At 44.6% G+C, this 124,966-nt stretch overlaps 3 protein-coding genes across 3 annotated transcripts; all 3 read left to right on the top strand.

Annotated features, from left to right (window-relative positions):
- Positions 1-4,420: 4,420 nt before the first annotated feature.
- On the top strand, positions 4,421-34,690 carry MTARC2 (mitochondrial amidoxime reducing component 2; the record flags this gene model as incomplete). Its single annotated transcript, XM_082615160.1, has 8 exons — positions 4,421-4,695; positions 10,765-10,938; positions 16,740-16,902; positions 17,899-18,039; positions 30,464-30,525; positions 30,599-30,670; positions 31,373-31,511; positions 34,204-34,690. 7 exons carry the CDS (start codon positions 4,421-4,423, stop codon positions 31,497-31,499), a joined length of 1,014 nt encoding a protein of 337 aa, XP_082471286.1. The 3' UTR covers positions 31,500-31,511; positions 34,204-34,690.
- Positions 34,691-39,839: 5,149 nt separating this feature from the next.
- MTARC1 (mitochondrial amidoxime reducing component 1) lies at positions 39,840-63,011 on the top strand. The gene is made up of 7 exons (XM_082615796.1): positions 39,840-40,377; positions 43,363-43,536; positions 46,653-46,815; positions 47,686-47,826; positions 53,727-53,788; positions 53,882-53,953; positions 61,322-63,011. Exons 1-7 carry the CDS (start codon positions 40,103-40,105, stop codon positions 61,449-61,451), a joined length of 1,017 nt encoding a protein of 338 aa, XP_082471922.1. The 5' UTR covers positions 39,840-40,102; the 3' UTR covers positions 61,452-63,011.
- Positions 63,012-115,126: 52,115 nt separating this feature from the next.
- HLX (H2.0 like homeobox) lies at positions 115,127-121,921 on the top strand. The gene is made up of 4 exons (XM_082615795.1): positions 115,127-117,392; positions 118,177-118,356; positions 119,123-119,307; positions 121,049-121,921. Exons 1-4 carry the CDS (start codon positions 116,801-116,803, stop codon positions 121,556-121,558), a joined length of 1,467 nt encoding a protein of 488 aa, XP_082471921.1. The 5' UTR covers positions 115,127-116,800; the 3' UTR covers positions 121,559-121,921.
- Positions 121,922-124,966: the final 3,045 nt, after the last annotated feature.

The raw sequence follows: 124,966 nt of genomic DNA, 5'->3' as shown, positions 1-124,966 counted from the left end.
CCCCAGGAGAGATATACTGCTGAGTGGCCCTACGAATTCTCTTGGTTGCTGGGGATCCACACTCCTGATAAAGGCCTGGCTATGCAAGAGCAATATTTGCCTTTTAAACACTTTTTTTTCCCCCTCTGCTTCCTGTGTTGGTACTCTAATCAACTGAGTTATTTAGATATATCAGTGCCTCTAGGCAGACAGTGATGTCGTATGAAGCAGAAGTTGTCCCCAAACTGACGAATTAGGGGGGAAGAGTCAAAACTCTGAGTCACATATGCTAAAAGTGTATTTTTATAAATTTACAAAAGTCTCTTATCAATCAACAAGAAAAATACAGACAAAACAATCAATCTCTGAACTCAACAGGGAAAAGAAAAGCAAATAGCCAATAAGATTAATAGATCCTCCCCCTCCCATCACCTCTCACAAATTCTAGAAATGAAGATGCTAGGGCTGCTATTGTACACATTACTGCTAAAGAATTTCCCTGCTCCCCTGAAATCACCCCCACCCTGAGCTGTGGTGAAATGGTGATCAGGGCAGGCTAGGTGCTAGGTAATGGTGGGTGAGGGTAGCAGAGACCTGGCACTCACCATGGCAAGGTTCCTCACTTGTTTGTCTGTTAGAACAAATGCCAGCTAGCATGGATTTAGGAAATACAGAATTTTGAGCTGATATCTTAGAGGTCTATAGCCATTATTTTACAGTTGAGGACATGGAGGCCCAGAGGGTTCAAGTTACCTGTCCTGGTAACTATTTCTTCTTCCATGTCCCACATATAAGTCACACTCACTGTTCACAACAGAGCTCGTCATCTTTCTCCCCCATTAACTTCTTCTCCTGAATTCTTTATCTCAGAGAATGACACCTCCCACAGGTACCCAGACAGCTACGTCAGAGAGCTGGGAGTCACCGTGGACTCCTTCTCTCTCTCAATCACAGTGTTCATCTGTCACCATCTCTTGCTATTGTCTCCTATCTCTCCTATCCACAGCCCTGACTCCATCTTTTTTCTGTTGGCTGCGCCACAAGGCTTCTGGGATCTTAGTTTCCCAATCAGGGATGGAACCCTGGACCCCAGCAGTGGAAGCGCAGAGTCCTAACAGCTGGACTGCCAGGGAAGTCCCCCCATCTCCATCTCCATTATTGTTTTTCCCTGTTTCTGGATTACTTCAGCCTGATCTAGGGCATTAGCCTCTCATTTAACCACCTTTGGCATTATTCCTTCCCAGAGCAGCCAAAGTGACCTTCTCTAACACCCAAGTCTGATCACACCTCACTGCTGTTCTGAATCCCGAGGTGTCTCCACATTAAGATGAAACAGGTGCGGGGCTTCCCTGGTGGCGCAGTGGTTGAGAGTCCGCCTGCCGATGCAGGGGACACGGGTTCCTGCCCCGGTCCGGGAGGATCCCACATGCCGCGGAGCGGCTAGGCCCGTGAGCCGTGGCCGCTGAGCCTGCGCGTCCGGAGCCTGTGCTCCGCAACGGGAGAGGCCACAACAGTGAGAGGCCCATGTACCGCAAAAAAAAAAAAAAAAAAAAAAAGATGAGACAGGTGCATCTGTGGTCTGGCCCCGCCCACCTGTCTTGCCTCAACTCCCCCTACCGCTTGCATACACAGGTACGTTCTAATAAAGCTGGATTGCTAGTGGCTGTCCAAACATGTCACATCCTCTTGTTCCTTCAGTCCACGTTGTACGTGCACCTTTGGCCCAGGATCCTCTCCTCGGGCCCCTTCTCAAAGCCCTTTTGTTCAAGTCTCAGCTCAAAATCTCCTTCCTCTGAAGACACCACTGTCCTGAGATTTCCCTGCTTTTTCATCTCACTTGCACGGCACCTTGACCGTGCCTGCCCTCCAGCAATGTCCTCCCAGTCCGTCTTCCAGGGGCTCTGTAAGCTCCTGAACAATAGGGAAGCTTCTTCTAAACATTAAATCCCCAGGGTCAATCTAGGGGGAATGATCAATAAATGTGTGTGGAAAGGAACAGATACTTAATCAACGAGATGTTTCTCCTGTCTGTTCCTCCTCACTGCCCGTGAGGAGGATGGGCTTATAAGGACCTCGTGCTGATGGTAAACTCATGGGGTCTAGTGTCTGGAGAGGCGAAGGGGTCCAGGTGCAAGTTTAAATACACACCTCATTCACCACGCTACACTTGAAAAAGAAGTCCAAGTCTTGGCCGCTGAGTATGACGAGAATGTGTGCTCATTGAAGAGACAGCAATCCACTGGCCTGGGATTTCAAACAGGGCCCGTTTGCAGGGAGATTTTGACTTTCACTTTGCACGAGGAGCTGCGGAAGGGAGCTTGGCTCCGGCTTCCTGCCCTCCTCCGCTCTCCTCCCAGCCTGGAGGGCGGCCCTCTTCTCCAGAGGATGACCAATCAGGACTGTGGGAGGTTCCCTCTGGTTGCCTCCATAAATTCTAGAACCGTGCCGCAGGTTAAGGGACAATCTTTGAAAAATAAACAAAATAAACAAATGACCTCAAAGCTTAACTTCTCTAAGAAAATCCACCGTTTACCAAAGAGCTTGTGTGAATGGAGCTGGTAAGGAGAAACAAAGCTGAACTTTAGTAAAAAACAGATTTTATGCAGTAACTACTGATGAGCAGCGGAAAGAACTGAGCTCCCGCCCCGTGAATGCAGAGGTGACTGGGTTGTAAAGGGTGAATGAGGCCAGGGGGGCTCAGGTGAATGCTGACAAGGGTGGGGCAGTGGACCCGAGGTCGGACCAGCGGTACTGATTACAGTTCAAAGGCATGGCTCTCAGGTCCTTGAGAAAAACACTTCTGAGTTGTAGGAGGTTCATACACATCTGGAAGGGACAAAGGGAGGGCTCACAATGGTAAACCCTTTTGAGTAAGTGCTCTAAGTGAGACAGGCTGGGACCTGGGACCCTTTGCTGCAGTGCTTTTGCACCTGGACAAACATCTCCTCCAGCGACAAAATGCGAAGAAATTATAAGAGACTAAAAATAACTGCGTGCCTGCGCAATTGGGGCAAATTATGAACAAGGCACAAAACGACCAAAAACCCAGCACAAGCAGGGGACCGCACGTGCCCCCGGCACACAGCACCACCAACGGGGTGGGCCGATGGCCTAAGCCACGCCTCCAGCCCTACCCCCGGACCCGCCCCTACACTCACCCCACTCAGGGAGTAAGCAAGGGAACCTGTTACTTGTTTTCGCTCTCTGGGGCTAAAGCTCAAGTCTCAAGAGAGCCTTGCCCGAATTTCTTGCCTGGCCTCTTATCAGTTTCTATCGATTAAGGAGGCCAAGAACAAAGGTCCCTAACGGAAGGAAAGGGGGTGAGAGGCTGGTCCTGGATGTTGGCGGGAACAGTGAAATCTCCCGGCAGCAGGGAGCTTTCTCAGGAAGGCATTTTAATGGGGAGCTAGGGTCATCCTTGGGACTTGGCCTTAGGCGTCAAGAAGCCATGCTCATATATGGAATCTTAAAAAAAAAAATAAAAATTGGTACTGATGAACCTAGTGGCAGGGCAGGAATAAAGACATAGACACGGGGGTGGGGGAGGGAGGTGGGGGGAGGGGAAGGCTGGGGCGAAGTGAGAGTAGCATCGACATAGATACACTACCAAATGTAAAATAGAGAGCTAGTGGGAAGCAGCCGCATAGCACAGGGAGATCAGGCCCGTGCTTTGCGGTGACCTAGAGGGGTGGGATAGGGAGGGTGGGAGGGAGGTTCAAGAGGGAGGGGGTATGGAGATATACAGGTATGCACATGGCTGATTCACTTTGTTGTACAACAGAAACTAACACAGCATTGTGAAGCAATTATACTCCAATAAAGATGTATTAAACAAAAGAAGAAGAAGCCACTCTCGAGTTTGTTCAGAGTGCATAAGTTTCCACGGAGCAGGTTATGGACCGAAAGTTGTGCAGTTCTCAGAGCGATCTGCCAGTAGGAGCTCCTAAACATTTAAAATCACCCATTCTGCAATCTACCATCCACTTGCACTGTTCCCTGCGCTGCAATCACGCAACAAAGTGGGCAGTACAGGGAGCGAAGGGGCAGTGGAGAGCCGGGGAGCGTGAGGGCGGGTGAGGAGTTACGCTGAGTCGCAGGGCCCCGGGAAAGGGGAGAAATAAAGCGAAAGTGACCGTTCCAGAGAGAGTAGGCAGCCAGGCCTCTGGTGTGGGGCCTCCCGAACCGCCCCCAAGGGCACCTGAGCATCCCAGTTCGCTTTCGGCTTCGCTTCTCTCGGCCACTGCCTGGTCCTTGGCACCCAGTTAGGCGTTCCCTCCCTGCGCACAGCCAGTCCTTTCGGCGCGCGGAAAGGGTGCCAGGGCCGGTACCTGGGCCAACTCTGGTTCCTCCCGCTCGCCTGCAGCCTTGAGCGCCCGCGCGCCCTCCCCACGCCAATCGCTGCCTAGTCCGCGCTCAGACCCGCGCCCGCGATCGCTGGGTCATGGGCGCAGCCGGCTCGTCCGCGCTGGCCCGCCTGGGCCTCCCCGCGCCGCAGCCCCGGCCCCGCTGGCTCGGGGTCGCCGCGCTGGGACTGGCCGCGGTGGCGCTGGGGGCCGTGGCCTGGCGCCGCGCGCGGCCCAGGCGGCGCCGGCGGCTGCAGCAGGTGGGCACCGTGGCAGAGCTCTGGATCTACCCCGTCAAATCCTGCAAGGGGGTGTCGGTGAAGGCGGCGGAGTGCACGGCCCTGGGGCTGCGCAGCGGTCACCTGCGGGACAGGTAGGGCCGGGCGCGGCCAGAGCGCAGGACCTGCTGAGGAGGGAGGGAGCGGGGCTGGGGAGCTGGGCCCTGTCCCAGGGTAGGAGAAGGGAGGTTTGCCACGTGCGTGTCCTGGGCTGCTTGTTGGATCCTCTGCCTTTGATCCTGAAGCTGGAAACGTGAAGTTCGTGTCTGGGGCAGATTTGGAAAGGTAGTGGAGGCAAGATGTTAGTGCAAGTTCCTGTGCCCGAAGACACAGTGAGGCCAAACAAACCGAAAGGTTGGAGTTTGGAGCAGAGAAAGGTTCATTGCAAGTCCATGCAAGAAGACGGGTGGCTCAGGCCCCCCAAGACCCAGAGCTCCCTGAAAGGTTTCAGCAAAGCATTTTTAAAAGCTGTGACAAAGTGATAGAGTGGCATGGACTTATATACACTACCAAATGTAACATAGATAGCCAGTGGGAAGCAGCCACATAGCACAGGGAGATCAGCTCGGGGCTTTGTGACCACCTAGAAGGGTGGGATAGGGAGGGTGGGAGGGAGGGAGACGCAAGAGGAAAGAGATATGGGAACAGATGTATATGTATAACTGATTCACTTTGTTATAAAGCAGAAACTAACACACCAATGTAAAGCAATTATACTCCAATAAAGATGTTTAAAAAAAAAAGCCAGGTGAGCGAGGGAGGTGTCACAGGGTATGTGATCAGCTCGTGCACAATTCTCCAACTGGTTGATGGTGAGGTAAGAGGACAGTGTCGCAGGGGTTAACATCACCACCTTAGGCTCCAGGAGGCCTGAGGTTTGTGCTTTTGGTCACCAAGTAGTTAACATCTTCCATTTGATGGGGAGTTGTCACATCTGTAAAACAATTGAGGAAATGTGCATCAAGTACTGTTATCTAGGTACTTCAGACGGGAGCTAAAGCAGAGGATATGGGGAAAGGGCCTGTCCTGGGAAGGCCTTGGAGAGTCCTGCTCGGTTCCAAAGCCTCTGCCCACCCCCAGCCCCACCCCAGAGGAGAGGCTCTGTAAAAGGACAGGGTCTGACTGGTTATCTCCAAGGCTCTTTCTAGTTCTAAGCTTTCTAATTCTTAGTATGAGCACAATCGTAGAAAAATAAAACGTTATTGGCACTAGTGGGTAGATGGGAGCAATGCTGAAACCAAGTCTTATTCAAGGACACTGGCTTTGGCCTTGCTGGGGCTTTTCCCTCACAGCTTCTGGGGCTGGGGAAGGTGCTTGGGAGACGCAGGCGGTGGAGGGCCTGACCCACTTTAATACAGAATGAGCAGAGCGAAGTCTTCCTTTGGGGAGAGGAGGTGGCAGGTGGACTGTGCGTATAATACTTGCCATTAAAACAAAAGTGTGGGGCTTCCCTGGTGGCGCAGTGGTTGAGAGTCTGCCTGCCGATGCAGGGGACATGGGTTCGTGCCCTGGTCCGGAAAGATCCCACATGCCGCGGAGCGGCTGGGCCCGTGAGCCATGGCCGCTGAGCCTGTGCGTCCGGAGCCTGTGCTCCGCAACAGGAGAGGCCACAACAGTGAGAGGCCCGCGTACCGCAAATAAATAAATAAATAAATAAATAAATAAATAAAATAAAAGCATTTTTCAAGCCTATTCAAGTGTGAAGGCTTAGAAAAGCCTTCTGACTGCTGGGAAGACCTCAGACAGAGTGAAGACGTAAATTCTCAGGATGCACACCCAGAGAAAATGGACTTGTGCTCCTTCCTTCCTCACGTGAAGGACTGAGGTTATTTCACAGAGATATTCAGTTCTTATCTGTGTTTCCTCTTATCATCAGAATAACTGTTGCTTTCCCCCTGCTCCTGGTCTCTACTTTGCTGTGACTCTTGCTTCCATGGAAAGAGAATATTTGTCCTTTGCTTTTCTGCTTCTGTGGGCATCTGAAAATAGGTGGAACTGTATCCACTTTCCCTTGTTTTGAACAATAAATGCTTGGGATGGGGTGGTGTGGTATGGAGACTGGGATGAGGCAGGGAAAAACAATGGAATAAACTTTTATTCAGTGGTTCATATGCAGCAGATGCTTAACTAAGTCCTTTCAACAGATGATGTACTTTAAGCCTCAGAACAATCTTGTGGGCTAGGTATTGTGTCCACTTTGCAAATAAGGTAACAGTATCAGAAAGAATGAGTATCTCCCCCAGGATCACAAGACCATTATATGCTGGAGGGATTTGAACTCAGATCTCTGAGTGCAGCACTCACGCCCCTCCTGTAAAACCAGCATGTGATTTACAAGGGCAAGGGTCGTGCCAAGGATCAGGGGTCCTCAGGCAAAGTCACTTAACCTCTCTGAGCCTCATGTTTTTTTTCATTTGCAAAAGAGGTTGAACTTGATGATCTCCAAGACCTTATCAAATCTAGATTTTATTTATTAAAGGATAATTGAAACTCGAAAGCAAGCGGGAAAGAACTCTGCTAAATGCTGTTATTCTCTCAACTTGAGAGTTCAATCACAAAACTACAAATAGTCTAGAATGCGGGAAAAGCCTGCCTTTATTTATTTCCAATTTGAATCTGTGTCTTTGGAACTGATCTAAGAAGCCAAGAGCTTCCTCTCTAAGCACTCTGTGCCTTAGATTTCTAGAGCGATTTTGCTCAAAGCCTTTAGCATATTTGTGCGAATGCTTGGCCTGAGAGCTCTGAGCTTTGAGCTCATTTCAAGTCCAGCCAGCAGAAGGCTAACACTGGCTGCTTGGTGCAGATGCTGGGAGGGCATGGCTGCCCTCCCTGACCTTGTAAAGCCTCACTCTCCTCAGCAACCATATATGACTCGCCCATTGATAAATCCAGCCCTTCATTTCTCCTGCATAGACTATTACCTCTTGGAGACATGAGTCTGCTAAGTTTATTATCCCAAGTGCCATTCCCCCCTGCCCTTACCCTCCAGCTCTCTGTGGTAGGGCTCCTGTTTTCCCCCTTTTCCAGCTCAGTCATTCCTACTTCCCAGGCCAGTTTGCCAGTTTAGAAATGAGACTTTCCAGCTCTCTTGGACTCTGCTTCCTGAGCACGGCTGTTGGTTGTTCAGGGCGTTGCTGTTCTTTTGGAGACTCTGAGCTCTGGTCTCTGCACTGCTCTTCGTGCCACATACTCATGTTTTCTTTGTAAAACGAAGGTGCTGGCTTTCAGGGTCACAGACGAGAAAAAATGGGTTGTGAAAAAATCCACACTCCAGACATATCCTTTCTTTCCGATCTGGCAGAACAGAGGTCATTATTCATTCCCTGGGCATCATTTGTGTGCAAGAGGTGAAAAATATCATCATCCCGGTTACAGGGTGAGGGGGGTGGCTGGCTGGGGTATGTTGCCAAAGGCACCTTTGCACCTTTTATTGTGATCTTCATCCTACCGCAGTGTTGGGCTGCTTGCAAGTTGCCACTTGCCCCTTCCATTGCAGGATTTAGCATAGAACCTCTAGCCACCACTTCTCCTGCTACGTCCCAGGGCTTAACCCCCAGGTGATTATACAACCGGCAGGAGCTGGGGGTGTGGCTTGAGAGCCAGAGTGCAGAGCTAAAGTTGGGAGATGGACAGCAGGTGAGAAGACTCTGCCCAGGGAGGGGGCTGACTGTCAGAAATAATGGGCCATGGCGGGGGGAGCGGGGGGCGGTGACTCCTGTCTGGACATGTGTCTGGTCATGTGCAGCTCTCAGGGTGAGCCTTGTCTCAGAGGGGGACGGGCCATGTTGGAAGTTCAAGGGCAGACTGGTGGAGTTCATCAGAACAGGGTCATCCAGGACGCTGCACCCAAGGATGAGGCTGGAAATAAGGAACGGGGCCCAGGCCCAAGGGAATAGGGCTGTAACAAAGTAGACAGGAAATCCCTGGGTCACAGAACCCACCCTCACCCTGTAGGTGAATGGGCTAGAGAACCCTGGGAACCAAAGATCCCTAGAAAGAAAAAGGTGGCCTCCTCAGAGGGTCGGAGACCTACTACTGCCCAGCATGCTCAACGCCTGGGAAGAGTAGCCACGGCAATTCCTAAAATGCCTTTGCACTCTCACCATCCCCGCCGCTGTACCCTCGCACCAACTCACATGCCAGTTAGCAGGGCTCAGGACCCAGCCCCTGTCTGCTGGCTCGGTTGCAGGGGAGGGCAGTTATCCAGAACCTGGACAGGGATAGGTCGCCTGACTGGGAGGTTCCAGAGGGCAGATTACCTGCCAGGGTCAGGAGACCCTGGCTCCCTGCGCTGTGATGATAGCGGATGTCCTCACCGGGTTATTGTGAACCTTCCATCTCGCTCCAGTCATATTTTGAAATGTCTCCCTCCTTCTGGAAGGGGCCGTCCTTTTTATCCTGCTCACATGTGGGAGGCCCCAGCGTTCAGTGGTGGCTCACTCCTCAGAGCCCGCAGAGTTCCTCACCCGCTGCACTTGCTCTGTCTAAAATAGCGATGTTGAAACTCCTTTCCCCTAGGGGTGGCACGTTTTTCTTTTTCAGTCATCCAATCATTTGTGCGGCGTCACCCCAAATACATGCTCTACTACCGATAAGAGCCTAGCCAACCTAAGCAGGTCAGCCTCCCATTCCATTCTTCACCTCACCCCGCACCCCACTATCCCCTTGGATGTGATACACAGCGTGTGAAAGCTGAGCCTGGAACGGGGGTGGAGGGAGGTGCTCTCTAGAAGGTGAATGGCGTTCCTATCTAACACATGATTTGCATGAATTTTTTCCTTCTCCAGCTTTACTGAGATATAATTGCATATAACATTGTGTGAGTTTCAGGTGTGCAATGTGATGATTTGATGCACATATATATTGTGAAATGACTCCCATGATAAATTTAGTGATCACATCCTTCACCTCTCGTAATTTCCGCTTTGTTGTTGTCGTTGTTATGGTGAGAGCATTTGAGACTTTTCTCTCTTAGCAACTTGCAAGTAGACCATACAGCAGCGGTTCCCAACCTTTTTGGCACCAGGGACCGGTTTCGTGGAAGACAGTTTTTCCACTGACGGGGGTTGGGGCGGGGGGGATGGTTCGGGCGGTAATGCGGTCGATGGGGAGCGACGAGGAGCAGCAGGTGAAGCTTCACTCACTCGCCTGCCACTCACATCCTGCTGTGCGGCCTGGTTCCCAACAGGCCACAGACTGGTACCAGTCCACGGCCCGGGGGTTGAGGACCCCTGCCGTACAGTATTATTAACTATAGTTGCCATAATGTACATTACGTCTCCAGAACTTTTTCCTCTTAGAACTTCTTTTTCCTCTTTGACCACCTTCACCCATTTCCTCCACCCCCAACACCTGGGAACCACCAATCTACTCTCTGTTTCTAGCAGTTCCCCCCTTTTTATATTTCACTTACAAGTGAGATCATACAGTATTTGTCTTTCTCTGTCTGACTTATTTCTCTTATTGTAACACCCTCAAGTTTCATCTGTGTTGTCACAAAAATTCAGGATTTCCTTCTTTTTTATGGTTGAATGATATTCCATTGTAGAGATATATTTTCTTTTTTTAAAATGGAGGTAATATTGGCTTATAACATTATATAAGTTTTTATGTGTGTATGAAGAAGAAAGGCTGTTTAGGGTTTTCCTGATCAGGGTCCACATGCCCCAGCAATTTAAACCCAGCAGAGGCTGGATTGCATCTGCTGGAGTCACAAACATTCAAGACCTTTGTCTAGAGTTTCAGTCTGCTTGGGCCATTAGTTGGTCAACCCCATCTTGTTCCACAGCAAAAAGACCTGGAAGACATTCTGCTTCAACCAGAGACAGGCTCAGGGAAGTCTCTGACCAAAGCAAAGACCCAAAGTAAGCAAAGTAGTTGCCCCAGCAGTTGAGAAGGTCCCTACACCAGCCTCATCAGAAGGATTTTCAGGACTGGGGATTTTCATACATTGGCCAGATGTTCTTTTCCAGGGCTGTTTGTACCAAACAGCCAAAGACTTTTGGACCCCCAAAATTTGGCTAGACCTGGCTACTGTCTGGAAAAAATTGTTGGGTCCTGACTTGGGGCAGAGGGAGGGTTTTGATGAAATAGAAAGCTAGAGGGAAGCTATGGAGAGGGTGGTAGAAGATTTTCTGAGTGTGCCCTTGTTTGTTTCTTGGCAGGTTTTGGCTGGTGATTAAGGAAGATGGACACATGGTGACTGCCCGGCAGGAACCTCGCCTCGTGCTGGTCTCCACTACCTATGAGGATGATTGCCTTATTCTCAGAGCACCAGGGATGGACCAGCTGGTTTTGCCAACCAAGCTACATTCTTCAAACAAGATCCATGACTGCAGGTGCTCTGCTTGGGGGCCTCTGGGGATCTGTGACAACTGATTTCCCTTTAGGCTCCACCCTGTACTCTGCCTTGCTACACTTTGCATGCTAGATGTTGAGACTGGTAAAGGAAATATTTAAGAGAAGTCTAGTCTATGTTGGGATCAAGCCAGTGGTCAGGTATGAGTGGGTGAAGCAGAATATTGCATTAAGGATGTTTAGATTTGTTTTCATCAGGTATGGCAAGACATGCAGATATAGAAATGACTGTCATGAAGAAAGAAGTTTTTTATATTCACAGATCCCTAGAAACAGGAGGCTCATACCATGCAGGGCCACATGGGGAAATACCAGGTCGGTCAGGAGGCAGAGAGGGCAGGGGAAAAGGTGAGCACGAGTCTTTATTCTGGTTTCTACAGGCTCTGGGAAAATTGGCTCTGGGGCAGATGGGCTGTCCCTAGTTTTCTGGTACCTGGTCCTGGGTGATTAGAGCAGGGGACAGTGCCAGAGTATAAAAGCACAATGGACAAGGGGTGAGGGCTCTGAATTAGCTGGTTTGCCTATGAAAGCCTACTGTTTTACTATCTCTAGGAATTGACTAGCACTGGGAGGGGTAGTTCCTTCAGCATCACCAAGTCCCAAGATGTCAAAACATCAAAAATATAAAAAGTAAAAAATCATGATTAATATAAATATAGAGAGGATACAAAGGGCCAATCTTTAGGGTTTGTCTCCTTTTATTCAAGTAGGATGGACTTCTATTCAGAATTGCCAGGCAAGCAAGGGCATTAGTGGAGATGTTACCACCTGTAGCTCCTGATTGGAGATTGTGTTCCATCTGATTGGAATTGTATTGAATTGAACTTGAGGCTCAATTAGAGAAAATTGAAATGAATTTATTTATTTATTTATTTATTTCAACTGTGCCTGATTCATCTTAGGCACTTAAATAAATGTTGGTGCTTACATAGTTAATATCATCTTTGTTGCATAGAGCCTCCCTATCCATGAATGTGTTATCTTTCCCCACTTATTTATATCTGTTTTTTCCCCATTTATTTATTTATTTATTTATTTATTTATTTATTTGGCTGCATTGGGTCTTCGTTGCTGCGCACGGGCTTTCTCTAGTTGTGGCAAGCAGGGGCTACTCTTTGTTGCGGTGTGTGAGCTTCTCATTGTGGTGGCTTCTCTTGTTGCGGAGCATGGCCTCTGGGTGTGCAGGCTTCAGTAGTTGAGGCGTGCACGTTCAGTAGTTGTGGCTCATGGGCTCTAGAGCACAGACTCAGTATTTGTGGTTCATGGGTTTAGTTGCTCCATGGCATGTGGGATCTTCCCAGACCAGGGACCGAACCCGTGTCCCCACATTTGCAGTTGGATTCTTATCCACGGCGCCACCAGCGATGTCTCTATTTATATCTTTTTTTTTTTAATGACTAATTTACTGAATTGTAGGCTTTTTGTTTCTCTTTTTTTTTTCATGCTTTTTATTGAAACCGTTTTCAACTTGTTAGGAAGAAACATCTTAGTGTCAGATAGAAGTGGCTCACCTAATTGCAAGTTTTTACCTTAAACTGTTTCAGACAGGAACTTTTAAATTTATTAAATTTATTTATTTTGGCTGTGTTGGGTCTTCGTTGCTGTGCATGGGCTTTTTCTAGTTGCAGCGAGTGGGGGTTACTCTTTGTTGCGATGTGCGGGCTGCTCATTGTGGTAGCTTCTCTTGTTGCAGAGCATGGGCTCTGGATGTGCGGGCTTTAGTAGTTGTAGCATGCAGGTTAAGTAATTGGGGCTTGCGTGCTCTAGAGCACAGGCTCAGTATTTGTGGTACATGGGCTTAGTTGCTCCACGGCATGTGGGATCTTCCCAGACCAGGGAATGAACCCGTGTCCCCTGCATTGGCAGGTGGATTCTTAACCACTGCACCACCAGGGAAGCCCCTACCCACTTATTTATATCTTATTTTACTTCTTTAAAAAGTTTTATACCCAATCAAAAAATGGGCAGAGACCTAAATAGACATTTCTCCAAAGAAAACATACAGATGGCCAAGAGGCACATGAAAAGCTGCTCAACATCACTAATTATTAGAGAAATGCAGATCAAAACTACAATGAAGTATCACCTCACATGGGTTGGAATGAGCATCATCGAAAAATCTACAGACAACAAATGCTGGAGAGGGTGCGGAGAAAAGTGCAAATTCTTCTTGCACTATTGGTGGGAATGTAAATTGATATAGCCACTATGGAGAACAGTATGGAGGTTCCTTAAAAAACTAAAAATAGAATTACCATATGACCCAGCAACCCCACTACTGGGCATATACCCAGAGAAAACCAAAATTCAAAAAGATGCATGCACCCCAATCTTCATTGCAGCACTATTTACAATAGCCAGGTCATGGAAGCAACCTAAATGCCCATCTACAGACGAATGGATAAAGAAGATGTGGTACATATATACAGTGGAATATTACTCAGCCATAAAAAGGAATGAAATTGGGTCATTTGTAGAGATGTGGATGGACCTAGAGAGTGTCATACAGAGTGAAGTAAGTCAGAAAGAGGAAAACAAATATCGAATATTAATGCATATATGTGGAATCTAGAAATATGGTACCCATGAACCGGTTTGCAAGACAGAAATGGAGACACAGATGTAGAGAACAAACGTATGGACATCAAGGGGGAAAGTGGGGCGGGCTAGGGTGGTGGTGGGATGAATTGGGCGATTGGGATTGACATATATACACTAATATGTATAAAATAGATAACTAATAAGAACCTGCTGTATAAAAAAATAAAATAAAATTCAAAAATTAAAAATTTTTAAATAATTTTCTCTATAATAGAATTGTACATCTTTTGTTAGATTTAGTCCTAGACATCTTAACTTTTGTTTCTATTTTAGATGACAATTAAAAAAAATTTTTCTGTTTAACTTTGGTAGTATTTATTCTTTGATCATTGGTGGAAATTTCCAGTAAAACTGCCTGGATCTTTATAAAAATCCATTCAAGCTTTTATGTCTTCTTAAGTATTTTTAGTAAGTTATTTTGCTTTATGAATTAGTAGATTACTAACTAATGCTAGTTCTATTGTACTCACACATGGAGATTCAGTTATTTTCTATGGGGTGTTGATGATGGAACATTTTGTATCAGAATGTGGAAGAAAGTAGACTTTGCATAAAATTCTGAGAGAACTTTTTTTTCTTTTTTGGCCACATCGCATGGCTTATGACATCTTAGTTCCCTGATCAGGGATCGAACCTGGGCCCACGACAGTGAAAGTGCTGAGTCCTAACCACTGGACTGCTAGGGAATTCCCACATTCTGAGAGAATTGAAGAAGGTGGAATGGCAGAGGGATAGAGTCTGCTGCAGGGGTGGGAGGGAGGAAGGATTAGGGGAGGGATAAGTTTCAGGAGTGGGAGGGGGCACTGGATAATCAGTTTTCCCTTGCCCCACTGGGTGCTTTCTACTTTTCAAAGTGCCCACACTAAGCTTATCTGAGTGGATGGAAGCTGAAGGTAGAAATGTATGCACTTATACATGAGGGCTGCGGTGAAGGGGTTGAGAGAAGTGCTCAGTGCAGGAACAGATACTTAAGGAGCTGATGAACGGTGGAATCAGATCTGTGTGAAACAATAGACTGGTTGGTTGAGGAGAGTTTTAGGGGAAAAGCTGAAGGCTCTGAGAGCGAGGACCATGAGACGGCAGGGGGACTGAGGCCAAACAGCAGCTCCAAGAAGGGGGTTTAGAGAGAAGGAAAAGGCTAAGAAACATCAGAAGAACAGCACGGAGATTTGACAGTAGGTGGGCTAGGTTGTCAGAGAATGAGGCATGTGTAGCAGTCAGACCAGGACTGTGGTCCTCGGGGAGCACAGGGTTGACTCCTGAGCCGCTCATAGTCCACCTTGGATTCCCTCACATACATCACCCCAGGAGCCTTCAAGCTGGGAGAAGCACTCACACAGAGAGGTGCAAACACTTCCTGTGGTACCGGAGGGCGGGTAAGGGAATCAATTTCCAGATCCTCAAATCCCATATGTTCTCCCTCCAGCAGTGATCTTAGCTGCAGGGGGCAAGTTCTCCTCTCCACCTCCCCTTTGTACAGATGAAAGGCTTGCACACCCCATGTCTTAGTAGGGAGCACTGCTCTGGGAGGGGAAAACCTATGGGGCCCAAACAATAAAATATACTGGTGTTGATAAAGGAGAATGTCTCCAGTGATGGGGTAAAGTCATTCTACAAGACAGTGGTTCAAAGTCTTTGTCTTACGCTAAAATTAAGGAGCCTCTAATCAAACTTGCTGATAAAGTATTAAAAAACACTTTTTGATGAATGACTATTAAGTGCCAAAGATCACAGAAGGGTTCAAAGGATGAGTGAAATTATTATAACTCAACTTCTTCCATTCCATCTATTAACATAGTGGATCCTTAGAGTTCTCATTATAAGGAAAAAAAACTTTAAAAAAATATGAGATGATGACTGCTAACTAAACTTGTAATCATTTCACAATATATGTAAGTCAAGTCATTATGCTTTACCCCCTAAACTTATGTATGTCAATTATGTCTCAATAAAACTGGGAAAAAAGTTAAAAATAATTTTTAAAATGTGGACCATAAAAGAAGCCCTTAATCATTTATTTTAAAAAATAGATTGTTTTTAAAAATAGATATCAAACTAGCCTGGCATTTGGATTCCATTGCATGCTTTTAAAAGCATAATTTTATTTTATTTAATATAATTTATATATATTTATAATATTAAGACATAATATACAAATTATGATATAATTTTATTTTAAATGTTAATATTTATAATTCAATGGAAATTTAATCTTTCATAAGAAATTAAACTTATAAAAAACATGGACAGACCTAGAGAATATCATACTAAGTGAAGTAAGACAGAGAAAGACAAATGTTATATGCTAACATGTATGTGTGAAATCTAAAAAATAATACAAAGGAACCTATAGACAAAACAGAAACAGATTCACAGACATAGAAAACAAACATTGTTACCAAAGGGGAAAGTGTGGGGGAGAGGGAAAAATTAGGAGCGTGGGATTAATAGATACAAACTACGGTACATAAAATCGATAAGCAACAAGGATTTACTGTACAGCACAGGGAACTATATTCAATATCTTGTATAGGGACTTCCCTGGTGGTCCAGTGGTAAAGAATCCACCTTACAATGCAGGGGACTCGGGTTCGATCCCCGGTCAGGGAACTAAGATCCCACAAGCCACAGGGCAACTAAGCCCACGTGCCACAACTACTGAGCTCACGCGTGCTGGAGCCTGCGCGCCACCACTAGAGAAGAGAAAACCCGCGCGCCACAACTAGAGAGGAGCCTGCGCACCACAACGCAACTAAGACCCGACGCAGCCAAAAATTTAAAAATTACTTAAATAAATAAATAATAAATAAATCTTAAAAAAATTTTTTGTATAAACTATAATGGAAAATAATCTGAAAAATATATATAAAATGGAATCACTTGCTGTACATCTGAAACTAACACAATATTATCAATCAACTATATTTCAACTTAAAAAAAAGAAAAAAACCTGAACCAGAATCTGCATTTCAACGAGATCTGTGTGAGTTACAAGCCTATTAGGGTTTGACAAGCTCTTCCCTGCTCCCTCCCCCTCTGTTTCTGCCCAGCTTTGGCCCACAGACCACTTACTGGTCTTCTGGGAGAGTCAGGTCCCAGCAGCACAGCTGTTCCCTCTTGACCCCATCCCTCAGGGTGTTGATGAAGAAAGTAACCCCACTGCTCTCTGTGACCCTTCCAGGGTGTTTGGTCTTGACATCCAGGGCAGGGACTGTGGTGATGAGGCTGCTCTGTGGTTCACCAACTTCTTGAAAACAGAAGCTTTCAGGCTGGTTCAGTTTGAAAAGAACATGAAGGGAAGACCATCAAGCAAAATTTTCCCTTCTGTTGGCCAGAATTACCAGGTGAGCTTGCAGAGAGCTGCCCTTTACTTCTGGCTTCCTTCTGGGCCCACAGAGAGCCCCTCTTGGGGCCTCAGTTAGGAAAGGGTAGTGATGGTCCAGGGGAGTGGTACTGAGGGTGCTCCCTCGGCAGGTATCAGGGATGGAGAGGGAAGTGGCTGAGAGCCTGGTGGACTCTCCAGGATGCGCAGAGGATGGAGTATGGGAGGAACTGTGCGGGGAGAAGCCAGGGGTGACTCCCGGGGAGATGGGGACTCAGGAGAGGATGGGCTGGGAGGCAACAGTGAAGTTTGATTGGGACAAAATTCAGGTTTCCTAAAAGCACAGAAGCAGACTTTCTGCTTCTGTGAAGTCCTCCCTTCACAGCCAGTGGGGTGTGGTTGTTTCCGGGGCTGAGAAGTCACCTCCTCCTCCTGTGTCAGCTACAGCCCCCAAACCAAAGCCTTTCATTCTGCAGTGAGATGAGGTTCAAAATGCACCTCGGGGAGTCTCTCCTCATGATCCCTGAACGAAAAGCTCCTTGAATGCAGGGGGTTTTATCTGCTGTGTTCACTGCTATTTCCCCACCTAGAACAGTGCCTAATATACAGTGGGTGCTTAATAAATGCATGTGAGTGAATGGTGCTGCTGAAGGAAATCCTGGCTAGAGTATAGCTGATTGGCAGGAGGCCCTTGCCCTGTCCGGTGGTGTTGAGGATGTGGCAAGGGGCTCACTGCTGGGCGCCTGAGGGAAGAAAAAGAGATGTGGCTGGAGGGAAACCCTGGACCTGAGCCTGGCTGCTGCCTTCAGTGTGTGGATGGGGAGCCCCACCTGCGTCCAGGGTGGACAGGAACCCTGACTTGGCCGTTTCCAAGCCCTCAGTGTCACCTATCCTTCCTGAAGACCACTTTCCCCTTCTGCACTCAGGTAGTTTTGCTTCTGGATTTTGCTTAGTTGTGCAGTTGGTCTGAGCCATCCCATGGGCAGCGAGGCATGATCATGCTGTGTCCTTGGCACAGGTGGCCTACCCGGACTGCAGCCCCCTCATGATCCTCTCAGAAGCCTCCCTGGCAGATCTGAATACCAGGCTGGAGAAGAAAGTGAAAATCGACAATTTCAGGCCAAATATCGTGGTGGCAGGCAACAATGCTTTTGAGGAGGTAAGCGGCTTGCTGCTTTTATGCTTGATGCCCAGATGTGCTCCTTAGGCAGTGCCAAGTCAGGCCCTCTGAGGTTGGCAGCTGGGGAGGCTCTCCTCCTCCAAGGCTCACCTTTGCCTTGTGTGGAGTTGTTCACTTATTACTGCTGCCATCACCTCGCTGGCCTCAGGGGGCTGCTGTTCACTCTCTTCAGTGCTCAGGCCCCAAAGCAAGCAAAGGCAACTCCAAATTGTAGCAAGTCTGGGACAAGGCTAGACTGTCTAATCATAGCTCAGGGTAACTAATGGGAAAAAAAAAAAAAAAGATGAAGAGAACAGCCATCTCTCCCTTTCCTGTAACATCCAGGGGTGCTCAAAGATTTAAGACTTCTGGAAGCCCCAGACCCCAAAGTGGAGCCCCAGGAGGATATAGGAGATCTGCCTGTGAACCAGGATCTGGGGACATTCCATGCTTGGCCTGAGGTCTCTCCCAGAGGACCCATATACTCCCCTATGTAGTTGAAACTAGAAATTTCCACCCTCCAAAGACTCAGCCCCTTGTAGCCGTAAAAGGACAGCCACATCAGAACCCAGTTGTAACCTGCGATCTGTACAAAAAATACATATAGCCGAGTGTTGCTCTGTAATAAGAAGGACCAGGAATCATATTAAACATTGGGAGTCAGCTCAACTTTGTTAGCACTGGAAATAACAACAACAAATACCATTTGCTGGGTGTTTACTGGGTGTCAGGCACAGAACCAATGAATGGCTTCATGCAAATTACTTAATTCGATCCATAGGATCAAAGCCTACAGTCTGTGAAGTCTGTACTATTTTCTCCTTTTTAATAAGGAAACAGAAGCTTGCAGGTGTTACACAACTTGTTAGGCGTGGAAGTGGTGGCTTTGGATGAGAGCTCAAGACTTGCAACTCCAGCTTCTGAGGAGCAGAGGTCATGGTTCCAGTCTAGAGATTCCAAGTAGTTAACTCTGAGGGGAGAGGCTCTTGAATACCTTATCAATTCTTCGCTCGCTTGGGTGACCACACTTTTTGTGTGTGAGTAAAATGTGCCCCTATTTGCTGGTAAAGTTTGCCTTTTAGGGTAAACCTTTGCATGGAAGCTAGTATAAATCCGTGCACATGGAGGTACTTCATATTACTTGATAATGAAAAAAATAGCAATGTATACAGAAGCTGTCTACTTGTTGATATTATCCTGTTGTTTGTTATCTAATTTCTTTAATTCCTCTCTACATTTTTTTTTTTTTGGCGGTACGCGGGCCTCTCACTGCTGTGGCCTCTCCCGTTGCGGAGCACAGGCTCCGGACGCGCAGGCTCAGCGGCCATGGCTCACGGGCCCAGCCGCTCAGCGGCATGTGGGATCTTCCCGGACCGGGGCACGAACCCGCGTCCCCTGCATCGGCAGGAGGGCTCTCAACCACTGCGCCACCAGGGAAGCCCCTGCTCCACATTAAAAAAAAATGTTTTCTAATTGATCATCTCTCATGGGCCGGGCGCTGTGGTCCATAATAAGAGCCCTGGATACAGAGATAAAAAGATACAGATCCTGCCCTTCAGAATTTCCCAACAGGAGAAGAATGGCCAGGAGGCAATGACAGCCCAGCGTGAGGAGTACTTTAAAGCACATGCTTAGCAGGTGCCAAGGATGCTTAGAAGTAGGGATGCCTAAATCTGCCTGGAGAAGGGGGGTGTGGGGTCAGAGAGGGGTCAAATCAAGCTACCCAGAAGCCATGCTGCGTAGCTGTGTGTGCTGACGAGGGGGAGTGAGGGTCATGGTGGGTAAAGGAGGCCACCAGTTGGGAGGCCTAAAAGCACGACAGGCCATTACATTAAGGGTGCCTGGGAGCATTTCAGAATCATAGGGACACTGGGGTAAAGGAGAAGCCGCAGAAGGAGGGTGGACCTGGAGCTGCCTGAAGGCCAGAACGCCGAGGAGTTTGCACTTTATACTGTGCTCATAATTTTGAATGAGGAACTAATTATTGTTTGCATTCATCCAAGAAATATTGCCGAATTGCATGGTATTATGATTTGCATGATGTGACTCTGGCCACTCCCTAGAAAGTGCATGGAAAGTTAGGGAAACTGAGGCAGAAATATCATGCCATGTTTCATCCCCAGAGGGAGATTAGCAGGACTTACCTGAAACCTGCATCAGAATCGTGATATGCCTGTGACTGTGTCAGCAGCACCATCCTAGGTGAATCTTGTGCAAACAGTGCCCGAGGAAGCATTGATTTAGGAGAGGTGAGGGGGCAAGTGTTACGGAGGGGGTGGGAGAAAAAGGGGCGCTGACATTCTCAGACCATCAGCTCCTTGAGAGAAGAGACTTGATTTCTCCCCAGGAATAATCTAGATTTGGTGTGACCTGAAGTGGATAAAATTTGAGGGTGCTCTTTAAGAAAAGAAAATATCAAAACCAAAATTAAGTGCAGGGTCTCGAATCGGTCTGGGGCTTGAGGCTCAAGCCTCATTAGCGAAATTCCCAGTAAACCCACCTATTTCTCCCCTGTTCTCTTTTCCCACGCTGATAAACAGAGGGTACAGAAGTATGGAGTCATTAGACACTTGTTAAACACCGAATGAAATTAGACTCAGTGTTAATAATGCAAGTTACTAAAGACTGATTAGAAATTAGTCCAGGAAGCAAAAATTCTTGCACAGGACTCCTGTAACTGGCCCATTCTTTTCTGAGAAACTTCCTTTTAGGGAATACAATTTTTCTTGATTTGTCTCCACTGAAGATAATAATTTTAGTTTAAGATCTTGAACCAGAGGAATAAGAAGAAAAGATAATCCCATTCCCGGCTAAAGAATTTTTGCTCTTCTGTAACTTGTCAACTAAGAATTTTTGCTCACGTCTAACTTGTTAAACTGAACCTAAAGCTGATGTAAACCTAACCGTATTCTCTTAGGCAATTTGAGTGGGTGGAGTCTTTTTTTTTTTAATGTTAAGTGACCTTGTGCTCCCAAGTCCGTTTGTTGTTTTAGTCCCGCATTGTGATGGATGGGCTTACAGAAATAGTACATAAGATAGGCTACTCTTATTTGAATAGAAGAGTCCTCTGGAAATGCACATTAAAAAATCTTTACTATAAAATGACGCTAATGTTGCTGATTTATTCTCCCTTAACTTAAGGAGACAAAGAGTTAAGGGCCTGATGAGTTAACCTGTCTACCTGGCATCATCACACAACTATAACCCTTCCAATCAGTGGGACTCTGTTAAATATTAATGTAAAATGATAATGCAGATAAATATTTCATAGACCATTTAATAATAAAAAATATAGCAAACCTAAGCATGGTACAGAAATTCAGGCCATTATCTATTGCAGAATCATAGAGTGATAAGAGGATTCATTGTGCAACATTTACTCTTTGTGACCCAAAGCACTTTGTACTTTTACCATGTAACTCAGAATATCAAACAGACTTTAAAAAGCGGTTTCCTTTGGTCTAGTGTAAGTGTGTTTGAATTCTGGGAACGTAGAGCAATCAAGTTTGAAAGTAATAAAATTGATCAATGCTTCTTATCTTTAGTTGACCATTTCCCATATACAGCCTGCCCTCACACGTGTAGCCTCCCCCATGATCAACATCACTCACTAGAGAGATACATTTTTTTTTTTTTTTTTTTTTTACCAAGGATGGACCTATACTGACATCATAATCACCCAAAGTCCATAGTTGACCTTAGGGTTTACTCTCGGTGTTGTACGCATGTGGTGGACTGCAGGGGCTCCCCTCATCCCTTTATGGCGTGCCTTTCAAGTAAGGGGTCCCGTTTTCATCTGGGGAGCTTTTCTGACATCCCCACTTTGATAGGAGCCTCAAGCAAGGACCTCAGGTGAATTAGTCCTGATTTAGAAAAGCTAACATGATGAGCACATGGGAGACAGGAGTCCTGGGTGGAGGGGGCAGTAATACAGTCACATTCCTGGAGAATTTGCCAATGAAGTTAGTGCCTTTACTTAAGGAGATCTCCTTATACGTTTGCTTTTTTTGTTTCCATCTCAGTAACTCAAAATATTTGCCACAGAGACTTTTAGGGGCTGAGAAAGAGAGAAGAGAAGCATGTGAAGCCAAACCCTAGAGAACTTCAGCCCCTCTCATATCAAGGACAAATTGGAGGACGCTTCTTTGGGCTTCTTTCTGTACAGCCTCACAGAGCCCTTTCCATCACTGCCTCCACGCAGTACATGCACCACCCCTGAAAGCCCGCGGCAGGAAGACAAGTGGACTTAGAGTGGGAGGGAATGCGTAGAGATCAGGTTGGGCTGTGGTTCCCACACTGGAACAATCCCCATCCCGGGTTCCAGTTGCAGTCTGGGCAGAGGAGCTTTTTAAAGCCCCCTGGTGACTCTGGCTTGAGCTAGGGCAGAGACCCTCTGGCCTGAGGTTTTCCTTGGGAGCAAGGTGATAATCAGATATGTCTGACTCCTGGCTGGAGACCAGGAGGGCCGCGTGGTCCTTCTGTCTCTGTGAGCTTGACCTTAACCCCCTTGAGCATCATTTTCTGATCTTAAAGTGGGCAAGTTTTACTAAAGGATTTTAAAGGTTCTTTGCAGCCCTAGAGCTGTACAATTCCTGTTGCCTTTTTCTTCTCTCTGTTAATGTGAGTGTGTGTGTGTGTGTGTGTGTGTGTGTGTGTGTGTGTGTGTGTGGTCAAAAAGGCACTTTATCACAAAGGTCTCTCAGACCCCCTCCCTGACATGACCTCTTTTGTTGGCTTTTTTTATTGAAGTATAATTGATTTACAATGTTGTGTTAGTTTCTGGTGTACAGCAAAGTGATTCAGTTATACACATATATATGTATATATATATTCTTTTTATGTTCTTTTCCATTATAGTTTATTATAAGATATTGAATATAGTCCCCTGTGCTCTACAGTAGGACCTGTTGTTTATCTATTTTATACATAGTGGTGTGAATCTGTTAATCCCAAATTCCTAATTTATCCCTCCCTCCCTTTCCCCTTTGGTAATCATAAGTTTGTTTTCTATGTCTGTGAGTTTATTTCTGTTTTGTAAATAAGTCCATTTGTATCATATTTTAGATTCCACATTTAAGTGATATCGTATGATATTTGTCTTTCTCTGTCTGACTTACTTCACTTAAGCATGATAATCTCCAGGTCCATTCATGTTGTTGCAGATGGCATTATTTCACTTGTTTTCATGGCTGAGTAATATTCCATTGCATATATGTATCACATCTTCTTTATCCATTCATCTGTCAATGGACACTTAGGTTGTTTCCTTGTCTTGGCTACTGTGAATAGTGCTGCTCTGAACATTGGGGTACATGTATCTTTTCTAATTAGAGTTTTTCTGGATATATGTTAGCTGGCTTTTTTTAAAACAAACACTAATGTTGCACATGCTATATTCCAACTTTTAAAAAAAAGTAAGTTAACAAACACATTTTAATCTTCCTAACAATTGCATGAGGTCTATTTCTCAAGACATGCCTCACTGTGCTTTTTCTCATTTATCCTTGTTCCTGAATGCACAAGCCCTTGAGTATGTAAGATCTTATTGAACTGAATTCAACAAGGGGCAGGGATTTGACCATTGAATTTTGTTCATCATATCCTACCCACCTCTCAGTATGTTATTTTTCAGATCAAGGAGGAAATAAAAGCCTTCGATGACAATAGTACATGGGTATTCCCTTTGAGCAGGTGTGATCGCACAGAAATACACATTTGAACATCACGAGTAAGGTGTGGCCATATGCTTTACAAAACAACCCTAGAGATGAGCCCATCGAATAACAGATGTTGAAGCAGAGAAGGTATTGTAGAGGCGGGTAGGAGTCATCGGATGGACCCCCCCCCATACACCCAACCCTTTCCCTCCATGTCCTCCAGAAGGCTGTGATTCACACACCTGGACCCAGATGCTGAATAACAACCCAGGCTGCTGCCTTTGGGAATCGGGGATGGTGGCTGCCTCTCCCAGAGTCTGCTATTGGTGGGTGTGGGACCTCCAGCATCTCAGTCAGAAGCTGAACCCCAAGGGGAGACTAGGATCTCTTACTGTCCATGAAGCAGTGGAATCCTCAGGGCTCTAACCTCCCTGAGAGGAGCCTGGTGTGTGGATGGGACACGAGCAGCCACATCAGCCCCGCAAAGTATCCCTCCATGAATACACATCAGAGAGAGAGAAAGAGCCACATCCCAAGGTCTCTTATTTCCTTTTTTGTAGCCTGTTACTGGTGTTCTGAAAATAGGTGACCCCTCCAGGGAACAGAAGCTAGCTTTGCTGGCTTTATCCAGCTTTGGGAAGTCCTTCCCTTCTGCCTGGATTTTCCAAGTCCAAGTGCCTCCAAAGAGCAAATTCCTCCTGGCACATTTATTATGCATTTAGGTTAACAGAAATGTATCTCCCGTAATTCTGTAGGATGTGAGGATGAAGTGATTTACTTCTTTGCACAGGGTTGCTCAAACACGGGGTCAGGAGAAAGCCTTGAGGGCATCTGGAACCAGGGCTGCAGAGAAGTAGAAAACGTCTTAATGATTTCATTCAAGAATCTTTTTAAGATACAGTTAATTTTTTTCTGATTTAAAACTAATTTTTTAAAGTACCACATCCTCTGTATACAGTTAGAAAAATACAGAAAAATTTAAAGGAATAAAAATCCCTCACCCTCCTACTGTCAAAAAGTAGCCAGCAATAACATTTTATTGTGTTTCCAATATTGTTTGTATGATATTGTATAGATAACTTTGAATTCCACCATTTTCACTTAATGGTATATGGCAAACACATCTCTATCTTTCCAAATTCCTCATCAGCATAGTTTTCATAGTTCCATATTAGTTCTTCACAGAACTATGCAATAACTTATTTAGCCATTCCTGTATAATCAGGCATTTAGGCTATTTTCCATTTCCCCTTATATAAATAATGAACAGCTCTGTAAAACAGTCTTTGTCTACATTTCTAAATTTACTCTTCAGAAATGCTGAATCAGCACTTTAAAGGCGCTCCAGATACATTGCCAAATTGCTTTGCAGAAACCCTGCACCGATCTATATTCCCACAAGCTCAGTGGAAGTATGCCCTTTTTCTTGTACTCCTGCCAGCATCGATGTCTATAATCTTTACTTTATCTGGTAAGTGAATCTTTATCTGGTAAGTGAAAAGTCACGTCTCATGTAAGTTGGTAATTCTCAGTGTATGGCATCCAGTGTTAGTCAGTCTGTGAAGGAAGTTTGACCACAAGGTAGAGTTTTACTTCGGCTAAGGAAACATTTCCTGCAAGTTCATATCATAACCAAGATTCTGGAACATTCCTGTTGGCAACAAACATTTATTGAGGGCTTCCTGGGTGTTAACCTCTGAGATGGATGCTAAGATTACCAAAGTGACCTCACTGTGTCTGCCTGCAAGGGTCTCAGGATGAAGCAGGGTGTAGGGCTCAGTAGGAGAAGGTTGTGGTACTGGGCACATAACCATGTTATATTTCTCTGGAGTGCAGAGAAAGGAGCACGCAGTGCAAGGTATGTGTGTGTACAGGGATCTCGTTGTAGGAAGAATGCCATGGGGTTTCTTTATAGGGAGATTCAAACAGGACATTAAAGAATATCATTTTGCTTGTGTACCTTAAAAATAGAGAAACAGATTTTAGGTTGAGATAGCTTAACTGTGCTGTGTAATGGGAAATATCTATTCGGTCTTTGTCCGCTGTTCCTGGCACGGCTCCTAAAACCCTTGGAATTTCCTGACTGACAAGGGTGACAGGAAAGTTTTTTGTTAATAACAAGCCCCTTTCAATCACACCTAAGTTTATGGTAATGAGGTGAGCGTCAGGATGGGTGAGGCAGGTCGATAGCTTCAGGACGGAGCTTGGTCATCAGAAAGACCAAGACATGATTACAGTGTGGAACTTTCAGCCACACCCCAGACTTCCAGGCAGGGGAGAGGGGCTGGAGGTTGAGTTTAATGATTTAATCAATCATGCCTAAGTAATGAGACCACCATAAAGCACCTAGATGCTGGGGTTTGGAGACCTCACTGATGGGTAACACATCAGGGTGCTGGGAGGGTGGTGCATTTGGGGACGGCACAGAAGCTCTGCCTGTGCTCTTCCCCCATACCTTGCCCTGTGCATCTCTTCCATTTGACTGTTCCTGAATTGTATTCTTTATAAAAAACTGGTAATAGTAAAGCACTTTCCTGAATTCTGTGAGCTCTTCTAGCAAAATATGGAACCTCAGAGGGGGTCATGGGAACCCTTGATTTATAGCTGGTTGGTCAGAAGTACGGGAGACTTGGGACTTGCAGCTGGCGTCTGAAGTGGGACAGTCTTGAGGGACTGAGCCCTGAACCCATGGGGTCTGTGCTAACTCAGAGCAGTTAGTATCAGAATTGAGTTAAATTGTCGGACAGCAGTTGGTGTCAAAGAATTGCATTTTGCTGTTGGATAAGACACCATGTATTTGTTGTCAGAAAGGATCTGAGAAACTTTCTAGACTAAAATGATTTTTTAAAATGTGTTGTTGGGATTATAATGCTTCGTATAAAAAGTAAAATGAAAAAAATAAAAGAAAAAATTTATTATAAAAAGCAAATAATACTATTTAAACTTGAGGAGCCTTCCAAATATATTGCTAAAAATATACACACACAGGTATTTATACAGATTTGTTTTACATAGATGGAATCATCCTACATGTCGTATATATATCTAGGTGTGCTTTTTTCACTCAGCAACATCTTGAACATTATTCAGCGTTAATAAATGTAGATTCACACCCTCCTTTCTAATGCCCAAACAGTAAGTCTGCATGCATATAGCCAGCCTCTAGTAGATGACTTTCTGAGCCTATGGTAATCTTGTCCAGTCATTGATACCAAGCCGGAAAATTACTTAAAGATTTCTAGACAAAAATTTTGTTTATTTACTTATTCATTCCTTTGAATTATCCCAACATAGCTTAAAACTTCTTCTAACAATTGTATGTATGACACAGTATAATGAACTGAGGAGTAGCCATTAACGAATCAGGAGCAGAGGAAGGAAGGCACCGATCATGTATCTGAGATTTGGGAGGGGAAGGGCTCAGGTGGTAGTAGGCGAGCAGGGCCTGAGATATAGGTGCCCAAAGGCTCTGTAGCTGTTAGTCTGATTAGAACTGCTGATCTGATCTGTGCTCTTCAGGAGAATTCCTTTGTAGACCACGGAACAGCAGACCCACTCAGACTTTTGCCCTCTGTCTTTCCTTCTTCCTTTCAAATGTCTTGTCTGTCTATGGTTAGTTGGTTATTCAAGAGCTTACCTGGGCCTACATTCTCACCTGGCGCTCTCCTCTCTCTCTCTCTCTCTCTCTCTCTCTCTCTCTATGTATATATATATATATATATATATATATATATATATATATATATCCATAGAAAAGAATGGAATATATAGATATATATCTATTTCCCCTCTACAAATATATGTATATATCCATGTATACATGTGTATGTATAGCCACAAGTATATAGGTATGTAATCATAGAACATATATAGAGAGAACCATAGCATACATAGAGAATGATGGATAAATATTCTCTCTATATAGCTATTCCCTCTCTCTAAATATATGTATATAGCTATGTATATATAGCCATATGGAGAGAGACAGAGAGATTCATCTCCTGGCGTACCTTTAGTGATTTGCTGGGCACAATCCCATATGCACTCCAGTGAAGGTCTCCAATAAACAGACATCCTCCCCTGTGCTGTTCTGTTTGTTCCTCAGCAATGACTCCAAACCCTTCTTTTATGTCTTTCCCTGGATGCTTCTTGTGATAGGAAACCATGTAGTCTTAATTTAGTGTTTACAAAATGCCTGCAGATTAATAGTAAATTCTCAGCATTCTTCCACAGAGCTGAGCCCTTTATGTATAGTACTTTCCCCTTTCTCCCTGCTTTCTTTCTTGCTTTCCTTTCTTCTTCCATCTCAAAAACTCCATGGTTTTTTCTGTGTTCGCTCTAAATGGCCTGGATTTTGCCAGACTGAAGAGAGGCTGCTTACCAGCAGGGGGAGCTGTAAGCTCTTGGAGCTGTTTCTGTGCTTAGGGAAGACACCTCGGGTGTCTAATAGAATGTAATGGTAAATTTAATTTCCTATATTCTTTAATTTAAATTTATTTTTTCTATAATTTAAAATGCATTATTATTTTCTCTAATAAAATAATTAATAATTTCACTTAAGTTAATATGCTTAGTGCATTTTTTTTTTTTTACTGCAAATAAGGCTTTACACCAAAATGCTGACAATCAGATCAAGGATGGGTGATGTTATCATATAAACTGATTAATATTTTAGGAGGTAATTAGAACTGGCATTTGGGGGGCTTCATACAATTCATATGAAAACGGGTAATTTGTTCTTCTAAACTGGGTACTTCAGCTGTGTAACAGCGTTAAGAGCAGATTAAATGTCTTGTTAAACTAGGAAACCTAACTGAACTTTTCAGACTTCCTGCTTTATATCACAGTCACGAGGCCGACGTTCCACAGATAACGTTGTTTTGAAATATGCGATTGCTCAGCACTTGTAAAAAGAAATTGAACGTTGGCGGGGGTGGGGGGCTACTTGGAATGCTGAGGGGGGGCTTGGTTCGGCCCGGGCTGCCTGATGGGCTCACGTTCCTGTGGCCGCAGCGCCCTCGTGTGGCGAAGTGCGTCCAGCCTTTTTAGCCGCTTCCAGGCCAGGGTACCACAAGGCCCATCACTTCCCCAGGCAGGAGCTGTTATTACGGGTCATATTCCACCTTCCTCCAGGAGGTTAGCTAGACACCATGGCTGTCTTGCAGTTTTGCGTTTGAACATTGCTTGTAAAAAGTCCCGGCTAGGCTATAGAGATTCCATTTTACGTGATGTGGCTTTGCCTTTTACAAGGGTTACACAGTTCACCCCTCAACGGGTTGTTTGGAACGCAGAGTCTATTTCCACACAGAAACAGTTTCATAAATGATGGTTGGGAGCCCAGGGCGTTCACAGAGACCTCCTTACTTCAGTCATATCCCGCAGGAGATTTCTGAGTTGGGAAGACCCAGTTAGATACTGGACTTCCTTTTGTGCCTTTGCTGAATCACCCCTATAGGCCCTGGGGTGTGAGTGTATCCCTGAAAGAGGACCCTAGCATGACTGGAGCCTGGTCATCAGTGGAGGGGGAAGTGTTACATGAGAGGCCCCACGCCCTGCTCTGCCTGCCTCCTGCAGGGACAGACTGCTCTGCTCTCCTCTCCCTGGGGGAGTGAGCCCAGCGGGTGAGAGGAGTAAATGCCTCATTGCCTCATTTGGAGGCTGATTTCTCACCAAATCCGTTAGACCCATGGTCTCCAAAAACCTCACTTGGGTTGAGATCAGGAAACAATTTTTCAAGGGTCATTTTTTTTTTGCATCTAGCTATAAGGACTGTTGGTTTATGGAGCCTGGAGTGAAGCCCCAGTGAAGCCCCGATGCCTCCCACCTCTCCTCCGGCGTCCTGGACAGAGGATTGTCCTGTGAAATTCAAGCTTTGCAGATAGATGGCTTTCCTGTTAGCAAGAGAGACCTGTAACATACCCTCCTCATATATATATGTGTATATGTGTGTGTATATGAATATGTATATGTATATATAATGTAAGCTGTATAACCTCCATATATGTGTGTATATATGTTTGTATGTGTGTGTGTAGATAGATATATAGATGGGTGTAGTTAGAAGCTGGATGGTTAAAAGTCCTGCTTCAGAATCAGAAAGGTTTTCAAACCTAACTGCTGCAACCCTGAGAAAACTTTTAAATCTCTCTTTGCCTCCTTATCTTTGTGTAAAAATGGGACCATAGTAGTACCTCCCTCAAAGTCGTGAGGTTTGATGGAAGCCCTGAGGCAGACGTTGGCAGGACCTACCACGGTTCAAGGGTGGGAAAGCAAAGCAGGGCCGGCGGCCGTGACTGGCCAGAGCCGGGGGCAGGCTGCCGCTCTGCGGAGGTGGAGGTGTTGGATGGATGAGTCTCAGAACTGATTCTTCTTGGGTCATGTCCCACTCATCAAAGAACCATCAGATTGTAACTTGGCTTCCATTGTAGCTTAGCGAAAGGAAAGGGTGGGCAGTCTTGCAAGCTTTCCGCTTCTCATTATCTATCATTAACTTGATCTGGAGTTGTTTACGGTCCTCGTGGCAAACTACCCCCTAGAGAAGATCTATTTTTGCTGTGCCGAAAGGGGCAGGCTTCTGAGACCAAGTCAAGAGCTGGATCCTGGACTCACCAGCACACTGCCTCCATTTGAGTCCTTTTGGGGGAATACTTCGTGGCATCCCCTTGCACTGCTTTCTTCTACTAGCTTCATAGGACCAGCCAAAGAATAAACTGCTATAAAGACTGATGAAGGCTTAATTCAAAAAATGCCTTTTCCTTTTCTCCTAGGACACCTGGGGTGAACTCTTCATTGGCGACGTAGAAATGAAAAAGGTTTTGGCTTGTCCCAGGTAAGGACTCTCTGGGGCATGGCATGCTCATCGGTTCTTAACTGTCCCCTAACCTTTTGTTATTGTGTGACAGGTGCATTATGACCACGGTGGACCCAGATACCGGAGTGATCAACAGGAAGGAGCCGCTGGAAACGCTGAAAAGGTAAAACATCCACGTGTCCAGTGTATTTTTATATTATCCCCATCCTTTGAACCTCTTGTGGTTCTAGGTGCTCTGTCTGGGCACCTTTCTGCTCTCTGCTTGTTTTGTGTCTGTTGTTTAATGTACGTGAGTACTAGTGGCTTTCTCTTTTTTTTCTAGATGGATCTTCGAGTGCTTTGGCCAAATTTTTAACTGTATAATCCTACATTTTGAAATGTTAGTCTCTCTCACATCAATTTTTAATAAGATTTACATGTGTATTTCCAAATTAAGACCTCGAGTCATTTTATTTTTGTTGCAACTCACATTTATTTGATAGAATCAATGTCAAGAATATGAGAATTGTTGAGGAAGCCTGGAGTTCAGGGCAGGTCCATTTTGAGATTGTACGGGCATTTATTTCCATGAGTTGTGAAGCTGGAAGTACACATGCAAACAAAGTATTTATTTTAAGTAACACGTACAAGTTTCTTCTTTTGGGCTCAAAACGAAGCCATAGAAAAACTGTTTAGACTCTCAGCATACTTCTAGAAAAACCAGGATTATTTGCAGTTTGACTAAATGCCAAGACTTCTCTGTCTACATTTTAGAAAAAGCTTGCTGCTTATTTATAGGGAACCTGAGAATGAACACTTGAATTCCACTGAGAGCACTTAGGTTACTTCCTCTGTGTGCCTAAGGGTGAATTTTTGCTTCTTTCAGCTACCGGCTGTGTGATCCTTCCGAGAAGCCCATTTACCAGTCATCCCCACTTTTTGGGATCTATTATTCGGTGGAAAAAATTGGAAGCCTGAAAGTTGGTGACCCCGTGTACCAGATGATACAGTGACAGATCCACTAGGTAAAGGGCAATCTTTGCTTCTGGAATGCAGTGCCTTGACGCCATGGCCACATTTTCTTGTGTTGAGATGTTTTTACGTTTTGCTGCTTTAACTCTTGGGAGAATGGGCAGTTTGTGTTCTGATCTTTGGAGCTGGAAAATGCCCCTTATTTTTATTCCCCACAGCAATCGGCATTCTTGCAGCCTCCTCCACCTCCCTTTACCATCCAGTTATAAAATGTGGATGCAGGAGCCCCAGCAGAAAGACAGGTTTGGGTCCCAGTTCATTAGGGAATATCATGAAGGAATAAGAAAGTGAAGGTGAGCGGTTCTGGAGAGTTCTGTATTTATTTTTTGTGTGTGTGATAGAAAAGTGAAGGGGATATGTATAGACTATTCAAAGTCAACTTGGGGGAAATTGTTAAATCAAATGCTTGTTATCAAATGTATTATTTTTGTTTTTGTTTTTGTGGTACACGGGCCTCTCACTGTTGTGGACTCTCCCATTGTGGAGCACAGGCTCCGGACGCACAGGCTCAGCAGCCATGGCTCACGGGCCCAGCCGCTCTGCGGCATGTGGGATCTTCCCGGACCGGGGCACGAACCCGTGTCCCCTGCATCGGCAGGCGGACTCTCAACCACTGCGCCACCAGGGAAGCCCCTGTTGTCTGCATTTGAAGGACCCAATGGCCTCTGAAGTACCTTAACAGTTAGGGGTCCTCTGTATTGCTCAGTCTCAGACCTCCTCAAAATCAGATCCTGTTGTGTTGCAGTGGACGGAGGTGAGGAACACCCGTGTTTCACTCACATTCAGCCGTTTCCAATCGTCTTAGCTCCCAGAGCCCTTGTGTTAGAAAGCCTAAGATAATGTGTTACCTTTTGTAGTCCTTCTAGGGTCTCTGTGAGATAGATGGGATAATCAGCATTTTCACGGGCAAGAAACAAAGGCTCAGATAGGTCAGCTGACCAAGAGGAGGCTTGAAGCCTATTATAGGTTCTTGAAAGTTAGTTTGCTGGTAGAGGTCGTTGTGGAAACTGTGTAAGTCCAAATCATGATCAAAACGGTGCGTTTGGAAGATCGTCCTGAGAGCCACGTGTGGAGTGGACAGGAGGCAGGTGAGAGGGGAGGGGAAAGGCCAGGAAGGGGTGACAGCATATGATTTAAATGGGGTGGAGGTCATGGGCGTGGAGAGGCAGTGTGGCGTGCCCAGATACTCAGCATGACATGGGTGCTGTTTGCCCTTTGGTCCTAAGCTCCTTTTCAGCTTTTTTGTTTTTTATCACTTTTCAGCTTTTTTTTTTATCACCACTCCCCTGCCAAACCCTGAGCGCTTCCCGATGGCTCTGTCCTGCTTCTCCGCTCTGGACATTCTTCTACTCCATGAGTGTCCTGAGGGCCAGCCCTTCAGAGTCCCATCCGGGGAACGTGGTCATCCCTGCTGCCCGCCCCCCAGGGCACCGAGAGGTTTCCTCTCTGCTGGGCATTTCTGTTGGGCTTTAAAAATAACAACGTGGGCTTCACTGGTGGCGCAGTGGTTGAGAGTCCGCCTGCTGATGCAGGGGACACGGGTTCGTGCCCCGGTCTGGGAGGATCCCACATGCCGCGGAACAACTAAGCCTGTGAGCCATGGCCGCTGAGCCTGCGCGTCCGGAGCCTGTGCTCCGCAACGGGAGAGGCCGCAACAGTGAGAGGCCTGCGTACCACAAAAAAAAAAAAAAAAAAATCCATTTAAAATATAATTATACAAAAGTTTATCTGTTCCATTATAAATGCAATTCATGTTAATCACAGCAAATTTAGAAGACACCAGAAATGTAGAAGAAAAAATCACCCATTGTTACCATTTGTAAATTTTATTTTGGTTTGTTTTCTGTCTGTTTAAGGTAGCCATGATCTATATTATATCATGATCTGTATGATTATATATTATATATAATGCAGATATATATTATATATAATTTATATATATACAAATATGTATCTGTCGACTGAAGAAAAATACACAACTAAAAGTTGTGAGTTAAGTCTTATTGGGGGATTTTACTGAGGATATAGCCTGGGAGACAGCCTCTGAGCTAGCTCTGAGGAACTACTCTGAAGAGATAAGGGAGAAGCCAGGATATATATGAGTTTTTTGCTGGGAAAAAAAAAATGTAGTCGAACTTCAAAAGATGACTGCTAATCACAAAGAGTAGACATCTCAAGTTAATGATTTTAGTGCTTTTCTGCCTATGGGAAGGTGCAAGAGTCTGGGCTCATTGAAATTATTCCTTAGTTATGCACCTTAATGATCTAGGGCCAGTATTCAAAGCACGGAACCCTTTCTGTTTTTCTCCATCCTGAATTCTCCCCAGGGCACACCTTCCTTGGGCTTCTGCAGTTGCTGATGGCTTCATGCTCGTAGAACCAGAATGGTGGGCAACATTTTTCATTTACTGGAAGGGCAGGCAACATTCCCTGCCCACATATCATATGATATATGTACACACACATATATATGTATATCTATGAACTATGAGCTTATGAATATGTATCTATGAATTACAAACTAGGTATCATAAGCACTTTCATAGTCTTCCAACCTATTAAAATGTCATTAAAAATTTATTTATTTATTTATTTATTTGGCTGTGCTCGTTTGTGCATGTTTGAATTATTTATGACTGGTAAGAGAAACAGCCAGATAAGTAGAGATTCTTACAATTTTTTCAGGTTTCGGCATCCCGGAGGCACTGATCAGGATTTTAATGACCACAGCAGCACCACCTGGGCAAATTCTTATTACCCAGCCTGTGACCATCTTCATCGTAGAAATGAATCTCCTTTTGGAGTTAACGGATGCTCTGAGTTAATGCAAGGGAAGTATGAGAGGTGATTTGGGAATAAGAACATATGTAGATTTTAGATAATGAAGACTTTTAAAATAAATACAATTGCCAATAAAATTAATGTTATGGTAGTTACTGCACTACTCCAATCCCTGACATTAATATTGATGAATAAAGAAAGTCTAAAGGACAAAATAATGCCATTTGCAGCAACATGGATACAACTAGAGATCATCATATGAAGTGAAGTAAGTCAGAAAGAGATAAATACCATATGATACCACTTATATGTGGAATCTAAAATATGGCACAAATGAACCTACCTATGAAACAGAAACAGACTCATAGACATAGAGAACAGACTTATGGTTTCCAAGGGGGAGCAGGGAGGGAGAGGGATGGACTGGGAGTTTGGGGTTGGTAGATACCAACTGTTACATTTAGAATGGTTAAACAAGGTCTTAATGTATAGCATAAGGAATTGTATTCAATATCCTGTGATAAACCATAATGGAAAATAATATAAAAAAATGTAAAAAAATAAGTTTAAAGAATCAGCTAAAAAGCTACACAATTTTTTTGAATGTTTATATTTTATTACCTATCGTTCTGTGTTTTAGGAGACATGGGACACAACAGGTTTCCTGATATGCCTTTACATGTTAACATACAAATTCCTATTAGTGACATGTTAACACACGGATTCTTATTGGTTGGTTTTTATATTGCTATTGAGTCCGGTTGACTTTTTGCTTGTGTGGTTTTGACCCCACCATTATGGAATCGGGTTTTACTTGAGAATGGAAATTATTCTGTAGACTTCGCTTCTATGTTTGATTATGCCTCTGTTAAGCCAGGTAAAGGTAATTGCAACTGACAGATACACCAAGTACGAATTCGAAGTACGATAAAGAAGAGAATGGGATTTGAAAGAGAATGGAATTTTGAGAGTAGGAGTAGGAGGAATCACGAACCTATTCTTTTAGATGCCAGTGAGTTTTGAACTATTTTGGTATGACTAGAACAAGAATTCTCACTGATGTAATATGAGAATGAATGAACTCACAATTTTGTGGTTTCTTTCATATTAATAAATGTGATTCTCAATTGTACTTTTTCTTTGGTATTTCTGAGTCTGCTTCCAGGGCTTTTCTCATTTTGTATTAAAGCTTCAGTCACTGTTATTCATTGTTCTTTACCCTTTCTGATAGACTAGCAGAGATGCAGTTGGACTCCACAGATGTTACCTCCTGGTATTGGTGGGGTAGGGCCATCATAAGCTACACAGAATGCCCGTCTGTGGCGTGATGACCAGTGACTGCCCAGGGACTGCCTGGTGCCCTGTGAAGAGCAGCTGTTCCTTCCTTCTCCTCTCTCCTTTGCTGGGTTCTGGGCCTGACATTCTCCTCCACTCCCAGTACCCTGTGAGGTGAAAGTGTTCACTTAGCTATATCCCTGGGTGAAGTTTGGAAATGATGAAATTGAAAAATCATGCTCACTTTAAAGTCAACCGTTAAAGTAGAGAAGCACCTTTTTTCCTGTTAAATTTCCGAAGAGAAGTTAGGGAGGGAAGGAAACAGAAGTAAACAAAATTTAGTGCCCCTGAGCTGCCCTTTCTGTGGAGCACAGGGAGCTCAAGTCCTGGCTGTTCTGTGCTGTGTTGCTGTTCACGCTGTCCCCACAACCCGCCGCCCCGCCACTGCTTCCCCTCCACCCCCACCCCCCATGGTGCACGTCACCACCAGTCAACCTTTCTTCTGGGGAAGTTAGATTCATGCAAGCCCCTTCTTCCTCCAGCTCATTCCTGGAAGAGGCCAGGTCACTGAAGAGCCCTAACGGCTGAAGCAGCACTGACCTCTGTACTCTGAACTCAGTTCCTGGATTTCACAGGAGTGGGGAGGGAGGGCGTACCTGGGGCGGGAGGCGGAAAGGTAGGACAGATATACTCTGTTTAGGTCTAAATATTTATGGTGGGGAACAATGTCCAAGGACAGATCTTTGCTCAGCACTGAAAGGCCCTGAGGTGTGTTGCCATCTGGGGAAAGAGGATTCACTGTCCTTTGGAAACTGACCCTTCTGTGATGTAAGACATCCTCTATCTGCACGGATGATTTTGATGAGGTCTTATACCATCCTGGCCCGTGTGCTGAACTGAGCCTGAGAACAACTCTCTCCTTGGCCAAACCTTACTCAAGCTCCTCTGAGCCCTCTTCTCGACTGGGCATCCACCTTGGCTATAGCCTTGTCAGACCTGCCAAGCCCAGTTTTAACAAGAATCCTGCTAAGCCCAGTTTTTGAGAGAATCCCTAACTTTGATGTCTCTGCTTAGTAATTTTTCAGCCACTCCCTCCCTCCCTGTGCCCCTTGGCTATAGATCCCCAGTTGTCTTTGCTGTATTCAGAGTTGAGCCCTATTGTAATGACCTCTATTAAAATAGTTTTCTTTTTCTAATTGACATATAACATTGTATTAGTTTAAGGTGCACAACATAGTGATTTGATATGTATACATATAAATGAAATGATATGTGTATATATAAATGAAAAGATATGTGTGTGTATAAATGAAACCACAATAAGTTTAGTGAACATCCGTCACCTCATAGAGTTACACTATTTTTTCTTGTGATGAGAACTTTTAAGATCTAATTTCTTAGCAATTTTTAAATATACAATACAGTATTGTTATGTATGATCACCATGCTGTACATTACATCCCCAGGACTTATTTTTCTTATAACTGGAAGTTTGTACTTATTGACCACCTTCACCCATTTTGCACATCCCACCCCTATGTCTGGCAACCACCAATCTGTTCTCTGTATCTATGAGCTTGGTTTTTTAGATTCCACTTATAAGTGAAATCATACTGTATTTGTCTTTCTCTGTCTGACATATTTCACTTAGTATAATGCACTCGAAGTCCATCCATATTGTCACAAATGGCAGGATTTCCTTTTTTTTATGATTGAATAATATCCTATTGTATATACATACACCACAACTTCTTTCTCCATTCATCAGTCTATGGACACTTAGGTTGTTTACATGTCTTAGTGATTGTAAATAATGCTGCAGTGAACCTGGGGGTGTAGATGTCTTTTCACGATAGTGATTTTGTTTCTTTCAGATGTATACCCAGAAGTGGAATTGCTGGATCATTTGGTATTTCTATTTAAACAATTTTTAGGAGACTCCATATTTTTTCTCAAAGTGGCTGGACCAATTTATGTTCTCACCAACAGTGCACAAGGGTTCCCTTTCCTTCACTTTCTCCCCAAAACTTATCTCTTGCTTTTACAATCATAGCCACTTTAACAGGTGTAAGTGATATCTCACTGTGGTTTTGAATTTGCATATCCCTGATGATTAGTGATGTTGAGCACCTTTTCATGTACCTGTTGGGCATCTGTATGTATGTCTTCTTTGAAAAAATGTCTATTTAGTTCCTCTGCCCATTTTAAAAATTGGCTTTTTTTCTTTTTGCTGTTGAGTTGTATGTGTTCTTTATATATTTTGAATATTAACCCCTCATCAGATATATGATTTGAAAATATTTTCCCTCATTATATAGGTTGCCTTTTCATTTTGTTAATGGTTTCCTTTGCTGCACAGAAGCTTTTTAGTTTGATGTAATCCCACTTATGTATTTTTGCTTTTGTTGCCCTTGCTTTTGGTGTTAAATCTAAAAATCATTGTCAAGACAGATGTCAAGGAGCTTACTGCCCATGTTTTCTTCTAGGAGTTTTCTTCAGGTTTTATTCAAGTCTTTAATCTATTTTGAATTGATTTTTGTGTATGGTGTAAGTTAGGGTGGGAAGTGAAGTTTCAGTTTCATACTTTTCCTAACACAATTTATTGAAAAGACTATCCTATCCATTCCGCATTGTTTATGCTTGGCTCCTTTGTTGAAATTAATTGACCAGATATGTGTGAGTTTATTTCTGGGCTCTCAGTTGAGCAATTCCATTGATCTATGTGTCTGTTTTTATGCCAACTCTATACTATATTAATTACTATAGCTTTGTAATATAGTTTGAAATCAGGAAGTGTGATGTGTCCAGCTTTGTTCTTCTTTCTCAAGATTGCTTTGGTTCTTCGGGGTCTATTGTGGCTCCATGCAAATTTTAGGATTGTTTTTTCTATTTCTGTGAAAAATGACATTGGAATTTTGTTAAGTATTCCATTGAATCTGCAGATTGCTTTAGGTAGTGTGGTTATTTTAACAATGTTAATTCTTCCAATCCATGAGCACAGACCATCTTTCCATTTATTTGTGTCTTCTTCAATGTGTTTTAGTTTTCAAAGTACAAATCTTTCACCTCTTTGGTTAAATTAACTCCTAGGTATTTTACTCTTTTTGGTAAGTTATAAATAGGATTGTTTTCTTTTCTTTTTTTTTTTTTTTTTGCGGTATGCGGGCCTCTCACTGTTGTGGCCTCTCCCGTTGCGGAGCACAGGCTCCGGACGCGCAGGCCCAGCGGCCATGGCTCACGGGCCCAGCCGCTCCGCGGCATATGGGATCCTCCCAGACCGGGGCACGAACCCGTATCCCCTGCATCGGCAGGCGGACTCTCAACCACTGCGCCACCAGGGAGGCCCGGATTGTTTTCTTAATTTCTCTGATAGTTCATTGTTAGTGTATAGATACGCAACTGATTTTTGTATATAGAGTTCGTGACCTGCAACTTAACTGAATTCATTTATTAATTATAACAGTTTCAGTTTTGGTTTGTTTCTTTTTCTGTGTGGAATCTTTAGGGTTTTCTGAGGCAGCTGGACACTGGGAAGGCCACGTGGTGCCCGCCCGCTCCTATCTCTAGGAGAGGGATCTGCCCGCTGCCTGATTTCTAATTTCAAAATTATGTTTTGCCCTGCGAATTTTTTTGGTTTATTTTAGGTTAAATAAACAACCCACTGATAAATGGAATATTTATAAATGCATACTTCCTGCCATATCAATAAACAAAGGATGTCACAGTCATCAACGATTGCAACTCTCCAACGTGAACCTGTGAGCCCTGAGGAAACTCAGGGCTGAAGAGGATCCCTGCCATCTAGCAGCCATCAGACTGCAGTCACTCCCTGCGGTGAGCCCTAGGAAACTCAGGATGTAAACATACAGGATCCTGGCACAGATAGCTGAGGTGCATATCAAAGGAATGATTTCAGTGAGCCCGGTCTCCTGTATCTGCCCATACATAGAAAAGGGGTAAATTCCTTAACTTGAGATAACTGGTTTTCTTTAATTAACAATAATCTTATGACGTTCCACACTGCCTGCCCTTTGTTGCCAAACTCCTATGTACCCTTGGCTGCCCCTTCGCTCTGAGCAGTTTCCAGAGTTATCTGAACCGCTGTCTCCCGGGCTGCAGTCCTCATTTTGCTCCAAATAAAACTTAACTTGCAACTTTCACCTTGTGCATTTTTTTAAGTCAACGCCACAAATACGTAAATAAGTAAACTGGTCACTTGTAGCGATCCTGGGGGAGGGCACGTCGCCGAGTGGCCAGCAGGCGGCGGAAGTGGAGGCGGCGGTGGGCAGGAGACCGCGTAGCAGCCGAGACACCACCTCCTGCCCGCAGCGCCCCAGGGGCCAACCTCAGGAGCAGGACGCGGTACTCCAGCCGGAAAGAGACTCGGGAACCGCCGTCCCCTTGGGCTCCCGGTTAAGGGCGGCACCTCCGCCAGCAGCCCCCGGCGGCGGCCGCGCTCCTGCCTGGCTTGCTTGGCGTCCCGGGTGGGCCCCGCTGGAGTCCCCGGCGCGCCCGCGATCGCTGGGTCATGGGCGCCACCGGCTCGTCCGCGCTGGCCCGCCTGGGCCTCCCCGCGCCGCAGCCCCGGCCCCGCTGGCTCGGGGTCGCCGCGCTGGGACTGGCCGCGGTGGCGCTGGGGGCCGTGGCCTGGCGCCGCGCGCGGCCCAGGCGGCGCCGGCGGCTGCAGCAGGTGGGCACCGTGGCAGAGCTCTGGATCTACCCCGTCAAATCCTGCAAGGGGGTGTCGGTGAAGGCGGCGGAGTGCACGGCCCTGGGGCTGCGCAGCGGTCACCTGCGGGACAGGTAGGGCTGAGCCCGGGACCGGGGGAGGCCTGCGGAGTTCTTCTCTTACTAAGAAAGTGGGAGCTGGCGGTGGTCGGGGGAGCGGCAAGGAAGAAGAGGAAAGGGGGCCGTCACCTCCCAACAGCAGACCCAGGGTCCCGATCTGCCTTCCTGCGATGGCTCGCGCCCCAGAGGAGATGCGCCATTGGTCCCCAGGTGTCAGCCGGTGCGCAAGCAAACTGACTCAACTCCGTCTAGCGGAAGGGGCGAGCCTCACAGGATTGGTCCCCGCCACTTTACTTTTACTGTCTCTTGAGAACTTGGGGAAACTTGGAGCCACGGATCCAAACCCTCAAAGAGCCCACCAAGGTGGAGCACATAATCATAATAACAACGATTAAAGTTTCAGATTCTTGCAGCTTAAAAAGTGCTATTACATACTTTATTTTCCCTAATTCTCTCATGCACCTTTTTTTTTTTTTTTTTTTTTTTGCGGTACGCGGGCCTCTCACTGTTGTGGCCTCTCCCGTTGCGGAGCACAGGCTCTGGACGCGCAGGCTCAGCGGCCATGGCTCATGGGCCCAGCCGCTCCGCGGCATGTGGGATCTTCCCGGCCCGGGGCACGAACCCGTGTCCCCTGCATCTGCAGGCGGACTCTCAACCACTGCGCCACCAGGGAAGCCCCACGCACCCTTTTATGGATAAATAAACTGAGGTTCAGAGCCACACAGCAGTGACATCGGGACTCTTGTTTTCTTTAGCACACTGGTGCTTTGTAAATAGGGGTTTTATTTATGCCCTACCTGGGTAGTCTCGACCTGTGTGAATTCCTGGGGTTCTGCGAAGATCTCAAAGGCCCAGAGCAAGCAGCTTTGTCCTATTCTGGGTCTGGCCTTGGCCTCAGTGTAAGGCTGCACTTCAGACTCCCTCCCAGACCAGCCCTCGGTTTCTGTAGGTAACACACAGGACTGATGAGGGTTGTAACTTTTCTCCCTTCCAGTTCCCCAGACAGAGGGCAATTGGTGACACAATGGAACGGTGAGCTGTTTTTGTCATCATACTATCAAAAAGTGTGATGGAGAGAAGCAAACAAAAGCTTGCAGTCCTAGGTGGTAATTGACTCAATGTGACAAGTGCCAGGGAGCACAGAGGAAGGAGCATGAGAAACTGGGGTGGTCAGGAAGGACTTCATAGCTGGAACTGAAAATGTGGTATATACACACTTTGGAATATTATTCACCCACAAAAAGAAGTTCTAATACATGCTAGAGCACAGACAAATCTTGAAAACGTTACGTTAAGTGAAATAAGCCAGACACAAAAGGACAAACATTATATAGTTCCAATTATATGAAATACCTAGAACAGGCAAATTCATAGAGATAGAAAGCAGATTAGAGGTTGCCAGGGGCTGGGGAGAGAGGGGAATGGAATGGGTATTTATTGCTTCATGGGTTCAGAGTTTCTGTTTGTGATGACGAAAATGTTTTGGAAATACACAGTGGTGATGGTTGCACAACACTATGAAAGTATTTAATGCCACTGAATTGTGCACTTAAAAATGGTTAAAGTCATATTGTTTTCACGTCCATTCTCTGTTGTTGGAAATTTGGGTTGTTTCTACTTTTCGGCGTTGTGAAGAAGGCTGCTGTGAATATTGGCGCCCAAGTATCTGTTGGAGTCCCTGCTTTCAGTTCTTCTGGGTGTGTACCTAAGAGTATGCCAAGTATTTTATGTTGTATATATCTTGCCGCAATAAAAAAATTAAAAAGAGAAAGAAAGGCTGGCATGTGTGAGGGCACAGGTGGTAAGACTGGCTGGGAGGGTAGCTGGATGATGAAGGGCCTTGCCTGCCTTGCTGAAGAGTTAAGGGGTTTTATTCTGAAAGTAGGAACCACAGGGCGGCGGTGGTGGGTTGCGGTTTGCAGAAGGGGGTGACATGATCAGATATGTATTTTAGAAATATCAGACTACCATTATTACTAGGAAAGATTACCAGAAAGAATATTCACGTGCTAGTACCAAGGATTTGGGACATCCTGTATCCAGGATGAAGGATTGGTCAGAGGGAATTCCTTCGGGAAAGGGCTTACACTAACTTTATTTTTCTAGCATAGCTGAACAACGCAACCACGATGACCCGCCAGAGGTGATGATCTAAAGTATCTGCCATATTTTTTTCTTATGTCTCTGGCTTCCCAAAGCACAAGCTCACTTCTATCCTTGTAATCATTCCATTCAGTGTGAATGGAAATGACCAAAATGTCAATGTTTAGCTTCCTCAGTAGCTGAAAGGTCCTCTATACAAACCCATCATTTTTTTTTTTTTTAACTGGGAACAGTTCTTTCTATTGCTTTTATTTCTCCATTTATCTTTGTTTTGGGAAGTACCTCTAGACCTTGAGTACTGGGCCCAAAAATATTGTCCATATTAACAATAGGCCTTTTGGAAAATTGCAGAAGTCACAACTCTGAATACTGTAACATTAATGTTTTTTTAAAGTTGGGGGTGGATTTGGCAAAGTGTAAGTGGCATTGTTTGCTGTTCAGCTTGACTCCACCCTCTGAGAACAATACAGAAGCGTCTCCTTGTACCAGGCACCATGCTTCCTTGTCTTTCTCCGAGATAGATTCCTATCATCTCCTTAGAGCATGTTTATGAAAGTGACCAGACTTTCTGGCAATTGAGATGGACGTATAATTAACTTCTTTGATTTCTGTGCCATCAAGGAGTCCAAAATGTTCTGCAGATATTTTGTCCGATGCACGAGTGATTATTAAACACTTTGAAATTAACTGACAGATTCAGTCTTGCTGGGCTGATGAGCTGATGTTTAAGACAGGCAGACAGACTGACACACACACACATATACACACGCACACAAACTCACACACACCAGGCTTACAGCAAGGAAATCAAACATGACAGTGCATCACTGAAACTCCCCCAGAGACTGGCTGCCTGTCATGGTGGGCCATGCATACCTTGTGTTTTGAAAACGGCAGGTTTTGGCTTGTGATCAACAAGGAGGGGAATATGGTTACTGCTCGACAGGAACCCCGCCTGGTCCTGATTTCCCCGACCTGTGAGGGTGACACCCTGACCCTCAGTGCAGCCTACACGAAGGACCTGCGGCTGCCCATCAAGACACCCACCACAAATGCAGTGCACAAGTGCAGGTAAGGAAAGGATAGCTCTTAATCCTTGCGTGAGCATTTATTCCTGCAGTTTTGGGAAAATGGGAAATGTGGCGGAAATCTGGAGAAACACTGTCAATAATTAACCATTGATTGTAAATGTACCATATGTAGGGTCAGGTCCTCAACATCGTGATGATCTAAAAGAAGGTGGAAAAGGGGAGCAGCTTCAGAACTGTGTGTTGATGTGGGGCAGAGAAACATAAAAGACTTATGTAGAAAACTATGGGATCAAAGGCATATTGACATGTCAACAAGAGAAAAATAACACCACCAGAGGATAAAGGACAAAAATGGGGTTGAAGTGAGTGGGGAGAGGGTCCTGGAAGAGGTGAGGTTAGATCAATGTGTTACCCTAGGATCATGTCTATGTTGCCGGGAAAGACTGGGAATCTTCCAAATCTGAGTTATGGTGGGAGTTGCAAATGGCTATATGACCTATGATATTTAGTTCTGATGAAAGGAAGTTCCAAAATAGAAAAGACCAGCTGCAACCAGAAGAGCGTTCTGACCTGCAGATGCCCAGGTGTCCCTGTAATAGTGAGAGTGGAGATTCAGCCAGGAGACTGCTCTGTACAGAGTGTCTTTCCTCAACATCAGAAGGCCCTCAAGGGAGCAATTATTCCAGGAAACTAGCTCTGCTTTTAAGAAATCATGTCTAAAGTTCATTTTTTTATCTTATTATGAGAAAGTTAAAATATGGTCTAATTATACTTTTGTTACAGTTTCTGCATTTTGAATGAAAATGCCACGTGAATACTTAATTAGTCCACAGCCTGTCATAGAAAATAACATCACATCAAAAAATGTAGTTACTTGAAAAATGTCTAAAGACCCCCAAAAGTTCGTAAAGTGCAGAACTAATATGATTTCTGTAATATCAGAATTTTAAACATAGTAATATGTTTTCATTTTAATTTGATGGTTTCTCTGATTATGAAAGTAATACATATTCATTGTTGAGAAATTGGAAAATACCAAAAAAGGGAAGAAAACAAAACCCATCTGAGATAACTATGATTCATATTTTGACATATTTTCTTTCTGTCTCTATGGCTAATACTTTAAAAACCAAATTGAAATAGTACCAATCTTGAATATGGTTTATATACTTAAGTGAACGTTGAGTATTTTTTCAGATTGTTAAAAACATGGGTGTCCTCGAATGCATTTTAGCACATCCCATGTTTATACATTTGGATTGTTTTTGGTTTTTTCCAGGTATGAAGAAGAATGTGATGGATAACTTAGCATAAATCTCTGTTCATATCTCTTATTATTTCCTTAGGGAAAAAATTTTAGCAGTGGTTTTTCCAGCGACAAGAGTACGGCTCCTATAGACTTTTAATATATGTTGCTCAATTGCTTTGCAGAATGGTTATACCAGCTATATATTCACCAGCAGTTTATAAGCATATCTGTCTCATCTCATTCTGACCATTATGTTCAAAAGTATTTTGCCATTTTTGTGTTAAAAACGGTAATTTCTTATTGATTTAATTTGCATTCATCATTGTCTGAGGCAAACTTTTTAATATGCCTATTGCAATTTGTATTTCATGTTTCTCCATATTCTGATTCCTGTTTGTCTGACGCCGTTATGTTACCAAACGCAATCTGTGTGCCTGATGCACAGTGAGGCCAAGCAATACCAAAACTTCAGAGTTTGGAGCAGAAAAAGATTTACTGCAGGGCCATGCAAGGAGACGGGTGGCTTATGCCTTAAAAAGCCCTGAACTCCCTGAAAGCTTTCAGCAAAGCCCCTTTCTAGGAGAGGTGAGGGAGGGCGCGGTTAGTTGTTGCAAACTTCTTGGGGTCACATCCTTTGTTCTTGAGGTCAGGTCACGGTCAGGTCATGATGTTCCTATAAACCTCCACCCAAACAAACGTTAGCAAATACCAATCAGAAATGTGAACGGGAGAGACTGAAGCTGGTAGAAGCTTTTACCTTAATGCCAGTGTCCATATACTCCAGTTGCTGAGGCCTCCATGGAGACGGCTGCGACCATTAGGTCCAAGCCTGGCCCTGACGGTGGGGGGCCCATGGCGAGGGCTCTGGAGCTCTGCAGGACACAGCCCTCAGCCTGTCCCCGGTGCCCTCAGCTCACCCACCCGGAGGCTCTAGGGCTTGGAGGGCTCTGGGGAAAAGGAGCACTCCGCCTCCCATGACACTCCCTGCCCCAGGACCGCTCAGTGTCAGCCCCCATCCCCGAGGCCGGGCGCTCACAGCTGCAAGCCTGCTCTGTCCCTATTTCACGAGTGTGGCGCCTGCAGCCTTCACTGCCAGCAGCACCAGGGCCTCAGGCCTTCCATGGCCCACCTGCTGGCTCCTGGGGAAGGAGTGGCAGTGACGGGCTGTGGCGTCAGGCTGACCGCGGGCGGCTACTCAAACCTGCTGGCCTGGCCCGCTGAGCATGCCTGGCCCCTGTTACAGTTGGACATATACCCATACTTTCTTGTGGTTACATTTTTTTAAATTTAATTACTGGTTCACTTGGAATTATGTGGAAACTTTTTTCATGGTCCCATACAGGCTTTTGGTCCATGCCCCAAAGACTACACAAGGTCACGTTTGGAAACTGCAGAATCAGAAAGCTTAGATTAGGGTAAAGATGCCAAGAGCCCTTGGGACTCAGGTTTCCTTTAACAACCCCCAAACTATTAGAACTAATAAATGAATTCAGCAAGGTTGCAGGAGACAATATTAACATACAGAAAGCTGTTAAGTTTATCAAGTAGATAAGAAACAAGGATTTACTGTATAGCAGAGGGAATTATATCCAATATCTTATAATAACTTGTAATGGAATATAATCTGCAAAAGTACTGAATCGCTATGCTATATACCCGAAACGAACACAATATTGTAAATCAACTATACTTCAAAAAAAAAGCGGGGACGGGGAACAAGGCTTGAAACTGCGTCTTCATTTTGAGCTTCCACATGGTTCAGAAGCAGGGCCAGGCTAAAATGACATCTCCTGATAATGTAGGACTTACAGCGACATCATAGCCTGGTGCAGCCTTTTGGATATGTGTAGGACATGGTAGGATGTCCAGATCTTCAAATATCTGTTCTTTGCCCACAACCCCTGCAGAGTGCATGGCCTGGAGATCGAGGGCAGGGACTGCGGTGAGGCCGCAGCCCAGTGGATAACAAACTTCCTGAAGACGCAGCCGTACCGCCTGGTGCACTTTGAACCTCACATGCAACCGAGAAATTCTCACCAGATCGAAGACCCGTTTCGACCCACAGACCAGGTCAGAGGAGCATCCCTTGGCTTTGGCCTTTGTTGTGTCCTATGGAAGAGAGGCTTCCTTGGAAAGGGGAGAACAGGGCGGCATGTCTGCTGAGCTCGGTTCTGTCACTTTGCCATGACTTTCGTCACAAGCAATTGCAAAAGTAAGGCCCTTCCACTAGGAGCACCATCTGTGTTTCTCGATTTCGGGGACTCTTGCATTTTTGCCTGAGAGCAAAAATTCCTATTTACAGAAACCTTCTGGTGCTAATGCAGCTTCAAAACTGTTCTAGGTCAGTATCTTTCCCACTCCATTCTGTAATTGCACGTGGAGTCCAACCTTTTTACACCGTGATTGCAATGGTGTGGCAGCTCACAGTTGGGCCGATGAGTGTGGGTATGGAGATCCACAGATTTAAAATGACCAGACTGGCCCTTAAAGAAATAAGGCTGTAAGAATTCATCATGAGAGTGAAACATACAATGCTATGTAGTGCCATTGCCACGGCCATGCTGAACATTGATTTGCAGGTTGCGTGAAAAATAAGTATCTGTAGAATCAGTGAATATTTTTTATCACACAAAATGAGGCCATCAAAGCTTAACAAAATAAATGTGTGAGAGTTTGGAGGATGAGAAAAGGACAGCTCTAAGATTCTGAGACCATGTTCTCTTCACTCCATCATGTAATTCCTGGTATCTGCAAGGCTATTTAAAGCTTCTGAATTGCCGTGACTTTTCTGTAAATAGAACTAGAGAAATATTTAGACAGATTGTGTGGGGAGGTGGGGCGGGGGGGTGGTGGTGGAAGGTTCCAGGAATCAGACCCATGTGACCTCTGAGAAATGCCTGTGTGAACCTCATGCTGTAACGGCTCCTATTTTCCCATCAGGTCCCATACTCAGACGCCAGCCCCTTCTTGATCCTCTCTGAGGCATCGTTGGCAGATCTCAACTCCAGGCTAGAGAAGAAAGTTAAGGCAACTAACTTCCGGCCCAATATCATAATTTCAGGGTGTGGTGTCTATGCAGAGGTAACGCTCTACCTTTCTTGCCCCTTTCCTTGGATTTAACTTTTTTTTTTTTTTAAGGTATGAGAGTCTTTGCTGTTGTATTAGATTATTCAGAAGGATGCATTAGGTATTGGCTCTGTATTATGCAATGATTCAAGTTTGCAATTTCTTGAGCATCTGATCAGTACAGACTTTTGTGTGGAGGATACAAATATAAATGAGGCAGAGATGCTGGCATCAAGGGGCAGTTCAGGGTCTGAGACTTCTAAGGAGAATTCCAAGGAGGCAGGTTCATTTTGAGTCAAGTGTACTTAGCATAGAATACATGATCTGTGTGGGCCACAGAGCAGGATGTGGAAGGTGGCCTTCCTGTGTAGTTGAGGGCTCCCTTGGGAAGACAGTCATTTACAGCAGGGCTGCTGTGGGTGGGTGGTGGAGGGACACTGTCCCCAAGCTGAGATGGCACCTCCCTAAAACTCTTCCAGTGCCACCTTCAACCTGAGTGAGATGGCTCAGCCAAGGGCTGCCCCACGTCAAGAACCCAGACTGTACCACAGCCCACAGGAGCTCTGAGCATTCTAGGGACCGGGCGTTGGGTCAGGACATCTGGATCTGAATCCCCCTGCTTCAATAAGTGGCCGTCTGACCCTGGATAAGTCCTGGAACTTTCTGAGACCTCTGCTTCTTACGTTTATAAAATGTGAGTAATTTCAGCTGACGCCTCCCCCAAAAGCACCAAGATGTAGAAAGTGCCCAGAGAGGTGGGCAGTGGTTTCATTGCTATAATCAAAGTAAAGAAGCTTGGTTCAGGCTATCGGTCCCTCCCTGACTGTGGCCCCCTTTAAGCTTCCTCTCTTCCTGGCTTTGGTCTTTGTATCACGGTTCACATGGAAGACATTTCCTATCCCACGGTCTGAGATGGGCAGATGAAGATGGGATAAGTTCAGAGGGGATGACCCAGAGTAGGACCTCAGATTTAGGAGGTTTCTTTGAACTGACTCTTGTCCTAGAAGGCTTTCTCTCTGATTCTAAGTGTTCCCTAATTGGGATTCTTTCATATTTTAAGTTGGATGTTAATACAACGCTTCAGCTGGGCTGGCCTCACGTTTTGGAATAATGTTTCACACATCACACAATGGGTTAGTGCCCCTGTGTACTATGCACTGTGAATAGACCTGTAGGAAAACCGGGATTGAAGAAACAGTTGCTTCTCCGAAGGAGTTCACAGTCCAGGTGATTAGAATGTGAACAGGTAGTTACAGCCAGGTAAGACAGGCCAGGAAGTTGGTGAGCCGAGGGTGGTAGGTGACCAGCCACCCAACTTTTTTAACACAGACAGGAGAGGGGGGCGACTGGGCAGTATGGGCTCAGGCTCATAAAGAATGGAAATTTATTTCTCACAGTTCTGGAGGCTGGAAAGTCCAAGATCAAGGCATCTGCAGATTCGTGCAGGTGTCTGGTGAGGACTTGCTCCCTGGTTCATAGATGGCTGTCTTCACTCTGTGACCTCATGTGGTGGAAGGGACAAGGGAGATACCTGGAGTCCCGTTTTTTTTTCTTTAAGACTTGTTTTCATGTGGACCATTTTAAAGTCTTTATTGAATTTGTTACAATATTGCTTCTGTTTTATGTTTTGGTTTTTTGGCTACGAGGCATGTGGGATCTTAGCTCCCTGACCAGGGATTGAAACCACACCCCCTGCATTGCAAGGCAAAATATTAACCACCGGACCACCAGGGAAGTCCCCTGGAGCCCCTTTTATAAGGACACTAATTCCGTTCACAAGGATACCACTCCCATGACCTCATCACCCCCCAAAGGCCACCTTCTCCAAATACCAACACACTGGGGATTAGGTTTCAACATATGAAGGTTGGGAGGACACAAACCCTCAGTCTGTAGCAATCTCTGTCTCTACTCATGCCCTGGTCTGCGTTTTTCAAAACCTTCTCCACACTGAGGACCCCTTGACTAACATCTTTACACCAGAACACTCCCTCTGCCTTCTCTGTATTTCCACTGGGGTATCTCATCTCAGATTCAGGAGGTCCAACACTGAGGGCTGAATTTCCACTCCCAAGTCTGCTCTGCCCAGCCTTGCACATCTCAGTGTATGGCAGCTCTGACTTCTAGCTGCTCAGGCCCCAAAGTGGGAACCACTCTTCTCTTCCTTCACCTCCCACATTCGAATAATCAACAAATCTTGGTGGCTCTGTCCTCTTGCCATGCTTCTCCACTTCCTCTCTGGGCCAGGTCACCACCCTCTCTCCTGTGGTTTGTTGCAAGAGCCTGTCTTCACTGGTCTATCCTTGACTGACCCCCACCACCCTACAAGGTCTATTCTCATCACAGCTAAGGTCAAAGTCATCTGTAAATGTAACTCACATCATGTCCTCCTACTCAAAACTCTCTCTGTGTTCTCCATCTCTCTTCAAGTAAAACATGGGGTCCTTATAATTGCTGTCAAGGCCCTATGGGATGCCACACCCTCCTAGTTCCAGAGCTTTACTTCCTGTCACTCTTCCCTTCTTTGTCTCTCTGCTGCTTCCTCCCCCAGGACCTTTGCTCTTACTGGTGCCTCTGTCTGGCATGCCCTCCCTCAGGTATCTGCATGGTTCACTCCCTTACCTCTTTCACTTCCCTGTTGAGGTCTTCCCTCCGCTTCAGTGAGGCCTTCCCTCATCACCCTGTACCCTGCTTGGCCTGCATGCCCTAGTCTCCCCCAGCCCACATCCCTACCTGATACACCGTGCTTACTGGGGGATTTGTTGTCTGTTTCCCCTACACACGCTTTCTGGGGATGGGACTTGACCATTGTTGTTTTCCAAGCTCCTAGAAACACAACCAGCATGAATTCTTTGCTAAGTGAATGAAGGAGCCTAGATTGGCCAGGTGGCGCAGAAGGAAGAAACACTGAGGGAGGGGGCACACGAGCAGGGCTGCGCTGGCACGGAGATAACTGCTGTCTTTTACAGCATCGGCGCTCAGGGAGGGGCGTTGAGAGCCAAGGTCCTTGGTGTCAAGGGGTATCCCCTTCGGAGGAAGGGTCTGGAAGGGATTTTAGGCAAGAGAGTGGCAAAAACCGATTTGCATTGTGCACATCTGCCTGCGGCAGGGATCTCGAGATGATTAGGGCAGGTGGTGCCAGGTGCAGTGGACGAAGCAGACTGTCCAGAGGCTGAGGACCTGCACGGAGGCTTCTGGGAAGAGAACCCCCTCCTCATTTCAGAACCTGCCTCTTGTGATCGTGGTCCTTCTCTGCATCCCTTCACACCCATCATCTGCTCTCCTCACCCTCACTTCTCAGACCTTCACTTCAGTCCAAGGCTGCCTTTCTCCCCTCCCTCCTTCAGAGACCTCTTCCTGGTCATCAATGCCCTCCCCTTGGACCTATAGGTACTACTTCTGGAACTTTCCCTCCCTGGCGGCACCGCTCTTGTGCCTTTGCTGTTTCTCCTTCCCCTACTCCTCACTCAGGTAGGGGCTTCCAAAATTTCTGGCCTTGACCCTTCTCTTTCTCTACCTTCCCTTGGTGATGACACCCTCTCCTGCAGCTTCACCATCTGTCACCCTTATGTGGGTCCTTCCCAAGGGTCCACCCGTGGACTCCCCCTTGCAGTGCTGGGCTACATTTCTGACTGTCTGCTGGGAGTTTTCATATGTTCTATGGACCCAGCAAACTTGTCCTCATAAGCTCCGCAAATTCCTCTTGACTTCACAACGTCTATCCTGGCTACCATATTCCTTCTTTCACCCTGGCTTAGAGCTTGTAAGTCACCCCTGACTCTTTCTTCTCCCATGTGCCCCTCATCCCCAGCCCCACCTGCTCCCTTTCTGTTCTCAGCCGCCAGCTAGATCACCTTTGTTGTCTCAAGTCTGGACCACTGAGTGATCCTGGATGTTGTCACAGCCGAGCCTCTCAGAGCACCAGAGTGATCTCTTCTACTCTAAAAGTTTGTGACAGTCAATGTTGCTGCCTTGCTCAAAAGCCTTCAGTGGCTCCCCAGTCCTCAAAAGTCCCAAACTGCCCACTCTACCATTCTGGTCCCTTCGTAATCTTGCCACACTTTGCTTTCCCAGCCTTTACTTCCAGTAAAAGCTCCAAGCTACAGACTGGACTGAGAACTATATAAGGACTATATTCCCTTATCTCCTGCTCACCTGAAGTCTTGCCTCTCGTCCCACTTAGAAACTCCTGGCCTTCTTTAAAAGCCCAGATGAAAAGCCACCTCCCCTGAGAGATCTGTTCTGATTGCCAGACCTGGAAGAGCTGCTTCTCTTTTCCAAAACCACACTGTGCTGTGTCTGTGCTTCTCCATATCCAGCTTCTCCTGTTTCAATTTCTTACCACCTCAAGATAACATGTTCTTTAGGAAGATTTTCATGGGCGCTTCTCTAACGTTTAATACGGTTCTGGACCCATAGCGTGCAATCAACATGTAAATAGTTTTCTCCTTTTCCGCCAGTTTGCCAAAGAGATAGTTTCCCAATGGTGGAATTTTTAACTTATTTATCTGTGATGCAATCCCCAACAGTTTTTATTGCCCATTAAAGGGGCTCTGTAAATATTTCTTTAATTAATAATAAATTAATTTCCTAAACAGAACCTTCATTTCTCTCCTTTCGGATCGTTTATGTTTTTTGTGTGACCACAGTGCCTCCTGGTGGAGAAATGTACACAGAGCAGGCTGGGTTGCTCTAATCCGAGGTGCCCAGCTTTTTGGACTGTTGTGAAACATGGCAGTGAAGAGACTCATTTTACGATTAAAAAAACAAAAACAAAACCCCGCAATACACATATCAAGAATAATACACACTGTCAGAGTTAAAATTCTGGGCCTGGAACTTTCTCTCTGGCTTGTGATCAACAAAGGACTGGGCAGATTTTGTTTTGTTTTGTTTTTGTTTTTGTTTTTGTTTTTTTGCGGTACGCGGGCCTCTCACTGTTGTTTTAACTAATGGATTCCTTTCTTTGGCTCTCAGGCACCTTCTCTGTGAGGGTAAGAAGGTCAGGACCACAGTCAAATGTCATTCCTTCTGTTACTGCCTGGAGTCCCCTCACCCTTCTTTTGTGCCTCTCAAAATCTCCACCCTGGAAGACTCAATTCAGATCGTACCTTTACCCTTAAAACCTCGCCTGCCCAGAGCAGCCTAAAAATCTCTTCTTCTAAGCCACCGGCTCCATGCTTGTCTGCAAAATTCAACCAGCCCACAGGGTGCTGTCTTGTAAAGCTTTTTCTCAATTTTTCGAAACTTTTAAAAGGAATATTGACCCTTCACTTTTCATGTGTGTATGTTCTATCCCCCCTTCTGGATTTGAGGGACACAGTCCATTGATTTGATTTGCCCTGAAAAGTAAGCACCAGTTACCCAGGTCGTAGACACACGCCCCAGGAGGTTCCTGGGCTGGAGAGCTTTGTGAATGCTCCCATGGAGATGCATAGGGAAGTAAAGCTACAGGCCTGCTCTGGATTTGTTCCTATCTGTCCAGGGGAGCTACAAGGTCAACAGACACAACGATTAAGGACATTAATCCACCTTAGGCCAGCACGAAGGGATCTGATACAACCTAGAGTAAGCCCCCCTCTCCATACCCTCTCCTCTCTTTCACCCGCTTCCTCCATTGGCCCGACCCTGGCCTTCCACAGCACCTCCAGTCAAGTGGGGTCAGTCAGGGAGGCTTCCTGAAGGAGATGAGTTTCAATTCCAGCTTTACAAGTGAGAGGAGAGGGAGCATTTCATTTCAGGGGAAAGAACCAACAAGTCAAAGGCAGAGGGAGGGAGCAGGTAGGCGTGATGTACAGTTGGCCATCTTTGATGGAAGTGGCTTCATCAGCTGTTGAATCACGCGAAGTCCCTACACGGGTGGGTCAGGGCTGGGGATCCGAAGTGCTCACATGAGTTACGTGCTTTGTCCCCAGGACTCATGGAATGAGCTTCTTATTGGTGATGTGGAACTGAAAAGGGTGATGGCTTGCTCCAGGTGAGGTGCATGCACTGCTGCCCAGGAGACGGAGGGGAGGGGGAAGATCGTCTGCTTTGTCCCGTGTATGATGCCCTGTGTGTGTGTGTCCAGGTGCCTTTTAACCACGGTGGACCCGGACACGGGCATCATGAGCAGGAAGGAGCCTCTGGAGACCCTGAAGAGGTAAGACTAAGCGATTTAACGTCTCTGCGAGGAAGCAGGGGAAACACCACGCAGGTGTATTCTTGAAGTGGAAGCGGGTCCCGGTGACTGGATAGTTTGGGAAACATTCCTGGGTGCTTTGGTCCCCAGAATGCCTGCTTGGCATTTTATTTTATTTTACTTTATTTTTCATTTAGAATTCATTTTATTTTTCATTTAGAATTCATGATCCGAACACACCAATTACAATGCAACAACAAAACATGGTTTAGATGTTTTGGCAAACTTTATTATGGACTGAGTATTTGGTGACATCACAAATTCATTAAGTGTGATAGGGGCTTTCTGGTGCTATAAGAAATGCCTATACGTTTTAAGAGAAGCATGTTGAAGTATATAGGAGTGAAGTGATGTGATATCTGGGGTGTGCTGTCTATTATTTTAGCAAAAGAACACGTGGAAATATGTGGCAAATCTTGATAAATAGAATCTTGGATAATTATGTGGGGATTCATTGCACCATTTTTTCTACTTTTATGTTTATGTTAAAATTTTCATAATAACAATTTTTTTTTTTTTTTTTTTTGGCCGTGCCGCATGGCATGAGGGATCTTAGTTCCCCGACCAGGGATTGAACCAGAGGCCCCTGTGGTGGAAGTGCAGAGTCTTAACCACTGGACTGCCAGGGAAGTCCCATGACAATTTTTTAATGAAAGACAATGACAGACAATAAGTTTAAATTGCATGGAATGATATTTAAGATAAGATTCATTTTAAAAAGCTGATTACAAATTAACATATATAGTATTGACTTTTTTGTTTGATTTTCCTTTTTAAAATATATAAACGTGCCTGAGTAGCTAAAAGCCTGGCAGGCTATAAACTGAAATATTCATGGCTCTTTTGGTAATGAAATTATGGAGAAAATATATATTCTGGTATGTAGCCTCTAAACTTTCTATAATCAACCTACAGTACTTTTGCTAAAACAACAATTCATGATTCACACACTTCTGTGCTGTTATCTGTCAAATCTACGGCCGGGATATTGCTGAAACCCTGAAATGCTCGTCTTCACTGGTCCCTTCCATGTTGAATGCAGGATCGCAGGTGGGGCGTCAGGTCTCATCTCTGCAGCCCCTGAGACCCTCGGCTTTGACCCTGACATGCGTCCTCGGGTATCACTTGCAGGGGGGAGGGGGAAGGCAGGGAGGATGGTGGCCCCTACTTTAGGCAAAACCCTGGAAGACTTGAGGAAAGAATGCAGTGGAAGTTTGGTCATCTGACATCAAAGCCCTCATGAAAGAGCACATTAAGGGCTGGCTATGCTTGGGCTCGTGTGACCAAACTTGTTCCCCTGGAATGGGAGTCTCTTTCGTTCCTTCTCTCATCAAGCTCATGGCCCTCTTTGGACCAACAATCTAGTCTACTTGGATCAGCACCCGCCCCTCTCTGCTGATCCTGCTGTCCCAGAAGCTACTAATCTGGCCCCCTCCCTGGCAGGCTGAAGCCTGGGGCAAGGGGCTCTGTCCCAAACGGCACGTTGCCCCCAGGCATGAAGCCAGCACCTGTGGTCCATGGAGACCAGTGTCGTGCATCAAGGCCAGGCTACAGCGAGGTAAACAGCTGGCCTTCCAGGGGCCAGGCCACATGGCAGAGAGAGGGAGGTCAGGAACAGGCTCAAACAAGGTGGGTTGGAGGGAGGTTGGGAGGGGAGGTACAGAGAGGGATTCTTGATGTGAAGGGCAAATGGCTGCTTTTTATCTGAGTCTCCACCATGGGTTGTGGATTTGTGGGAATATTCAAAGAAGGGGCTACGGACCAGCTTAAGGCAAATCCCATCCTTTTGAGGGATGTTGTGTATATCTCAATGCCCAAAACAACATTAATTTTCTGTAAAAAGTTAATACGATGGAACACTTAAGATTTGTACATTTCACTCCATGTAAATTTTATCCCCTCCCCGCAAAGTTAAGAAATTTTAACCCTAGGAAATGATGTGCCAGCTGAACTGTTTAGAGGTGAAATTTACTGAAGTCTGCAACGTACTTGGAAATGGAAAAATAAATTACGATGGACCGATGGATGGATAAATACATGATAAAGGAAATATAGTAAAATGTTATATGCAGGGTCCACATGGTTGGTAATTGGATGGTCTCTTTAAAATTCTTTGAACTTGTTTGCCTGTTGGAGGATGGTCCCAATAAAATGTTGGGGAAGAGTTTACTAGATGTGGTGGGACATTCCAGAGAGGAGGGGTTCTGAGAACCGGCAGCGATGTCCTCAGAATGTGCTGGCTCACTCACCACGAGAACAAATCAGAGTTTGGTCTTCCCACTTTCCTGTGCTCGCAGAGGAGCTACACGGAAGACGAAGGCAGGGTGGGCCCGGGAAGGCGTCCTGCCGTGGGTGTTGGGAGCCCTGGTTCTAACAGGTGATCCACAGGCCCCCCTCTGGCTCAGGCCCTGGTGGACAGGCCTTGATGGTTCTGTGTGCAAACCAGACAGGTGATTTGGGGAATTGATTGTCATCTTTTTTTTTTAAAATATTTATTTATTTGATTTACTTGTCTGTGCCAGGCTTTAGTTGTGGCCTGTGGGATCTTCGTTGCTGCGGGCGGGATCTTTTTAGTTGTGGCATGTGGGATGTAGTTCCCTGGCCAGGGATGGAACCCAGCCCCCTGCATTGGGAGCACGGAACCTTAACCACTGGACCACCAAGTCCCCGTCATCCTTTTTTTTTTTTTTTTTTTTTAACATCTTGTTCTTTCTCTCTTCCCAACACTGTGCTTGGAGTCTGGCACCTTTCCCTCTGGATTCACAAAGTGCCTGTGTTTGGGCCAGTCTTCTGAATCTTCAGTGCCTCCCCCCAGCCCATCGGGAGCCTGTGTTTATAGAAGGAGGGTAATGGAGCCCAACACGGAGCCAGGGCTGGCAGGCAGGGTCTCCAGGAGCAGCACAGCCCTCCTGGTCTCCTGCAGGCTCTCAGGAACCATCCCAACCTAATTTCTCCTAATACCCCAGGAGATGGGTGCCAGCCTAGGTGTCTTCTCCTGTATCTTACTGAGATGTATATTGCCGTAGATGCAGTAATGTATGTTCTCCCCAGGACAGCCGGCCATAAATCAGGAAGAGAAAGGCCCCGGCTGCCTGACATAAATCACAGAAGCGAAGCAAAGTGGTGTCAGGAGCATCCTCTCTGCTCTCCGGCTCTCCGGCAGGATGCTGGGAGCCGCACTGCCTTTCCTCTTCCTGGGTCCCCCGTGCCCAGGTCTGTGCTGCTTCAGGAATGCAAGTTCTCAGCAGGGAGACCACTGCTGAATAGCTATGGGCCTCAGGCCCAGTGGAGCCTTTGTCTGGGAAATACTCACAGCCCGAAGCATGGTGGGGGCTGGTCTGCTGGCTTGAAAATATGAAGAGGGAATTATTCTTTTCTTTCTGAAGGGAGAGTGGCTCCCACACTGATCCCACAGGAGTGGTGGGGGTCTATCGCTGTTGCTTTCAATAGAAAGAATAAAGCTCATTTGTTCTGTGGATGCACTGGTTTTGTTGGATGCAGGAATACTTGGACAGTAAGGGTGTTTGCCGCTCTCCGCTTGTGTTAGACTGTGCTGTGCCAAGCTAAAGACAGAAGGATTTAGTGGTAGTGATGCCGTCAAAGGAGACAACCGCCCCCCAGCCAATCTGGCTCTATCACCTCCCAGTAACTGTGTGACATTGGTAAGTCAGCTATGTTCTTGATGCTTCTGTTTCTTTATTTGTAAAAACTGGGCTAATAATACATCTCCTGGTTCACGCTCCCCCTTGATCAGAATAAAGCAATAAATACTGTTTTTCTAATAGATGATAAAATACATAACGACCATGTAGGCTATGGTTATTGATAGTCTCAGATTATGAACTTGACACCTTCTGAGAGAGGGAAAATCCTGGAGACATTCCTTTCCATTTTCTGAGGCTGCATTAAATGCAACGCAGCCCAACCTGCTCAGCCTTTGTCTCCTCCTCTCCGTGGTGTCTTCACGGTGCTGTTTTATTCCTGATCTGGCCGTGTACATAGCAGGTTGGGAGGTCCCAGAAGTGGCCTGTGCCCCTCGGTGGGGACCCAGCGGTGATCAGAGACCCTGCCTGCAAGTCAGGGTCTGGGCATTGACCAGTAAATGAGTGAACCAAGCAGCCCTCACCGGTGCACAGCACTTTATAGGTAACAGTTTCCACTCACACCGCGCCCTTAAGGATGGAGACCTCTGCTTAAGGTAAACAGAACGTCTTGTGTCTCCCATTAGAGTCAGTCGTTTGCTTCATATTTATTGAAGGAGAAAATACACTAAGAAAGGCGTTTTTAAATGGCTTTGTAATTTATTTATCCCATTTGTTGTCATCAACAACAAAATATATATATTCGGAGAAAAAAATCATAGGCGATCTGTGTATGAGGTAAGGCCCTGTTTTCCGTCTCTTGAGCAAGGCTGGCTGTGCCCGTGAATTCACAGACCGCTGACAATACCGTCTCAGCCCCACAAGGGGTCGCCGTTGATCTCGTTTGTAGAGTCTGCCCCGTAGCCCTGCAGGGACGGTGTCAGCAGGGGCGCAGGTGGGACGGAGCTGGGGCGGCTGGCAGGGCAAGAAGGTCGCCTCGCCCCCGCGACTGTCACCTGCGTTTGTCCCTGCTTCCCCTCTCCCCGAGCAGGTTAAGGTCCTGGGCTGGGAGGGGCGACGGCTTCTGTGGGTCCTCCGCTCCTAAGTTAACCTGTGGGGGAGTAAGTGTGTGCTTGCGTGGTTGATGGGAAGAGGCAGGGGAAACCCCGTTCGTGTAAGAGAATAAATATTAACCCCCTCAGCTCTTCTCAGGCCTGCGCGTGTACTCAGGAGGTATAAGGAGGACCAAGGATCACATCCCTGGTGGGAAAAGTCCTGACTCTGGAGTGAGCCAGACCTTAGTCCCGGCCCCAGCCTGACCACTTGGCTCTGTGATCTTGGCCAAGTCCGTCACTCCTCTGAGAGCCCCCCTGTAAAGTGGGGACGATACGCATTCCCACATAGACTTGTTGGAAGGATTAAGGGATAATCTGTGTGATGTTCTTCATAAAGTGTCAATGTATGATGCACAGAACTCCAACTCTCAGTTCCCTCCCTGAGATAATCAGAACCTCAGGCTACCGAGCTTGCAACAAGGAGAAATACCAAGCCATAAAAGTAGCCGACCTGCCCGGATCCTGAAGAAGTCACCCTCCAACGGACACAGATCCCCAGATGTCCTTGGTATTGCATGCTGACAGAGGAGAGGCAGGCTAGGAGAGGTGCCTGGTTCCCAGGGTCCAAGGTCATTGCAGAGACCTGGCTACAGTACAGGGTCTCCAGAAGGAAGCTCTAGATTTGACCCTCTCCATTTTCTCATTAGCCACTTCTGATTTGAAGAACAAAAGTAGGACTGATTTGTTGCAATATTTTTTTTTTCTCAAGGCATAGTAGAATGAAAAAAAAATGCTTTCCATCAAAATTTTTTAAATATAAAAGTGATGTAAAGTTGGAGTTAGCCTTTGTTATAAAGCAGAAACTGACACACCCTTGTAAAGCAATTAGACTCCAATAAAGATGTTTAAAAAAATGGAGTTAGCTTAAATGAGAAACAGAAGGAAAACATTCTCCTGGTGGAGGTGGGGTGAGGGAAAATCTTGCCGTGTCATTCACACGCATCTCATGTACACTCCTCCTGGGGATTCTTGCGTTTTCTGGCCGACAAAGATATGATACTACTTCTAACAGAGGATTTTACTCACCAACACATTCATCTGTTCAACAAATGATTGTGGGTCACCAGTGACATACAGTGCCCAGCCCTGGGTGTGAGTAGTACAAGAGGGTTAGTTAGTCACATCCCCTGCTCTCTACGGACTCTCTGTCTTGTACAGTAGAACAGATAGACACATGCCCTGACACTGCAGGACACGGCATGTGAGTGGCAAGGGGCAAGTAGAGAAAATTGAGGATGGGGAAACCACTCCTGGCTGGGGGACCCTGGGCTTCCTTCCTAGGAGAGGTGGCATTTGATTTGGACCTTGAAGAAAAGGTAGTATTCTAATGCTCGGGTAATGGAGGGAGGGGATCCCACAGAGGAACCCCCAAGCCAGGAAAATGCAAAGCAAGGTGAAAGGACATTGAGGAACCCAACAGAGCACTGCAGAAGTGCACAGAAAGGGCAGAGGGGGACAGGTTTTGAAAAAGTTGGCTGGGGCCAGGTCAAGAGCCTTGCATGCCAGGCTGAAGACTTGGAATGTTATTCCTTAGGCACTGGGGATCCATTGAAAGTTTCTGAGCCTCGGAGTGATAAGACCAGAGCAAAATTAAGAAAGTAACGTAGGGTAGTGTTAAGAGTGAATTGAAAGTGGAGGAGGGGAGAATGAGGAAGATTGGTTGGTTAAGAAGTTATTATAGGGCTTCCCTGGTGGCGCAGTGGTTGAGAATCTGCCTGCTAATGCAGGGGACATGGGTTCGAGCCCTGGTCTGGGAAGATCCCACATGCCGCGGAGCAACTAGGCCCGTGAGCCACAACCACTGAGCCTGCGCGTCTGGAGCCTGTGCTCCGCAACAAGAGAGGCCCACGCACCGCAGTGAAGAGTGGCCCCCACTTGCCGCCACTAGAGAAAGCCCTCGCACAGAAACGATGACCCAACACAGCAAAAATAAGTAAATAAATTACTAAACTCCTACCCCCAACATCTAAAAAAAAAAAGCGCTGGCTATTTAAAAAAATATAAAAAGAGGTGCCATGAAGTTATTATAGGGACTTCCCAGGTTCGATCCCTGGTCGGGGAACTAAGATCCCACATGCTGTGTGGTGTGGCCAAAAAAAAAAAAGAAGGTATTATAGTCATCTGAGGATGCTTGAAGGGAGATTGTGACAGTGGGAGAAAAAGTGAGCAAATTCAAAAGATGTGGTACAGGAAGAACCTCAGGACCTGGCAGCTATGGACAAACTGTGGAAAGTGAGGGAAAAGATCTAAAGGATGACTCCAGGGCTCTGAGCCTGATGGACTGGTAGGATGATAGACATGGAGAGAGGCCGAGGAAAAAGGGAAGTGATCAAGTATGTCTGAGCATCTCGAGTCTCTAACCTCTTAATGCTGAAAACGGGAACATTCCAAGGAGAAAAGAGGTGGGAATATGGCCATTGGTTATGCTTTGGTAGTTGGTGCATTGGGCGGGCAGTTTACTGTACAACCCCAGGAGGCGCTGTTCTATTAGTTGGGGTGGGAACAGTGCATGCTGGAGCTGGGCAACCCGCTGGCCTTTGGGGGTAGATCTTTCAGCCGAGAAGAAATCACATGCTGTTTGAGCTCTTGCTTCTGGTTGGCTGTGATTCATGGTGTTCTTTCTCCTGTTGCAGTTATCGCCTGTGTGACCCTTCTGAACGAAAGTTATATGGAAAATCACCTCTCTTCGGACAGTATTTTGTTCTGGAAAACCCAGGGACCATCCAAGTGGGAGACCCTGTGTACCTGCTCGGCCAGGAATAGGAATCATATGTCCTGGAATAGCAGGTGTCTTTAAAAAATGTCCTCAAAAATGCCAACACTTGAAGCACAGTATTTTGGACCTGACACCTCGGCATTTTCTTTAGATCTGTGATCTCCAAGTGTTTCGTCTTTTGGACGCTTCCTTGTGTCTCAGTGCTTCCAGCATCCCAGTGCACAAAGTGAAGAAAGAGAGTTTTTATAACTTAACAGGACTTCTGTAAGTCACTTAAATGACAAAGCAGGATTCTAAAAATCGCTTGTTTAACGGTGATTGTGGAATATTTCTTTCTCCTTCTTCTCCATTCACCTACCGAGAGGGCTAACTCCCATTCTCTCATTGCTACTCTTTAGGGAAAGAGGAGAGAAGAGAAAGAGTAAGAGTGGGGGAGTGAGAAGAATGTTCTGGAATCTTTTAGTACCCCATGCCCGGGGCATGCAATGGAAATTAAATAGCTCTCCAAATAAGGCTGGACTGTCACTTCACTTTTCTCCTCAAGCCCTAGACAAGCTTTTAAAAGGGCATAAGGAGCCTGACCTTCAGGAAACACTTAGGATGTTCATTTTCCATAGATCATCTTGGATCTGGCACTATTGTCTCTCAGACAGTGTCCATGGGGATTTGATGGATCTTCATAGCATGCAGTACCTCTGGGCTGTAGGACAGCAGAGATGTCAGGGTAGAAAATCAACTCATGAGAGCAGCGTTGCAGTCAGACTCTGATAGGTAATATGTGGAAAGCAAGACAAAAACTTCCTTGCCTTGAAACGGAGTATCAACTATATCCCATTGGTGAGCCCAAACTTTTCCCAGTATATGAGAGTGAACTGTAGCACTAAGTAGGGGAAGCGCCCTTGCCTGATGTGGTCTGAGATGCTGTTTGACCTTGCCCAGGGAAACGATGGTGCCCGTCTTAAGAGCAAAAAGAAATAGTCTGAAAAGGACATGATGCCACCTAGTGGCACTGAATGACAGCTCAGCCTTTCTCAGCTTTTCAGCTGTTGAAAAGAGGGAAACTTGTGGATGGGTTTTAGTTTTCTATCCTAGAAAAGTTTTTTGAAAGAAAGTGGGGTACCCTCCAGGTACTCTCTGTTTCTCTGCTGTGGGCATTTGGTTCTAAAAGCGTGGCTGTGCCGTCACGGGGTCCTTCTGGATCTCGCTGGTCCCATCAACTCAAGACTGGTTGCTCCTCCTCAAAGTCAGGGTGAAAAAGTGCTGAAGTCCATGCATGAGAAGAAACGTGATTGTGTGATTTGAAATAAATGGCTTTATTTTAGGTTTTGAATAAAACCTTTCAAAGGTGAAAAAGAAAACATATGCCGATTCACTTAAAAACCAATATCTGATTTTTCTCCTGATCAGATTATATAACTCTAAGATCCGATGAAGTATATCTTTCGTTGCCATTTTGCCCTTTGACTGTATTAGGAAGCTAAGTCATGAAAAATGTGTTTCAAAACTGTAAATAAATGGAAGCTGCTTTAACTGGTTTCAGGTCGTATTCACTTCTTGGCAGGAAGTCAGACTTTGAAAGCTGACCGATGTGAATGGGCAAAACCAATCACCCTGTCACCGGACACACACACACGCAGCATCCTCCGGCGAACGCCCGCCTTTGAAGGGCTGTCAAGTAAACATGCTTTTTACCAAAAGCTGTGCATTTTTCACTTTGGTTTTATAAAAGAGTTTAGTAATCATTGGAACCAAGCCTAGCTCTGAGGTAAAGTTACAAGGTAACAGGTGCACATATGTATTCTGCTTGGTGAATCTATTGCAATGTGTTTTTCACACACTCGGTGTGAAGTGCAATTAGAATAATGAATCCGTTAACCTTGGCCCATCACCTTCCCCAATAGATCCACTTTATGCTGAAACTACAGATAGATTAAGGCAAAAATAAGAGTTCAGCAAGTGGCATTACTAATGGGACCTCGTGAACCCATGGCAGAATGCACACAGGATTTAGGAAAACACGTGAACGTCGGATCTCTGAGAGCAGCCAACAGGCACTGATGAGAAACTCAAGGTTGGTTCGGTGGATATCCCAAGATATTTATAACCAGTGGCAAGCTGAATGCCTTCGACCTGAACTTCTAACCCCTTGTCAATAGTAACAGCCACTTCCCCAGGGACTCAATCTGTTTCAAAGGCCACACTCACGTGGAGCCTGTCCTTCTGTGTACTGCAGGGGAGTCCTCCAGTGGAAGGGGGCTCTAACCCTAACACCTCCCTCATTTGTCTGGAGCCTCCTTCTGCTACTCAGACTGTGAGGAAGATTCCAGTTTAAAGACAGAGGTTCCAATGACCTCTGGAATCTCAGAGTAGTTGCCAAGCTTTCTGTCAGTGAGATTTAAAAGCCATTTACTTGTGTTTATTTTATATTTAATGAGTTGGTTAATGCCAAAGGCAGGGCTGATGTCTGGTTTATTTTGGATACTGAACCTCTGCACACAATCCCACTTGAAATATCAGGTCAGGAATATAGACCATCGCAGACCCTCAGAAAGGTCTCCTTATAGCTGCAGACAATGGACATTCAGGGTCAGGCCAAAACATCCACCGTCGTTGTGCGTTTCATTCTGGGTGGCAACGTCTCGCTGCAGTCACAGCAGAGAGTTACAAACTCACAGCTGCAGATCTTGCAAAGAACCACGTGGGAAAGAGCCTAGGCAGACTGCTTAAAGGCTCACTTTCCCAGCTGTTCCCCAGAAAAAGTGAGAACGTCACAAATGGGAAAGAGAAGCAGCAACTTACGCACAGGGGCAGGAAGAAATCGGGGTGAGCCTGATGGAAATTAGGCAGCTGTCCAGCAATGAGAAACACTCCTCATCTCCTTCTGACCTTAGTGATACGGGGTGAGGAGATGCCCTTGGGAGGGGGCTGCCAGTTTGCTAGAACTGTGTGCAGAGGCTAGGCGAGCTTGACTAGCCAAGTGTGACTTTGAGAAGCCACCTATGAGGCTGTCACCAACAGTGACCGCAGGCAGGTGCCCCCAGAACTCTGAGAGTGTGACAAATGCAAGCAATCTGTGGTGGCTGAGAGCAGATATTTTAGGGTCACTCAAAGATGCCAGAGTGGCTCTCAGACCTGTTTATCACATAACACTGCACTTCCCTAAGTTTTACTGGTCCAGGGTGTTCTGCAAGTTTGCCCACAAGGATGCTCCTAAAAAAAAGAATTCCATGGAACAATACTTTTGGGAAGTCCTGCACGCCTCAATTCTCTTCCAAAGGCCCAGCAGCCTGTAGAAGGCTCTAGATTGTCCTGCAGTGAAGAATTCTATTTGTGTTTAACACTGTCCTCCCCAAAGGTCTATGTCTGGTCATCTTTTGGGAAGCCCTGCATTCATCTCTAGAGGGAGAACCAGCCAGGGGTGAGGGGTCATGCTTAGTGGGGGAGGTGTGTTCATGGGAAGGGTGAAGAAGATAAAGGTCTCCTGCCACATGGAGGAGGCCTCTCTGGTGGTTCTCGGTCATGCTCCTTTACCTTCATTGAGCATTTTAGACGGTTCTTCCCTGTGTCTCCCTCACGAAGCCCACAGCCCGATTCTTCCCCTTCATCCTCCTCTCTAGCCCCTCTACTAGTCCCTGACCTGTATCTTCAACGGTTCAGACTCCATCCAGTCTTTGTGGAGCTCGGTGGGATCTAAGTCAAGTCCAAGTTCAATGTCTCCCTTTGGCATTTGCTGGGAGTACTATAAATAAAGTATTGTTGTCATAATTATTTCTGATGAATATTTTTACACCTAATAAAGTCTCAAAGGGAGGGCGTTTACTTGGTCTAGGGGAGGGGCACCTTCCAGATGACTTGCCAGCAATTAAAGCAGCTTGTTAGTCGGAGGCCCAGGACGGCCGAGGACAGCTGGAGAGCTCTTCTGTGCAAGCAGCTCTGGTTAACATCAACCAGGAAAGCTCTTTGTAAACACATGAATAATTGATCGTCCCGCGCTCACATAGCTACCGAGGATCTGAGCCCGTATGACTCATTTGAGAGCCATCCCTGTCGTCTGGATGCCATAACATTGGAGGAATGATGATCGTTTCTTGGAGATTCTTCTGTGGCCAGAGTTGCCAAGACCAAGGCTGTAATGGTTTGTTATGATGACCTTTGTTATTCCATTAGGCTCAATTGCTTTAAAAAATGATGTGTGCATACTTTCGGAACGTTTTTACCCTTTACGTTGACCTGACATCATAGTTTATATTACAGAATGTATTAATGACAGAGGAGTGTTTTCATGTCCCAAGGACAAATTTTAACAACCATAATCTGCCCTTAGTCATCATAAATATAAATGTATTGGTCAAACAGATCTCGTTAATGTGGCCAAGATAAATGCAAGCCTATATTTTAAGGCAGCTGAAGTCCTAGAGAATATATTTGGAGCTTTTTGTGGGGCTAAGAGATCTTGTATAGTGCTATCAGAAGGCTGAGAAAATTAACATGTTTCCCCCTCTAGTTTGGCGTTGGACAGATATTAACGTCTTGGGGATGTCAAGTAAGATTGCTCACATAGTTTCTGGACACCATTAATGCCTGGTGGGGTGAATCTTAGTTCTTAAAGCTGTATTCTCATTATGCTCCCAGGGCTTTTGAAAAGAAAAAATACAGATTTCAAGTCTCAACTGTATTTCCCTGTATCACACTGTGTCTTAAAGTTTTAATTATATTAATCCTCCTGCCCCCAACGTCTTGTTTCCTGTGGGAGGAGGCCCTTTTTCACAGATGTGTGTCTGACGTTTTGCATATTCCAGTTGGCAATCCATATTTTGGCAGATGATGTTCTGGGCGTGAGCTGTACGACGGGTCAAATACTTTTCCTCTTCGTTACACTGCGTTCAGAAGTGTGGGCCTTTATTGGCAGTATCCACGTTTTAAACTTCTCAGGCAGAAAATAAATGCTTGTTTTAAGAAACCCTTTTTAATCATGCTTTTATTTTGGACCATGAAAATGTGTTTCAGGCAGTAATGTCTCACGTGCTACTCTCTGAGCGAGCAGACTGTTTATAGGGGTGAGTTCATCTCCCCCAGATTCGGTAAACATGGTACCATCATTAAACTCCATGTGGATTACAGTCACCTAGAAATGATTGATGAGCACTTCAGATAAAACCATTTACCCTTCTTCCCTTAGAGGAATCTTCTAAGAAGGATCTTCCCTTCTCAATCTGCTATAGCCTTTGGCAAAAGCACATATTGGGCTTTGGAAATGTGACTTTTTGCCTGAAACTTTTCTACAGGGGATTGGATTATTTTCTAAATTTACTGGTGTGAGGACAGTGCCATGATAATCTCCTGTGTGATCTAAACTTTTTGGTCTTTTTGAAAAGTGAGGCACTTACCCCCATGTTCATAGCAGCACTATTCCCAATAGCCAGAAGGACAACCTAAATGTCCATTGACAGACAAATGGGTAAACAAATGTGCTATATCTGTACAATGGAATGTTATTCAGCCTTAAATAGGAAAAAAAGTCTGATGCGTGCTACAGCATGGATGAACCTTAAGGACGTTATGCTAAGTGAAATCAGCTAGTCACAAAAGGACAAATACCGTATGATTCTATGCATACGGGGTATCTAGTGTAGTCAAATTCATAGAAACAGAAAGAAGAATTGTGGTTGCCAGGGGCTGGGGGAGAGGGGATGGTAGTTATTGTTTAATGGGTGCAGGGTTTCAGTTTTGCAAGATGAAAAGAGTTCTGGAGATGGATGGTGGTGATGGCTGCACAACAATGTGAAAATACTTAACACTACTGAACTGTACACTTAAAAATGGCTAAGAGGGGGGCCTCCCTGGTGGCACAGTGGTTGAGAGTCTGCCTGCCGATGCAGGGGACACGGGTTCGTGCCCCGGTCCGGGAAGATCCCACATGCCGCGGAGCGGCTGGGCCCGTGAGCCATGGCTGCTGAGCCTGCGCGTCCGGAGCCTGTGCTCCGCAACGGGAGAGGCCACAACAGTGAGAGGCCCGCGTACCGCAAAAAAAAAAAAAAAAAAAAAATGGCTAAGAGGGTAAATTTTTTTTTTTTTTTTCTGTACGCGGGCCTCTCACTGTTGTGGCCTCTCCCGGTGCGGAGCACAGGCTCCAGACGCGCAGGCTCAGCGGCCATGGCTCACGGGCCCAGCCACTCCCTGGCATGTGGGATCTTCCTGGACCAGGGCCCGAACTCGTGTCCCCTGCATCAGCAGGCAGACTCTCAACCACTGCGCCACCAGGGAAGCCCAAGAGGGTAAATTTTAAGTTATGCATATTTTGCCACAATTTAAAAATAATAATAGGAAAAAAAAGTGAGGCACATGAAAGGCTAGGAGCTGAATTAATCCAAACTCTAAGACCCCTTCCTGGAAAGCCAGCCCAGGCTATAGTTGCTGACAGCGCCTCAACCCCACCCAGAATATCAAGAACTCTTCTTGCTGAGGCTAAAGAGAATAAGAAATTGAAATGGAATGTCTTTGAACTTGATCTTGATCTTGATTGAGAGTGAGATAATTTAACTTCAGGCTTTCATTTCTTCTTTTCACTTCTTTGGATCTTGTAAGGGGATTAAATTTTGGACCTGGGACTCCCTGGTAATTTGATACTGAGAGGGTTAAGTTCAAGTGTAGAACATCGTATTGTTGGCATTTCATTTTTGGGGTACTTTTATGATATCATAAATTATGATATCATGATTTTACTGCCTAACCTCTGATAGGCTATGTTGGTCAATGTAGCTTGAAATAATTTGAGATGGAAAATTGAAGAGAAACTACCTTTTTCTTCTTGACTATAGAAAGGCCTTGAAAAACATAATGTATTTCCCTGACCCAACTCAGAAACTTATAGGAGAAAAATCCACACTGCCTGCCCAGGAAGATCTATAGTGGAGCAGTGGCTGGTTTGGGGGTGGAGGTTGATTCCCTCTCTGAAGATGTGGTACCGCTTCTGGTTGACCATAGGCATGATGATTGAGCACCATGTGTTCAAAGTACAAAAAGTTGAGTAATTTGGGGGCAGAGATTGTAACTTCTCTCAGGCTGCTTGAGTATTATAATCACACTTATCTCCAACGCATCCAACGCAGGGATTAGTTAGTCTTGGTCCCTTCCCACTTCTTCTCATTCTCCTTCTCAGGAGAGAAATGCTTGGTAAACTTGGGGTTAGCCGTTGAGTTCTGCTGTTCCTCCTCCCTCTTCCTTCCTGGGATCTGCCTGCCTTCAAGCTGCTGGAACTCAAGTCTCCTTGGTTCAAGTGGTGAGCTTGGCAGAAAAACCCTGCCCTAGATGGGAGAGACCTGCAACTGTCCAGTGCTGTCTGAGGCTTGGTGGATACATTTTAAACTGAGAGGAGAAAAAAAAACAAAAGAAATTCCATTGCCTCTATATTCCTAAACCACACCCTCCAGCCTAGACTTTATCAGTAATAAAACAGATAATTTGACCTCAAAAGAAAACAAATAGGACTTTTCATCTGAAACCCTGTCCACACTCTTAACTGTGCTGTGCCTTTGTCAGGTGCCATGAAGTCTGCAGAGAGAGTTCATCCACTGCACACTATTTAATCCTCCTGACAATCCAGCGAGGTGGATGGATGGGAAAGCCTTTTGTAAGCTGTTCCAGGATTGTGATCACACTTGCCCCTAGTGGCATAACTCAGTGTCAGGGAGGTTTGAAAAGGTTAAGTAACTTGCCCACGTTATAGGTGATGGGCTAGAACAGAACTCAAGGCTTTTGATTTCTGGCAACGTGCTGCTAAAAATCTGTTAGCAAGAATTCATTCAAAGAGTGGTAGCATCTTCAACTGGAGCCTGGTTTAACCCTACAGTCTCGTTTTGATGTATTTGCTTATGACTTAATGAAGTGAACTTCAAGACCGGTGTGTGTAGGCTGCAGTGTGTATGTGAATCACCTAAGAATTTTGCTCAGAGTGACTATTCCTGTATCTGACCCCCTGATATCCCAACGTGGCAGGTCTGTGGTAGGACCTAGGAATCCTCAGTTTTATAAGGGCCCCAGACTCTTCTAAACTCTTAACTGATTCCCTGCAGGCTAATTTCTCACTGACACCTTCTCACCCTACCTTAACGTTGGCATTCTCTTTAATGGTGTGTAAAGAAATACTGGAGGTCTGTGTCTTTATTCCTGTCTTACCCCTAGGTTCTTCATGACATTTTTTCCCCTTAAATTCCATATATATGTGTTAGCATACGGTATTTGTCTTTCTCTTTCTGACTTACTTCACTCTGTATGACAGACTCTAGGTCCATCCACCTCATAGGGAGGGTGGGAGGGAGGGAGACGCAAGAGGGAAGAGATATGGGAACATATGTATATGTATAACTGATTCACTTTGTTATAAAGCAGAAACTAACACACCATTGTAAAGCAATTATACTCCAATAAAGATGTAAAAAAAAAAAACAAAGAAATACTGGAGGGACAAACCCTGGCTTTCTTTGAGAAATGGAACTCACTAGAATGCATTGCGGTTTAACATGATGCGCCCACGTTGGGCGACGTGCTCACGCTAATCCAAACAGGCATCCCCCACCCCTCAGAGGACCACAGAGCACCCACATCTGGATGCAACGGAGGACCACCTGTGCCCTGAAAGAGAGCCGAGCCCTGAAGACACAACCTGGATGGACCTTCGCGCAGCTGGTTAACTCTCCATGTCAGTAACTAATCCTGAATTAATTAGGCAGGAACGGGCAAGGCTTGAGGCAGAACAATTGTGTACAGACGTGTGACAAATGCCTGCGTGGGAATGTATGCGTGGGGGAATAATAAGAAAGTATGCTTTGTCAGACTATTTACTTCTTTTAAAAATCAATTTTTAATGAATGAATTAATTTTAATGAATTAACTTTAATTAATTAATTAATTAATTAATTTTAATGAATCAACGAGTAAGAAGGAAGCCCCAAATACAGCATTCACAGCACAGAGAACATGGGAGTCAATGGTATGGTTTTTGTGTTTGTTTGTTTGCTTTGTGTTTATTTTGTTTTCATTTGCGAGACAAGGTAAGGATTAGGAATGCTGGTGAGTGATTGCCACATTCTCTAAAAGCTCTGGGAGATTCTGTCTGTCAACTGGTTTTCCTCTCTTTCTACCTCCCAGCCACTATTCAGAGGAAACTCTTTTCATGTGAACTGGAAAAGATGAATTTCAAGCTTCATTGAGAGCTTGAAAACCTTAAATCCTTCTTGAAAATAACCTGTCTCTCAGGAATCTTTGGTCCCCCAAATTAGAAACCTTCTTTCTTGGGCTGTGGAATGGCTGCATTAGTAACTGATTATAGAGTCTCTGAATGGAAGGATGTAATAAATCTGAAAGTATTTGTTCTGGTTTGTGACTAAGCAAAACTGTATAATATTAAATCAGATGTTGCTATAAACATATGAAATGGCACATTTTTTTTTTTCCAGCTTGGGGCATTGTGGCACGAAGCTGCTGGGAATCTAAAAAGAAATGTTTTTACATTCTTGGATACTGAGTCTGGTTTCTGCTAGGTTTTTTTCTTTCTGATCATGAATGCTAAATAAAAGTGTTTCCATTTAAATCTCTGTGTTTTCCCAGAGAGTTAGCAGGGCTGAGTAGAGGTGTTCTTACTCTTTTCAGACTGTTCTATGGGGTGGAACGGAAGACCTGGGCTCTGTGTGTGTGTATGTGTATATGTGTCTGTATGTCTGTGTGTGTCTGTTAGGTGGAAGGGATGAACGACATCCTGGCACCCTGGCATGTTTGGGTTGGAAGGAATTTTAGACACAAGCTAGTTCACAAACCTCCTCAAGACTCTGAGACTCTGGGGAAAGCTGCGTTGTTGCCTCTGGTAAATGGTCGTACTGGCCTTCAGTTTCCACTTCAAAGTGGTGGTAATATCGCTGTATGGGGCACAAAACGATGAGAAAAAACTACAAAGAAGTCATGACATACGGAGTGTCAAAAAGTGATTATAGTTTTGCTTGTGCTGGTGCTTAGGGGTAATTTTTCTTTCCACAGTTTCCAAGTATAGTATTTTTCATAATGAAGAAAATAAATTTGTATTAAAAACAAAACTGTAACCTCAAAACGTTTCAGTATTTAGTAACCACCCTTAAAAAGATGACTTGGCATATTGATAGCATTCTACAAATTGTTTAGAGCTGCACCACCTAACACAGTAACCATTAGCCACGTGGGGCTTCTGAAATGTGGCTGGTCCAATGGAGATGTATGGTATGTGAGAGATACACACCTGATTTCAAAGGCTTAGTGCAAATGAAAGAGTGCAAGATAGCTCAGCAATCATTTTTATAATGATGAGGTGCTGAAATGGTAACAGTTTGGAAATATTGCATTAAAGAAGTTATTTTAAAAAATTTATCTCATTGAAGTATAGTTGTTTTATAATGTGTTAATTTCTGCTGTACAGCAGTGGTTCAGTTATACATATATATGTGTCTATATTCTTTTTCATATTCTTTTCCATTATGGTGTATTACAGCATTTTGAATCTAGTTCCCTGTGCTATACTTTAGGACCTTGTTGTTTATCCATTCTGTGTATAATAGTTTGTATCTGCTAATCCCACACTCCCACTCCATCCTTCCCCTACCCCCAACCCCCTTGGCAACCACAAGTCTATTCTGTAGATAAGTTCCTTTATGTCATATTTTAGATTCCACATATAAGTGATATCATATGGTATTTGTCTTTCTCTTTCTGACTTACTTCACTTAGTATGATAATCTCTGGGTCCATCCATGTGGCTGCAAACGGGAGCAACCTAAATGTCCATCGACAGATGAATGGATACAGAAGGTGTGGTATAGACATACAACAGAATACTACTCAGCCATAAAAATGGATTAGATAAATTATTAAAATTACTTTCACCTGTTTCTTTTTCCCTTTTTAGCATGGCTACCAGAAAATTTAAAATTACATATGTGGGTCTTGTATGAGAAAGAGAAGATATGCATTCCTTTTGACAAGATTGGAGGAGGCCTGGACAACACACGTATAGTTAAGGCATTGCCACCTACTTGGTGGCATCTGAACATGGTTTTGAGGAAGGAGAGTGATTGCTTAATGAGTATGAGGTGTCCTTTTGGGGTGGTACAAAGGTTCTGGATCCATATACTGGTGATGGTTGCACAATATTGTGAATGTCCTAAATGTCACTAATGGTAAACTTTGTCATGTATATTTCACCACACATACACACACACACATTACAAATGTGGCTTATGTTATACTTCCGTTTTCAGCGGGTGTTTAAAGTAAAGAGGTAGGGAGTATGGCTTTGCTTAAAGTAGCATCTGCAGAAATAGAGAAAAAAGTGAAAAGAGGCAAGGATGGGCTGAAGACGGCTGGGAGTGGTTGGAACTCTTTTCTCTCTCCCTTTGGTGAAAATGTTAGCCTGTGTTTCAGTTTCCTGCCATCTTTGCAGTCCCCATCCCCCTCTTTCCCCCGCTCCTGGAGGCCTCAGCTTCATGTGGTCCCTATCTCTTCACAACGCCTTCATCTTATTTATCTCATTCCACTTTTCCTCCACACTTGGCATGCTGCCCACTGCAGGGTTTCTCACGTAGATAACTCCTTCCCTAAAATTCCTCACAGTTATGTGGTGTTAGGGAATTAGCGATTCTGACAGTTGAACATAAAATAGAACACCCACAGCCGGCTCAACAAGCCTCCTGCCTCCCAGATATTGTTGATGGAGAAAAAGTAAAAGTCTTGTCTGCACATCTCTGGAATCGAGCTTCTTAAGTGTAAAACCATGAGGCAAAACTGATGTGTGGTGTCAGAAGTCGGGATGCTGGGTGCTGGGGGCTAGGGGTGAGAGACGGTAGGCAGCGGCCAGGTTGGGGTCTAGGAAGGGGCTTCTGGAGGTGGGAAACATTCTCATCTGGGTGCTGATTGCCTCAGGACGTCCACGTTGTGAAACTTGATTGGGCTGCTGACTTGCGCACTTTTCCGAATGTGCATCGCCCATCCCTCCAAAGCTGAACAAAAAGCAAATCACCCTGTGAGGTGGATACTTCTCTGGGTGTTGAGTGAACGGTCCTGGAAGGAGTAAACACAGTGGGGTGGGGGCGTGTTTCCGAGGATGTCTGCCGGGGATGCCGTATCCCCTTCCTGTGGGATCTGGATTGACAAGGCCTGTGCTATGATGGGGGCCCAGACGGGGAGGCGTCCGGAGGTCCCGCCTCACGACCCTCGGCCTGGAGGTTTGTGGGTGAGTGAGCCACCCACCTTGGCTAACTCACCTGTGTACCTTATCTCTCGTCTCTGCGTTTGAGGAGACCGGGGAGGCACGGGTGGGAGGGTGAGTGATCTTACCAAGAGGCGTAGGTGAGACGTCTAAGGACGGTCACATTCTTGGGTGTGGGGGGGGGATTGGAATTCTTCCTTGGCTGTAAATAGACCCCCATGAGGGGAGGAGGGACAGCGCCAGAGCCAACAGGCACTGTGGTTATCACCTACGGAAATCCTGTGTGTGGGTAAATACAGCCTCAGCAAAGCCTGGAGAAGAGATTGCAGGGGGAGCCGAGGGGGGCTGAGCAGGCTGATGTGGGAGGTTATTAACCAGATAGTGGCTGGAAACCAGAGGCCAGGGGGATTGGGGCTGCAGGAGCACCAGCGGAAACGAGGGAGGAAAAATAAACAACTGAGAGAAGCAACCTCATTTGCTTCCTCCACCCTTTTATTTTGTGCTGGGACTGCGGTCTCCTCTTCTGAGGACAACAGGCTGGAGACGGATTTTGTTGTTGTTGTTTTTTTGCGGTACGCGGGCCTCTCACCGCTGTGGCCTCTCCCGTTGCGGAGCACAGGCTCCGGATGTGCAGGCTCAGCGGCCATGGCTCACGGGCCCAGCCCCTCAGCGGCATGTGGGATCCTCCCGGACCGGGGCACGAACCCGTGTCCCCTGCATCGGCAGGCAGACTCTCAACCACTGAGCCACCAGGGAAGCCCTGGAGGCTGATTTTGAAAACCAGACCTGGCTCCTGCCTTCTTGCTCTGTACCCACCGACCTCTACACCCATCCCCCGGCAGTGACCTTCCACCCTGAGCCAGCCCGGGGCTGTGTTCCCACACGCTGTCTCCCTGCCCCCTCCTCTGCAAGTGCAAAGCACCCAGGGCGACATGCCCAGCTGGACACCCCCATACCCCACACACCAAGGGTACCAAAGGCTGGGACCCTGTCGGCGAGCTTCATAACAATATTGTTGGCCCACGGAGAGGTTCTTCTTTCCTTGATCACAACCGGAGATGATCAGCTTTGATCCCACGCTCAAGGGCTAACGTCCAGGTCCTCCGGCCTGCTGGAAGGCAACACTTCAGTTTCCAACATCAGCTGGTTCCCTTGGAAAAACCTCAGCCTTATAAGACAGGCAAGAGGGAACTGGCAGGTGGCCGGGACAACGGCCCTTCCAGGCCCCAGCTCTGGCTTGAGCTGGCTGGGTGACCGGGGGCAGGCTTCCTAAACTTTGTGGGCATTCGTTGAAACAGCCATAAAATAGGTATGAGGATGCTAATACCACATACATCATACGATGATGAAAATGCCTCATGTATATGTGAGGATCTGATAGCAGGTGTGTAAAAAGCACTTTGCAAGCTGCAGAGTTGCCTCCCTGGGGGGTTGTTAGCCAGCGTGCTCTGGGGTGCTCAGCTTATTTATTTACTTTTTATTTATTTTTAGTGGGGTATAGTTGTTTTACTATAGTATGTTATAGTATGTTCTGCTCTGGGCAGAAAGTAGTTACCGAGAACTCACAGAACTTCAGTTTGCAAATGGTTTACTTTTACATTAGAGAATCTTTAAGGAGAATCGATACCCTGGTGAAATCAGCTAACCTCCAATACTTGCCCAGAGCTTGGGCTGTCGAGTTCCTTAAGAGAGAAGCAGCTCAACAGAGAACAAAGTCCTCAGGATGGCATTTTGGGGTCACATCTGAAATCACTCGGTTCTCAGTTCACTCGTGGGTGGGGCCTTTCTCTCCTGCTCAGACACATGTCCGCACCGAGGAGGGAGTTCCCTCACTGGGCTCACTTCTTGCATGGCAGTCAGCACCTTTATAAGTTATTTCTGCATTGCTTGTTTAGACCCAGTCCAACAAACTCCCTGTCTGCTAGGCCTGCCTCTTTAAGCAGTTTGAAGATGTGATGTGCCAGGGTCGTATCGGGAGGGAGGGGAGGCCAGGAACAGCTGTACTGAAAGCCTCTCTCCTGCTTAGCTGCCCTCTGGACGGTCTCCATAAAGATTATGAGGGATTAGAGGCAGGGAAGATGTCCTAAAGCCTTTCACTAAATACTGATTGAGTGTCTACTATGGGCTCTACGCTGTTAGTCATGAGCAAAACAGACGCCGACACTGTAGTCATTAGTGGCGCTTACCCTGCAGCAGGAAAGCCGGGCAGAAAGCAACTAATGACACAAATAATTAATTGCAAGTGTGATGAATATTACGATGGCGAAGCTCAGGGTCCCAAGAGGACATTTCAGCTGAGCCCTGAAGGATAACTGCCTCAGCCCATTGAAGGGTGTTGGGATGGTTAGGGTCGGATGTGGGGAAAAGCTTTCCCAGCAAAGGGAACCTACGTATGTACATATTCCTCCCTGGGAAGGGACATGATGCCATATGTGCCATATATAGTCTACCTCCTCCTTCCTCACCACAAACCCGACCCTACTCTTTCTCCTAACACCTTTTTCCTCTGGAATTCTGCAACTACAGTTTCTTTTTGTATGTCTTGACAGCTTATTTATTTACTTTTTATTTATTTTTAGTGGGGTATAGTTGTTTTACTATAGTATGTTATACTTGTGTAAATTATACTTGTATATTATACTTGTATATGTATAACATACTATAGTATGTTATACTTGTGTTAGTTTCTACTGTATAGTGAAGTGAATCTTCACCAGACCCAGAGAGGCTACGCTTAATTATGAAATTATCCCAATTTGTACCTTTTCTTGTTATGCCAGTAAAACTTGCCTATTCCTTCTTGCCGTCCCTTCCCTATTTCTCGCGTGACTGGCCAAAAGAGAAATCCTAAGAAAAGACACACTCCCAGAGTTTGTTACAGTTATTATGACTCAGACAGCTCTGAAGACTAGAATTTAATGGCGGTTTTCTTAACAGTCCTTGGGGACTCGAAGGACTTTTTCCCACCAGCCATTGAAGTCGGATTATAAAAACACATTTCTTTCTTGAAAGAAAAGAAGAAACTCTCTGAATTCAAAGTTCTGATTACCCTAAAAGCAGAACACTGGTTCATATTTTTGTATCTCCTCACACCTGCCTTTTCTCCCTCCTTCCCTTTTTCTTTATTTCTCTGGTGAAGGAATAAGTAAAATAGAGCAGCAGTTGACCTTGCTCCCGACCTTGCTGTATGACTTTGGCCAAGGCACTTCCCCTCTCTCGGCCTCAGTTTCTTCCAGTGCAAAATGCAGTGGTGAATCACAGGGCTCAGGTTTCCTTGGAACTCTAGCAATCCCTACTTCTCCTGAAAGAACCTCAACAAATGGGCATTACATTCAGCAGTTCCAAGTCCCGTATGGAAACCCAGGGCTGATTGAACATCTCCTTTCTCTATATTTAAAATAGATAACCAACAAAGACCTACCATATAGCACAGGGAACTCTGTTCAACACTCTGTAATAACCTAAGTGGGAAAAGAATTTGAAAAAGAATAGGTACATGTATATGTAAAACTGAATCACTTTGCTGTACACCTGAAACTAACACAACATTGCTAAGCAACTATACTCCAATATAAAATAAAAATTTAAAAAAAATACCAAAAAACCTACCACTTGTTAAATTTGGAGTATAGTATTAAAGAAGGACAGCCATAATTATCTGAAAAGTCTATTAAAATACTCCTGCCTTTTCTGATTTCATCTCTGTGTGAGTCTATTTTCTTCTTATACTTCAATCAAAACAACGTATCACTATAGACTGAATACAGAAACAAACACCAGCTGTCTTCTATTAAGCTAAATATAAAGATATTTGCAGAAATGTAAAATAATGCCACTCATCACTAAAGTTTTTATTTTAGGAAATATAATCATTTTGTAAAAATATGTTTTTCATGTTAACATATAATGGGCTTATTAACATATAATGGGCTTATAATTGCTTTTTGAATGACTTAATAAATGTATTTTTAAATTAAAAAAAATTTTTTACAGGAGAAATATGCAGTTTATTCAGTTCACAAAGGAATTCTATTTTACATTGTCTTTTCTTTTTAAAAAAGTTTTTATTGGAGTATAATTGCTTTACAATGTTGTGTTAATTTCTACTGTATAGCAAAGTGAATCATCTAAAAGTATACATATATCCCCTTTTTTTTGGATTTCCTTCCCGTTTAGGTCACCACAGAGCACTGAGTAGAGTTCCCTGTGCTATACAGTAGGTTCTCACTAGTTATCTATTTATACATAGCATCAATAGTGTGTATATGTCTGGGATTGACATATATACACTATTGATGCTATGTATAAGATAAGTAAATAAATGTATTTTTTTTTTTTTTTTTTTTTTTTTTTTGCGGTATGCGGGCCTCTCACTGTCGTGGCCTCCCCCGTTGCGGAGCACAGGCTCTGGATGTGCAGGCCCAGCGGCCATGGCTCACGGGCCCAGCCGCTCCGCGGCATATGGGATCCTCCCAGACCGGGGCACGAACCCGTATCCCCTGCATCGGCAGGCGGACTCTCAACCACTGCGCCACCAGGGAGGCCCAAATGTATTTTTTAATTTCTCAAAAATAAAGAAAATCTCCTTTCTCAGGAGGGAAACTAGAGGCCTGGCCACCTCGCCCTCAGCCATCACCTAGCCAGAGCTCCCACCTTTAGTATTTAGGATCTCCTCACCCCCAGGCCGGCCTCCCTCTCTTCAGCTGCACATGCTGCACTTCCGAGGGCCCCTAGAACTCCAGAAATCCTTTCCTGGTTCCCTCAGCTATACCTGCTATATTCCCCACAATGTTCTCCACTCCTGTGAATGTCAGGATCCAGAATCAAATGCTTCCAGGAGCCAAGTCAGCAGCACACGTGAGAGTAGATGTCTGGGTGAGGTGCATAGGCTCATGCAGTGTGACAGGTGGGGACACGGCCACCTCAGGGCTTGTGCTCAATGGGAAAATATAGGTCCCACCCAGTGCCAACCAGTCAGTATTCTGGAATAAGTGTGCAGTGTTACCAGATATTCTGCTGATCTTTGAAGAGAAGTCCAACATCAGTATTTTAAAGTCCAATGTAGTGCAAAGTTTTAAAAAATCACGATATGGGTCAAAGACAAAAGTCTGGGTCAGATTGAACCTGTGGCTGCTGGTTTGCTACCTGTGTGTGTAGGCAAAGTATTGGATCCTTTATACATTCTACATGGTATTTACAAAACCTGAAATACTTATCTATGCATTCATTCATTTGATAATTATCTGTCACTTCTCGTGAGCTGGTACTACACAGGGGGCTAGGGAAAACAGGTAACTGAGATGCAACATATTCGTAAATAAGGAATGCCAGCATGACGTGATCCGTGGCCGGCTGGGTCTACCTCTCCTCTCCTCCCACAGCCTATCTGTGGATCCTGTGCTTACCTCCATCACGGCACTGAACACACTGGCTGGAAATCCACGGTTTGCTGTGCTGTGTCTTTCTAGCTTCCTGACGTCCTACCTACCTGCTACCTGAACCATATACTTCAGTTCTGTACCCCCAGCATCTAACAGAACCTGACACATCGTAGCAACTCCAGAAAAGCATAATGACTGACAAGTGAGTAAGCAGCCCACTAATTGAGTGCCATTCAGGGTGGTGAAAGCAAAGGAGGGTCTCCCTGTGCCCAGCTTCTATCTTCCCCCTCAACCTCAGCTTTGGAAACCCTTTTGTCAAAAAAAGTACAAATGCTAATTGTTCCAAATTAGGCTAATTTACTTCTACCCTTTACCCACCCTCCCCATGTCAAGAAAAAAATAATGGAAAGAAGCAAAAACCATAGAAATCAATAAGAACAAAAGTATTATCTCTGAGAGTCAAGGTCATCACTCGTTCAAAAAATGTCAAGATGAGTAACATAACTCCATTGAACAGAGGAGACCCTTAGATGTTAGATTTTAAAAATCATTATTAATGTGAACTCTCAGTGTCATGGGAAAGCCATTGATTTAAGAGTCAGATCACCTGGCTTCTTGTCTACCTCTGCAACTGTGAGATCTGGAGCAAACTATTGACCACATCTGGGACTCAGTTTCCCTTTCCTGTAAAATGAGAGGTGATCAGAGGATTTCTAGTGTGACTTCTGGCTTTCACAGTCTCTTCCGAGACCCCCTAGCTTGGCAGGAAGAAAAACATAAAGAAATACGTGAGCCAGACTACGCCTTCCTCCCTCTCCAAGAGTGGCCAGCGTCCTGCTCTCCACAGGACAGAAGAATGAATAATAGTGCAGTGGAATTCTCACCTCCTTCCCTCTTCCTTGAGAACTAAGGAACTGGCTCAAACATATTGAGATGCAGCATAAAACAAAAACGAACCACACCAGAGCCCTTCTCAAGGTTTTAGCACACTTGGATGCTTTGCATATTTATCTGGATTTTGGTATCTGTGGGCTGAATCTCTGTACATTTCCACTGACCCTGCAGCATTCTCTAACTGGGGCTTTGGAGTTGTCTATCAGGAAAAAAGAGCACAGGTGAGCAAGGGGTGTGTGGATGAAGAGCTGGGAAATGCTTCCTCAAGGAAGGGGAAATCTGGCACCATCAAGAGCGTTTAGTCTATAAAATCATTTTCCTCTGGGATTAAAATCTTGCTTGATGGACTATATTTATCATGCAGGGAATCTCATTGTCTTATTCAGAATTTCCACTTCCTATAATTGATTTCTTTTGGCCCATGACTGTCATATTTCTTATAAGGCTAGTATATTGAATTTTAACCATTAGCACTCATTTATTAAAAACAAAATACAAATAAAATTGCAACCAATCAAACAAAACTTGGTAAACAGCAAGCCCATGTTTTCCTCTTAAATTTCTTTAAGATCAGAGAAGTGTTTTAAAAGTTGCTAATGAGGCTTCCACACTTTTTAAAGAAATGTCTTGGAGCAATCCCACAATTTTGAGTGTCCTAAATAAGGTTACAATTAAATACTTTGGAAGCTTCCTATTTCACAAAAGATGGTAAACTAGCAAAGGGTTCCAGCTTCCATTCAGAGCCCAAACTGGAAAAGTGAGAGGAAGTTGATGGTCGCCAGAAGCTAAGAGAGAAACTGTAGGGACAGACAGGGTGTGATGATTAATTTTACGTGTCAACTTGATGGGCCATGCAGTACCCAGAAATTTCATCAAAGTTTATCCTGAATGTATCTGTGAGGATGTCTCTGGATTAGATTAGTGTTTGAATTGGTAGACTGAGTAGCAGATTACCCTCCCTAATGTAGATGAACCTCATCCAGTCAAACACCTGAATAGAACAAAAAAGGGTGAGTAAGAGGGAATTCCTTCTGCCTGACTGCTGAGCTGGGACATCAGCCTTTTCCAGACTGGAACGGAAACATTAGCTCTTTTTGGGTCTTGAGCCTGCCAGCTTTTGGACTGGAACTTAGACCATTGGCTCTTCAGGTCCTCAGGCCTTCAGTCTTGGACTAGAACTACACGTCAACTCTCCTAGGTCTTTATCTTACCAACTGCAGGTTTTGGGACTTGTTACCCTCCTAATTTCAAGAGTCATTTCCTTATAATATCGATTTATCTATCTATCTTCTATTAGTTTTGTTTCTCTGAGAAGCTTAAGGCGCTGGGGTTGTGCCTGGAACATGCTTTCCAGTTGGGTTCTTTTCATTCCTTCATATTTACTTGAGAAAATCACTGCCTGCTGCACAGACCTTAGGACAGGAAAATAATCATTCATCTCAAAGGCAGCATAGTGAGATCCTAGATCCTCCCTGGGGTTGGCTAGATAGCCCCCTTTCAGTACTTCTTAACAAACCATCCCTGTTGATGCTTTGGGCTTGGTGATTAACACAGAAAAATAGCTTATGAAAAGGAGCAGGGCCAGGGTGGAGGCTCTGGGCATTTCCTTGAGCGTAAAGTTTGCATAGATAGTGATTTTAGTGGAATTGTAACATCACCCTGAATTGTCTTGAAGTATTCTGCCTCTCCCAACTCACTTGGAAGTCATAAAATCTAGATACAGGAGTCTCCAGTGGATATGAGTTCAAAAGAAAAATTGACACCTCCAAGGAACACAAACATCATGAAAGAAAGGCCAGAACTGGCCAACATATGCCAGAGGAAGCAGAATTAATGAACTGGAAGAACAGGAATGGAAAAAAGCTTGATAAATATCTTCAAAACCCTAATAGAGGATATTGGAAACATGAAACAGGAATAATAACTTATGAATATGAGTCAAATGTACATACTGAATGTGAAAAATGTAATAGTTGAAATAAAGAACTCAGTGGTTGGATTGAAAGTACTTTTTTCTCTTAATTTCTTTAAAACATATATGGGGTTTACAATATATTGACATATATGTATGTAATATGTATTGACAATAGCACAAAGGTTGAGGGGGTGGATGAATGGAACTATGCTGTTGCGATGTTCATATATTTAATTCATATTAATTCTAAGTGACTAGTTAAAAAGCCCTAAAACAACTACTAAACAAAAACAAAAGCAAAAAAAAAAATGCAAAGAGGCAAAGCTAAAAAGCCAGTAGAAGAATGGAATGCTAAAATATATTCCATTAACTGAAAAGAAGTCATCAAAGAAAGCATAGAGAAATAAAAAACAAATGGAAGAAATAGAAAGCAAACAGCAAATGGTAGACCCGAATCCAACACATCAATAATTAAACTACATGTAATTGGGTAAATTTAATAGGAAGATTTGGTTAGAGTGGGTAAAAAAGCAAGACCAAGACTATCTACTGTCTACAAGAGAGGTACCTTAAATATAAGAACACAGATGGATTGAAAGTAAAAGAGTGGACAATGATATACAAGGCAAACAAAAAGTATAAGAAAGTTTGAATGGCTATATTAATAACAGGCAAAAATAGACTTCAAGGCAAGACATAGTGTCAGAGATAAGAAAGACATTTCATCATAATAAAATGGTGAATCCATCAGGAAAACATGATGACCCCAGATATGTGTTGTGTGATAACAGAGCTGCAAGATACATTGAATGAAAATTGGTAAAACTAAAAGGAGAAGTAAAAAATCCTACAATCAAAATTGGAGATACTTTTGCCTCTCTCTCAGAAATTGATAGAACAACTAGACAAAAAACCATTAAGGATACAAAAGATCTGAAAAATATTATCAACACACTTTGATCTAAATGACATACATAGAACATTACAACCAATATCTGTGGAATACACATTCTCTTCAAGTGCATGTAAAACATTTATTAAAATAGATTATATGCGGGACCATATAATATGTTTGAATAAACTTGCAGAGTAATTTTCTGTCACACCATAATTAGTTTATAAATTATTATCAGTTATATAATATGTTATAATTAAATTTATAATATACATTACAATATATACATAGTTATAATACATACACTGGGAAAAGACCTAATATAAAACCTAAGTTTCCACTTTATGAAACTAGAAAAAGAAAAACAAATTAAACCCATAGTAAATGGAAGGAAAGAATAGAGAATAAGAGAAAAAAATCAATGACATAGAAAAAAATAGAAAAGAAAAGAGATTAACAAAACCCAAAATTGGTTCTTTTAAAAGACTGATGAAATGACTTATATGTCCACAAAAAGACTTTTATAAGACTGTTCATAACACGTTTAATTATAATAGACAGTAACTCGAAAAATCAAATGTCTACGAGTAGAAGAATAGATAGATCATTGTATTATCTTCATACAATGTGATACTGCTGAACAATAAAAAGGAAAGAACTAGTAACACAAGCAGTAACATGGAGGAATCTCTCATATAAGCTGAGCAAGAAAAGACAAATGTAAAGGAGTAGATGCTATATCATTCCATTTATATGAGATCAGGAAGGGACAAATAAACAAAAATTTATGATGAAAAAAAACCCTAAAAAAACGGTTGCCAGTGGTGGGAAGGTTGTTGTTGATGAGAGAACTTCCTGGAGTGATAGAAATAAATTATATCTTGATAATTGCATGGGTTATATGGGTGTATTCACTACTCATTGAATTGTACACTTAAGATTTCTACATTTCACTCATGAAAATTTTATATTAAAATAATTCTAAATAAATATTAAAATTGTTAGAAAGATTGGTCATTGAAGTGGTTTGGGTTAGCAAATTATATTATAAATATATTGAAGATAATGGAAACCTGGTTTCCTGTTTTTTTAAATTGAAATATAGTTGATTTACTTTACTATATTAGTTTCAGGTGTACAACCTAGTAATTCAATATTTATATAGAATATACTCTATTTAAAGTTATTACAAAATAATGGATATATTTCCCTGTTCTGTACAATATATTCTAGTTGCTTATTTATTTTATACAAAGTAGTTTGTTTCTCTTAATCCCATATCCGTATCTTGTCCCTCCCTGCTTCCCTCTCTTCACTGGTAACTACTAGTTTGTTCTTAATATCTGTGAGTCTGTTTCCATTTTGTTATTTATATTTGTTCTATTTTTTAGATTCTACATATAAGTGATAACATAGAGTATTTGTCTTTCTCTGTCTGACTTATTTCACTAAGCATAATACTCTCTAGGTCCATTTGCACTGTTGCAAATGGCAGGATTTCATTCATTTTTATGGCTGAGTAGTATTCTATTATATATATCTATACATATATACACACACACACACACACACACACACACATATATATATATATATATATATATATATATCTCACATCTTCTTTATTAATTTATCTGTTGGTGGACACTTAGGTTGCTTCCATACCTTAGCTATTGTAAATAGTGCTGCTATGAACATTGGGGTGCATGTATCTTTTTGAATCAGTGTTTCTGTGTTCTTCTTATTTATTTCAGACCTCTCTCTTTTTTTCTTGGTGAGCCTGGTGAAAGGTTTATCAAATTTGTTTAGCTTTTCCAACAATCAGCTCTTGATTTCATTGATCTTTTATATTGTTTTTTATCTCTATTGTATTTATTTCCTCTCAGATCTTTATTTATTTCCTTCCTTCTGCTAACTCTGAACTTTGTTTGTTCTTCTTTTTCTAACTCCTTTAGATGGTAGGTTAGATTTTTTATTTGAGATTTTTCTTGTTTCTTGAGGTAGGCCTGTATCACTATAAACTTCCCTCTTAAAACTGTTTTTGGTGTCTTCTGTAGATTTTGGAGTGTTGTGTTTCCTTTTTTCATTTGTCTTGAGGTATTTTCTGATATCCTCTTTGATTGCTTTATTGACCCATTGGTTTTTTAGTAGCATGTTGTTTGGTCTCCATGTGTTGTGCTTTCCTCATTTTTCTTCTGGTAATTAATTTCTAGTTTCATACTACTGTGGTCAGAAAAAAATGCTTGCTATCATTTCTATCCTCTTTAATTTGTTGAGAATTGTTTTGTGGTCTAGCACGTGATCTATCCTTGAGAATGTTCCATGTGCACTTGAAAAGAATGTGTATTCTGCTGTTTGGGGATGGAATGACCTGTAAATATCTATTAAGTCCAACTGGTCTGTTGTGTCATTTAAGACCACTGTTTCCTTATTGATTTTCTGTCTGGCTTTTTAGGAAATAAAATCAAAATGTTTAGGGATAAAGGAGCCTGATCATATCTCCAACTTACTCTTAAATGATTAAAAAATTTACACTTATAAATAAAGATAAATAGATAATGAGAAAGCAAATGGGACAAAATGTAATCAGTTGGTGAATTTGGGTAGACTAATGGCAGTTCTGTGCACTACTCTTTCAACTTTTCTTTAAGCTTCAAATTATATTAAAATTATAAATTATCAACAAAATAAATGGGGAAAGGATTGATTGTTAGTAAGAGTAATTAAAATCGTGGGTAGGTAAAGGCAATCATATGTCTGTTCCTAAGGGAACGGATAAGTGTAAGATCGTATACAAAAATAATGGACTAAATGCAGTAGTCAGAATTAAAAACATATATATATACATGTAACAGCATGACTAGATCTTTAAAATATACTATTCCATGGCAAAAGTAAGAAATTTAATGAGATACACATAAATACTAAGTGTAAATTAAACACACATATAAAATAATGTCATGATATTTACAAGTATGCACATAACTAAGAACATAAATTAGATACTCTGGTGTGGATGCTTATGGTGGAGAGAGAAATGGGATTCAGGCTGGAGGAACAGAGGGAGGAAATAATAAAGTAGAATTAAAATAAGAAGGCAGCCTTGCAAGGACTGATGATGATGGTATGACATGGACAGAGAAATAGGATTAAATATCTGCTACTAGTGTCCAAAACAAAACAGGGAGTTGATGGAAGAAATGCTGGGCCCTTTCAAGATGCTTCTTAGACTTATGTTCTTATTCATTGATTCATTCATACAACATGTACTGTGTATGAAGCACCTTGTTAGATGCTTGGTAAACAGTTTGAATAAGATAGGAATATTTCTTGTCCTCACTTTACAGCTCAGGAAGTGACCTGGAAAAGTGAGTCTTAATCATATGCCACTGGAGAAGGCTATGAGTGGTGTCTGAGATGAAGAAAAGTTCAGAATAACCATTTTTTTCTGAGTTTGCACTATTCATTCTGTTTCTATGAATGGATTACAAGAAGCCACTTTATCATTTCCCCTCAGTTTATACTTCCTTGCCATTTGGAGTATTCCCTCCTAATTCCTGGTGTCCATAACGTATTATCAGTTTTGTTTTGATTAATTTGATCTGTTAAACTACCCCTGTGCACCATTAAGTGTGACCTGTAGAAATGTGAGGCCTGAGGGTCTAAAATCCACTTGAACTTTACACTCACTGTCCATCCCGTTCATCAGGCCTTTGTTACTATCCCTTACCATAGTCTCTGGTAGACATGTCTGGCCCTTCCTATAAGAATGTGTAGGCTCCTTTCACTCTCCTTACAGCTACAATAATACTCAGTTGTACTGAATTAATATTAATCAAAAATTCGCTAATATTGAGTCTGGAATAATCTATTTGCAACATCCTGACTCTTGGTTTCTACTGATGCCCTCAGTGAGGTCCAATCAGTGCTATTGTACACAGTTTAGAAGAAAAAAGAATTTAAAGTATTTTTACAAACCTTAGCATGAATTACTATGTCATCATTTTCTCAGTCGTCAGCAGCTCAGGATCCAACTAATGAGAAATATATTTTCCCACAGACAATCTAGGATGCAAAACACATTGTTCAAGCTTTTGAAAAAAAAAACAAATAATAAAAATAAGATATTGTGAGAGCTTTGAAGTGCCGGGGGCACAATGGCAGGTTCCTTTGTTGAACAGCGGATTTTCCTAATGCCACTCAGCTAGATTCTTATCACACATTTCTGAGCAGGAGACAATGAAAATGGCCCAGCATGAATAAAAGAACAGATGAGAAATGTGCTGAGATAAAGGCTGAAAAGGAGGCCTGGCAAGTGCCTGGGTCCTCACTGAAGACAAGTAGTGAGGTGGGGAGAGAGGTACACTTTATCTTCAGTGTTCTTTTTATAGCTCTGATCCAGAGTTGTTTTCCCTTGAAAATGAATGGAGTGCTGGGGGAAGCTGCTTGGCCTTGTTCTCTGGCCTTTTCATTGCACCTTGCAGCCATTTTAATGAGTTATTTCTCACAGTCGCCCTACCAGGCAGGTCATCATCAATATCCCTGTTTTAGAGGCAGAGCTTAAGTGAGGCAAGAGCTGAGGAGTGACTCAGTAATGGGTTTTAACTATGTGAGGGTCATGTGGCTGAGGATGGGGAGCAGCTGTCCTTGGGCATCTCCTGAGTTCAGAGCAGAGGGTATGAGCAGAGCTTCAGCAAGGAGGGATGGATATTAGTTAGAGTGAGAAAGAGTTCCTGGTCTAGGGGAGTAGTGCTCCCTGTCAGATCATGAAGTTTTCTGAGGGAAGGAATCTATCTTCTCCTTTTTGGTTTGCACCACCACACCATAGCATCTACTAGATACATGTGTTCCCAGAAAATTAATGTTCAAATGATTGGTTAATGAGTGGTATGGACAAGTCTTAATGTACGGATCTTTCAACCAAGGCTAGAGACACATTGATCTTGGCTGACTTGCTCTACCAAGGAGGAAGGACCCAATGATCCTACAAGGTCACTACTATTGCTTGGGTTCCGTAATTAGCTCTTATCTGATATTGGCTCTGTCCAAGTCAATTGAAAATTCTGTCAAGCCAATATTCTTTTTTTTTTTTTTTTTTTTTTGCGGCACGCGGACCTCTCACTGTTGTGGCCTCTCCCGTTGCGGAGCACAGGCTCCGGATGCACAGGCTCAGCAGCCATGGCTCACGGGCCCAGCCGCTCCGTGGCAAGCAGGATCCTCCCGGACAGGGGCACAAACCCGTGTCCTCTGCATCGGCCGGCGGACTCTCAACCACTGTGCCACCAGGGAAGCCCAAGCCAATATTTTTTTTTTTTTTTTGCTGTACGCGGGCCTCTCACTGCTGTGGCCTCTCCCGTTGCGGAGCACAGGCTCCGGACACACAGGCTCCGCGGCCTTGGCTCGCGGGCCCAGCCGCTCCGCGGCATGTGGGATCCTCCGGGATCGGGGCACGAACCCGTGTCCCCTGCATCGGCAGGCGGACTCTCAACCACTGCGCCACCAGGGAAGCCCCAAGCCAATATTTTTGATCATCTACTATGTGGAAGGCAATAGGCAAGGCTTTGGGTGGCTTGCAGAAATGAATGTCATGGCTCCTGCCCTCAAAAAGCAAAAGGTAGATTGGGGGGAAAGAAATGCATACAATTTTTTGTAATATGCTTATTTGAGAATATGAGAAGTGCTTTCTTAGAAATCCAGTCAAAGCTCATGAGACCATGGAGAAGGAAGTGATGCATTCCAGTTTGGTAATTGGGAGAAGAAAGATAATTAAAACACAAACTAACATTACTGTGTACAATGCAGGTGATAAATGCTTTACTTGGATTATTTTATTTAATCCTTTCAATAGCAGTATACAATATGGACTAAAGTTATTTTCATTTTACTCATGATAATATGGAAGCAGAGCAAACTTAAGTAATTTACTAGCAGACAGCAGAGGCAGAATCAAAGCTGGCTTTCTGACAGAGCTTAAGCTAAGTATTGAAAAAAATGGACATATTAGCACATGCTAGAGTCCAGTCTCTGGGCCAGGTGTTTCATATAGATAATTCACTTACTTCTCATGAAAACTCTAGAAATTATATTATTATCCCCATTTTACAAATTTGAGACTCAAAGAGATTAAATGACTTGAACAGTTACATGGCTAATAAATGTCAAAAAAGGCATTCAAACCCAGGCTAGTGTGGTCTCAAAATATATCATTTTTTCCCACTATACACAATGCTACCTCAATAAAAAGAAATGGCCAGTGAATGGTCCCTTAGGGCCTCAGGAACTCCAGGAAGGCAGTCATGTCCAACTGAAGGCATTGAGACATCTCAGGAATGGATCCTGAAAAGCTTTCAGCCCCCTGTAGGCATGTCCACATAGATGACCTGCCACCAGTAGGTCTGCAGCAATAGCAGACTTCAGGTAGAGCGTCCAGCATTTCAAAACTTGTCAAGTTGTCTGTAGGGCTTTTGTATTAGTCATCTATTGCTGCATAGCAAATTATTACAAATTTAGTGGCTTAAACAATACCATTCCTATCTCACAGTTTCTGTGTGTCAGGAGCTTGGATATAGCTTAGCTGGGTCCTTTGCCCCGGATCTCACAAGGCTACAATCAAACTGTTAGCCTACTGCATTCTCATCTGGAGCTCAGGATCCACGTCCAAGGTCATTCAGATTGTTGGGAGAATGCAGTTCCCTTCGGCTGTAGGAATCCTCAACTCCTAGACTCTGCCCTCTCCACAGTAGTTCACAGCAGAGCTATTTGCTGCTTTGAGGTCAGTAAGAGAGTATCTCCTGAGGAAGAACCCAACCCCCTTATAAGGGCTTTCACTTGAATAAGTCAGATCCACTCAAGATAATCTCCCTTTTGTTTAATCAAAACTAACCAATTTGAGATGTCAATTACAACTGCAAAATCTCTTCATCTTTGCTATATAATGTATCCTAATCACAAGAGTGATATCCCACCCTACTTACAGGTCCTGTCCACACTCAAGGGGAGGGTATTATATAGGACATGTACACCTGAGGAGTGGAATTTTGAGGTCATTTCAGAATTCTGCCTGTCACTTGGAACTCATTCCTGGTGTCCACGGGTGTGCTGGCTTCCCTCTGGTTAAATCAGGACCCCATTATCTAGGTGGGGTCAGAGCAGAGTCTGTCTGTGGGTTGCATGTACTGTGAAATTCTTTGTCTCCATTTTCCCTTGTGCAGGGCCCATCTACCATCCCTCAGTCAGTTTTGGCCATGGGTCAGCATTTCTGATGCAAGATTTCATGGGAAAGGGGTGACATTTATGTCAAAAGTTGATTTGGTGATTAGCTTTGGTGAATTTTTTTTTTTTTTTTTTTTTTTTTTTTGTGGTACACGGGCCTCTCACTGTTGTGGCCTCTCCTGTTGCGGAGCACAGGCTCCAGTCACTCAGGCTCAGCGGCCATGGCTCATGGGCCCAGCTGCTCTGCGGCATGTGGGATCCTCCCAAACCGGGGCACGAACCCGTGTCCCCTGCATCGGCAGGCAGACTCTCAACCACTGCGCCACCAGGGAAGCCCTGGTGAATATTTTTTAATTAGCTCTGTTTCCCCTCTGTCCCACTGTTGACAGTCAAGACGTAGTTGTATATATTATTTATTAAATAAGCTAAAGAGCAAAAGGCCAAGGCTAAGGCCAAATAATTGAAAGGAAGAAACATGTCTGAGGACATCTAAATGTCATTTGATGGAATCAGCTTCTAGACCTGAAGATTTTATCTTTAAGCAGTCTTGGGAAACTGCATTTTAATTCAACCAAAAAACTCTTATAATGGAATTGGATTGCTTTTTCGATGATTGTCTATTGAGACCCCACCTTAGGTTTTTTTCCTTGGTTTTATTTTGTTCTGTTTACCATTTTCACGCATATACACTTAGCTCCAAAAGGATTGGACAATCATGAAAGCCAAGCCTGTGACACTGAGCAAATTTTTAAGAAAGCAATTTAGGGATTTCAATTTCATTTAAAAATGTCCAACGTTTTAATATCCTTAGTTCATGCCATAGTTCTATCAAAATAGGGACAACTTTTTCTCCAAAGTAAACTCTGATGGTGAGCCAGCTTTTATGGAACAGAAACAAAAATAAAACCAAACAACCCCCCCCCCCCACCATTGTGATCAAAGGTTGATCTTTACAATGTCCTCAAGACTGAAGAGGCGTTTATTCCTACATTCCTCCACTGCTTCAATGATTGTCTGCTCAGAACACAATCAGCTTACAAAGGCTCAGCTCCCACAGCTCTTGGGTGTGAAAGGTTTTGACTAGACATCAGGGCAGAGGGATTTTTGTGGGCCCACATCTGGGCCCAGACTGGGACCAGTGTGTGTCCAGAATATTCTTTCAGTCCCCATCCCCTCCTCGGCACCAACCCATTTCATATAGCCTCAGCCTTGAAGGCCTTGATGACTTGAAATATCTTCCTGGGTCTGTAGTGAAGATGCTTATAAATATTACAAGAGATTTATCACTTCGGTGTGAAAATCTCTGATACCAGCAGGGAGTTTTTAAACACAACTGGCAACAAGAGGCATATGGTCAGAGATTCAAGTTACTGCTTTTTTTTTTTTTATTGTTGTCTGCCAAGGACAATATATTTTTTTCCCTTCTTCAAAATAAACATTGTGCAGGAATGTGCCTCAACAAATGGCTGGGGTTCTATTATATTTCATGCAGCTTTCTAAACAATTTCCAACCCTGGGCTGGCCTGGTGTCAAACAGAAGGCAACCAACAATAGCAAAATCCCATTAAAGCTGAGAAGGTTCCTTCCTGAGGTGAGCCTGGCCAGAAATAGTCATCTTGGCTCATTCTCCAGTTTGGCACCAGGGACTAATAATGCACGGTCTTCTAATGGAAATTATCTAATTTCATCCAAGAGCTCCTCCAGAGAGAGCCGGGCTGACGCACTAACAGTCAATATAACAACATTCTTCTTGAAGTGCTGAACAATGGGTCTTTGGAGAGACTGTGATAAACCACGTCAGACTCCGGACAAACATGAGTGTAAAAATAGGCATCAGAGGCACTGACACAGCCACCTAACTTCTCAGGAGGGAGGCCACAGAGGAGGGTCCGTTCAGAGTGCTTGCTAGGAAGACTTCATCAGACCTGGCGGGAGAAGCATAGTGGGGAAAGAAACGAAAGGGCGTGGGAGAAAGAAAAGACAGAACAAGGTTAAGAAGGGGGGAGATTAAGAAAGTGATAAATGAAAGAGAGAAGAGTTAATTCTCCATCTGTGCTACAAAGTATTAAGCAACTGTACATGGTCAGTTAGCATAAATCATACTTTGGGTATGATTCCCATTAATATCAGGGGGCTGTTTTTCAAATGCTACGTGTAAGGAACAGCCAGCAGGAAACAAGGCTCCATTTAAAGATATAAGTGCTCCATTTAAAAATAGTAGTTCTATATAAAATATAAAGTGCTAATCCCGTTACTTAAATGTTCTTCATTAAAATATTTTTATGCTTCCCAGGTATTAATAAATATTGAAATATATACAGGAAAAAGAAAATTTGAGTTTCATATAAGGAAAAAAGAGATATATTGGAGTTCTGTGATATACACACACACACACACACACACACACATATATATATAGGTTATATAACACTATATATTATATGTTATATATAGAATATATCTATAACTATATATAACTATATAATTATACATATGTCTGTCTAGTTAGCTAGCTATCTAGCTATTCTATAAACTATCCCAATAGCACTAAGACCAACAGGATCATCCTGAGGCATACACTTGGTTTTATGTTTTTCATGTTGTTACTTGTTTCGTGGATATTTTTAGCCCCATCTAAATTTTAAGCTCCCCAGCGGTAAGAACTGGCTATGTCTCAAATGGTTATCCACATTAAGACAAATAAGTATCAGTCAAAACTGGTGGTTGATTGATCAGTTAATTGATTGAATCATATTGTCTTGAAATGTCAGAAGGTCTGTCATTATAGGCATTTCAATAAATAAAAATTGGAAAACTTCTTCAAGATGAGTAAATTCAAGTCTCAAACCTATGTCACACTTACATGCCTACTACCCTTTTCTTCCCTCCCCACAAGGAAGAAAACAGTCTAGGGTCAGGAATATGGAAGGGCTTCCCTAGACCACAAAGCCCAAAGTGGATAGATCACAAGAAATTCTCTTTGGGTCTAACATGAGAATTTGCAACTCTAGACTGATGCAAGAGAACATATGCTAGCTGCATTCCCCCCACTGGAATAATATTCAGAGACCGCATCAAGATGGCAGCTTATGCATGTGAGTCTGTCTCTCCAGCCCCTCCCCGATCCAGATATATATTTAATATACTGATAACACTCGTGTCTGGGGAGGAAAATTCTGTGGCTTGGGAAAGCCAGAGTGAAAAGGCAACTTCTCTGAATATGCTTTTGTTTCTTTTCAAGGTTGGAATATGTAAATATAACACTATTCAAAATTTTTAAATTAAATTTAAATAAGCTAGTATTAGAGTCTTAATATGAGACAAAATGTAATTTAGGGCCAAAAGTATTAAAAAGAAAAAGGAAAAGAGATTCATAATGATTAAAAGTACATTCCACTAAGAAGTTGCTAACCTCAACATCTAACAACATCAAAATATATAAAATAAAACCAATAAAAATGCAAGAAGAAACTGATAAAGATATACAAAAAAATAAGATTAAAAATATAAAACACATATTATTTTTAAAAATATTAAAAACAATTAGAACATATGTTGAGCCACAGAGAAAATATCAACACATTCCAAAATGAATGAAATCATACAGGTTGCATTCTCTGTGTGCAATGCAATAAAAATAAATATTATCAGAAATGATTGTCACATACACACATATAAATCTCTCCATTTGAAAAATGTCTTACATGTCTTTCTAAGTTCTTGGGTTTGAAAGTAAATCGAAATTATTTATAAATAAATTACAAGAAGGTCACTTATCAAAACAAATGATATATGGCCAATACTCAGAGGAAATTTTGTAGTTTTAAAATGCATTTATTTTTTAGAAAATGAAATATTAAAAAATAACCTAAGCATTTTAGGACTCTGCACTTTCACTGCCAAGGGCCTGGGTTCAATTCCTGGTTGGGAGACTGAGGTCCTGCAAGTTGGTGGTGAGGCCAAAAAAACCCCCCAAAGCATTCAACTCAGGAATAATAGCAATAACAAACAAAGTCAATAAATATAAAAGAAGAAAAAATAATAAAATAGAAAAATATTAATGTGCATACATATTCAACCACTTTAAAAAGAAACTATTGTCTTTTGGGGGGATTTCTTCTACAGAATACATTAAAATGGACCTTGTTGAATATCTGTTTAAAGAAAGAAGCAGTAAGAACAATTTCTGGTGTGTTTTGCATAAAACATTGCTAGAATTAAATGATATAACACATGTAAAGAATTTGATGCAGTGCCTGGCACCGAATAAATATGATTTAGCTATTGTTATTACCATTAATTTTATGTGTGTGTGACAGGGAAGTCAAAAAGAAGATCAGTTTGAGTTTTTTAAAAAAAGTTTGTGATTTACTGGACTGAAATTTGCTTTGAGATTACACTTCTTTCATTGGCACTGTTAATGATTGCCTCCACTTCCTGTCCCAACTTCCCCAGTCTCAAAACCTAGAATCAATCTACTCTCTTTTATACAGATGCTCTTTCAAATATATGGCCAAATAAGATGGCCATCATGCCTGTGCATGGTTTTTGCTTCTCTTTTGGGCTCAACATGCCCAATTATTTATCTTATCCTTATGTGAAATGGAATCCCAGTGTTTTATCTTCTATGTTATTCCCTGAGCCTTCTGTTACTTGCCATTGTCTTTCTCTTTTTGTAGGAATCTATTGGTCAACGTACAGTTCAGAGAATTATTTCTTAACTTAATGTTTTAAATGCAATCAGTTCTCTTTGTGTTGTTAACTCCTTTATTTATCATTGCAGTACCACTATTGGCTCAATAAGTCATTGAAAACCATTTACTGAGCATCTGCTGTCAGTCCATGTGCTAGGAATGGAGGATACAAAATGAATAAGACAATCGCTGCCTGGAAGGGACTCTGAGCTAGGTGTGTGTGTACAGGGGCAATTGTAACATGGGGTGACAGGGGCTGTGACCAAGGTAAACACAAATGGCTTCGGGACTCTGGAGGAAAGTTCCCAGCATGGATCAAATAACGAATGGAAATGAGGTCAGGGAAGGCTTTTGGGAAGAGCTGTGGTGTGGGATGAGCTCTGGAGGATAAGCAGGAGTTAGCCAAGAACATGGAGTGCAGGGTGAGGCTGAAGAATGCTCCAGAGAGAAAATACAGTATGTGAAAATGCAACAAAATGAGGGGAAACAGCTTGCTTTCAGGGTGTCAAGCAGTTGGCTCACAGAATTTCCTCATATAAACTCCTGCTAAAGCAAATTGCCCTAATCTGTACTTGTGCAGGTGGTTTTTAAACTGAAAGGTAAGCCTTGGCATTTTAGTTTAAATAATATTTTTATTGGTATTTAACTTACATACTGTAAAATTCATTTCCTTAAAGTGTACAGTTCAGTGTTTTTTAGTATATTCACAAAATTGTGCAGTCATTATCATAATCAGGTTTCTTCCCTCAGCTCCTGGAAAACCACTCATTTACATTCTGTCTTTGAGATATGCTTCTTCTAGGCCTTTCATATATGCTGAATCATAATGTGTGGCCTTTTCATCTGGCTTCTTTCACTTAACACAATATTTTAAAGGTTCATCCATGGTGTAGCATGTATCAGTAATTTAGTTCTTTTTTATGCCTGAATAATACTCCGTTGTATAGATATACCACATTTTGTGTATCCATTCATCAACTGAAGCACATTTGGGCTGCTTCTGTTTTTTAGTTATTATGAATAATGCTGCTATGAACACTTATGTAAACTTTTTGTGTGGACATACGTTTTCAGTTTTCTTGAGTAAATACCTAAGGAGTGGAATTGCTAGGTCATATGATAACTGTTTAACATTTTGATGACTGACAAATTGTTTTTCAATGTGGCCTCCCCATTTTATAACCTGTCAGTGTATGAGGGTTGCAATTTCTCCACATCAACAACCCTTGTTATTTTCTGTCTTTTAAAAAATTTTAGCCATTCTAGTAGATGTGAAGTGACATCTGTGGTTGTGATTTGCATTTCTATAATGACTAACGATGTTGAACATCTTTTCATCTGCTTATTGGCTATATGCTTATCTTCTTAGGATAAACATCTCTTCAAATCCTTTGTCCATTTTTAATTGGTTTGTCTTTTTATTGTTGATTGTAAGAGTTCTTTATATATTCTTTATAAAAGTCCCTCATCTGACACATGATTTGCAAATATTTTCTCCTGTTACATGATTGTTTTTTACATTATTGATGGTGTCCTTTGAAGCACAAAATTTTTAATTTTGATGAAGTCCACTTTGTCTATTTTTTCTTTTGTTGAATGTGTTTTGGTGTCATATAAGAAACCATTGCCTAATACAAGATCACCAAGATTTAGTCCTATGTTTTCTTCTAAGAATTTCATAATTTTATCTCTTACATTCAGATCAATGATCTATTTTGAGTTAATTTTTATATATAGTGTGATGTAGGGCAACAGCTTCATTCTTTCCAAATAAATATCCAGTTATTCCACACCCTTTGTTGAAGACTATTCTTTCTCTATTGAATTGATTTGGTACTGTTGTCAAAATCTTTTGACCAGTGTAAGGGTTTATGTCTGTACTCTCATTTCTATTCCATTGGTCTACATATCTGTCTTTGTGCCAGTACCACAATGTCTTGATTACTGTAGCTTTGTATCAATAGTAAGATTTAAAGTCAATCTTGACATGTGAGCCCTCCAATTTTATCTTTCTTTTTCAAGGCTGTTTTGTCTATTGAGATGATCATATGCTTTTTCCCTTTTGTTCTACTAATAGAGTGTATTATGCTGTTTGATTTTCATATGTTGTACCAACTTTGCATTCCTGGATTCCACTTGGCCATAGTGTATGATTCTATTTATATGTTGCTGGATTATGTCTGCTAGTATTGTGTTGAGAATTTTTGCATCTATATTCATGAAGGATATTGTTGTGTACTTTTCTTGTGATTTCTTTGTCTAATTTTGATATCAAGGTAATATTGACCTCATAGAACAAATTGAGAAGTGTTACCTCCTTTTTTATTTTTTGGAAGAGTTTGTGAAGGGCTAGTGTTAATTCTTCTTTAAAGGTTTGATAGAATTAATCAATTAACCCATTTGAACCTTTGTGACAAGCTTTTTTAGTGAAAAGTTTTCTTTTTTTTGTGGGAAGTTTTCTTATTACCAATTCAATCTCTTGACTCACTATACATCTATTCAAATTTCTATTTTTCCTTGAATCAGTTTTGGTAGTTGTGTCTTTCTAGGACTCTAGCCATTTCATCTATTGTACCTAATTTGTTGGCATATAATTGTTCATAATATCCCCTTGTAATTTTTAATTCTATAATGTAAGTAATAATGTCACCTCTTTTATTCCTGATTTTAGAAATTTGAGACTCTTCTCTTTTTTTCTTGGTCAGTCTAGCTAAAGGTTTGGCAATTTTTATTGATCTTTTCAAAGAGCCAGCTTTTGGTTCATTGATTTTATCTATTATTTTCCTAGTCTTTATTTCATTTATTTCTGCTCTCATCTTTATTATTTCCTTCCTTCTGCTAGCTTTGGATTTAGTTGCTCTTCTTTTTCCTTATGATGAAAGTTTATTGATTTGACTTCTTTCCTTTTTTTAAAAATAGGTATTTATAGCTATACACTTCCCTCTAAGCACCACTTTTGCTATATCTCATAAATTTTGGTATGTTGGTTTTTCATTTTCATTCATCTCAAAATATGCTCTATTTTCCCTTGTGATTTCTTTTTTTTTTAATCCATTGGTTATTTAGGAGTGTGTTGTTTAATTATCACATGTTAGTGAATTTCCCAAATTTATTTCTGTTACATTGTTTATTACATTGTTACAAGTTACATTGTTTATTGGGGATTTTTCTTCTTTCTTGAGGTATGCCTGTTTGCTATGAACTTTCCTCTCAGAACAATTTTTGTCTCATCCCATACACTTTGGTATATTATAATTCTGTTCTCATTTGCCTCTGATTTCTCCTTTGGTTTCTTTGATGATCCATTGCTTACTCAGTAGCATGTTGTTTAATCTCCATGTTTTTGTAAGCTTTCCCAGTTTTTCCTTGTGGTTGATTTCTAGTCATACCATTGTGGTTGGAGAAGATGTTTGATGTGATTTCAATCTTGAATTTATTGAGACTTGTTTTATGGCCTTACATGTCTATCCTGGAGAATGTTCCATGTATACTTAAGAAGAATGTATATTCTTCTGTTGTTGGCTTGAGTGTTTTATAGATGTCTGTTAGGTCTGGTTGATTCAAAGTGCTGGAAGGAAAAAAAACTTCTAACCAATAGTTCTCTACCCAGAAAGATTATTATTCAGAATTCAAGGACAGACTGAGAGTTTCCCAGATAAGCAAAAGCTAAAGGAGTTTACCAACACCAAACTGACCCTACAAGAAATATTAAAGGGACTTCCTTAAGCTGAAAAGAAGTAGCACTAATTAGTAATAAGAAAACATAAAAAAATAACATTTCACTTGATAAGGTAAATGTATAATAAAGATGGTGGATCAATCACATTAACTAAATGGACTTAACAGATATATGTAGAATATTCCATCCAAAAAAATGGCAGAATACACATTCTTTTCAAGTGCACATGGAATATTCTTCAGGATAGATCACATGTTAGGTCACAAAACAAGTCTCAATAAATTCAAGATTGAAATCACATCAAACATCTTCTCCAACCACAATGGTATGACTAGAAATCAACCACAAGGAAAAACTGGGAAAGCTCACAAAAACATGGAGATTAAACAACATGCTACTGAGTAAGCAATGGATCATCAAAGAAACCAAAGGAGAAATCAGAGGCAAATGAGAACAGAATTATAATATACCAAAATGTATGGGATGAGACAAAAATTGTTCTGAGAGGAAAGTTCATAGCAAACAGACAGACCTCAAGAAAGAAGAAAAATCTCCAATAAACAATGTAACTTTACACCTAGAGGAACTAGAAAAAACACTCAAAGCCCCAAATTAGTAGAAGGAAGGAAATAATAAAGAACAATAAAAAATCAGTGGTTAAAGAGGTTAAAAAAATAGAAAAGATCAATGAAACTAAGAGTTGGTTCTTTGAAGAAATAAACAAAATTGACAAGCCATTAGCTAGACTAACAAGAAAAAACAGAGAGGGCTCAAATAAATGACATCAGAAATGAAAGAGGGGAAATTACAACTGAATCACAGAAATACAAAGGATCATAAGAGACTAGTACAAACAGTTGTATGCCAACAAATTGGATGACCTAGAAGAAATGGATAAATTTCTGGAAACATATAATCTTCAAAGACTGAATCATTAAGAAATAGAAAATCTGGATAGATGAATTACTAATAATGAGATTGGAATATATCAAAAAGCTGCCAACAAACAAAAGCCCAGGCCTAGATAGCTTCAGTGGCAAATTCTACAAGGCATTCAAAAAAGATTTAATATCTATCTTCTCAAACTCTTCCAAAAAATTGAAGAGGATGGAAACCTTCCAAACTTGTTTTAAGTCAGCATTACTCTGATAAAAAACAGACAAGGAGGGCTTCCCTGGTGGCGCAGTTGTTGAGAGTCTGCCTGCCGATGCAGGGGACACGGGTTCGTGCCCCAGTCCGGGAAGATCCCACATGCCGTGGAGCAGCTGGGCCTGTGGGCCATGGCCACCGAGCCTGTGCGTCCAGAGCCTGTGCTCTGCAGTGGGAGAGGCCACAGCAGTGAGAGGCCTGCATACTGCAAAAACAAAACAAAACAAAACAAAAACAGACAAGTACATGACAAAAAGAAAACTACAGGCCAATATCCTTGATGAACATGTAAAAATCCTCAAAAAAAATTAGCAAACTGAATCCAACAATCCATTAAAAGGGTCATACACCACACTCAAGTGGGACTTATTCCAGGGATGCAAGAATGGTTCAACATCCACAACTCTACAAACGTGATACACCACATTAACAAAATGATGGATAAAAGTTGTATATCATTTCAATAGATATAGAAAAAATTGACAAAATCCAACACTTATTTATTATAAAACCTCTCAATGAAGTGGGTATAGAGGGATTATACCTCAACATAATAAAAGCCACATATGATGACCCCACAGCTAACATCATATTCAATGGTGAAAGCTTAAAGATTTTCAGGAACAAGACCAGGATGCCCACTCTCACTATTTAAATTCAACACGTAGTATTAGAAGTCCAAGCCACAGCAATTATGCAAGAAAAATAAAGTCATCCAAATAGGAAAGGAAAAAGTAAAGCTGTCACTATTTGCAGATAACAGGATATTTCATGTAGAAGTTCTCTCCACCAAAAACTTTTAGAACTAATAAATGAATTCAGTAAAGTTGCAGGATACAAAATTAATATACAGAAACCAGTGGCATTTCTTACACTAATAAAGAACTATCAGAAAGAGAAAGTAAAAATACCATTTACTATTGGATAAAAAATATACCTAGGAATAAACTTAACCAAGGAGGTGAAAGACCTGTATACTGAAAACTGTAAGATACTGATAAAAGAAATTGAGGAAGATATAAACAAATGGAAAGATATACCATGCTCATGGATTGGAAGAATTAACATTGTTAAATATCATACTGTCCAAAGCAATCTACAGACTTAATGCAACCCCTATCAAAATGCCAATGGCATATTTCACATTACTTAAACAAATAATTCTAAAATTTGTATGGAACAAAAGAAGACCCCAAATAGCCACAACAATCTTGAGAAAGAAGAACAAAGCTGGAGGTATCAAACTACCAAACTTCAAACTATAAGCTATAGTATCAAGACTCTATGGTAGTTGACATATAGGATAATTAATCTATGGCAAAGGAGCAAAGAACATACAATGGAGAAAGGACGGTCTCTTTGATAAATGGTGTTGGGAAAACTGGATTGCCACATGCAAAAAATGACACTAGACAACTATCTTATACATACATAAAAGGTTAACTCCGGGCTTCCCTGGTGGCGCGGTGGTTGGGAGTCTGCCTGCCGGTGCGGGGGATATGGGTTCGAGCCCTGGTTGGGAGGATCCCACGTGCCGCGGAGCGACTGGGCCTGTGAGCCACAGCTGCTGAGCCTGCGCGTCTGGAGCTTGTGCTCTGCAACAAAGAGAGGCCGCGATGGTGAGAGGCCCGTGCACCGCGATGAGGAATGGCTCCCGCTCGCCGCAACTAGGGAAAGCCCTCGCGCAGAAACGAAGACCCAACACAGCCAAAAAATAAATAAATAAATAAATAATTTTAAAAAAAAGGTTAACTCCAATTGAATTAAAGACTTGAATGTAATACCTAAAATATATTATGCAGCCACTGTTGAGTGCTTTGCTTATGTCAAAATGCAGTTTTCCAGTATTATTCCTCTTATGTTTAACCCTTATCCAGCTTTATTTTTCTCCACAGCATTTATCACCATTTACATATGACATATCTATTCACTTTTTGCCTGCCTCACCACTAAAATGCAAACTGCTTTAAAGCAAGGACTCATCCGTTTTCTTCTGCTAGGTTGCATAGAAGAGTTCCTGGTATGTAAAACCTGGCTTAATAAATATTAGTGAATGAAATGAATGAATTATTCTATCAACTTAGTAACTTTTAAGGAAAAAAAGCTATTAGTTTGACATGATTTGTTCTTTTAAAAAATCCATATTTCTTCAGTGGAATCCTATATGTTTTTCAAAATCAGACAAATTATCAACTGGATATTCCAACCCAGAACTAGAGAACATCATCATCTTTACCAGTTTAAAGTTTAAAAATCCTTTAAAATTTGGCCTAGTTTTTGCCTCTAGGTTTTGGTACCTCTCCCACTCCTCAAAAATTCCCATAGATATAGTTAACAATTAATCTAATATCATATTTGAATGCTTTTTAGCACTTTGGGATATTGTGACTCTGAGCTCAAGAACTGAACTAATGTAAGGTAACTGCTTTTTTTAGTCCCTCCAAGGAAGAAGAGATAATAGAAGAGTATACTGTATACTATATTGGAACACCAAATTTACATTGACTGTTACAAATTACTTGCAATTTGAAAGTCATTCTCCCTGTAGAAGACAAATAAAATGAGTTGAATAATTCTGATTTCTCTTTGTTATCAGCTGATATCACATGATTTTCACTGAAGCCGGGTGCTTTTTCATCCTTTTCAGACATAGATTTAGAAGTCCTATTTTTTTTTTTAACCGATCATGTATGTTAGAAGTCTAACTTCACCACGGGGTCTAGCCATTCGGCAACTACACGTAGAGGTTCCTACCACTCTTTTGGTCTTGATGTTGGTAACTTCAAGCTTTGGTACATGATGTTTTAAAAACTGAAGCCTATTGAAGAGCATCCCTCCTCCCCATATACCCATGTTGGCTTCTTCCCATCTTCCATTGGGGTTAGGTACAATTGTTAAGTGTGGAGTTTGCTATGTCAAACTCCATATGTCAATATGTCTGAGACATATTTCCCCTTTTACAGTATCTGTTCATAGAAGTGAAGTTACATTGTTTCCTATGATAGTTCTATAAACACCTACATTTTCTGTGGTTATTAGATAATGTCTACATTAACAAAGTGTTGAGACATTCCTGCTTCAAAGAAGCAAACAGCCCTCATAGTGAAGCACATATTGAGAGCATTAAAAAAAAATACTTAAAATAATTCAATAAACACAAGAATAACATTACAATCAAATTTGCTAAACAATTGAACTAAACGTATATTTCAAAGCAACCTGTAATGAGTTGTGACCACCAAACCTTGCTCATCAAAGGACTGGCCATAGATTTTTGGCTGGGGATAGATTAAGGGTCACTATCCCCTCCCCTCTTTTAACATTTTTGACATGTTCAGCTCAGCCTTGAGGGGGTTAACTGAGAATAGCTGAAACTAAAACTAAGCTGAAACTAAAACTGAGCAGAGTCAAGTCTCAGCTGCCAGGAAAGCTAGGTCTGCAAGTAGACACAACAGGCTATTGCTATATGCAGAAGCCATAACCTCAGATTATAGGTGGCAGCACAGGAAATCTGGCGTCACTGGACAAGTCTGACAAGGGGTGAGGGGGTTGTCCCCTATGTGTAGGGACCATAGCAATGGCTATAAGGAGGACACGGACACTTTGACATCTAGGCCTGTACAGCAAGGCCCCAAGTTCTCATGGAGGTTAAGGGACAGGAATAAAGCAAATCAAGGCAAGCCACAAAACTGGGATAAAGGAACTGTGACAAAAAGTCATAACGCATCTTCAATATATAGAAGTTCAAAACTACCAATAAGAAAAACATTAAAGTTTCATCAGAAAGAAATGAATGAAGATTAAGAAAAGACAGTTTAGATAAAGAAAACTGAAAACTATGTGAAAATGTCAATTCCATGAAAGATCAAATACAGAATTAAAATAGTGGTTTTGAGAACCAAGTTAGCCTAATAAGAGGGGTTTTGTTTTAAAACAATAAATTGGTGGGAATTTATCATGTAGTGTAGAAAACTAACACATCACAGGTTTGAGACTTCAAAGCTATGGATAAACTCTTTTGATAACTACAAACCTCTATTTTCCTTTTAAACTACCTAGTATGTCTCATCTTCTTGGAATATTTGGAGAAAGAGCACCCTTAAGAAATAGGATGCATAAGACAAACAATGGCACATACGGAATGGCATCTGAAAAGTGACACATGAGAAAGCAGTGAGCATGGAACCAGAGCTCCTGTAGATTTTTTTTCTTTTTATTTTTTGTGATACGTGGGCCTCTCACCGTCGTGGCCTCTCCCGTTGCAGAGCACAGGCTCCAGACGTGCAGGCTCAGCGGCCATGGCTCACGGGCCCAGCCGCTCCGCGGCATGTGGGATCTTCCCGGACCGGGGCACAAAACCGTGTCTCCTACATCGGCAGGCGGACTCCCAACCACTGCACCACCAGGGAAGCCCTCCTGTAGATTTTTAGAAAAGGAACATTGGACAGGAATCTCTGGGAGGGACTAATCAAGATGATCTTCATAGCATAAGTGAGCTTTGTTCGAACTGTGCAAGAAATAGTGGATGTAGATTTGGGAAGATGAAACTATTTCAGTGGGGATGCTAGAATGAGCAAGACACTAAGATGTATTCTAGTTATCAGTCAACCAACAAACAGTTATTGAACATTTACTACATGCCTGGTGCATTTATAGAAGAAGCAGTGGTGACCCTGCAGATAAAGACTTGTTCTCATGGAGTTTACAGGTGAGTGGGGATAGACAATAAACTTGTGTGAAAAACAAATAACAGTTCCAGCTGTTTACGAATGCTCCTCCGAAGAAAAGAAGATAAGACTGTGATAGGAACAAGTGAGCTTCGGGGATGACCTCTTTTACAAGATAACAGTTGAGTTGAGCTCTGAATAACACAAAATAGACAAGTCATGCAAAGCTCAAGGAACAGTGTCCTAAGCAGATGGAATAGCAAATGCAAGGTCATTGAGCTTAGCATGTTGTAGGGACAGAAAGGGCTGTGAGGCTGAAGCCCATTTAATGAGGGAGAATGAAAAGAGATGAAATCAGAGGACCAGATCAGGTTGGAGAGAGTGGAGCAAAGGAGAACAGAGTTGATTCGGTGAAGGGAATCTGGCTGAGTCAATGGAGATGAAGGATTTCAGAGACGAAAGGCTGGAAAGGATTCTTGAGCAGGGAGCTACTGTTCAAGAGGCAATGGTGCCTGCGAGAGAAATTTATGGCTCATTATCTATAGAAAGAACAAGAAAAAAGAAAGGCCAAAGAAGAGATGAGAATGGGCCCTAGTGGTGAAAAAAAACCAAGTTCAAATCCAGTGTGCACCACTTACTCACAGTGACCTTAGGCAAGTTACTAAACCATTGAAAACTCTGCTTTCCCAAGTAGAACGGAAATACTAATGACAACTCCTTATGGGGCTTATTTTCAGAATCACGTGAGATAATGTCTATAAGGGCTTAGCACAGTGCTGGACCCTAGCACTCACTATTTGTGTATATCTAGGCATGAAGCAAGCAGACCCTGACCCAGGGAGGTTGGCAATAGGCTTGGAACATTTTAAAAGAAATTTCAGAAGATTCTCCATGACTTTGATAATTAAACTATACAGGTTATGGAGGAGGAGGGAGAAAGGCAAAGGAAGGGAGAGGGTAGATGAAACCTCTTTTACCTCCACACAGATTGGGGTAATGGTCCATGTTGTGCCTGCATTGAGGTCTGAGGCTCGCTGCCATCTGGGATGCTTGCTTCTGGGCTCCTGCAAGGAAGCCTCTTAAAATCCACTCCCAGGCTTCTTGGGCTTCTGCTCCTTGAGCACCACAGATTGCACCTTTCCTGTGGAATTCTCCATCATGCGTGGCTGCTGGGGAGAGAAAGGCGGGGTGGAGAGAGGAGGGGGAGATGCTAGAGAAAGGAGGAAACATTTGAAGCTGAGAGGTGGTTTCAGAGCCAGAGGGTCATCAAGCTGGAGTTGGGGCTTTGCTGGCAACCAAAATAGACTCCACTTTCAAGTTGCAGTGGAAAAAGGTGACCTGGATGTTAAGATTGAGGGCACGAGTGGAGGGTCAGATGGTTTGGATGAATGCCTTCCTAAGCCCGTTTCCAAACCATACCTAGTTGGTCAAATATTTTCAGTATTCAGGGTGATTCCTTTTTAGTAATGCACAGACACCTGAATATAAACTGAGGGATTTCATTTCACTTGTGAATTGGACACTGTCTTTTGCCCTCATTGAATTCTGATCATGGACAGCCTGATACCAAAGGTGGGAGACAAGGAAGTGTGTACATTGAGTGCTGGAGAGAGAAAGTGGGCTCAGGTTAGTGTGGAGGGCTCGTGGAGTTGGGATTCCTCTTGACAAGGGGATGCCAAAAACAGGGGGTGCTTGAAGAGTTATTGTGTTTTTACCAATTAGAGCTGCAGAAATTGAAGTCTGTGAGCATCTACTGTGGGAAAATTGGGCACCCTCATGAGAAGTCGGGGAAATGTGAATTGAAATAATAATGAGATATCAATTTATATCCATCAGATTGGCAGAAATTAAAAGGACTGATAACATCTATTGATGTCAGGGCTATGGGGAAGAAGGGTAATGTTATAACTAACAGTGGAAATGTGAATTGGTACAGCTAGTTTAGAAAGCAATCTGACAACATCTACTTAATATATATATACAGATATATATGCAGATTTAAATATATAATAGTTTTAATTAATTATATTAATAACTAATTAAAATATAATTATATATTTATGTCCCCTTTAACCCAGAAGCCTTTGGGAATCATTTTTTTAAAAGAAGTAGAGTAACCAGTATATAAGGACTAACACACAATATTGCTTCTTTGCAGAACTGGTATTGATCATAGTGGAAAAAAAACTGGAAACCTAGTAAATGCCCATCAATACAGGGATGATATATTACCATACATGCACATTATGGAATGTTATGCAAATCAAAAGCAATGAGCAATGAAGGAAAAATTAAATGAAAGCCCACGATTTTCAACAGGAGCAACAAAGCCCTGGAAATAAATAGCACAATAGTGAAGTTTGCAAAGGGAGGCTATCAGCCCCACCCAGCAGCATACAGAATGTCAGAAGTTGACATCAAGCCTCCCTCTCTCTCTCAGTTCTTGGCTTGTTTCTTGGATAGGTTTTCTCCTCTTGATGGCATGATCCAGACATATATTTTCCTCAGAACTGGTAAATCCAGGGAAAGGGAGAGATCCTCTTTTTCACTGGCTCTATCCATCTTGAAGGAGGAATCTGATTGGTCCCACTCCAGTCCTACTCTCATAAGCTTGTCACATGTCTGCTGTGACATACTTGTCCTGTGCAGGGTCCCATGATTTACAAACCCAAGCTCTGAGGAAAAAGGTGGGTAGTTTCCAAAAGGAAGCGTGCTAGGTTGATAGAAAAGATAAGAGATGCCCACTCTGATATCTTCCTAATCTTTTCTCTATGCATATACATGTATAAATATAGTTCAGCTTAGACTGCTAATGAAAATATTTTAACATGTATAGCACTTTCCTGTACTACTGAAAACTTTTCAAAACCTTCAATTTTCCATGATACTGACTGCAAAGAGAGAAGGAGACTCAACCTGTTGTCTTCCACATTTCTGTTATCTATTGATACTGCTATATAAAGCCAGAGGTCTTGGGTAAGAGGAAGACCCATGTGTAAGGAAACAGATTCTCCCACTACATCAACAGCCCCATTCAGTGGTAAGAACAAAATAAATTGTCAAGTTACAAGTAAAAGGAGTGAAGAGAGCATTGTTCCCCACTTCTCTGTCTATTGATTTAGGAAGGGAAGATAGGCAAGAGAATATGTGGGTGGCAGTAGATGGGAGAGTCTAAGATGAATCAGCCTAGATATGAAATCAAGGAGCCAACTCTTTATTTCGACCATGAATTTGTCCACAAGTGTTTCTTGAACACCTAATATGTATTGGGCATTTTGCCAGATATAGAAACATAGGCTCTGTCCTCATAGGAGAGACAGAGGACAGATAGGAAACAAATGATTACAAATGTGATGAGGACCATTTCCAAGAGGTACCTAGAACTACAGGCTGGAGCAAACAGGGGCAGACCTGACTTGGCTGGGAAATCAAGGGAGGCTTCTTTGAGGAAATGTCCTTTAAACTGACAGCTGAAAGAGAAATGAGTTGGCTACACAGAGGGTTAGCCAGGAAAAGGTCCTGCAAAGGCCCCATAGCAGACAAGGCATGGTGTGCTCACAGAATCTAGAGAAAGCTGACTCAGCTCCATCCAGAGAGTGAAGACGGTGGAGCCAGATGGGGCTGGACCAGTGCCCAGGGCCGTAATCATGCACAGCATTGTAAGTGATGTGCTAAATTAGAGACTGTATGCTAAGTGTGGTGGGAAGCCCGTGTTGGACTTTGGATAGAGGAGAGGTATGATTAAAAATGATTTGTTAGTAGGTCTCTTGGTTTCCAGAATAGAGAAGAGATTGGAGGGGGACAAGCATGGTTGCAGGGGAGCCCATTAGGAGGCACCATAATATTTCAGGGGAGGATGGATGGTGGTCTGGACTGAGGTGGGGGCCAGGGTACAGAGAAAAGTGGAAGGATTTTTGATATCCTTGAGAGTTGGAAGACTGATTAGATGTAGATAGTGAAAGAAAGAGTCCAGGATGATGATCAGATTTGGGCTTAAAAAAACAAAACAAAACAAAACAAAAAAACCCTACAAGGCAGTGATGCCTTTACCAAGAACCCCAGAGGAGAAACAGTTTGTGGAAGTAAATGATGAGCTCAGTTTGGGACATGTTCAGTGTGGGGTATAAATGAGTCAAACAAGTAGAGAGTTTGAGTAGGTGCTCCATATACATGGAGAAGTCAGGGAATCATTCACATGAACTCAATGCCAAATCAACTTTTTCTGAGAGGTTGGGCCTGAATTAGGTGGAGAATTGTCAACCATTCACCTTCTTCCATGTGGGGAAGGAAGAGTCACCTGTGTGGGCCAGCTTTATCTTAGTGTTCATTTTCTGCTCACATGGTTTCCCATTTAGTGATATGAGTGAGCATCTGAAATGTTGGTATTCTTGAAATAAAACTTTCCTTTGTGGATTCTGAAACACACAATGAACAAACAACCCAGTGAGGACCATTAAGGGTCTGAAGGGAAGAACTAATGCTCTAAAATGGAAGTTGTTTCTGTGATGGTTTTCTTCTCCATCACCAAGAGACCTCATACATTCTGAGTGGTGGGATTTCTCATTCTATTGGTAAAGCACTGTTAAGGCTAACCACTAAATGAAAGATAAGATAAACCCCCCTGAAGATTAAATGTACCCTAATTGTGTTTTATTTTCTACAAAGTGAGGGTATTGAAGTACTATTATGTTTCAAACCTTGCCTTCCTCAACAGGCTCATGGCCATCCTAAATCACCAAATTGAGTTTTTGTAAATATTTCTATTTTGAACCTACCAGCTTATTTATGTGAACCTAATTACAAGCAAACACAAAAATGAGCCCTGGGCTTCCCTGGTGGCGCAGTGGTTGAGAGTCCGCCTGCTGATGCAGGGGACGCGGGTTCGTGCCCCGGTCCGGGAAGATCCCACATGCCGCGGAGAGGCTGGGCCCGTGAGTCATGGCTGCTGAGCCTGTGAGTCCAGAGCCTGTGCTCCACAACAGGAGAGGCCACAGCGGTGAGAGGCCCGCGTACCGCAAAAAAAAAAAAAAAAAAAAAAATGAGCCCTGAGTTCAAAAGTATAAACTCAAACACAACCGATCACTTGGAAGAATCATGAACATTTTGTTAGCATCTCCCAAAGAAGGAAGCAACCACACAAGAGAAAACAAACCATAAAGCTGAATGTTAAATTATCATCAAGCGCTCCATCTACAAATTTGTGATTGAATGTGGTTATATCCACGTTCTAATACAGTATGTGCTCTTAACAGGGACTGTTTAAATGAAATCACTGAATATCCTGTCCATTCTACCTCCTAAGCATCTTGAATTCTTTCCCTCTACCCCCCATCTACACCCATCCCCCCTGCTTTACTTTAGGCTATCCCCATCTCTCTCTCGGGAATAAAGTTTCTGTAACCAGACTGAGCTGGGTGGACACTGGTTAGCAGAAAGATCCCTGTCCCACTGAGGTCTTGGTGACCTCAGACTTGCCTTTCTACTTCTTCACGATTCTGATTCTCTTTTAAGACCCATGAAGATGAGTATTATGGTCATTTTTAAAAAATAAATTTATTTTATTTATTTATTTATTTTTGGATGCTTTGGTTCTTCGTTGCTGTGCACGGTTTTCTCTAGTTGCAGCAAGCGGGGGCTACTCTTTGGTGTGGTGTGCGGGCTTCTCATTGCGGTGGCTTCTTTTGTTGTGGAGCACGGGCTCTAGGCACACGGGCTTCAGTAGTTGTGGCACGCGGGCTCAGTAGTTGTGGCGCACGGGCTTAGTTGCTCTGTGGCATGTGGGATCTTCCCCGGCCAGGGCTCGAACTCATGTCCCCTGCATTGGCGGGCAGATTCTTAACCACTGCACCACCAGGGAAGCTCCTATGGTCAGTTTTTAATACCTAAGACTCAGACAAAAGAACCACTGTGTCTACACGAAATAACTATAATACAGTGATCCTACTGTATAACTATGAGCTTCAAAAGTGAAAGGCTATTTTTTTGTGTGTATTTCAGTTGAGCATTGAAATCTTATAAAACGATTTGGTGCTGATGGGGGAAAATAAATGCCACAGTGCCAGAGTTTGGAGTACCCATCTTTGCTTCCCTCTCATTATTTAGAGAACTTGTGGACACAGGACGGACCCTAGAAAAACGCTAAAATGCCATCCTGCAATCTCCCTCTTAAGTTCCCTGCAAGGAGACCATGCCCAGGGCTCTCACACTGCTCTCTCTGCCCCACAAAGGCGTGTGCCCTTGGCTGCTTCATGCTCAGAATCTCCTTCTGTCTTCTCCTGGTCAAAACAACTCCTTGCCCTCAGGTATATGCACCTGAAAATGAAAAGGATCAGATACATGCATTCATAGTATGATGTCTCATCTCCAAAGAAGGAATCCTGCAGGAGTAGAATTTCAGCTACCTCGAGCAGAAGGGAAGGGAAACATCGTGAACTCAGGGTCTCCCTGATACCTCTAATCACAAATCAGTGATGTGATGGCCAATCTGTCCTTGTTTCACAGTGTTCCTATGACAATCTCTGGGTTAGACACAATTCTACTCCCCAGCCCCTTGCCTGCAACAAAGGCACATTCTGACTGGGGGGCAGAGAGTTTTCCCTCTGAATAAACTGTCTCTCCTAAAGAAATTGACTGAGTGGCATAGCTGATGAGTCAGAAAATGTAGCCTCTGTGCCCTGCAACACCATTTCCTAACTATGTAACCCCAGACAAGCCACTTAACCTCTCTGAGGATCAACTTCCTAAACTCACATTGGGTAATAATGCCTCCCCTTCATCTTTACAATAGATTATTTTACAGAATAAGTAAGATAGTAAATGTGAAGTTGGCCTTGAGATCTGTAAAATGTAAGGTTTTAGCACTGAGGGATGACAGCTTCCCTCACCCTGTCTGGTGATTTCAAACACATAATACAAGATCTTTTCATATTGTCGGCAATGTGGAAGGAAACAGCTGCTGGTCCAAGCCAATTTTAGAAATCTGCGTTTTCGCAAAAGGAAGAGTCAACTTTCATCACAGCAACATCGCTGGCACAGGATGGGCGCTGCCAGAAAGCGATGTAGAGATGGCCCAGCAGGTGTCAGCAGAGAACCAACTTTTGGTACTAAGCAGGCTTATTAGGGATGAGGAGATGCAGGGGCCTGGGGAGCTGAAAGGGGGCTGGTAGGATTCTGCTGTTAAATCCAGAGCTGTCCCAATTCTGGAGGGGTGCAGGTGGGCAGATTGGAATCACTGAGATGGGGGCAACCCTCCGGCTCGACCTACCTTGGATTGAGGATCTTCTCCCTTCAGAGGATTCCTTCCCGTTCCTGCCTCTTAGTCTGGGTCTGAATCCCTCTCCTGTTCTTAGAACCTGTGCTGTAACTTGGGGAACTTGTCTCAAAGGAAAGGAAGGCTTTGTTTGTTTAGATAAATGTTGTTTTGGGAGTGACTTTCTTCTCCCTCTGTCAACACCAGAGTTGTTTGGAATATGTGATTTTCACCTACACCTGCTTCTCCTACCTTAATGTTCAACTCACTCACTAGAAATAAAACCCCAGCTATTCAGATTCAATAACTCAGGCAGCACATCCAGCTTCTACAAGGCAAGTGACTAATACATGGAGAGGGAGGGAGAACGGGTTCCAGCGACCGAATAGAAACCTGTTGAATGAAGTACTAAATCTCTTCCATGTTAAAGACGGTCTCTCATATTTTATTCTTATGAGGTCATGATTCCACTGCAAATATGTGTGAGTCTGTGTTACAATGTGCCATGTGGGAATGGGTTCTATGAGGTCTGAGGCCTTTCTTGGCTAGGTGTGGAGAGGTGACTTGGAGAGACAGAGATACAGCTTTTTGCAACGGGAGCAAACCCCAAACTGCCTGTCCTGCCTTCCTCCCTAGTCTCTAAGATCCCCAGTGATGGGTGTGTGCACACATATTTGTGTGTGTGTGTGTGTGTGTGTGTGTGTATTTAAGACAGGAAGAGGGAGAGAGAAGGCACATGTATGTGAAGTGGTATATCCTATTAATGGGGAAAAAGAAATACGTGAGAAACTGTGAGGAGAAAGGGCAAATGGGATCAGACCCGAAAAGCTGTCTGCAGCTCTGAAGCCAGATCTGTTGGCAAGAGGTCAAGGACAGGGCTATGGCCACATAAAAAGATGGCCACCTGTAAGTCTGCCTCACCTGGGAAATGAGAAAAGGAAAAGTAATAAATCAAGGGACTATGGACCTTGCGGTCCTACCACATTGTTATTCACCTTTCCTTCCCCCTATCAAAGTCAAACTATCTTCAAAAAACTCAGGAACTACATTTACTTCTGGAATAACTAAGGTCTCCAGGAAAAGGGAGCTGTGGCCTACTTAGAATAATCCAAGGTGTGTGTGTGTGTGTGTGTGTGTGTGTGTGTGTGTGTGTTCTCTAGAGTCCTAAGCTCTAGTATCTAGCATCACAGGGAAGAGAAGGCCCGCACCGACCGCTAAATGCGAGCACTGGGCCCAGCAGTCTGTAAATCTTCAGCTGGCAGAATGACAGGCAGAATATATTCAGGTTCCTACATTGCTGCAAACCTCTCATATCCTGGTAGCTAGGTAAGCTGTTTCCTTCTGTTTCTGACTGTGAATATTTACTTATTTCTATCTCTTTCTTTGTTTGAATGAATATTTGAAATTAAGGGTGCGTGTTGGGGGGTGTACCTTGTACATTATTTTTTCCAGAGTCCAAAAGCAGAAAGCACACCTGGACAGGTTAAGCCCTTGAAGAGTTATGTTAGGTAATAAGCAAAGCTCAACATTCACTCTCCTTGAGCTTTTATGCTCATTTGGTGCGTATCTGTGTTCCCAAGCACTGGTGATTTAAGGATGGAGACTCAGAAGACAGGACAATCAAAGGGTAATGAGACCCATCTCTCCCTTCAACGCATAAACCTCTGATTTAGAAAGGGAGGATGTAAACATTAAAGACAGCCATCAGAATTGATCTGAAACCCCTGCTATTATGGTATCTCCCCCTCTAGTTCGCCCCCCACCCAAAGCTGTTTAACCTTTCTGTATAAACGACTACCTCTGTTGCTCTATTGTCAACTGTAATTTGCCGGTGCAGCTATGCAACCTCAGACAAAGTCGTCTTTTCGTCTGAGCTTCCTCAAAGGACGGTGCAGCCACATTTAAGCTCAAGTTAATTCGGCTTAGTCAGGCCCTCTTCACTCCTGCTGGAGCTCGGAATCCGCGGCTACCAGGCCCCCGGAGCCCTCGCCTCTGCCCCCAGGGCCTCCCCCCATCTCCCCCGACACCCCCCGCCCCGTCTTAATTGCTCTGGACCAGTTCATTTCGCCACAGCCCGGAGCCGCTCGGAAAGCAAAGATTAAAGGGGAAAGTCGCAGCTGTATATTTATATTTTCATTGCTAGAAGGGAATTGATTTCCGCGCATTTATTTTGGTAGTTGTAATACACAGGGGCGGATTTGCGTCACCCGAGCAACTTGTCGGTGGAGATAAAGTTGCACAAATATTGAAAGGGGAAGTGCTAGGAGTCATTATAGAGTTTTTCTCCGGAAGAAATAAGGATTTCTGCAGTATCCTAAAATACTAAGGGCGCTTCTATTTTGAGACCAATCTTGCAGGCACATCCGCTCATTTAGTCCGAGTTTGAGCCCATCAAAAAACAGGAGATGACCTGAACTCCGGCGAGTCCAGGGTTTCCTGCTGCTTTCTTGGTTCTGAGGGTGGTGGGGGGGGAGTAAGGAGGAGGAGGGGATTCTGCGGACTCAAAAGAGGGAGAGGAGCCCGCAGAGCCGAAGCCCGGGCCTGGGAAGGAGTGTGGAGGGGAGGCAGGAGGTCGTTCCAAAGGTTTCCTTTTTCGCGTTTCCCTCCGGGAGCTCCGGGTGGGTCTGGGTGGCGCTGATGCGGTTGCAATGAAGCCGAGAGTCTGGGAGAGCAGAAGGGCGCGCGGGGCAAGTTGCAATTTACAATCAAGCCGCGGGTTTTGCCGGGAGAAAGGAGCGGGAGGCGGGGCTAAGAGTCTGCGGGGGGAAAACTCGCCTTCGGGCCTCGTCCTCACCCTTCCTGCCTCCTGCCCGGGGCCTTGAAATGCTGCAGAGGCGGGTAGTGGATGCCGCTGGAAACCCGGAGAGCCCGCGTTCCGCCCAGCCTGTACCCTGCACCCACTCTCGAGGGTCGCGTCTTATTTGCCGGCCGGCTGCCGGGGGTGAGGCCTAAATATTAGCGCCTCTTTTCGAACTGTGAGTTTGTGCTTAGGCCGCGGTTTCAATGTTTGCAGCGGAATTGGAAGTGACACCAGAAAAGAGAGAGAGGGCTTAAGGCCACCCTTACCACACTCGCGCTAGTGCTTTTCCCCGAGGGCAGTGAAGTTATACTGAGGCCGCGCCCTCCCACAGGAGTCTCCCCAGAATCCTCAGCCGTTTCCTGCAAAGCCTGCACTGGAGCCTTTCAAGGAGGGTCCAGCACCTCCAGTGGCTTTATGCTGGTCTACCCCTTGGCCTCTGGCTAGAAACAGAAGGACTGGTCTTCCTGCGTTTCTTTCGCCCCAGGTGCCCTTCACCTCAGCAGATCACCCCGCTCTTTTCCATCTCTGGACATAACACCTCTGTCGGGGCTGAGGCTCCACAGAGCAGGGCAAGAAACCCCCTTAGTAAAAGAGGGAGGGAGAGACAGAGACAGACAGAAGCTGGTGTGGGGGCGGGCAGGGGGGCGGCGGTTGTTCTCAGTGCTGGCTGGTTACAAATGATTGATTAGTGATTGATACTTTCCAGGACAAAGTCAAAAGCTTAAAACGACAGCATCTGCAACCAGAGGCTAGAAACCAAATTCATTAGCCCAAATCCTGAACTCGAGATAGGCATGGCAAATTCAGTTGCCTTCCTGGGTTTCTTCGGCAAGACCTGTAAATACTGAAGTAGAAAAAAAAAAAAAGCCACAGAAAGTTTATTGCAACTATATTGAAAGTCTGGGGAGGAAAACGCCACAGAAGATGCTGTTCTGTTAGAAGATGCTTATCAGGACAATCGAAAACAAAAGATTTCTCTGTTTCATTATTATTAGTAGTATTTTATTTTCTTCCTGAAAATATGCAAGAAGAGCTCATCTGGGTGGCCTGTGGTTTGTATGGGAGAGGGGTGGGGAAATCCACTCTGACTATAATTTAAAAGAGAACGAATTCTTAAAATAGAGAAGTTGGTGTTGCAGAAAACCCCGCACTACAACCACTGTGCGCTCTGAAGACCCGAAGTCCGAAGTGAAGATGTCGGTCACCACTGAAGCTTCTCCTGCGACCAGGCCCAGGGGGTTCCTTGGAGAAATAGTCACAGCATTGAAAGTAGTATTTAACCCCAAGGAAATCTACTCTTGTGGGCCCTTGCAAAACAATGGACCCCACGTGATCGTGGATGTGGCGGAGAAGGGAGGGTGACATTTCCTACAAGGTGCAGCAAAGGAGGGGACGCGCGTGCCTCTCTCCCGGGTTTCGGACGGCTGCTTGTTTTGTTGTCTCCGAGGCTCAGGTTGGCTGCGTCCAAGAGAGATGTTCGGAGACATCCATCTTATTTTGTTTGAAAAGTTACTGGTTCAAGTTGTCAGTGTGTGACAGCTCGGAATACAGCTAATTTGCGACCGCCCCTCCTCTCTTCCCTGAGGATCTCCGAGGCAGGGAAGCGGACCCAGTGCCGCCGCATTCCCGCGCGAGAGCAGAGCAGGGCAGCGTGGGGGCGGGGACCCACGAAGGACGGAGCTTGTAGAAGACACCGACTCTCGGGATAAAGGCCAACTGGAGAAAAATCTGGCCCGAGTGATGTAAACAGGAGGGAAACCTAGGGCGCCGCCAGCGTTCCAGAAGGCGGGCCTTGCACCCGCGATAATCTGCGGGAGCAGCAGCTTCCCTAGGCGAGAGCTCCAGGAGCGCTGTGACCAACTCTCCACGCCTGGGGCCGGTTTGGAGCTGCAGAAGTTAGTGGGAGTTAGAACTCCCTGGAGCAGCGGTTCGAGGTCCCCTACCCTTTGGAGAAGGACGCGCCCGACCAAGCACAGCCCACGCGCCAGCAGCAAACAGATTGGCGTGGCCGGGGCGTGGCCGAAGGGGCGGGCCACGCCCTCTTTCCCAGTTCCCCTCCACTTCCCGCTCCCATTGGTCACCAGGATGGCCAATGAGCGCTCGGATCGAGGTCCTACCCTGGATCTGACTCGAAAGCTCCTGCCAAAACTTTGGGAGTTTTTAGAGAGGAGTTTTTTTTTTTCTTCTTATTACTTTTTTTTTCTTTTTAAACTAACGGACTATTATTGTTATTGTTTTAAATTTAGCTGTTAAAGCTTAGCTGTTTGAGTGTTTCTTTCGGTGCCCGGCTCCTGTCTCCCCGGTTTCCCTGGCGTTTGTGGAGCCTCGGCCCCCGCCCGCCTAGCGGCTCCAGCGCCCCTCGCTCGCCTACAGCCTGCGGGGAGCGCGGGCGCCGCGCCGCCTTTAAAGTGAGCCCAGGGGCTGAGGCCGTGAGCGGCCGGGATCCGGCCCTCGCCTCCTCCCTCGGTGGCGCTAGGGCTCCCTGGCCTCCCTTCAGTTCGGACGGAGAAGAGTAAGCGGATCGTCCCCGGCTGCGCTGCCGCCTCCTCCTGGACTTAGCGCGCCCCTCCCCGCGCCCCTCCCTACCCACCGGGCCCGGCCAGGCCGCGGCGGCAGCTCCGTGCACCCCGCCAGAATGTTCGCCGCCGGGCTGGCTCCCTTCTACGCGTCCAACTTCAGCCTCTGGTCGGCCGCCTACTGTTCCTCCGCCGGCCCGGGCGGCTGCTCCTTCCCCCTGGACCCCGCCGCCGTCAAGAAACCCTCCTTCTGCATCGCGGACATCCTGCACGCCGGCGTTGGGGAGACGGGGGCGGCTCCGGAGGGTCTGGCGGGGGCCTCGGCCGCTGCCCTCACCGCGCACTTGGGATCGGCTCACCCGCACGCCTCTTTCCAAGCTGCCACCAGATCCCCGCTTCGACCCACCCCGGTGGTGGCGCCCTCCGAAGTCCCGGCTGGCTTCCCTCCGCGGCTGTCCCCACTCTCAGCCGCCTACCACCACCATCACCCACAACAGCCACCGCAGCAGCAGCAACCGCAGCAGCAGCAGCCTCCGCCTCCACCCCGGGCTGGAGGCTTGCAGCCCCAGGCCTCCGGGTCGCGGCTGGTCCCGAACCCCCACCATAGCGCTTCCGCCCCGGCCCCCTCCAGCAAGGACCTCAAATTTGGAATTGACCGCATTTTGTCTGCAGAATTTGACCCAAAAGTCAAGGAAGGCAACACACTGAGAGGTAAGTCTTGGGCGAGAGGCTGTAGGCCTCTGAACAGGGCACTGACGCACTCCCCGATCTCTGGGCCATTTGGGATTCCTTTGAGTGTTTTTACAATTAAGGACAAATCGGTAAAATGAGGGAGAAGAAAATGAGTTGTAAGGAGACTATGAAACATAAGGTTTAAACTCACCTGCTTTACATTAAAAAAAAAGAGGAAGAAGAATCCAGAGATGCTTTAAAAACACAAGCCACAGAATCAGTATTCATAAAAACCGTCGGTGTAAATAATATTTGCTAAAATGACTATAATCTCTCTGTCTCTTTAATCACGTATCTACAAAGAGAACTACATTATTTGGCAGGAAAAGCCCTTTTGGGGAACAGTTTCCCGTCCATTGGTCCGATTTCTAGTGAAATTCCACCCAAGGAATATAGATGAACAATATTGCCTCTAAACTCCCAAGAGGAGAGAGCAGGATGAGGGATCCTTTGGAGGGACAGTTTAGGTCTGTGGAATTCTTGGAAGGCACCTGAAAGTGACTTCGTTTAGGCCTCTTTACCTGAAGTCCTTCCTAGCTGTATGCGTGGACGTGGACCTGTGGGACACACAGGAACAGTTCGTGCAGTGCCCCTGGGCCACTGTCAGGAGAGAGGCGTCTCGGCGGCACGGAGACAGAGGTCTCTCAACACTTCCCTTCAGGAAAACGGAACGGAGGGGTGGGGGAGGAGACGAACAAGTCCTAGAGAGTGTGAGTGTGGGTTTGCCGGAGGGGTAACAGCTCTTCTTTTCCCTCGTCCCCAGATCTCACATCGCTGCTAACCGGCGGGCGGCCCGCGGGGATGCACCTCCCCGCTCTGCAGCCCTCCACTGGCCAGTTCTTCGCGTCTCTAGATCCCATCAACGAGGCTTCTGCCATCCTGAGTCCCTTAAGCTCGAACCCGAGAAATTCAGTTCAGCATCAGTTTCAAGACACCTTTCCAGGTACGGAAACCCTCCTGAGCGCCGGCCTAACAGGCAGGTCGACTGCCAGAACACTTAGGACTGGAGGATCACGTGGCCACCGAGGTGTAGCAATCCCGGAGTTGATGCGGGAGGCTACCACGTCCGGAGAGAAACCGAAAGATTTCTCAGTGAGCTAGCTCACTCTTCGGTCGGCTCCCGGGGTTAAGGGGTGGGGAGCCTGGGTAGGGAAGAAAGTGTGCGCGAGCGGGTGGGCTGGGGGGTTTTCCTTAGTCTTTTCGCCCCAGAGGGTGCTTTGAAAATGCAGCCAGTGTGGTGGTGTTATTAACATACACTCATTTTGGAATGACCTCAAACATTTGCCGAAGGTTCCGTCTGCACGGATGGGCATGGATGCGAGTACACACACACACACACACACACACACACACACACACACACACAATGGAGAATCGAGTCATCTTTAGATCCTTTAGGCCGGGGCGCATTTTCGCCTGCTCTTAGCATGCCTGATGGCCATGCATTTGGTTTACGTCTTTACTTTGGAATTAATCGGTGAAATGCCGGGCTTCTCCACTCCACACTCGCATTAGGCCTTCGGCCTATGGTCTTAAGAGCCGTACATTTCCTCTTTAGAGAGGCCATTCCGTGTCTGCGTGAAGGGCTCTCAGAGCCGACTGTTAACATAAAACAAGTTTAAGCATCACGGTGAGCCCCAGGCGTGCAGGCCGCAGACAGGGCACTAACCGGGTCCTCCTGTCTCTCTCTTGCTCCCGCATGGTGACAGGTCCCTACGCTGTGCTCACAAAGGACACCATGCCGCAGACGTACAAGAGAAAGCGCTCGTGGTCGCGGGCGGTCTTCTCCAACCTGCAGAGGAAAGGTCTGGAGAAAAGGTTTGAGATTCAGAAGTACGTGACCAAGCCAGACCGAAAGCAGCTGGCCGCGATGCTGGGTCTCACCGACGCCCAGGTAAGCCAGCTCTGGCCCCGACGCACAGCCCCCTGGACGGGCAGCAGCTCGCGGCCTAGCCCCAAGGCCCCCTCCGCCGGCTGACTCTCCTTCTGCAGTGGAAACACTAGGTCTCGAATTTCAGGAGACTAGGTGGACTTCTCAATTTGAGACAGGAGAGAGGAAGGGGGTGGGGGACAAGGACAGAAAGAATAGCCCATCCCCAAAGAGGTTTGTCAACAAGCGCTGCGTGTTTATTTTGGCCAACCAGCGAAAGCATGTTGCCGAGAAAGCAAATAGGCAGCAGGAGATAATAATTATATACTCGACTGTAGCACAATTTGCTGTAGGAGGCAGTTTATTTCAGAAGAGATAAAAATCCAAAGTCAAGAGATTGTTGTTGTTTCTTCCCCCCTCCGGCCCTCCCTCCCTCATCCTCCTGCTGCTGCTGCTGGATTGTGAAATCCCCAGTTGTGAGGAAGTGAAAACATTATTTCAAACGGAATTACTTAGCCCCAGTAGGGCAAGAAGTCCACTTGGAGCGGCCACAGTCAGTCCGATTTTCTAACGGCATAATGGGAGGGGGAAGTGAGGAAGAGAAAGAAAAAGAGATTTTCTTAGAACGCCCAAGAGCATTTCACCAGGTTCTGCCTAGTTGAGTTTTTTTTTCCAAGACAAATCTTCAAATAGCAAATCTATTTTGCCTGAATTCAATATTTTTTCTTTTCTCAAGTTCAAGACCTGTTTTTTTTTGTTTTTTTTTTTAAGTTTTGAAAAAAGAAGAGTCACCGTTCTCAAACACCTCACCATGGCCCTTGCTCCCTGGTGCTTCTGTCTTCCAGCACACAACTCCCCTCCCCAGCACACACACTGGAAGAGCCCAGCCGTTTTCCACCAGCTGTGGATGTTATTTTTAAAAGGGAAGCTGGAACTTGTGTGAACGCATTGGGACCCCCAGGGGATTGTATATTTATAAAGAATCTCTGCCCCATCCCTACCCCCTTCCTCCACTTTGCACAGGTTTAATTCCAGTGTTCTCTAAGCCCACAGAAGGATTAGTCTATCCCGGGCAGGGGCAGGGTCCTTATCAGCTTCTGAGTACACACATGCCAAGGAAATACTCTTTTATAGAAGGTCCATTGGTGCCCCACCCCACTGGGATTAACTCTTTGAACCCCCTTCCCCCTTTGTTTTCCACGGTTGCTCCTTAAAAAGAATTGTTTTTGTAGGGACTTGCCTTGGGTAGTGGCAGTAGAGGAGGGGCCCACCTTAGCAGGGATTCTTGACATTGGGTCACCAAACCCTTGAAACTGTGTGCAAAATCTTGGGTATATGTGCATTTTTCTGGGTCAGGGGTCCATAATTGTAATCAGATTCGTGGGAGGGGGGTTCCTGGCTCAAGTGGGGTTAAGAAGCATCGATTTAGAGCATTGATCCTCCCTAGTTTGAGGGCAAGGTGCAGGGATCTGCCTTTCCAACGGGCATCCAGGTCACTCCAGGCTAGCGGTCGGAGGGCCACATTTTGAGAAACAGTCCTAGTTGCTTCCCTAGGCGAGGATCTCTCGTGATCCTCGTGGTTTCTCTGGGCTGCCTCTCGGTCCCTGCTTCTAGAGCAGTACCTGGCCTGTGGTAGAGGTGCTGGGGACACCTAGCGACGCTTTCCCGCCTTTGGGAGTGCTCCGGGGTGCGCGCAAGTCCAGTAGGAGCGAGCGTGCGTCTCACCTCCGTGTCCCTTCTTGTGTCCCGGTGCGGCGCGGCGCAGGTGAAGGTGTGGTTCCAGAACCGGCGGATGAAGTGGCGACACTCCAAGGAGGCCCAGGCCCAGAAGGACAAAGACAAGGAGGCTGGCGAGAAACCTTCGGGCGGAGCCCCGGCTGGCGACGGCGAGCCGGAGCTGAGCCCCAGCCGCTCGGAGGGCGAGGCTGAGAGCGAGAGTAGCGACTCCGAGTCTCTGGACATGACTCCCAGCGACACGGAGCGGACTGAGGGGGCCGAGCGGTCTCTGCACCAAACGACGGTCATCAAGGCCTCGGCCGCCGGCGCCCTCCTCGCTGCCAGCAGTGGAGGCAGTGGCGGGAGCGGCGGCGGCGGCGGCGGCGGTTTTAACTTCGGCGTCCTCAGTAGCGGCAGCACCGGCGGCGCCGGGAGCTCCGTCGGCCACAGCAGCGGCAGCGGCAGCGGCGCCTCGGAGCTGCTCCCTGCGCTCCAGCCAGCCCTTGGCAGCGACCCCAAAAGCCCCGAGCCCGCCCCGGCGCCGCTCGGCGGCCTCTAGACTGGACGAGGTTGGAGGAGACGCGGGGCCCTGCGTGCAGGCTCCCAGCCTTCCAGTGTGGGCTGGATTCTGTGCCTACGTTCCAGCGGCGGCGGGGCCAGGGCCGGAGACCCAGCGGCGGGAGTCCCAGCTTGCGCATCGCTGCCCCGGCCGGTGCAGCCCACCCCGCCCAGCGCCGAGGGGAGTCGCAGTGCCTCTCGCCAGGCTCCCAGCGCCGGCCGAGCACTTCTGCCTGGATACAAGCAGCTCGCACAGTGAAGCGTTGGACTAAACAGTCCTCCCCGCATTAGGGGTCGTGGCGGAAAGACGATGCACTTAGGATGCCACAGACTTGTAAATAAAATGTTTACTATGGTTTGTAAAGGCCGCTTGGCTTGCTGGGGCGATGCGGTCGTTAGGGTCTGGAATCTCCGACCCGGACCTTAGCCCCGGGACACTGAAGGTCCCAGCAGCTGGGGGTGGGGGACTAGAGTTTTGGGGGGACATGCTGCAACCTCAGAGCCACCTTGCTGCAGAGATCAGAGCCGGGGCTTACGGGTTCCACCAGTTCAGAGGTCTCGTAGGCCTCGCTAACCACCACTGATCGGGCGATCCGCAACGCTGAGTGTGGCCTGAGAGTTGAGGCAGCCATAGAATCTGTCAGGTCTGTCGGGCAGATGGCTCCCCCAGCTGGAGTCAGGACGCGAGGAGTGTGCGCACCAGCCTTCCGTAGCTCCAGCTTAAGCAGAGTTGGGTGGAGAAGACAGTGGTGCGGGACAGGGTCAGTCTAGCCACAGCTGGTACTAGAGAGGCAATTCCAGCGCAAACTGCCCCTTGCTTGGGGGTGGAGTAGGGGGACGCGGCAGGTTTGTAGTGTCTAGAGAAAAGGATAGACAGATCACAGAAGTTAGGGCTGGAAGCCTGAGCCTGAGATAGCTTTAAAGCTGCTAAAACATTTGCAGGGCAGGATGGTGATCTGTTCAAGGTCCCCTCCCTTGTCCAAGGTTGAGGAGGAGCCCAAATCAGAACTCTGAGCTCCTGGCTCACATTTGGCCAGTGAAGGATCTGCTAAACTGCACACCATCTGCCCCCCATCGGCGTGCACACACACACACGCACACACACAATCTTCCTTTGCAATTGGGCCGCTACAGGTGTCCAGTTGAAATCTTACCCCACCCCAAGCTGGGGTGAGATGAAAGGCAGTTTCCCCATCACACTTCAACTGGAATATAGCACATCTATTTTGCCTCCATGTTGCTACTGGGATGGACCGTTCAATTTTTTTCTCTTTTTTTGAAATCTTGAAGCATCAAATCTCTCTCCGAGACACCCATGCCCCCTTCCCTGGAAACCACGAAATGTTCGGAGTTGGTAAAAAGTGATTTTAGGAGATTTTAGAACAAATAGATATTGTGGACAAACCTGATCACCCGGGTCTATTTGACACTGAGCTGGGGCAAAGCCACAGGCCTCTTACAGGCCCATCATCCATTATGGGAAGTCGGTTGTCACATGGAACCTGTTAGGGAGAGAGAGTGTTGCTCCTGTGTAGATGCTGAGGCCAGCAAGCCTAGGACCCACTCCAGACCCCTGGCCTTATCGAGAAGGCTCCTAGCAGCTCCCTGGTCTGGCTTAGCTGTTTCCCCATTTTGACCCATTCGCTTGAGCACACAGACCTCTTCTAGACTTCTGGGCCCAAGGGCAGAGCAGAGGCCTCAGATTTACCCTTCTTTGGCCTGGCTCAGCCGGTCACCTGGGCAAGTCCCAGAGTGCAGCCCAGGGATGCAAGGCTGACTATTTCCTGCTGAAGTGAACCACTCAACCCCCCAATGGAGCTGAAACCCTAGAGAAACGTGCACAGCAGGGAGGGGAACCACCGGGGTGGTCTGGCCTAGGAAAGATGAGAAAGGTAAAGTGCCCCAGAAGGGACCTCAAGTTAAATGGGGACACCAGCCAGCTGTTATCCCTACATGGAGCATATGTTTTGGGGTGATTGCAGTCTCCACACTTGCTGTGAGTCCCAGCCCTGGGTTCGGATGACTCCTCTACACCACAGGCTTTGCTACCTGAACTGTAGGAGTCTCTCTGTACCTTTATTTTGCCTTCACTTCCGAAATTCATTTCCTCCCACTACAGAAATCCTGAAATCCTGAAACCAGGACATCCCAGGAACATCGAATTTTGAGGCACTTAGATTCAGTTCTGGCTGGGAAGGCAAGCTGAGGAGGGGGTGGTGCTTTCTGCACACAGCAGCTACCCCTCCTCACGAGGCCCACGAGGAGCTCATGATCCCACACTCGCGCTGCATTTTCCTGCCTGGGTCCTGGGCTTTTGAAACTGAAGGAAAACTTCGCCCAGGGACTTCAGGCATGTGATCTCAGGTAGAATTCGCCCTTACCCCAGTCAGGTTCCGCCAGACTAGAGGGCACGGTGGAGCTGAGGGGCTGGGAATGAAATGGGCCATCGGGAGTCAGGATGCTCCTTGGGGGGGGGTCGTCACAGGAGGCGCCCCTTCCTCAGCCACCACGGTCTCTCTTTCCTGAATATTTTCCCCGTGAAACATTAGCGGGTCTGTCCCTTGGGCTGTGGAGTTCTTCCAGATTTTCATCAGGAACGGAGTATCATAAGCCCGGGAGAAGTTTAAAGTTCATTTTGAAGGAAAGCTGCCGGGTCGGAGGGTCTCTCTAAGCGGGATGGAAAAGCAGCATTTCGGGCCAGACCGCGTCATCCCCAGGACTGCTCGCTCGGCCCCGTGTGCGGGGATTTTCCCGAGGGCGCTCGATGCTAGCAAGAGTGGCCAGGGAAGCTAGAAATTCTTGAACTAAGACCGAGATTTCGCAGGCACGGAAGAAAAGGCTGAGTGCGCCAGGTCCGCGGACCCGAGGCCGGCCCTGGCCCGCAGAGCTGGGGCTTGGAGGAGGCGGGTGCGCCCGGGCCACAGAGAAAAGCAGAGCCGCGCCCCCCGCCCTTACCCCCGCGCCCCCGCCCCAGGCTTCGCCCTTTGCTGAAAGCAGTAATAACTCTTTGCCCAGAGCAGGGCCCCGCCTCGCCAGCCCCGGAGTCCTGGCGGCGCCAAGCCCTCCGAGCAAGGTTACCTCTGCGCAGCTCTGAGAGCGCAGAGGGCGGGCGAGCAGCGCGCGCCTCTCTGGGACTCGAGGGGGATCGGCTACGCCCCTCGGGTGCACGCACGCCACACACACCACTCTTACACACGTAGGTCAAATACAAATACACAGGCCCTCAGAGGCACACAGAAACGCAGACGCGGACGGGCTAGTTCAGCAAATAAAGTTCCACGTTCTCCTCCAGATGGCAAAGCAAAGTGAGGAGACTCACACCGCCTTCCTCTGCCAGTGTGGGTGCCTGGGGCGCTTGCCTCTAGAAAAGTTTTCTTGCGCCAAGATTCGCCGACTAAGCCACTGAAAG

This window comes from Mesoplodon mirus, assembly GCF_964341445.2.
Source record: "Mesoplodon mirus genome assembly, chromosome: 3".
Taxonomy (NCBI): domain Eukaryota; kingdom Metazoa; phylum Chordata; class Mammalia; order Artiodactyla; family Ziphiidae; genus Mesoplodon; species Mesoplodon mirus.
This window is presented reverse-complemented; position numbering and strand designations above follow the sequence as displayed.

Excerpts from the sequence above, each read along its gene's own strand:
- MTARC1 (XM_082615796.1), top strand. The coding sequence starts at position 40,103 with ATGGGCGCCACCGGCTCGTCCGCGCTGGCCCGCCTGGGCCTCCCCGCG. Across the intron at positions 43,537-46,652 it reads AATGCAGTGCACAAGTGCAG|AGTGCATGGCCTGGAGATCG; the intron begins GTAAGGAAAGGA and ends CAACCCCTGCAG. Across the intron at positions 46,816-47,685 it reads CGTTTCGACCCACAGACCAG|GTCCCATACTCAGACGCCAG; the intron begins GTCAGAGGAGCA and ends TTTTCCCATCAG.
- HLX (XM_082615795.1), top strand. The coding sequence starts at position 116,801 with ATGTTCGCCGCCGGGCTGGCTCCCTTCTACGCGTCCAACTTCAGCCTC. Across the intron at positions 117,393-118,176 it reads GGAAGGCAACACACTGAGAG|ATCTCACATCGCTGCTAACC; the intron begins GTAAGTCTTGGG and ends CCTCGTCCCCAG. Across the intron at positions 118,357-119,122 it reads GTTTCAAGACACCTTTCCAG|GTCCCTACGCTGTGCTCACA; the intron begins GTACGGAAACCC and ends GCATGGTGACAG.